The sequence below is a fragment of the Chanodichthys erythropterus genome, chromosome 8, assembly GCF_024489055.1.
Source record: "Chanodichthys erythropterus isolate Z2021 chromosome 8, ASM2448905v1, whole genome shotgun sequence".
In the NCBI taxonomy this organism is placed as follows: domain Eukaryota; kingdom Metazoa; phylum Chordata; class Actinopteri; order Cypriniformes; family Xenocyprididae; genus Chanodichthys; species Chanodichthys erythropterus.
In genome coordinates, this window is record NC_090228.1 from 12,120,794 (window position 1) to 12,264,972 (window position 144,179).

At 36.7% G+C, this 144,179-nt stretch overlaps 5 protein-coding genes across 11 annotated transcripts; 1 reads left to right on the forward strand and 4 right to left on the reverse strand.

The window, feature by feature from the left end:
* Positions 1-3,300: 3,300 nt before the first annotated feature.
* gxylt1b (glucoside xylosyltransferase 1b) lies at positions 3,301-12,302 on the reverse strand. The gene is made up of 7 exons (XM_067391004.1): positions 11,969-12,302; positions 8,504-8,690; positions 8,147-8,278; positions 5,681-5,932; positions 4,674-4,797; positions 4,420-4,592; positions 3,301-4,323 (listed from the first exon to the last, which is right to left on the reverse strand). Exons 1-7 carry the CDS (start codon positions 12,160-12,162, stop codon positions 4,162-4,164), a joined length of 1,224 nt encoding a protein of 407 aa, XP_067247105.1. The 5' UTR covers positions 12,163-12,302; the 3' UTR covers positions 3,301-4,161.
* A 1,272-nt stretch (positions 12,303-13,574) lies between these two features.
* yaf2 (YY1 associated factor 2) lies at positions 13,575-28,380 on the reverse strand. The gene is made up of 4 exons (XM_067391833.1): positions 28,244-28,380; positions 27,829-27,954; positions 17,587-17,739; positions 13,575-14,786 (listed from the first exon to the last, which is right to left on the reverse strand). The coding sequence occupies exons 1-4, from the start codon at positions 28,267-28,269 to the stop codon at positions 14,543-14,545; spliced, it is 549 nt and encodes a 182-aa protein (XP_067247934.1). The 5' UTR covers positions 28,270-28,380; the 3' UTR covers positions 13,575-14,542.
* Positions 28,381-29,687: 1,307 nt separating this feature from the next.
* On the reverse strand, positions 29,688-33,603 carry zcrb1 (zinc finger CCHC-type and RNA binding motif 1). Of its 2 annotated transcripts, none has more exons than XM_067391843.1 (8): positions 33,373-33,603; positions 33,175-33,273; positions 32,511-32,539; positions 32,309-32,420; positions 32,101-32,208; positions 31,778-31,887; positions 30,334-30,406; positions 29,688-30,231 (listed from the first exon to the last, which is right to left on the reverse strand). In XM_067391843.1, the coding sequence occupies exons 2-8, from the start codon at positions 33,256-33,258 to the stop codon at positions 30,091-30,093; spliced, it is 657 nt and encodes a 218-aa protein (XP_067247944.1). In that variant the 5' UTR covers positions 33,259-33,273; positions 33,373-33,603; the 3' UTR covers positions 29,688-30,090. The 2 variants fall into 2 exon arrangements, with proteins under 2 accessions (XP_067247944.1, XP_067247943.1); XM_067391842.1 differs by having other exon boundaries at positions 29,691-30,231; positions 33,384-33,603.
* A 138-nt stretch (positions 33,604-33,741) lies between these two features.
* Positions 33,742-54,348, forward strand: pphln1 (periphilin 1). 4 transcript variants are annotated; one of them, XM_067391838.1, is made up of 12 exons: positions 33,749-33,892; positions 36,708-36,849; positions 37,028-37,076; positions 37,293-37,357; positions 37,453-37,662; positions 38,546-38,613; positions 41,253-41,387; positions 41,480-41,655; positions 44,187-44,222; positions 46,015-46,091; positions 47,753-47,884; positions 53,575-54,348. In XM_067391838.1, coding segments are annotated over exons 3-12 (1,095 nt in total). In that variant the 5' UTR covers positions 33,749-33,892; positions 36,708-36,849; positions 37,028-37,075; the 3' UTR covers positions 53,770-54,348. The 4 variants fall into 4 exon arrangements, with proteins under 4 accessions (XP_067247938.1, XP_067247939.1, XP_067247942.1 ...); XM_067391841.1 differs by having other exon boundaries at positions 36,708-36,825; XM_067391839.1 differs by having other exon boundaries at positions 36,728-36,849.
* A 120-nt stretch (positions 54,349-54,468) lies between these two features.
* On the reverse strand, positions 54,469-78,610 carry prickle1b (prickle homolog 1b). Of its 3 annotated transcripts, none has more exons than XM_067391835.1 (8): positions 78,408-78,610; positions 61,286-61,468; positions 59,396-59,509; positions 58,714-58,848; positions 57,627-57,830; positions 57,354-57,540; positions 56,235-57,080; positions 54,469-56,151 (listed from the first exon to the last, which is right to left on the reverse strand). In XM_067391835.1, the coding sequence occupies exons 2-8, from the start codon at positions 61,454-61,456 to the stop codon at positions 55,217-55,219; spliced, it is 2,592 nt and encodes an 863-aa protein (XP_067247936.1). In that variant the 5' UTR covers positions 61,457-61,468; positions 78,408-78,610; the 3' UTR covers positions 54,469-55,216. The 3 variants fall into 3 exon arrangements, with proteins under 3 accessions (XP_067247936.1, XP_067247937.1, XP_067247935.1); XM_067391836.1 differs by having other exon boundaries at positions 78,404-78,610; XM_067391834.1 differs by lacking the exon at positions 78,408-78,610 and adding an exon at positions 64,355-64,537.
* Positions 78,611-144,179: the final 65,569 nt, after the last annotated feature.

The following is a 144,179-nucleotide window of genomic DNA, read 5'->3' on the forward strand; positions in this document are numbered from 1 at the left end:
GACTGGAAGAAGCGAAAGCGCAGCTGCGGCATAATAAAAGCTCCACTGCTCTCGAGCCATGTGTCGCGCTTGTCTCTCATTAGCAATCGCTCAAACGGCTTTCAACCACACCCTGCTTCACGTTATTAAATCTTTAATATATTAGCTCATACATGAAAATGGTTTCTGCCTGAGTCTCATCAGATTCTTTTCCACCCGCTGTAGACGTGAAGACAGCACCTCCCAAGATTCGGCAAAATCAAGGCATCATCAAGCTACGCCTTTGTTTTGAATTAGTTTAGTTTGGTTTATTGATTTATAAAGCACATTTCAAAACAACAAAGGTTGCAACCAAAGTGCTGTACAGGAAAATGAAAACAAAGTTAAAACAGAATAACATTATGCTATTTAGAGTGACCTCTAGTGGTGAAAATTACATATTGTGCCTTTAAACTCTTTCTTTAAGACTGTGACACCAAATGTTTAGCCTATAGCAAAGGTAATATTGTGATAAATTCATAGCATAATGTTGAAATCAGTCTTTCACGGTATGATTGTGCCTTCCAATCTGAATACAAATGTATAAGCAAGTGAAAAAAGCAACCTGCTCATTTATTTCTCTTCCTCTGTACCTGTTTCACAGACACCACTTGCCCATTGATTAGATGCCATATTGGCTGGGTTTGCGCTTCCTGCAGACTCGGACCCCTCCGAGCACCCGCACAATGGAGATGGTTCACATGCCAGGTAATTGGCGTCTGTGGGGGACAGGTGCTCCCACAATGCAGCGGGGCTCTTTGCCGAGTCTCCTTTCACATGGCTGTAATTACCTAATTGAAAAACTCACCGGGGGGAAATAGGAGTGAGAGATAAGGTCTCTTTCACCAAACCGTAGGCTGCTTTTTTGTTGAGCTGAAAAAAACATCTATTTGTTGCCACTTGAGGTAAATATTGTCCAAGGGAGGAACGATGGAAAGGAAAGCAAAGATAGAGGATTCATTGTAAACGAGGGGCTGATTCAGACAGGCAGTGTTTGATGGAGGACACACAGATGAGGCAATAGACAATAGACCAAGCGATTTTTTGTTTTGTTTTAGCCTCTATGCATGTCCTGTCCCTGAACTGAAGTGATTAGGAGTGAACATGAATGTAAATAGTATAATGCCACACTATGAAAGGAGACCCCTATATGGTGTTATATAAAAAAAGATGTGTAGACTTATTCAACAAATGAACTGCGTTGCATCATTTTTAATAATTGCTCAATATATTCAAGTATTAAGCATCATTTTTAAACATGGAAATCACTATCACAATTAACTATCTTCTCACTGTCTATCTTATTAATTTTTTAACTTTCAATAACCAGGTCTTTAATGACATCATCTTACAGGAGGTGACATTTCTTACAGAAAAATGCACAAATATATAAAATAACAATGGATATGAAGAGTTTAACATGGTGGTAAATCTTAATCTAAAAAAAGGTCCTATTAACATTGGTTAGTGCATTAACTAACATTAATGATCAACGGGCAAGCAATACAATTAAAGGTAAATAATATTAAAGGATACAACTTTTCTTTCTTTAAAAAAAAAAAAAAAAGAAAAAAAAAGAAAAAAAAAAGAAATCAGTAAATGTTAACATTAAGATTATTAAATGCCTTGGAGGTATTTTTTGTTGTTAGTACATTAACTAATATAGTTAAGTAATGCTAAATGGAAGCTTATTAAGTGTTACCAATTAAAATACATTTACAGAATTCAGTAATATCATATAATATCCAAAATAGGTAAGAAGGAAAACTCTAAATGAATGAATACTGGTATTTAAGGCAAATATTTTCCTTTATATAGTTGATTTTCATGCAAGAGGTGAATTGATACACATAAAGCTTCACTATTTTTCTCCTTTTAAATGTTGGAAAATAGTCTCTAGTACAGGGGTGGGCAAACTCGGTCCTGGAGGGCCGCTGTCCCTGCAGAGTTTTGCTCCAAACCTAATCAAACACACCTGAACCAGCTAATCAAGGTCTTCAGGATTACACGCAGGCGAGTTTTAGTTAAACTCTGCAGGACAGTGGCCCTCCAGGACTAGTATCATCATCATCCAGGTTGTGAGATACAAGAGGAACACCACCTACAGACCCTCATTATTGCTGTATCAAATCTAGCCTTTGACCTGCACATCCTTGTAAATCAGCTCTTGTGCCTCAGGTGGTCCAGACATGGATTGTTTGCTGCTACATTGATCCATGAGATGTAACTATGAAAAGTGACATCAGTTGTTTTATTGTGTCCTTTAGTATATGAAGTCATCTCGACCTTCAAGCACAGGTTGCTAATGCTTCAAATGCAGGTCTACTTCTGGATTAGAAATGAATCAGGCATAACTGTGTCTTTAACATCTACTGCTTTAAGGGTTGCCAAGTAATATTATTTTAATCCATGATCCCATTATAGATTTTCCCTTTCTTATACTCCAAGAATATTAAATCGAATAGTGTTTTAAATTACCCCAAATGTTCACTTTGTGAAAAAAGTCTGAATTAACCTGTTATTGTTGGGAAGTTGTGTGATGTTATCGTTCTAAGACGCTAACTGTGTTTATAAAGACTTGAATCAATGCTGACCCCTGGTGGAGGAAAGTTGTATTTTTTAATACAAAACATTTACAATTTTGATATATTATATTTAGTCTCTGTATGAAATAAGTGGAGAATTAACTAGCAAATTCATTTATTTATCATCACTGAAAGTTTAGAAGCAGATGCCCTTCATTAAAGGGATAGTTCACACAAAAATGGAAATTCTGTCATTATTTACTCACCCTCAAGTTGTTCCAAACCTGTATACATTTCTTTCTTCTGATGAACATATTTTGAAGATTAAGGGAAACTGAACAGTTCTGGGGCACCATTGACTTCCATAGTATTGTTTTTTGTCCTACTATGGAAGTCAATGGTGCCCCAAAGCAGCCTGGTTACAAACTTTCTTCCAAATATCTTCCTTTGTAGAAGAAAGAAACTCATACAGGTTTAGAATAACTTGAGGGTGAGTAAATGTTGACAGAATTTTAATTTGTGAGAGAACCATCCCTTTATGATGCGGTCAATTTTAGTCAAATGTTTTATACTGTCAACTTTATCATAACAAAACTTCGGCATATATCTAAAAATATCCTCATTTAGATGTTTTTTTCTTTATAGCTTATCAAGTTCAAATTCCTTACATTTTTTTTATTGTTTGCTTCTTAAATTATTCTAAAAAGTATTTTTCCCCCTCATCACTGAAATTGATAGTCAAAGTCTAAATCTGATTAATGATATATACATTTTATTTCATATGAACATTATGTAAAATGAATATTTACATTTTCAAGTATTTTCCACTTTATGCTACTACATCTTGCAGTACATTCAGTAACACCCTTAAAGGTGCAATGTGTAAAGTTTAGAAGGATCTAGTGACAGAAATGCAATATAATACACATAAATATGATTTCAGTGGTGAATAAAGACCTTACATAATGAACCGGTATATTTTATTACCTTTAGAATGAGTCATTTCTATCTACATACACCACAGGTCCCCTTACGTTAAGTCGTCATTTTGCGCCGGTATGTTTCTACAGTAGCCCTAAATGGACAAACTGCTCAACAGAGCACGTTTGCTTGACTGTTTACTCTGTGCTGTCTCAGACGACGACATCTTTGTTCTGTGCTGGCCCCCGTAGCATCTCTATATTGCAAATTTACACACTGCATCTTTAAAGGAACAGTACATTCAAAAGCACTTTCATAAAAGTAATTATTTGTGTGTTCGAGTTTTTGTCTGTAAACTCTTCAGACGTCATACAGTGTGAGGAACATCAATTCACCTTATTTGTTCCTGGAAAGGATGTTTGGAATGGCATTTAGGTGAATAAATTATGACCATTTCATTTTTTTGTTGACTATTACTTTAACCAGGATAAAAAAGTGAAATGAAAATGGCAATTTGAGAAGTATGAGTTTAAATGCACATTTCATCATTCAACACGTCCTACATCAGTTTCGAGATTTGAAACTGAATGTTCACCACTAACATTTCACAGATACTACTGGAAAGGCAGTGACGTTCTTATCCAGTATCCCAGAATGCATTTCTGTCGTTATTCAGTCACAGTGACAGTATCACATCTCAGCCACCAGGTGGAGTCCTCCTCTGGATCCTCTTTACAGACTTTCCCAGTCCTCTGGTAAAGAAATGACTAACTTTCCCACAGTATGTGTGTATGGTTCCATTCAGCGCCACTTCTAGCGGTAACAAGAATGATTTTACAAGATCCTCTCCAAATGTGTACTGCCAGAAAAAGTAAAGAGGGATTCATTAGCTTTGAAATGACAAATTGGTTTAGAAACTTTGACTGGTGTTAAACTCTAAAGTAAAGTAACTCACATGTTTGAAAGCATCATACACAGCCTTGAAGGCAGGCTGTTTGTCGCTGTGAAACACTCCTCTGTTGCCGTGCAACATGACAACACCCTCTTCTTCAGCAGGGATGCAGTTGCTGCCGTAGATACAGTGGTCAGGACGGTAGTTCCAGTGGCAGGGGAAGGTAAATACCATCTCTGGGTGGACAAAGACTTTTGTTACAGAGACTTGAAAGGCAATAAAGCTACAAGGAATAAAAGAAATCCAGATAAGCTTACCTGGATTGTAATGAAAGATGATATTAATCAGGTCTTGATCACCCCAGGTAATGTTTAGCTTGTATTTCTGCAATAAAGGCATGAGAAGCTCGTCCCAGCGCAGACCAACAGAGGTCATGTCATTCTGTCCGTAAAGAGTAAAAAAAAAGAAAAAGTTCAATTATCCCTATCTGAAAGCTAAGAAAAAAAGAGACATTTGCCACCATCTTTTGGACTAAAATGGAATTACATGTTAAGATGGAGTCATAAATGGTTTTCACCAGTGCACAATTTATATATGTATATATATATATAATAAAAATGTTAATAAATTAAAAAGGATGCATTAGATTGATAGGTTAAAGTGACAGTTAAGACATTTATAATGTTACAAAAGATTTTCTATTTAAATAAATGCTGTTTTTTTGATGAACTTTCTATTTATCAAATAATCCTGAAAAGAATGTATCAACTGTTTTCAACACTGATAAGAAGAAATGTTTATTGAAAATCAAATCAGCATATTAGAATGATTATATGATGGATCATGTGACACTGAAGACTGGAGTAATTATGCTGAAAATTCAGCTTTGCCATCACAGGAATAAATTACATTTTTAAATATATTCAAATAGAAAAAAATTTAATAATTCTTCAAAATATTACTGTTTTTACCTTTTTTTTTATCAAATAAATGCAGTCTGGGTGACTTCTTTCAAAAATATTTTTAAAAATTGAACTATAAAAAATATAGAATCTTTATATTGATGTTTATTATTTGTTATATTTTATCTGTATTTTATATTGTTATATTAATTTTATAATTTTGAATTATATTTTCAATGTTTTTTTCCTGTTTGCTGCCAGGAGTTTTAATATATTAATAGAATGTCACATGACATTTACAGCTCACATGATTGGTTTGCCTGTGAAGCAAAGATGGCGGCATCCATGTCATGTACTTGTGCATGTGCCTGCTATTAAGATGAAAAGGAATAGCTGAGTTGAGGATCCATCCCTCTAATCACCTTGAAATGTGTCATTCGCATCCGGGTCAAATTCATCAGCATGACACCAGAGTTGATTCCAGTTTTTCCATAATACGGATGCCGGGAGAAGCGACTGTACCAGGCAATCCGCGGCTCCTCATGCTCTGGTGCCATGGCTACCAACTGAGTGGAGTTAAAGTGCACCGACATGTCCCAAATCAGCTCTACAGGCTGCAGGAAGAGGACATCTGTGTCCACATAGAGTAAGGAGTCCACCTCCCTCAGCATCATCTGTAGAGAACAGAAAGAAGTTGTTTGTCAAACTGCAATGTTTTTGAATTCTTAGAAAAAAGACCACCACTTCAGAAAAGAGTAATGCACATTTTATGGATTTTTTGACATCTTATAGAAGGAAAGGAGCATTGTCTGGTGTAATCAATATCATTTTAAAGTCACGCTATGTAACTTATATTGTTCAAGATTAAAAAAATTAAACAATGAGTCAATAAATCATTAATCATTTTTCCAAAACGTGTTTTTGTTTTACCCTGATTTACCATGGTAAGCCTATTATAAGCGTTTATAATTTAGACCTGTTGGGATGGTTCTCATGGGAAATTGCATAAATTTGTCACATGTCCGTGTGTGTTTTGTCATCCGTAAATAGAAAAAGCTGCTCTGTTACTTTGACGCGCGTGTATGGTGTGGGAGTGGCTTAGGTTAGTTGTCATAACAAGCGAGAATGGTTGACATGGAGCAGCTAAATCTCGAACCTCCAGGGAATCACCAGTGAAAAAAAAAAAAAAAAAGCCAAATAGAGGAGAGTCTACTGCCAAAAAGAGAACCTGACAGAGCTTGTAATAAAACAAGAATCAACATTGGCTTGGCTTTTCAGAGATGTCGAGAACTGAGGGATTGGTGTTTAGACACAGAATTCTGCCATCTGCTGGTTAGAAGAATTGTGAATTCACAAAATATATCAAAAGGTTGTGATATGAACAGTTAGTTAAGCCGAGTTCAGACTGCACGATTTTAGCCCCGATTTTGGCTCGCCGACAGGTTGAGAAATCGCTGACAAATGCCCGAAATCACAGGCAAATTGGTGCTCATTCACGCGAGTGACAATCACGTAGTGTGAATGAGCAAAGACACGATCTGAGAGAATCGCCGACGAGTCGCCAACACCCGTGAGATATTTGGCATGCTAAATATCTGGACCTGTGTGAAAAGTGTTTTGACTGAAAACTACATCTGCGATGACCGACAGCCAATGAGAGATCAAGATACAGAGCAGTGGAGAGTTCGGGGAGGAGTTATAGACCACAATATCAGCAAGCATGGCTTCGTTTCAGATAAACATTACAATTCTATCAAACAGAAACAAAGCACAAACATTTGCTTGACCATCCGCAACAGCAGCACATTGAAAAGTTATGTATTTAGCTCCAACTGTCGTTGCAGAACACACAATCCTTGTTCCTTGCGTCTCCCCAAACATTTCCTCCTCCATATTCTTATTTTCTTTATGTTGTTTTCGCTGCAAATCGGCGCACAAGCAATTCGTATTTCAAGCTTCTTGCGGGCTACTATTTTTAATAAAAATCCCACCGTGTGTCTCAATCAGCACCCTAGTTCAGTAGTCAGGGCACTGATCAGGGTATCAGCCACATTCACTTTCATTATATAGTGATTCACGACCTAGGGAGCTAGGGAGCTGATTGAGACACAGGGCCAGTCTCATGTGAGAACTCCGGTCTTGAACGCATGATATCGCGTTGTTTGCTTGTCATGTCTCACGTGTGTTTGGTTGTGAAACGTAGTTTGCATGCCAGACAGAGTTGTCGGCGATTCTTTCTATTGTAAAATCATGCAGTGTGAAACCTTCTGTCGCCGATCCATCATGCAGTGTGAACACAGCAGCGACTGAATGCTGGCCAAGATAGTCATGCAGTGTGAAAATAACAGTGACCCGACTACTTTGAAAATCGTGCAGTCTGAACTCGGCATTAGCCACATCCAGAAAAATGAATGGATCTCTATGGCCCTCTGCTGGATATATATGGTCAAAACACTTTATTTCTAAAATTGTAATTCCTAACAGGTTTTCTTCAAACCAGCAGATGGCAGAATTCTGTCTCTAACACCTAGATCAATATCCAGAAACAACTCGCATTTAATTTAGATCATCATTTAAGGATTTTTTTTCAGAAAAAAATTAATATTTCATATGCAAGCTATTGATGTAGTTGAGTAATTTTGTGTTAAATAGGTAAAAATGTACCACATATCCCCCAAAACACCGCATAAATGTATAGTTGAGAAGTCATTAAAAAAAATCATATATAATTTGTATTTCATTTTTTAAAATATTTTTTGTACAACAAAGGAACAAAAGTTACATAGTGTACATTTTAAATGACAATCAAGCAGCTTTTGTTTAAAATAGTTGCAGATATTTTAAACTAAACATGCTGTTTCAATTACATAGACTGCAGTAATTCTCACCGGTAAGAAGAGTCTCTGTGATGCACATGGCTTGAAAAGCTGACTCCACTCTTCACGGTTCTCATGGGGAAATGAAATGGGGTAAACAACATAGCTGAATTTCACTCGGATGAAAGCTGGCCAGGAATCCAGCTGTACAGGAGGAAAATGGGGTAAATCTTTCATCTCTTTACAGTTTCTCAATGGTTTGCTAGCAGATTAAAGTGCACACAGTTTACACTCTAGGGATATACAGGGGAAAATGTTTCCCTAAAATGACACATATCTCCTTTAACGCTGGAGAGATGTGCCCATTGTTGTGCAGCGTTATGGAGGTGCATGCATACATGTCAGAAATGATAACTGGCTCATACTAACCGCTGCTCTTATGTTGGTGTGTAGCTGCTCTTCTGCAAAGATGTGAAATCTCAAGTGTCGGCTGCTGAGCATGGCTGCAGACTTCAGCATGTTGACAGCTTCCCCGTGTCTCTCTCCACAGGCCACCACAGCCAGCTGCATCAACGTCTCTCGCTGTCCAGGTGAATTCACCTTGTGTGCAACATCTCTGAAAATGGATAGTCAGGTTTAGCTTTACACTGATCCCTATAGATGAGCTGATAAAAGTATGGATGAATACATAAAATCACAACATCTTTTCTAACAAATGGTCTGTGAAAGGAGGTTCTTATCATTTAGAAATTTTACATTTTAAAGTTGTTTTATTTTCTAATAACGTTCGATTATTTTCCACAAAAAAATAATAAACTATACAAAAACTAATTGTTTTTAATAAAAACTAAACTAAATAAAAACTAAACAAAAAATAAAAAAATGCTGGGTTGTTTCAACCCAAATTTGGGTCAGATATGGACAAACCCAACTGTTGGTTTATGAAATTTTTAAAACGTTGGATTTGTCCATATTTGACCCAAATATGGGTTGAATCAACACAGCATTTTTTAGAGTGTAATTAAATTTTTTGCAATAAACATTAAATTAATTAAATAGTCAAAATGTTTTGAAAAATGAAACGATATTTTATGTTTAAAACTAACATAATTGTTTATTAAACTTAGTTTCACAACAGAAAAAAACATTGATGGGCTGATAAAAGAATGGAGTAAATAAACAAGAACATAACTTATTTTACAACAAATGGTCAGTGAAAGGAGATGCTCAACATTCAGAAAATGACCAAAATTAAATTTTAAATTAGCTGTTTTTATTTCTTAATAATTTGCGATAATTTTGTAATTTAACATCTTTGACAAACATCTAAATTAAGCAGACAAAATGTTTTAAAAATGAAAATATATTATGAATATAAAAAGATATTTCATGTTTAAAACTAACTGTGTTCTAATAGTTTATTAAATATATCTAATAAGTCTTACAACAAAAGATTTGGGATTTCTAGTGTTTTTAAGTAAAATAATGTCTCATTATTGCACTGGAATGTGTAATACAACTCCATGTTTACCATTAATTCATTCTTTATGATTTATTAGTTAAATGGAGGGTACAGTATTCTGTCTGCTGCTTTTCTTTTTCTTTTTGTGACAATTTTGTTCAGAATTAGGTGAAATTAATTACACAAATTCACCAAGACTTATGACCCATTTGTCTGTAAGCTCACCCTTCACCACCTGAAACACAGGTGTGCATGAGAGAGGCGTGATTTGGATGTTCGTTATGTGTTGCATCAGTGCTGTACATCTCAATATTCTCGGCATGCCAGAACTCTTTCTTGAGAATGAATCAGCACAGGCAGGGCCGGATTAACATAAGGGCTAGGTGGGGCTGAAGCCCCAGGGCCCGCGGGTAGAGGGGGCCCGTGATTGGCTGGAGGAAATGAGATTGACAAGTCAAAGGTGGTTGATTTGTGTCTAATAAATAACAAGAAAAAATGATTGGAAAATGTGCCTGACTGATAAATCACTGTCCAATCAAAATCACTTTACAATTCGCGACATGACACCGGGAAACGCCTCTTTGCATTATGCTATCGCATCGCATGTAGACTAGAAAATTGGCCTTTATTGCTTGTTCAGCCTCGCTGGTGTTCAAAATGATTAAAAAAAGTGATAGTGTTGCGCAAAAAATGAAAAATAAGCTTGAAAGGGAGAAAAGGGATGCTAATCTTACAGCAAAAATTACAAAACTAACTGCTTCGGTTCACATAAAACATCCGAGCCAGTGGAAGACCCCGCGTGCAGCGGCAGCTCACAATTATCTTCACCCGACACCGTCGCCGATCTGCGTGCTTTACACGTTGAAAAAGGTGAGATAGCAGCTGCATCAAGTTATTATTTTTATTACGAGTTAAGCCCTATTCGGATAGTAATTGTTTCTCATTAAAACGTAAGGTGTTTTCAACATTTACAGGGACGAGTCGGTTGATTTTATTGCCGTTTGAATTCAGAATGTCAGTGTTTTTCTCTCATCATCATCACCCGTGTAAAAATCCCGAATTAACTTTCCTACTGTTTTTTTGACGAACACCAATGTCGTGTGACTTGTCTCCACTTTCTGCCTTTGAAGTACATTTTATCAGTTGCAGTTCTGGTGCCGCATCCGTACATCTCGACCTCGACACATTCACATCACACGTTAACACAGCGGTAGAGTTACTCACGGGACACTGCACTTATTCGCAATCACAAGTTCTTTATTTGCATGTGCTTTAAAAGCCAGTTAAACCTGTCATTCGTGTGCTGTTCTGAGATGCGCTTTTTCTGACCCCAACCCCATACACCCGAAGCGTGCACACACACTTAAGCCTGTCAAACAGCACCTGACTACTGGACTTCATCTTTCGCGTCTGATTGCGCTATAATACTGTCAAATACACAAAAGGTTTACATAAACACAGTTGGTTATGTCTGAAGTGAGTTGAGAAAATCGGACGCGTGCAGGTCTTAAAGTGACAGCATCCTAATAGCATGCGGACCCTTGTGCTTAAAGGGATAGTTCACCCCAAAAATTAAAATCCTGTCATCACATACTCACTTTCAAGTTGTTTTAAACCTGAATGAGTTTCTTTCTTCTGTTGAACACAAAAGAAAATATTTTAAAGAATGTGGGTAACCAAACAGTTGCTGGTCCCCATTCATTTCCATAGTAGGAAAAAAAAAATATAATGTGGAAATCACTGGGGACCATCAACGGTTTGGTTACCCACATTCTTCAAAATAGTTTATTTTGTGTTAATCAGAGGAAAGAATTATTGTGTCAGCAATATATGCAATATAATTTTAAAATATGTTAAATATTTTATATGTTAAATATTTTTTAAAATATGTTAATAGCATGGAATATTTAGTGTGCTTATATAAAATGATTTGATAAAAGGAATTTTTAAAAAATATAAAAATAATAATAATTAAAAAAAAAATTCTTGTGGTACAAGACACTGTGGCATGGCAATCATATGAAAGGGGGCCCTTAGTGTTGCTATAGCCCCAGGGCCCAATGTGTTCTTAATCCGGGCCTGAGCACAGGTAGGTGTCAACAGCTTTCACCATAAACAGTGTCTCAAGTCAGTGTGGAATTACACAGGCTGTTGTCATACGCTTCGTTTCCCTTTCATGTGAATTTCAGGAGTGGTGAACGTTTCCTGTATTTCAGATGAACCGGCTATTGCTACGGAATAAACTCACACTGATGAATGAATGACACATTTTGTTTTTTTTCCACATAACGTTACTGGGATAGATACACTGGGAATTTTCCGTGTAACTATCCAAAATAGAGTTCAAATACATCATTTTATAAAAAAGACAAACAAATACACCTTTAAAATGTTATTTACGTGAATAAAATGAACGAAACAAATCTGATTACCCGAGTCTGTGTGCTCTGGTCGCAGTGGGTCGTTGTTTTGCTTTTACTTCACTCAAATTCTTTGCGACGGTCGGTTCCAGCGGCGCCCTAACTTGCTTTAAAAAACTTTCTGCATCATGTTTACTGAACAGAAATAGTAACGATAGAAGAGAGATAACTATGCACAGACTAAATGTACGAATATATACACGCATTCTACAGGGCACAGGCGCTGTTTTCACTTAAAAAGAGTACACTGTGTGTGTACTCGCCCACTAATGACCACTAGCGATGTCCGTTTCGTGAACGAATCGTTCATTTGAGTCGGATCTTTTCCAAGAATCTGATTCACAGAACATAAAAGATTTGGTAGTAGCCAAACAGCAGAAATTATACAAATAAATCGTTCTAGAAATTTGGTTTTATGACAGATTTAATGGCTTTTTAAAATAAATAGCACTTTTTTTTGGATGTAAATACATTTTAGTATTGTTAAATGTAAATTTAAATTCCAAATTAGTTTGTAGTTATGAGCTGAACTTACATTAACAAACTTATTAATAAAAACTTAATGAAAAAGCTAATATATAGAAATATGTGCCTACATATGACTTTAGTGAAACGTTTTAGAGCTAATGTATGCCAGGATGTCAGAGACCATTTAATGACGTAATTTCCTAAAGAACAGCTGTATCGGTTCTTTGAAACGAACAGTTCGAAAGAACCGATTTGCACAATTGAGTCAGGCTTCCGACCACCATCACCATCCCCCCGCATACAAGTTCTTCCCCCAATGGCGTGAGAAAGACCTACAACCGTTTTAGATTAATTCCTCAAAACATACTAGTATTTTTAGTCACTTACATTTTATTTAAACTGTATTTGTACAATTATAATTGATATAACATGACACTGAATTTAGATTAATAATTGCAATTGTTACAACATGCATTTTAATCTTACAAGTAGGATTTTTAATTGAACTATTTAATAGCCATTATGACTAGTCATTACAAGTTAAAGGAATTCTTAATACTGTTCCTACTAGTAAAAATTAAAGCATGACTTGTGTAATAATGGCTAGTAACTAAATTTGTAGTAGTACTTTTAAAATAGTTGCTATTATGTTTAGAGGAATAAATATCAAAAGAAACAGTAGTACATGTAGACTTACATGTCACAACATCATGAATATTCAGAATATTTTAGGAGTGCCTAAAGGGGAGCATACAGGAACTGGATTTTGTGTTCTTGTATACCAGCAAAACAGGCTTTCTGCTTTGTATTTCAATCAGATAAAAGGAATTAAATGTTTCCGGCTGTATGAGGCAATGTCTATTGAGAAATGAGGTTTGCGTTAAGACACTGCTATTAGCTGTCAAGTAAGCAACAATGCTTTTCATTGTCTCTGACTGAACCTGTATGCCGCATATTACATTACCCTCATGGTGAGGCAAAAACCACAACACTTTGAATATCACCCTCATGCATGTCATGTGCATTTTACAGAGAACTGAAAAAACATTTCACCACACAAACAACCCCAAATTCGGTAATCACTCCCTTTAGGTCTTTGTTTGCCCTGAAATAAATTAAGTTTTGTTGACAACAGGAGTCCAAATCTTAAATTTTATTAAGAGATATTTCCTATACTGCAATATATTTATATACCACCGTTCATCATAAAAGTATGGGATGAATTTAACATCTTACAAATACATTTGTCTTTTTTTCTTTTTTTTTGTCAAAAAAAAAAAAAAAAAAAAATTATGGAATTAACAGAATTATATAGACAATCTAACACAAAACAGCACTGGTAGAACAACTAGCCACACAAATGTGATGCAATCTACCATGACAAATGTCAAATAAAATGGCATGAAGAAGAACAAATAAACAAAGAATTTCTGCGTTTGATGGTTTTTTCATAAAACCGTACAAAGTACCAGCAGGTGCAACAAACAATTGGGAAAGGAAGTCCTGTTTCGATCACAGTTATTCACAGAGGGCTTCTCACCCTGTAATGCATTGAAAGTATGTTTAAAGTTTCAATACGCAACTGCTGCAACTGTCATTAATGTAGAAGCAAGTATGTTCACAACAATGTTCTAGTTGAATCAACATGTTTTTAAGCCCCAGGGGCAATTCCCAGGACGTAACGGGTGCTGTTGCAACAATTACAGATTGTGGTTTTAAAAAAAAATGGTTTACGAAAATATAGTGAAGGGAACATGAATGGGCGCCAATGTCCAAATCCAAACAGACAACAACACTTATCTAAATTAATAATACTACCATGTTAATTAAACTGTCTAAATGTCATCAAATTCAAACGTCAAAATTGCTTACAAACTCTACAGTTTATCTCGAGCTGACCTACTGGGCATTGTAACAAATCAGGACAAAAGTATCATGGTGATATCCTATGTTCCAGATCCTATAACTGTGGTAGTAGTGAGAGATGGCTTATATTGCTGGGTTAAGTCTGTGTCTCGATAAGTCTTGACATACATAAGCGCGCTCCTGTGTTGGTTTGATTAAAATGGATATATTAGGTGCAGGAGACTGGAAGTAATGTTCATAATCCACGGGTTTCTAGTGAGACTCTCCGTTGAGTGAGGAACCCTCCCCTCGAGGGGATGAGGATCTGGAGATCCCCTTCTCTGTGTTGTCTGAGTTGGATCCGCTCTGGCTGTGGTGGTCTCCAGATGTCGCGCTAGAGGACGAACTTGAGGAGGGCTTCGTTTTCTCCTTAAAGTCTGTTATGATAACCGTCAGATCTCCCACTGTCACTTCCAGATGCTGTGCACTGCTCCGGTCTACATTTTTTAACCTGGGCCTGCAGGATAGAGAGCAATGAAGAACAGATCAGACTCGCTAGCCTTGACTTGAGCTGGATAATGACACTATTCCTTTTGTAGAGCCGCTTTATTAGATGAATTGCATTTACAACTGACGAACCTGGCAACATTGACACGCATTTATTAATAAGATAATGAATAATAAACAATAAACATTTATTAAATTGCTTATTGTTGCCTCTAGTAATTATGGGTCTGACTTTTAATTTCTAACCTATTTTGGATTAATTTTAAGCCAGCCATTTAGTCATTTTTAATCAGTAGTTGGGTTAAATAAAATTACCCAGCAGGTTGGGCAAACATTTAACCCAACCACTGGGTTAAAACAACCCAATTGCTGGGTTTGTCCATTTTCAACCCAACTTGGGTTGTTTTTAACTAAACATTTTTTAGAGTGCATAATTTATTAATTTTGCAACATTAACATGGTTATTTTCCCGTTTATTACTGTGAAGTTGCTTTAAATCAATCTGTATTGTATAAAGCACTATATAAATAAAAATTAAAAGTGAAGCCCAGCGGCTTTATTTTTTCAAGTATTTTCTCATCCATAGGCAATTAAAAAAGACTTAGGGAGGCAATGAACCAAACTAACGAGCTAAGAGATTAATCATAAGATCGAGAAACATTAATTTGACTTATTTGGCATCCATAAAAGTAAAACAAATCTCTGTACTTAACATCTTATATTATATATATCTTATATTATATATTATAAAATGTAATTTATTCCTGTAATGGCAAAACTGCATTCTAATATGCTAATCTGGTATTCAAGAAAGTTTTTTTTATTTCAAAAAAATATTTGTAAAGCCTGTCACTAAAAGGGGTTCTATAATTCTCAGTACTAGGGCTGCCCCCTAATAGGTAGAGGCTTAGTCGACCAAGATTTCATTAGTCAATTATAAAAAATAAAAACTCCACAGGAAGTGGCGAAGTCAAGCAGTACATGAGGGACAGGTCGTTAACGGCGGGTCCTTGTGGTATTACAGTATGTTGGGCAGGAAATCCAAACGTTTGCCTATCATCTATCAACCTGAAATATGGCTTATCATTTGTAACATGTTAGTAGCAACTTTACATGGCTGCTCGCTCTAACGTTAACCTAGATAAATGTGCGACATTAATATATCCAAGTGTTCGTGTGGAAGGCAGCTAAAGTATAGCGCGCTTTTCTTGCACAACATGGATTTGCGAACACTTGCATTTTTTCCAACTTAAAATACTACTTTTTTTATTATCATACGGTTAAGAGTAATACATAATTTTGAACAGTAAAGGGTCTACTTTCATTTGTGTTAACTCACAATAACAAGAAAACATGTTTTTGTAAAATAAACAAATAGGATGTGCTTTCTGCTGTCTCGGTCTCCCTGAACAGCAGCGCGTCACATAATTGAACCAAAACTCAGAGTAAAGGCTACTTGCCTCACAGACATGAGAAATATATTTATAGAAAGCTTGAAATGTCTACATTTAAATTAACCAATTCAACTCGAAAACAAATAGGGTAAACGTACCTATTAAGCTCAGGTACCCATTAAGCACACTACCATCTTTGAGCTCAGATTATAAAAAGAAAAAATAATGTATTATCCTACTTGATGTCTTAACCAATTGATGTGTTTGTTACTACATACCTTCTGTAATTTCAAGAAAATCAGACTATTGCACACTGAGATATGGGTATCCATGTGTTCACACTGTCTGGTGGCCATTTTGAAAGCTGTCTGAAAATTTTGACCAAAAGAGGAGCCCCTTTAATGTGCATTTTTATGGTGGTTAAGCCTTTTTTATAATTTTTTATATTTATTATAGCCATTGTTATAACTACTTACTGCAAAATTAAGGGGGTTAATAAGGGCCTTCTGAAACAAAGCGATGCATTTATGTAAGAAAAGATATCCATATTTAAAACTTTAAAAACTAAAATAACTAGCTTCTGACAGACGGCTGTACACATCGATTTACGGCGAACTTGATGTATGACGTAATGACGAACGCGGTAGCGCAGAGGATAGAGCAAAGCAAAACACCGGTCATGAATTAGAATATATAGTTGATCAAATTGAATGACTTGTTGCTTGATTTTAGTGTTGTTTTTTGTTTTTTTGTGATTGACTCTGTACCTTCAAATAAAACAATTTAAATTCTTTAAAAAGGTTGTTTAAAATAAACAATTTTTAATAAAACATGTTGTAAGCTTAAATGGCAACAGGGGTGTGCTTAAAGGGTACAAAAATGTACCCATTAAGCACAGCCAGACTTTTTGCATTTAATTATAATGCTTTTGTCATTTAAAATAAAATTAAATACTATTGTGTGAGAGATTAATATTTTATTTTAACATAACTTCTTGTATTGAAATCAATATCCTGTGCACTAAAAATGTCTCAATATAGATTTTGGTGAGCTTATTAGGTACGTTTACCCTACTCTCTCTTTATGTAATCCATATGAAAGTTGCATTTCTCTCTATTGCGTTACTGTGGAGATGAGTCAGCAACGTCAACTTCATATTTGCAGCCGACACGGACTGAGAAAACACTAGTTTATTAATAAACAATTAAAAGGTTATTTTATAATAATAAACTATAAACTTGCTATATGTTTTAACACATTCATAATCATTATTTTTGATTTGTGACAATCTTTATGCGTGCACTTGAGTGCGAGGCATATTCCATCCCCCAATATAATTAAATAGTTAAATTAATATAAATATGTGAATAATAGCAGTAAATTCATGAACACAGGGACCTTATCACAATGTTTCACCTCATTTTCTTGTGGCTGTTCTTTTTCAGTGTCTGTTCTCTCTCGTTCTTGTCCTTCTCTGTCTTCTCCTTTTTCTCTTTCTTGGGCTGTGTGGGTGAAGCAAACTGCTGTGTGACTTGCTGGGCTACCAGCTGGGAAACAGGACGAGGTTTCCTGTGAGGGGGAAAAAATAGGAAAGAGTGAGAGGCGAGAAAGCGAGATTTCTCAAATTGGGATGACAAGCTCACTAGGGCCAAATGAAAAGGACTATGTGGGGGAAAAACAAGTTAAAACAGGCAAGTGTTGAAGCCAGTTGAGAAATCTTGCCGACAGAATAATCAGAGAAGAATGTGTTTTCTCAACAGTTGAGAAACAGCCACAATTTCACTCATTGGTTTTCCTTTATACAGCAAGAAACCAAAAAACAAAAACAAAAAAAACACTGGTAATTTAACTTCCTATTACAAGCTAACATCCCAATATATACTAGCTTTCCATGGCTAAACATGTACCTAAAATACAAAAAAATGCTATAAAAATAATGGCATTGGATAAAAAAAAAAAAAAAAAAAAAAATATATTTATATTATTTATATATATATTTATATATATATATATATATATATATATATATATATATATATATATATATATATATATATATATATATATATATATATATATATATATATATATATATAATATATATATATATATATATATATATATATATATATATATATATATATATATATATATATATATATATATATATATATATATATATATATATATATATAATATATAATATATAATATATAATATATATATAAATATATATATATATATATATAATATATAAATATATATATATATATATATATATTATATATATATATATATATATTAATATTATATATATATATATATATATATTAATATTATATATATTATATATATATATATATATATATATATATATATATATATATATATATATATATTATATATATATATATATATATATTATATATTATATATATATATATATATATATATAAAATATATATAATATATATAATTTATATATATATATATATATATATATATATATATATATATATATATTATATATATATATATATATATATATATATATATACTAAATGAAAGCAATAAAATAGACACTAAAATAAATTTGTACTTTCAGAACTAAAAACTGTCCATTTTAAATTTTACATAATATATTATTAAATAAAAATAAAATGCCACTAGATTACAATAACACAATTTAACAGTTTTATATGATACTAATTAACATCTACTTTGGCAGCCCTAAAACTAAAAAAATTAAATTAAATGAAGAATGAGACTAACTCATTCTAACAACGTAGACTAACAACTACTTTACACTGAAGAGAAAAAAAATTGAATAAAAATTCTACAATAATAATCCTGCTAAAAATAAGTTTAAAACACCAGCTCTAGATGAATGTAAATGACCAATTGGCCACCACTAGAACAGCCCTCGTCTTAATGATGTCTGTTAGTAGGATACAGTCCTGCTCTTATTTTATTGCATCAGTTGTTGCACCCCTAATTAATGACCAGACGGCTGTGGCAATTACAGATTATATTTGGACCTATAAACTGAACTACCCATACTGATCTCAGATAAGAGCTCAGGGTCAAGTCTCATCAGTAGCGTGGCGTTTAGAACGACGAGGATGTGCTGTGACCGTTGCTCTAATGTCAAGAACAACAGCTGTTACACCAAAAACAGACCACAACAGAGCAGTATAAAAGGCTAACATCGCTGCTGTCTGCTTTGCCAGCACACACACAGTGATTTTAAAATCAGCTTCTCAGTATCTGTGCACTGGTGCAATGTTTACGCTTTCATCCATAAACCCCCGGGTGCTTTGGGAATAGCTAATTAAGTCACACATTGTGAAATTAGGACATCTAGAGCCTTAAAGCAGGGCAGCCAAGAACTGGTCATTAGCATTGATCCTGAGCCCAAGGCAAATGAAAACAGCCATTATTAGCTGTTGTTAGCTGTCTGCCTGCCTCTCTCTCTGCTGTGTGTCAAGACCTGGCTGCTTGCTGTGGACTTGTAACACCCTTCACACTCAGCACTGTTAAGATGCGCTATTCAGAGTAAATAAATCGATCATTTTGTGATGCATTTCCTCCGTGCCAGACAGAGTAAATCACATTGCTGATCCTGCTTATTTATGAATGTTTGTCATGAGGGAGTAAGAGATTTTGTGAAATTACTCAGTCATTAGTCCTCTCCATCTCAAGCATACATGTTGCTTTATATAATCCAAGCTATTGGTTTGCCTTCTTGCACTATTGTTAGGGATAAATGTAAGTGGGTCAATATTGGGTTTATTTTGCAATAATGACTCGCTGACTGTCCTGCTTATTATGGCTAATTGTTAAATAAGGCCCAGTTTACATTTGGTATTTACACTTGGTATTAAGATGCGTTTTGGTCGATTGGATCACAAGTTAATGACGCTAAATACAGGTGTAAATGGGAACTAAAACGTTTTGAGCTTGTCCACTTTGGACCACTTCCAGTGGTAGTCGAAAACGCATGCTTTCATAGTTTAAATGCTCATGCTGTTGAAATGCATTCGAACAGCCACAAAAGACCACCTACTCTCATTTAAACTGTCGGCTAAAGACCCAATTTTGGTTTGAAGACGAAAAAATATACTAAGCACAATGGGTCTCATTCACTAATAAATACGTACACTATTCGTATTTATTCACAGATTTGATCTTCTCATGAAAACTTTCTGCCTAATTCACAACATGTGCGTACGCACATGAATTTGTTCTTAACCTCGTTCTAATGTTGATGAATTCAGAGTATTCTAAATGAGCGACCGCGTGCCCGAGGTAAGTAATTTACATAAAACACACCCAAACAAAGTCCATATAAAGGGCATTCCACACACCATTTTCTTTCGTCACTCAGATGTGTTCTCGCCTGAGAGCCGTGCAGCGAGATCTTAAAGCAATCCCAAGAGTGCCATCCTCAAATCAAGTTCAAACGCAATAAATGCCTTTTAAACAGATATTACAGACCTCTGATTAGCTAGCTGTACATACGTGATACTGAATATTTATGCAGAGCTACCTTGCAGCTTGAGCTATGATGCACCTATTACCTTACTTTTTACTGATAGGAGGCCTACATAAGATGAAATATAGTCTAAGATCTATATCCATGTTTAAAATTATCTCAACATGTTTATAAGGCCCCAAGAGTATGTAATTTTTGCATACAAGTGGTTTCAGTTCCTACATTTTTTCATAATTTAGAATACATTTTTAAAACTAAAGTTATTGATGAATCAATTTTTTTGTGAAAACGTTCATATGCAGATTTCACGCACAAATTTGAAAGCATATATTAGAGATCCGCCTGCTTTTGAACACTCCGTATATATCTGTGTAAGCGTTCGGTGAAGAACATCAAAGGGTCTGTTTACACATGGTCACTTCATGCATTTTCTCTGATCGGCTAGCTATCCGATCGTGAAAAGACCAGGTCTAAATGCCCTCCGAAATACATCCGAGACCGATTTAAATCCGATCGGTCAAACCACTTCAGGAGATGGTCTGGGACGCATTCCAGTCAAAACTGTCTATGCATCAGTCTAAATGCATCTGGTTGTTGAAACTACATATGTAAATTTTACTTCTCCCAGAATACTAAAACATGTGAGTCAGATATGAACTCTATTAAATCTAAATATACAGGTCCTGGTCATATAATTAGAATATCATCAAAAAGTTGATTTATTTCACTAATTCCATTCAAAAAGTGAAACTTGTATATTATATTCTTTCATTACACACAGACTGATATATTTCAAATGTTTATTTCTTTTAATTTTGATGATTATAACTGACAACTAAGGAAAATCCCAAATTCAGTATCTCAGAAAATTTGAATATTGTGAAAAGGTTCAATATTGAAGACACCTGGTGCCACACTCTAATCAGCTAATTAACTCAAAACATCTGCAAAGGCTTTTAAATGGTCTCTCAGTCTAGTTCTGTAGGCTACACAATCATGGGGAAGACTGCTGACTTGACAGTTGTCCAAAAAACAACCATTGACACCTTGGAGGGCAAGACACAAAAGGTCATTCCAAAAGAGGCTGGCTGTTCACAGAGCTCTGTGTCCAAGCACATTAATAGAGAGGCGAAGGAAAGGACAAGATGTGGTAGAAAAAAATTGTACAAGCAATAGGGATAACCGCACCCTGGAGAGGATTGTGAAACAAAACCCATTCAAAAATGTGGGGGAGATTCACAACGAGTGGACTGCAGCTGGAGTCAGTGCTTCAAGAACCACTACGCACAGACGTATGCAAGACATGGGTTTCAGCTGTCGCATTCCTTGTGTCAAGCCACTCTTGAACAATAGACCGCGTCAGAAGCGTCTCGTCTGGGCTAAAGACAAAAAGGATTGGACTGCTGCTGAGTGGTCCAAAGTTATGTTCTCTGATGAAAGTAAATTTTGCATTTCCTTTGGAAATCAGGGTCCCAGAGTCTGGAGGAAGAGAGGAGAGGCACACAAACCACGTTGCTTGAGGTCCAGTGTAAAGTTTCCACAGTCAGTGATGGTTTGGGGTGCCATGTCATCTGCTGGTGTTGGTCCACTGTGTTTTCTGAGGTCCAAGGTGAACACAGCCGTATACCAGGAAGTTTTAGAGCACTTTGTGCTTCCTGCTGCTGACCAACTTTATGGAGATGCAGATTTCATTTTCCAACAGGACTTGGCACCTGCACACAGTGCCAAAGCTACCAGTACCTGGTTTAAGGACCATGGTATCCCTGTTCTTAATTGGCCAGCAAACTCGCCTGACCTTAACCCCATTGAAAATCTATGGGGTATTGTGAAGAGGAAGATGCGATATGCCAGACCCAACAATGCAAATGAATGGAATTAGTGAAATAAATCAACTTTTTGATGATATTCTAATTATATGACCAGCACATGCATCACAGGAACTGAAGATCGGATTTATCCGTTAACCTGCACTTAACCTTTTCACTTGCATTTTGTTTTCATATTAACCAATATCGTGATGTATCATTATAGGATTGTCCAGCGATATATCGATTATCGCAGAATCGCGATATTATCGTTATCGTGAGCCATTTATCGTGATCATATCGTATCGTGAGGTACCCTCCAATTCCCATCCTTAGTAGCAACCATTTTATAAACTCATTTAGGGATGCACCAATAATTTAAGAATTAATTATACCAATATTATAAACATTTACATTTAAAGATTGACATTAAGTGCACATTAGATCATGGCAAAGATATACATGTGCAATATTTAATATTTTATATATATAATATCTCAGAATTTGTCCTCTGCATTTAACCCATCCAAGTTAGTACACACACGAGGAGTAGTGAGTAGTGAACACACACATAAACACACACTGCAAACTGTGGACACACACCCGGTGCAGTGGGCAGCCATTTTGCTGTGGTGCCAGGGGTTGTGTATTCTTAGCAAAACATCACTGAAGGCTGAAGCTCCCACAGTATAACTTGGCATCTCATACAAAATTTAAGTCAGTTTCATTAGTAAAAATAAAATCTTTTCATTAGTAAAAATAAAACCTTTTCATTGCATCCCCCACCCCCATATAATCGTCAATGTCAGCTTAGTAACCAAATGTGTCTACAAAAACGTCTTTTCTTACAGAAGTGCACAAACAAAATTTTCCCACATTACGGTGTTAAATCAGAAGGACACAAAGGCTGTGTTCTCTCCTCTGAGCCAAGAATCTCTCAGATGTGTTCATATCTGCATGTTTGTATAATGGCGTAATGACTGTACTGGGGAGGCTTGTGTACTCATGGGCTTGAGTGATGGGAGGGGACACCATGATTAATGCGCTACACTGTGTGAACATGCAGTCTCCATACTGCTCCTTCCTTCGCTCCACTGCCAAGCCCCCTGTTTGACAGATGGCCCTCTGCCTCCCACCGTCCCACCTCTCCACACTCCGTTTTCGGCTGTTCTTTCCAAGCATTTGCGTTTTCTTTTAGCTGCTTTTCAAAATCCCACACTGCAGTTCCACATTGCTTCTCCCTCACTTTGGTATCCAGCTTTCTCTCCTTTCATCAAAGGCCCAAAACTGTCTGAATCAAAATGAGGTCAACCCGATTGAGACAGTATGGGCATGCGCTTTTGCAAAACATAAGCAAAATTTATCTAATAATTGATATCAGGCTGTTGTAATTACTGAATAATATTGATGTTTGATGTGGCTTTTGGTTTATTTGGCAGAGGCATGCTGGGAACGCTTCCTCAGACTGCATTAGTTTCGCCTTTTTGGGCAAAGAGACGAGAACTCACAGTTCAACACTCTGGGTTTCTGCACATACGCAATAAGAGAGGATTTCACACGCTGCTCAACTCCTTCAAACAGCTCACTGTAGCAACTGACCAGTATAATGTCTCATGTATAAGCTAAAATATGTAAATATAGAGTATAATTTTTATATAAAATAAAAATAGTAATAACTATCAAATTTTATATTTATTTTTAAATTAATATGTGTGTGTCAATTATATAATTTTTATAATTATAATCACAATAAGATATTTTAAACACACTGGGGTAAGGTGAACCCAGAACCAGCCTAATAATACATCACTTCCACTGACTACTTGGTTTTGCACATTTCTATCATACTGCATTTTTTTGCAATAAGCATAAAAAAAACATTACTGTGACTGCAAAATATGAAGGTTAGATTCATATTTTGCTTTGTAATCATTCACAATCACAATCATCACAACACTTAAGAGTCATGAAGGATGATTGGTCGGTCCAATTCTATTAGTGATATAGAGCGCACGGGTTATGTCAACAAATTATAATCGACTGCCTTAAATTTGTTGTGACCGCACTAATACATTAGTGTCAAGACAAATAGAGCTCCAACGTAAAACAAAACATAATACAGCATTCTTTTTCTCAATCTGTCATTGTGAGAGATCTTGAGTTAAAAAAAAAAGTGCTAGGTCTAAAGGGGACATTCTCTCCATTTGTGGTAAATTAATGGTATAATACGCTCTCCTGCAGAGTGTATGCTTTTGCTGGGGGCAAATAGAGTCTGTACACTGAAATTAGAGGTTGGCTGGCAGGTTCTTGGGGTCAATGGGGGAAATGGCTTGAAATGCTCAAGAAGTTCTGCAGCTTCATCAATTAACTGTCAGTCTGTCAACGCAAGGTAACAACTAGGTAAACAAACCACTCTTCGAACAAGAGCAAATAAGCAAATATAGCCAGTGTTGAAGCAACATTACAAAACCATTAATTTAGGGGCTTGTATTGCATGATTTAAAAGAATAATTCACCCAAAAATGAAAATTATCCCATGATTTACTCACACTCAAGCAAATCCTAGGTGTATATGACTATCTTCTTTCAGACAAACACAATCGGAGATATATTTAAAAATATCCTTGCTCTTCCAAGCTTTATAATAGTAGTGAAGCTGTACGCATCTGCTGCAAATTATTATAGTTAATAAAGTTTTAAATATGGATATTTTTCTTACAAAAACCCATCACTTCGCTTCTGAAGGCCTTTATTAAACCCTGGAGCCGTATGGATTACTTGTATGATGGATGGATGCATTTTTGTGGCTTCAAAAAAAATGCCCCCTCCCTTCACAACCATTATAAAGCTTGGCAGAATAAGGATATTTAAATATATCTCCAACTGTGTACGTCTGAAAGAAGATTGATGGCGAGTAAATTTTTACAATAATTCACTTTAAAATAAAAATTGTCACCATTTTGAATTGTTCCAAACCTGTATAACTTTCTTACAAGCTGTGTGAAAAACAAAAGATGATATTTTGAAGACTCTTCCACCGGTTTTTGTTGGTTTAGGTCACAAGACAGTAGGACGTGTTTTTCAGCGAGATATTATGAAAAATGTGTATTTTTCCCCCCAGTAATACAATAAAAGTCAATGGGATCCAAATCAACAACAGAACCCCAGTCACTTACATTGTATTGATAAGATATATATAAAAAAGTATACATTTTTCATAATATCGTGCTGAAAAACATGTCCTACTGTCTTCCGACCAAATGAAATATCTGATAAGATGCCCAGCAAACATGCACTGAATTAACCCTCATTCCCCACACATCAGTCAGGCATAGCTAAATCATAGCCTTATAAAACATTCATCTGCTATCCGCTGCACACAACCGCAATCTATACAAACGCACCGTTTCATTCACATTTGAGGGTTGCTTGGGAAGATGATGAAGCTGAAAGCAGCAATCAGAATCAATGCATGTTCTTTGCGTTTACGTTTACAATTGCTCGCCAAATACAGAGTAACAGCAGAATTATTGGGAGAAATGTGAACACGCCGTATATGTCAAGAAGCTCTCCATTCTTCATAAATGAACGACCTGTGAGCTCTTCACACAATCAAGAGGACATCATCATTAAAACCCATCATTTGCTGCCATCTCCGAGGCATTATAACAGGGCAGATGTGCAATCATGGGTTTATTTATGGGTATGAGTGTCCGTGTGTGTGTGTGTGTGTGCGCGCATCCTGATGTGATGATGCCTCCTCTGATGACAGCATTCTTGATTAAGCCGTTGAATGCAAATGAGTTCAGGCCGTCTGGACGCCAGCTGCTGCGGTGGCCTGGACGAGTGACAGCACCCCACCCCCACATAAAAATCCCCCGCCCTCCCACACGCACTTTTGCAGTTAAAATGAACATTTGTTGGCTTCAAATAACTGCTGTAATACTTTAATTTAGCAATGGTAATGGGATCTGAAACTTGAAAGATAATCAAGGCTTTATAAACAATCTCCCTAAAGAAAGATGATCATTATCTGGTGCTGTTGTTGACAGCTGAGGTCTGTCATCATCATCATCATCATTTGCTTTTAGTGTGCGTTTATGTTCCGAAACGCAGATGAGGAATGTTTTACTTCCTGACCTGATCTCATCTTAATGACATAAGGGAAATAACTGACTGCCGACTCAGTCGCTGACTGTTCTAAAACAGGATTTTTATGACGGATGAGATGAAGGTGAGAAAATACGAGCCCATTAAATGTCTTCTTTGATGAGGTCATTAGCGCTCTCTCCTGGATCCCTGCCACAGGATAGATGCTATCTTTAAGACCGATAAAAGTTGACTGTAGATACTCAGAAAAAAGTGTATTGTGTAGAACCCCTCATTCTCTACAACTAATTAAAAACTGATTTTATTTGACTTTGCTTTCCTCCCTATAGAGTGACTCTGATAAAATCCTAAGGTGAGTTCACTCACATTAGCGAAATATCGGTGAAAATGTCAGAGCTCCAATCGGCACAAATGCATTTCGGTGAATTTTCATGGGTAAAAAACCTCCCTTGTCTATTGTCAAAAGCGTAACAAAAAATAAAAGCACAGCTCACACAAAAGTCACTTTCAAATCAAGCAGTTTTCTGATGGTCAATGAGGCGAGTTCACATTACCAAAGCAAAATCTGCATTGCGAAATCGCAGATTCCTATTGATATGACTCGATTTCGACCATTAAAATCCTCTGAACAAAAATAAATTTGACTGCATCTATAGGAACAGCATTACCTAAGCAAAAGTTAATTGCTTGTGCTTCTGAATTTGTTCCTCTTTGTTAAAAATGCTCTATTACACTTATTACATCTTTCCAAATCACTAACATGCTTTCAACTGGTCTTTACCAAACACAACATTACATCAAGATACTTGGAAGCATTAAATGATACTGATACCCAGTACAAGTATTTAGCTACCTTCCAATTACAAAATACTGGCAGAGCTGCATTCCAAAATTGACAACAGAAAAACTTACAATGATTTGTTTAGGCTTGCTAATGTACTTGTCTATAATTATAAATAAACTGAAATGCTCCAATTACTTCTGAAATAACCTAAATTGATAAGGACATACTTGATGTTTTGCCAACAGAGCTGTTTAGTAATGCGACACTGATAGGTCACATTTGTTCATGAGGTTATAAACATTGTATTAACTGTGTAATTATTAATACACACAAGGCTCATAACATAGTGAGCTGGCTATCTGGACAGCAATTCTGGCTATCGAATAAAGACCAAATATTATGTCTTGGTAGGCAGCTCAGTAGATTTGAGAATAACCTGCGTTGAGACATCGTGTGGCACTCACCGCGTTGACGTTCCCTTCCTGACATCGCACATCATGCATTTGAACGCTTCGGCGCTGTTCTTGAATGTACACACGCTGCAGTCCCAGTAGCCGTCGTCAGAGGAGGGCTTCGCTTGCCGTTTCGGCCTTCAAAAAGCAAAACAAACAGAGAGAACATCACATCTCGGACTGTAGAAATCTTCGTAACACATATCTGATCTTATCCATGCACAAAGTCAGCCGGAGGCCTGAGCAAGCGAGGCGTTCTTTAATGAAATGACACTTTAGGTTGGTAAAACAGCCAGTCCGCCATGGTGGCCACTCTGTTGCGTCTTTCTCATTCACGCGCGCTGCCTAATGGTCTGTTTCGAGTCCTGAGACAGCCTCGAGTGTCTTGAAGCCACGGCTGTGGGAGTTTCTTTCTGTTTGTTTTTACCTCGTCGGACTCCTCTTGTCTCCCATGCTGCAGAAACTTTGTGCGAAGCGTGCAGGCTCAGCCGCCTCTCGCGCTCTGTCCTCTCGCGCGGCTCCCAGCTGTCGTAGAAACTCCAGCGCAGCGGTGGTCACGTGACTGTGCTCGACCAATCCAGCGTCGATTTATTTTCTCAAAAGTAAGGTCGTGGGTTTTTACTGCACCCCTTAAATTAGTCATTCGTTTTGTGGCACTTTTCACGAATATGGTACAATAGTGCCTAAAACTAAAAAAAAAAGTAAAAACTGGTCAGTCAAAACTTTTTAAATTAGCTATTTTATGTTCTATTCTTTTCTAATAATGTTGGTAATATGGGTCTAAACGCAGCTTAAAACATTTTGTTTTCCTATTTTCTAATAACAAACATCAAAAGTAAATAGACTGTTTATAAAATAAATTAAGTACAACCAAAACCAAATAAACAACATAAAAAAGTTTTTTTTTCAGACTAGAATTAGCAAGTTTACAATTTTTTTTTCTCCTTTTAAAAAAAAAAAATCCTAGAAGAATTTTCTTAATTTTTTGCGAGTACCATGCTTTACCATGCCTCAGAGGAAAACGCTATTTTTTCAAGTAGCTAACATAGCATAATCAGATGCAGCTTTATTTTTAGTAACAGTAATACATAATTTTTCCATCATACAATATGTAAATTTAATTGCATGCCATTTATCAACACAAGACATCGAATATTTAATAGGATATTCTAAAATCGATCTTACTGCAGTGTGTCTCACAGCAGCCGCTTAGCGAACGCACAGAGTAACATTATAACAATTTCAACACTCTAAAAAGTATCTAATATGATAAACAGAGCTGCGTTACCTCATACTTATGACCGGAAAAGTGGAAGCAGTGCCGGCGACTGTGTCATAATAAAACTTCTGCTGCTCGCGGCATGTTGATCAATCGCTCCAGCAGCCTCGTTCGGCTACCACAACACTCGGTCCTGCTCTGCTTCATAATACAGTAACGTTAATAAACACATCCATGAACATGATTTCTTCCCGACTCCAATCCCTATTCTTTTGCACCGTCCGTTGTAATGGAGACCACATGTCCCAAGATTCCGCTCTAAAACTTGGCGTCATCAAGCTACGCCTTTGTTTTGAATAGGCTTCTAGCGACCTCTAGCGGACAAAATTATTACATATTGTACCTTTAAATTATTCAAGATATATATTCAAGATATATATTCAAAAAAGTCAAGATCTTCCACTTTTTAATATGTATCATGTTCATGGATCTCACATCTGCTAATGATATGAAGTAATATCTTGCAGTTAATTTCAAGTATATTGTTATTTTTGATGTTTGGTGTCTTTCTTACTGAGAATGCAAACACTTTTATTTTAAACCTTTAAAATAACATAAAATACTACTGTCAAACAACTGGTTATCAATACCAGCGTGTGTGAATTATATCAGTGAGTGAAAAATGCCTTTTAAAGCTTTCAAATAACTGCTGAGAGCTGACAGGAAGTTATTTTAAAACAGTTTATTTTCCATGCTTCTTGGAACAAAAACAAGAATGTAAATGTGAAAAACGCAAAATTAAACTATATTTACAAGATTAAAAGAAACAACATTTTTACAGAAGTTTTTTTGCAGGATCACAAGGGTCTTACGATATTTGGAGGTGTAATTATCTGAATGAGGAGCATAAAATGACAACCAACATCTCAGATCAAGGTAAGCAGAAGTTTTCTCTGCCTTTCATATAGTTTGACAAAATTATAAATTTAGATCAATATGTGACCTTAAAAGCAGTTGAGAAGAGGCAGTCTGTTTTGAGCACATAAAAGAATGAGTCAGTCACTGAGCTCCTCCTCATCACTGAAGTAGGTGCTCTTTTTGATCCTGGGTTTGTGGGTGTCCTCTGATGTAGATGCTTGAGACGCATTCTCTGTGACCTGCTTCCTTCTCTTCTCCTCCTCCTCAATGCGTGCTTGCTGATGATGATATGCGCGAATTTATATTTCACTTTGAGCCCATTTTTACTGTGAATATTGATGTATGATGACTGAACTGTAGAGTATATAATATTCACTGACCTGGAAAGCAATTGCCTGACTTAAACTGTCCAATGCTGGATCCTCTCCTTCTTCCTCACTGTCCTCTGGTTCTCTAAAAAAAGGACAAAAACAACATATTTATTTTCTCTTATATTATTTGCAATGAAGTACATATAAAAGATGAATTGCATTAAAGGGTTAGTTCACCCAAAAATGAATATTCTGTCATTAATTACTCACCCTCATGTCATTCCAAACCCACAAGACCTTTGTTCTTCTTCAGAACACAAATGGAGATATTTTTGATGAAATCTGAGAGATTTCTGACTCATCCATAGACAGTAATTTAACTACCACTTTCAAGGTCCAGAAAAGTAGAAAAGATATTGTTAATATAGACAACATGACTACAGTGGTTCAATCTTCATTTTATGAAGCGATGAGAATATTTTTTGTGCGAAAAAAAAAAAACGACTTTATTCAACAAATTTGTCTCTTCCCTGTCAGTCTCCTACGGTGTTTATATTCAGCGCTTCCAGGATCTACGTCAGAATGCTGGTTCAGTATTGGCCGACGCTGTTCACGTAAACAGCACAACGCACGCGTGACGTTCTGACGTAGAACCTGAAGCGCTGAACATAAACAGCGTAGGAGGATGACGGAAGAGACAAATTTGTTGAATAAAGTCGTTATTTTTGTTTTGTTTTTGCGCACAAAAAGTATTCTCAACGATTCACAAAATTAAGGTTGCACAACCACTGTGGTCACGTCGACTGTTTTAATGATGTCTTTAGTAGCTTTCTGGATTTTGACAGTGGTAGTTAAATTGCTGTCTATGGAGGAGTCAGAGAGCTCTCTGATTTTATCAAAAATATCTTAATTTGTTTTCTGAGGATGAACAAAGGTCTTACGGGTTTGGAACAACATGAGGGTGACTAATTAATGACAGAAATTTTAATTTAAACACATACTAGGTACTTATTATAAGTACAGAGTTTAAATTATTAAAAGGTTAGTTGAAAAATGAAAATTATGTCATTAATGACTCACCCTCATGTTGTTCCAAACCTGTAAGAACTCCGTTCATCTTCAGAACACAGTTTAAGATATTTTAGATTTAGTCCGAGAGTTTTCTGTCTCTCCATTGAAAGTGTTTGTACGGTATACTGTCCATGTCCAGAAAGGTAATAAAAACATCATTAAAGTAGTCCATGTGACATCAGTGGGTTAGTTAGAAGTTTTTGAAGCATCGAAAATACATTTTGGTCCAAAAATAACAAAAACTATGACTTTATTCAGCATTGTCTTCTCTTCCGGGTCTGTTGTCAATCCGACTAAATCTAAAATATCTTAAACGGTGTTCCGAAGATGAACGGAGGTCTTACGGGTTTGGAGCGACTTGAGGGTGAGTCATTAATGACATAATTTTTCTGTGAACATTTTTGGGTGAACTAACCCTTTAATACTATTAGGAAGTACTTACACCTCCTCTGGCTGCTGGACCTTTTTCTTCTTTTTCTTTTCTTTTTTAGGTGGGGGTTCTCTCTCTCCAAGTAAATTTTTGGGACAGGCATAACTCAAGTGCCCTTCTTCCTAGTGGAGACAAATGACATGACTTTTTTTTTTTTTTACAAATCTCCAACCATAAAGTTTAAATTGTACAAGATTTCACTAAAACCATATTAGTAAACAGGTGAAACTGCTCATATAGGAAGTTCTATCCCATCCATGATAAATATTACACAGATCTGTGAAAGATACACGACAACCAACACCTCAACAATATCAATGGGTCAGAAAACTTACCCCACATTCATAACACTTGGATTTGTCTGTGTAGTTTCTCTTTCTGATGAATTCTGTAGCTCTCCCATTGTCAATGGCGATGCTGGCCTTCACCGTTCTCCCAAACAACTGAAAGAACAATCAAGCTTCATGTGTGTTTTTTATTTATTTATTTTTTTATTTAAATCAGACACTTAGTAAGACTTAATGTTATATTAAAGCAGCATACCTGTTTGTTGTTTAGTGAGCGGGAACAATTATGAGCAGACTCTCTGTCAAGGAACAGCACAAACGCCACTCCCTTACTCATCCGTGTCTGCTTATCTTTGACAACAGTCACCCTTCAGAAAATGACATTGTGATTATGATCAAACTATACTTAGATATAATAATAGAAGTATAACAATCTATTCATTGCAGAGGAAACTTACTTCACAACCTTGCCATACTTCGAGCATAACTGTGGGGAAATTGCAGAAAATAAGTAAGTAAATGATATTTATAAATTAAATGCAAAAATCTTGTAGTAAAGAATGTAATATCAGGAAGAATAGATATCCCTTATTGTAGGAAACTTAATCATAATAATATATAGAGAGGGCCTAACGTAAACTGTCAAGTGTGTCAGATGCTCTAAGGTAATTTGCTCAACTAATACTAATGATAGTGAACTTCACATCTGAGTGCAGGAAATTACTATTACACTTGTCTTGCTGAAAAACATCAGGCCAGATTCCTTCTTCAGACAGAGCACTGATAAGAAAATGATCATGGATATCCCACAACATGATATATTAGAGAACCTTTGAAAACTCAATGATGGAAATTATATTAGTTTGTTCTTATATTATTGCAAATTGCTCAGGTATTCTTCAAAGATACAACTTTCCCTTTAATATGACACAGCTTACCCCTAAGTCCTATTTCTATGTCCCTATATGATATAGATGTTTTATCCTAATTTCAGCTGATCCTGAACTATAATTATGTCTATTAGTTTTACATCTCTCTCTCTCAAGTGTCTTACCCCACTCTCCCTTATATAATTAATGGATACACTTAATGTCAAAATAATTTTAATATGCAACAGGGCACCTTGTGCAAATCGTTGTTTGTCAATGAGAATGGGATGTTAGACACATAAACAGTGCTTTTGCTGGGCGCCAAACCACCACTCATCTTTATCGCTGATATCTGAAAAAGAACAAATAACATTTATCACAACATGCAAACACTCATAAAGCAAAATATGATACTAAAAGAGCTCACGGGCAATTTTATAAAAATACACACTTTAGACTTACTTAACCGCGAGAATCTTTCTGATTTAAAGCATGTTTAGGATAATGAAAGTAACTGCGTATGTCATGTCTAACTTTACTAAAATGTAGATGTTTAACCTGAGTGTAAATCCGATTAAAAATATCAGAGCAGCGTGACCCGGAAGATAAAAAGAAGACCGCTCTCACAACACAACACTCTCTATCAGAAAACAAATTCGCTAAATTAATTGCTACAAATATAAATCGACAGCACTCGTTAAAAGACATTATTAAACATATATTGAACAACAGCCTCAATTTTAATTTAACAGTTGATTTATTAAGATCGCCAGTCATTATTTTGAAAAAAAAAATTTGGTCTTGACCCGGAAGTGTGTTTTGTGACTGTGGCTGTGGAGTTTTGTTTGGCAACGGACTGAGTGTATCACCACGTTTCGTATCATTATTATCATTTCATAAAAGTTATTTGCCTACAAAAGATAAAAGAATGGTAAATTGACAGGAGATATGTCAAGGAAAACACGCGAACGGTATGTAAACGATTATTTTGGGGTTATGCATGTGTTCTCAGTATGTACGTTACTGGTGAAAAACGGTATTGCAGTTTGATTTAAATGAGTTTATTATAAATAAGAGTTTGTTTGCTGGAGATACGTACGTATGGGTAAAAACACAACTTAATATAAATTGGAGTTGATTCCTCGTTGATTGTGAATTGTAGCACAACCAAACAGGTAAACGCAACGGAACTGTAACGAGAGGTTCAAATGAGCGCGTGCTTTCTGTGATACAAAATACGTATAGGTTTCTGTTACAATGAACATTTTACTTATCGGTCTAATAAGCACAATATTGAAAGCAGATGATAATTTAATAAAAGATAATACCATGCTATTTCCGTGAAATCATAAAACGGTTAGTTTTATTTCTGGTTACTGATTGGTCAATACAGCATTCCAACGATCTAGTAGCAGATTAGCTTCTCAATGCGCATCTATATCAGATCGTTATTTTTGTTGCATAGCAACGTTCTTTTAGGTCAGGGACGGTATATTTTAGCCGAATAACGAGATTGAATTTGATTACAATTTATCAGTAACATTTTGTGTTCCAATAGCAAATGTTTTGTGAAAACAATAATAACTCAGGGCCCTGCTGCACTGTAAATACAGCCATGAAAAGGGGTTGCGCGCCGTCGTCCATAACAACGCCATCTTTAATATTTAATTTTTAACCTGTTAACTGTTACCTCACTTTTTTATAGACATGAAAATGCACTATTCAAACTTAAATAGTTGTAATTCAAAAATACTTTGTAATATAGACATAAGGCTGTAAATATGGCAGATTATTGTAGAAGTTAAATAAATTATGTAAGTGAAAGAGAAAAAAAGTTATAGAAGTTTAAAGGATTAATTCACTTTTAAATAAAATTTTTCTGATAATTTACTCACCCCCATGTCATCCAAGATGTTCATGTCTTTCTTTCTTCAGTCGAAAAGAGATTAAAGTTTTTGATGAAAACATTCCAGGATTATTCTCCTTATAGTAGACTTCAATGGCCTCCAGACGGTTGAAGGTCAAAATGACAGTTTCAGTGCAGCTTCAATGGGCTTTAAACGATACCAGATGATGAATAAGGGTCTTATCTAGAAACGATCGGTCATTTTTGAAAAAAAATACAACCGTATATGCTTTATATAAACAAATGATCGACTTCTAAGTGCCTCCTCCAAAACCGCATTTCCGTATTCTCCTAAAAGTTTACACTGTATGTCCTACACCTTCCCTATACTTACGGAAAAAATGTAACTGGCACTGCGTTCGTTCTGTAAGTAGAATAGGGAAGGTGTAGGACATACAGCGTAAGCTTTTTGGAGAATACAGAAATGCGGTTTTGGCGGAGGCACTTAGAAGGCGAATATTTGTTTATATAAAGCATATACAGTTGTATTTTTTTCGAAAATGACTGATCATTTTGCTAGATAAGACCCTTATGCCTTGTCTGCTATTGTTTAAAGCCCTTTGAAGCTGCACTGAAACTGTCATTTTGACCTTCAACTGTTTGGGCTCCATTGACGTCCACTATAAGGAGAATAATCCTGGAATAATAATCTTTCTTTTCGACTGAAAAAAAAAAAATGGAAAAGACATGAACATCTTGGATGACATGGGGTGAGTAAATTGTCAGGAAAAGTTTATTTGAAAGTGGACTAATCCTTTAAGTTTATGAAAATATAAAATTATAATATTTTATATAAAATATGCGTTTTACAAAACAAGTTTTACTCTAAAGCTTCAACTGAATCAAAGCCAAAAATCTGAACAAGTTGTGTTCCAAATTTTAGGTTGATATCTCAAAAAATGAGCTTTCAGTAAGATTTTTTTTGGGTGCAGTACCAAACTTTTTCACTAGATGACAGCCAAGCTCCATTACTGACCATATGAGGGCGCCTCCATTTCCATATATGGTTTGAGTGATCTGAACCATACATTTCCATAAATTTCATACAATTTATGAAGTAGACATCCTATATAGAAGTAGTATGGGAAGTTTGGCAAAATTTGATATGAATTCAACCTCTAATAAACATAAAAACAACATGTATGTGGGTTCTAGCTCGCCACCACAATTTATTTATTTTTTCTGTTAAAAACATTTTCAGACCTTTTTTCTCAAAAAAAATTGAATGGATGTTATCTTTTGAACTCTTGGCATGAAAACAAACATGTTTCAACCAATCTTTCAAGGTTTTTTTTATGTTCATTGCTATTCAAAATAATGTGTGTGAAAATATTCTTGTTGCAAAATGATAAATTACTGCTCCTCTGAAGGTTATTTTAAAAATCACCAAATATGAAAACTAGAGATTTCAAGCTTTCAAATGATATATAGTTTGTCAAGATTAGTTTTAGGGTTAGTAGTATATGATATTACGGTTTTAAATATGTGGGCCAGTGACCGTTAACAGGTTAAACAGTTAATCTTGTATCAGAAGTACTAAATGGTAGTGTTTACTACTATACTGTATATTTTCTACAATACAAAGCCTGCATGTGATGAAAATATTTTATTTATCCTATAGAAAACTATTTTGTAGAAGTAGTTTAAATGCTATAAAAAAAAGGCAGATGTGTTTTAAAAGCCTCATGGGTGACTGTGAGAGAAGTCAAAAAGGAAAGAATGGGATTTTAGCTGAAGTTTCTTGCAGTTGGCAACTGCACTTGCTCTTTTGGTTCACATGGCCTTCAACATATTATCTTGAAAAAATAATAAGGCAAAAATACTGAATAATCACTTTGTGGGGCAGTCAAAATATGTTTTTGATGCAGACTATTTGGCAGTTGGCCACCCTTTCAAATAGAACAAGATAGCCAATTGATGAAGTGACTGTGGTGAAAATGTTGGGGAGTACTAGTGAGATTCCAGGACGAGAAAAGGAGAACAGCACCTGCAAATGAGGTCATTGGTTAAAACTATAAAAGTGTGAGTTGCAAGTGAGATGGTCAGATGTCCTGCAGGTGTCTCGGCTCTGTTCCTTCATCCAATAAAGTCTTGTTTTCTGAAACTTTGCCAGAAAGATAAATACACAAATAATTATTTTCCCAGTATAGGTATTAATACATGCCTATTTCTGTCTCATTTAACTCTCATTTGTTCCTAGATAACCTTCATACAGCTGAAGACATTGATTTTCCGTTCAGAAACTAAAAGTAAGTAATTTAGAGGAATGTTTTTAAAGTTTGATAAAAATATGATTTAATATGAGTAATAATTATATATTTTTTGTCAGTATTATGCAGTCTTTAAAGTTTATTGGTTTCCTGGCCTATTTTAAAGTTTTAATTTAATTAAATTCATTTAATTTTGATGTGATAACATTTTTAAATACTATTAGTATGTCATCTGTGTCTGTTTTTGTACCTCAGTGGCTTTTAGGAGAGATCGAAATATTAGAGATATTTATGAGGACCGGTTTCCTCCAGAAAGAGTGGTAAATACTACTTTGTAATAATTGTTTTGGCCATGATCAAACATTTGGTTCATGCTGTGAAACAAACAGCTTTGCTTGAACTTTTTTTGTTCCAGGGTCCATTTCCAAGAGGAGGTCAAGGAGATAGGAGACCTCCCTTCGGGCGGCCGGACGAGGACTACGGCCGTGGTTTTGAATACGATGGCCCTCGTTTTTACCCAAACGGTGCCCCTCGCAACTACCATGGAGAGGATCAGAGAGGTTACCATGGAGACAGCCATCACTCATTTCCAAATGACCACAGGGGTGGGCCACCTGGTCGAAGGGTAAGCGTCAAAGATCAAATATGTTTTAAAAAAATATATATATATATATTTTAATTTAATTTATTTATTGCCTTTTTATTTTCAGTACATTTAAGCCCTATTTGGACAGGATTAGTTTTACAGTATATAATACATAATACAGTAAGGTCCGGTTGAATGATTTATTAATTAAATTAAATAAATTCTGATTGGATTCTGTTGGTAATAGGCACTTACCTAAAGCCAAAAGAAGTTTTGTGCCTCTATTCCACCCTTCTTTTTGATCTGAATGATATGTGGAAAACACATGAGCTTTGCCACAGACTTGTCCCACTGCCTAGATCCCAACTGAATGCTCCTTCACACACCTCCATACTTGAAAAAAAAAAAAAACTTTTAAACAGGAAATGACTGAATATTTACGTACATATTTACAGCTAATCTATCCGCATGGGATTAGCATTACCTAAGGTAATTTTTCCAGACCTTTTTACAAAAGGTAAAAGTCACCGTAATCTTTTCTGACTTTGTCCATAATGATTACTGAGATGGCACATTCGGACGGATCTAAAATAACTGAGAAGCTCTGTTAATAATTACTTTACCCCAGCTCTCCATCCAAAACTAATCCTATCCAAATAGGGCTTTAGTGTGTGAAACTGTCTGCCTGACATTTTGTGTTGTTTGTATCATAGATATATAATTTATTTATTGATTGTTTATATTGTCTTACTTTTTTATCATTATTATTATTATTATTATTATTGCTGTTTGATTGTCTTGAGATGACTCTGTGGAATGTTTTTCAATCTGTTAAATAAAAGGACAAAGATATGGAAAATAAAAGGATCTAATATGGAAAACACGCAACTTTTTCATCATATCATTGTGTTTTATATTTCAGCAGGAAGACTTTCCGTACTACAGAGGGCCAAGAGAGGAACCTCATGGTGGTCGCCAGATAGACTTCAGGTATTTCATCAGTTCAGCTTGCCACAAATGTATTCCTACAGTTTTGATGGGCATATTCTGCATAAACCAAACCTTCTTTTATTTCTTTCTCTCTCTTGGCATATATTCAGATTAGAGTTTGCAAAAGTTAACTTCCAAATGTGGTTTGAGTGACCTTTTTGGATCCTCTTATTTAGTGCTGACCACTTCTTGATCTTGATATGAGTTGTAAACAGGGTCAAGGGTTGGGATGTCCATTGAAGCTCTTGTCATTTCTCCAGCAGATGGCAGAACTGTTCCTCTTGAAAACAAGCTGTGTTCCCTCCAGCTTGAATGACTTGTTTTTATACTTTGTTTCTTGGCTTCCCTTCTTCTCTCACTCAGAGTGAAGTTTCTTAATACGGAGCATAAATCAAACTCTGAGTTGTCCTACATTCTCTGTTTGTTTTTTGTGGTTCACTCCCATGGAAATACCCACAGACAGTCACTCTGTCTGCCAACTGGATGAACACAGTGAGCATCCCAGTGTTTTCCGTATCTCTTAATCTGCCTCTTTCCAGTAATTAATCGCAACAGTTCACAGCAGGGATGGAGGGCAGCCAAATGAACCTCGCGTTGGTACACTCCTTCTAAGAGAGGGAGTCAGCAAAACTTTTAAATGGTGACATCATTGTTTTCTTAAATGGTCAGGTCAAATATATGTCGCACGACGAGTCTGTACACGAATGCAGTATTTTTTCTTGAAACAGAATACAATTGCATAGGGTTTGGATTTCTTCATAGACCTTTGATAAATGAGGAAACTAGCTAAACTTTGAGCATGCATGCTGACAATGATACAATTTGTCAAATTTGTATGTTCACCCACACACACACACACCCACACACACACATATTATAATATAATATATATAAATATATACATTTCTTCTATAAATAATTATACATAAAATTAAATATTAATTTTATACATGCACACACAGATGGTCATTATATATTTAATTTTGTGTATATTTATTTATAATAATAAAAAAAATTATAAATAATACCAAAAATACTTATTTTGACCAAAACCCAGTCTTACCACTTGGTGGCGCTTTTGTAATTAGTCAGTAAAGCATGCTTGCCTAAGCCTCTCTTCATATGAAAATCAGACATTTTTAAAGAAATGTTCTTTATATGGTCGTATAAAGCATTTTCCTGCTAATTCGAATAGATGTCAGACATTCTTTGAAGTACTTGTTTTGACCTTTTCAGTGCTTTAATCCATTGTGATGGCTTGCGATTGGGAGTGAGAGGTTAACCTTTTTTTTGGCTTGGGGTAATATCCTGGCTTCATATTGGCAGTAAAGACAGACATTTGGTAATTTGCTCTGTTAGTCCAGGGCAGACAGGGTCACCTGCACTTCAAACAGATGTGAGGGTCATTAAAGTTTTGCGAGGTCACTGTGTGCGGACACATTGTCGTGTGTGTTTGTGAGAGAGGAACCTGGCTGGGGTTCAGGCTGGGGTCACTCCTACCAGGTGCCTGCGATTCTTTTACGTCCTCCCGCTCTCCTGCGCGGCAGGCCATATAAGTGGCACGTAATCGGCCTGCGCAACCGGAGGGCCCTGGCAGGGAAACCAAGTCGAGGGGGAGCAGAGTAAACTGAAGGGGGTTTTACTGCTGCTAGAACAGATGTGTGTTAATGAATGTCTTGGTTGAGGGTGAACTCAACAGAGCTGCGGTGCTGCTCTGTTAGGCAGCGCTGCAACTTTTTACAAGCCTCGTTTTGCCCTCCTCTTTGTGCAGTTTATATTGAGTTGCACTTTACAAGCAGGATGTGAAGCCTCTGGCATGGTCCTTACACATATTGGTAAAGTCTTAAATGAGGCAGTGTGGAGACTAGTTTAAGAGAATCTCCTCAGTATCAGGACCAGGGGTGTCCTGCATAACTATTTGATAAGTCTTTATGGACAATACTGAATTATAAATGGCTCTGCTTTTCTGAATATTCAGTGACCCTTAAAAGTCATTCAACACTTAATGGGAGAGTTTGCCCAAAAATAAAAATGCAGAACACACACACAAAAAAGATTTATTTATTGTTTGTCCAATAAATCAAAGTGAGGTCAAGTGTTGTTTTGGACCCCATTGACTTTCATAATATGGACAAAACAATTGAAACATTCTTCAAATATCTTCTTTTGTGCTCCACAGAAGAAAGAATGTCATAAGTGTTAGATATGACATTGTAAATGTTAAAAACAGTAAACATACAGAATAAAAATATAAAGTAAGTAGACATTTGAAATGACCATCCCAGTCCTGAGGCCACTGGAAACTCCTCACCTCACCTCATCTCCTCTCCATTGACCCTTCATCTCCGTACACTCAGTGTCTGACCCCACAGGGCATGGTTCATATAAACAAGCGTCTTAGATTAACAGACTGTCCCCCCTTTAACCCCATTCTTAACCTGTCAGAGGACAGTGGACAGCTACTTAAACCACACATACTTTGATTTTATTTTTTATTTTTTAACACATCATTTTAATCTTAATTCTGTCTGTTTTGGTTTAGTATCTATTTAACTGTTTAATGAGGATATCTTAAGCTAATAATTCTTAACTATAATGTGAATGCAAATATTTGTCTTATTTTTCCTTTCCCGGTTCAGACCGAGTAATCGTGCAGGTCCTCCCCCGAATGCTCGAGTCCAGGGTTCTTATCCTCAGCCCAGGGCTCTGCCTGCAATTGCCCCTGATGCAGGAGACGACACCCTCATGCAGGCCATAATGAACCTCGACCGGGGGTTTGTATTCAAATATGTTATGTAAAATGCCCCATATTGTTCTACTAGGGAACAGATACTTAAAACTTGTATGTGTTTGTGCTCTGTCACAGGGAGGAGCGAGACAACCTGAGACGAAAGGCACCCTTTCCGCCAGTACGTGAACGCTCTCCAGCCCGGCGGGACGTCCCCCCTTCCCCTCACAGTCGGTCGGGGTCCAGCATAAGCAGCCGCAGCTACTCACCAGAGCGGAGCAAAGTGCATCCTCTCCTGCCCCAGCAGGGGAAAAGTATGAAACATCTTCAGTCAAATACTTGATTAGTCACTTTTTATTATATAAGTTTGGGGTTAGTAAGATTTATTTATTTATTTATTTATTTTTTTTATGCTCACCAAGGCTGCATTTATTTGATCAAAAATACTAAATATTAGCACAATTTAATATAACTATTTCTTTATTTTACTATTTTAAAATGTAACTTTTTACTGTGATGGCAAAGCTGAATTTTTAGCAGCTGTTAGTCCAATCTTCAGTGTCACAAGATCCTTCAGAAATCATTTTAATTAAATAGATTAATGCCTGTGGTGTTCGCACTCCAGGTATAGACAGTATTCCAAGCCTTTTGCCATTTCATTGGACAAATCTCATTCGTGGGATCTCCCACACACACACACACACACACACACACACACACACACACACACACACACACACACACACACACACACACACACACACACACACACAGACACACACACACACAGACAGATTGTAGATTATACCAAGGGTCAGCACACAGCTTGCAGTGTAGCATTTGACCCATCATGGACTTTTTGAAATGTGTGAAAGCCTGTTGATTGATTTAAAGGCTTTCTTGAGTGATTTTCACACGAGCGCATTTTAAAGGAACACTACACTTTTTAAAAAAAATAAGCTCATTTTCCAACTCTCCTAGAGTTAAACAGTTCAGTTTTACTGTTTTCGAATCCATTCAGCCGATCTGCAGGTCTCTAGTTCATTGAATCTGATGAGACCAATAGCATCTCGCTCAAAAAAAATGACCAAAGAGTTTCAATATTTTTCCTATTTAAAACGTGACTCTTCTGTAGTTACATCATATACTAAGACTAGGAACTATACTATAATATGTTATACTCTAATATATTATATTAATATATACTCAAGGAACTTTGCTGCCATACCACGAGTGCAGCAATGATATTACGCCTGCTAATATATGATATTAGGCGCAATGATATTACACCTGCTGCACCCATAGAGACAGAGCGACACATGTCATAATCTGAAAACCACGCCCACCGGGGGGGGGAACAATATTGCATGAGGCTGCCGCCTTGTAATTTCTGATTTATAACAAAAAACCCAACAATGTCTAAAAGCTGCTATGTGACAAGGTGTATAGCAAACAAGCTAAAAAAAAAAAACAGAACCAAAAACCCAGAAGTTTGTACAAGCTGTCAACCAAAAAAAGGAGTGTTTAAGGACTAAAAGGTGGATACAGGCGTTTGAGACAAAGCGCGACAAGTCATATTACTATGAGAACTATGCCCACGCCCACTGGAGTGGAACATATCAGCGACAGGAAATATAATACATAAAACTGATATTTGGACTTAACAGTGACTAAATGTTTACTGCACACCTAGGCTTACTGGGGCATACTGAGAGTCAGGATACCAAAATTTACCCATTCTTCCTGCTGATGCTGCTTCTTATTGCCTGTATCCACTTTTGTCTCCTTAAAGGCTGGCTTTTACGGTTCGGTAGCTTATAAAAACTTTTATTTTAGCTTGTTAGCTGTATACCTTGTAACACGGCAGCTTTAAGGCATTGTTCTGTTTTTTTTTGTTATAAGTCAGAAATGACAAGGAGGCAGCCTCACGCAATACAAAGTCAATGGAGACAGTTGGATTGTTTTTCCCTCCCAGTGTGGGCGTGGCCTAAATGTGCTCTGTCTCTATGGTACGGCAGCAAAGTTCCTTGATTATTATGCTGGAATGAGAATATAGTTCCTTGCCATATATACTTTTCATTTTCCGTCGGTCTTAGTACACAATGTAACTACACAAGAGTTGAGTTTTAAATAGGAAAAATATCAAAACTCTTTGGTCATTTTATTGAGCGAGATGCTATAAATCTCATCAGATTCAACTATGCTAAGCTATGCTAAAAGTGGTACTGCCAGACCCGGAGATCGGCTGAATGGATTCGAAAACGGTAAACTGTTTAACTCTGGGGGAGTTGGAAAATGAGCCTATTTTCAAAAAAAGTGGAGTGTTCCTTTAATACGCCCAGCTGCGGAGTGAAAAGACATTGCCTGGTTGCTTTATTTCTCATATAAACTAGATAAACATCACAAATGCTTCCCAGACAGGTTTGATTTGAGTTGTCATGTTTGAAAGAAGACAGGCTTGGACATGACTGTACCCAAGCGTCCACCACAGACCTCCGATCACCGATGATGTCACTCAAAGCTGTCCTAATAAAGACTCCCATCTGTGTTTGTTTCCCTGTTCTCTGTTACTATAATGAGATCCTCAGTAATAAGCTCCAGAGAGACGCTTTGAGCAGCCAATATTGGATGCACGTGTTTGGGTTGACATACTCCAAGTGAGAGTCTCTAGATTATGCTGTTCTAAAAAGATAGAGCAGGCTTGCATGACACTGTATGATCTAACCGCTATTACTGATGAAAGAAATGCATTAAAACACCTGAATTGTTCTTCATTAAAATTTACAGTGCTGGTTTGTGTTCTCTTTCATTTGCTGATGTACAAAAATGTTTTCATTTGTTTCAGGATATGAGGAGCCATTTGTGCCAGGCAGAGGACCGGGTGAGTAAGACAGTGTCCTTAAGGTGGGGGGAGGGGTTGGGGCATTTATTATGCATCAAAAGTCCCACCTGAAATGTGAGCCCGCAGAACACAGCACAATTATATCACCTGTTGGTCACAAACTTTTAAATGTGTTGCTTAAAGCTACTAGTAAGTGTAGGACTCTCAGCTCAGGTCAAACTATGAGGAATTGAATTTTACAATTTTTGCAAAAAACTAATTTCATTTGCAAAAATGTTGTGAAAAAAGTCTTTAAGGCAAAACAGCAAAAATGTTGAAAAATGGTAATCTTAAACTAAACAATATAACTGCTTAATGGATCTATAATGGAAAATGTATTTATATAAATGTACAGGTGGACATTATCATTGGATATAAATACACACAACCGTGTGGTCTTGTATCATACTGAGGAGGTTTATTGTGCGATAATGACTGGCAGACTGTACATTTTTCCACATTGTACATGGTATTTGCCAACTAAATAATTGAATGCAAATTGATACGAGAGGCATGCTAGCAAAGCTTTACTACCGTTGAAAGGTTGGTGTTGGTTTTTGAAATAAGTCTCTTTGAGAAGAGTAACATTAAAGTAGTAGTAGTGTGAAATATTATTACAATTTAAATAACTGTTTTCTATTTGAAAATATTTGAAAATGTAATTCATTCCTGTGATGGCAAAGCTGAGTTTTCAGCAGACATTTATCCTGTCTTCAGGGTCACATGATCCTTCAGAAATCAATGATGCTCAAAAAATGTCGTCTTATTATCAGTGTTGAAAACAGTTGTGCTACTTAATATTTTTGTGGAACCCCTGATACACGGATTTTTTTTGATAAAGTTCAAAAGCAGAAATGCTTTTTTTTTTTTTATAGAAATCTTTTGTAACTTTCTAAATGTATTTACTGTCACTTTTGATCAATTGAATGCATCTTTGCTGACACCAAACATTTGAATGGTAGTGTATTTATAAAAAAAAAAAAAAAATTTTTGAATCCTTATAAAGGAAGAATTCTTATATAATCCTTATTCCTTTTGAATCCTTATAAAGGAAGCTTATGGCTCACACACAAGGAGATTTTGTTTCGCTTTGCTTTATAAGTTAAAGGTCAGCCTGCAGTCACAGTAACTTGAGAGAAAGCGTTGCTAATCGCACCATCGTAGAGCCTCGTTTTGTTTGTCTGCTTTCCTCTCACTTCCTATGGCCAGGGATCGTAAAAAGTCCACAGGCGTGTGTTCGAGTGTCTGATTGCTAAACCTTTCCGTCTTTTCTAGCTTTCATCCATTCCCTTTTTACTCTTCTTTGCCAGATTTTTGAGAGCATGTCATGCATACATGCATACATCGCAAGGAGGTTTAGATTTGAATCTTAAATCTGTTTAAATCTAAACATAACTTCTGGTCATAGGCTTCTCTCCGCTCCAAATCAATTTGGCAAGCGCTCCATCTTTTTCCGAATGAATCCGTAGGTGTTGAGCTCACAGCTCACACGGAGAGGGTCACGGGGTGACACTGCAGGCACCTGGATGTGGTTTGCCTGCAGGGAAGAGCCTTGATCGGCAGTGAGGGAACCACCTGGTTCTGCATGCCAGCTGGATGTTCGGAAAGCGAGCAGGATCCGTTCCAGCATGTGAAAACGTTTACAGCACCAAAATGAGTCAAGCAAGGCCATTTTCCGTGGCTTTCTGGGGGATGTTGATCTAAGTCCAAACTATAGCTGCATTGTTGGCTTGCGTCCTACAACAGATGCTTTGTTTCTTATATTCTGATACCAGTCTTTCATCTTCTACAGACAGGGAAAGGCCCCCCGGCCCCTCCGTGAGTGCATCGCGAGACGGTTCACCTCATAGCTCCGTATCAGTCACTAAGGTGAGTTGCGCACACACACACACAGAGCTCCCAAACAGATGTGCTTACCAGAACACACCCTTTCATCAACTAAAAAAATAAGTGTGACATGCCAGCCATTTCAGCTGATGGCAAAAAAACACAAATTTTCTTTGAATTTCCACCAGTTTCCTTCATTTTGAAAAGCTGTTTGCTTGTACTTTCCTCTCTCTCTCCTCATATGATGGGTTTTAAAGGGTCCTATTTGGCGCATGAAAGGCAAGTGGTCCGTGTCGTGTTTATTCAGACTGTAAGCACGTTTCTGACACAAAACACGGCGGGTCGCTGAAGGAGAGTTTGTGGACCTCATAGGGCCACCCAGGCCGCACCAAGGCTAAAAAAAGAGAGCGAAATCCATTAGCTCAACTCTCGCCTTTATCACAAGATCTTATCGGAGGCTCAGAGCACTCTGGACATACTCTTGGGAACACTGAGAGCCTAAAATAAATTTTCTTTTTCTCTCATGTACTCTCCTCTTTTTTTTCCTTTTTTTTTTTTTGTATTTAGGTCAACTAACAATCATGAATAAACATGCAAAATATTTTTGATAATTTATATTTTTTCACAAAATTATTTAAATTTAATTTTAATCTCCTCTGTGATTTATGGAGTTTTATCTGTTATGCAATAAGTTCTTTCACTGATTCTGTACATGGGATAGAACCGCTTTCCTTAAGAAGCTTAAGAAAAACTTTTAAGTAGTTCAATAAAAAATAATTGTGTGTACATTTTCTAAGCTCTACTACCCAAATTGTGGACAAAATGTTTGGGATTTTTTAAAAATATTTTCATAATTTTTAGTATGTCCTGTTAGTAGCTAGCAGCACCAAAAATAAAAGCACAATGGTGTATTTTTTTATGTCTGATGTACAGAAATAAACTTAATATTTATAATATTATTTTAATACACGTGTGTGTATATATAATGTGATGTAACTAAAGTGGGAGCCGGGAGGTTTCACAGGTCTCAAATAGAATTATCCAGAATAATTTTGTGATATGTGAACCAAAGCAACATGAAATGTCTTATTAAAGAACCTGTGTGAGTTTTTTGTTTGATCACTTAGATTCACCTCTGAACCATGTGCAGATGAAAGTTGTTTCTAGTTAGTGGACGTTTCAGTCCTTGAGCCTTTGATCTTCTTCCATAGCTCTGTTCATGGGGCATAAGCCATAACCTTATGCCTTAGATGAAAAGAATTTGCCAGTGTAAACTGGGACTGATAGGCGGTCTCTTAAGTTCAACAAACACACTTGTTTTGGGGATTCATTGTTTGAAGAACAAAGAACAGATGAAGTGTATGTATTTTGCTTTGGTGGGCTCATATTTGTTTGTAATACCTTCTTGTCTCAAATATATATTCCTTCCCAATTAAAACAAATTATTGTTATTGGTTTAAGTTGGATTAATTGGCGTGAGACAATGCATTTTCTGAGACAAAAAGTATCTTCAGATCCAAGTAAATGACTTCCATTTTGTTACCGAGCGATGTTCTGGTTTGCCCGTTTTCTATCTGGGGGGGAAACATCTTTCTTTCCTACTTTTCTTGATGTTGATTTCCTGCATTTGTTGGGATGTTTTACGCTGAACATGTTTCTGGATTATTTTAGCCTTTAACAACGCTTGGTTCTGTCTACTGCAGGAAGATATAACAGCAGTGGAAGGGCCCACAGATGAAGTTCAGGCAACTGTGGATGAAGCTTCATCCGTCATGGACGACTTTCAGGAACGACGAGCTCAAGCTATTGCTGCCAAGGCTCGGGAAATTGAGAAGGTTTGAGAAACACCCCAGTTGCTTTTAAACTTTTTTTTATTTCCGTAGGTCTGAGAGTATCTAAAGTAGATGGGAAGAGTGTGTCATTTTTGTTCTAAATATAGCCACTCATTTTTATTGCCTCCTGTTTAGGATTCTGTATATTATTAAAGCGATATTTCACCCAAAAATTAAAATTCTGTCATTAATGACTCACCATGTTGTTCTACACCCATAAGACTTTTGTTCATCTTCGGAACGCAAATTAAGATTTTTTTATTTTTTTTTTTATAAAATCTGAGCTTTCTGTCCTTCCTTAGACAGCTACGCAACTATCACTTTGACGCTTCAAAAAGTTCATAAAGAGATGTAAAATATGAATTAAGCAGTTTAGTCCAATGAAAGCCTAAATTAAATCTATTCATCATGTAAAGTGATCAAGTATCTTCAGAAAATTTGTACTAAACCACTCATTTCATATGGATTAGTATTACAATCTCTTTATTAACTTTATAAGCATCAAAGTGGTAGTTACTTAGCTGTCAACTGAGGGACCGAAAGCTTTCAGATTTCAACAAAAAGATCTTTGTTTCTGTTCCAAACATGAACGAATGTCTTACGGTTTTGGAATGACATGAGTGTGAGTAGTTAATGACAGAATTTTCATTTTTGGGTGAACTAACCATTTAATAGGACTGCCAGAGTTAAAGAAAGAGTTCAGCTATTTACATTATAGTTGAATAAATGCTTTAATGCATTGAGAGATTATTTAAATAGAAGTTGCATAATTTATGTTCAACAGCATCATAACAAACTTCGTTTTCCACTCCTTTTTGGTCACTGCTTCTAAGGAGATACAAGGGAAAACACCCACTGTCTCAGCTTCAAAATGATCATTATAAAGTTCCTGCTCTCTCGTCTTCCTCTTTACTGGCCCTATTAAATGAGAGGTGGGATCCCCCAGGAGTGGTGAGTCAGCCCTCCTATTGAGCACCAGCCTTTGGCTCAATAGCTGCTGACTCTACAAGATTTTAACTGTCAGCTTTTGACCCAACCTTGAGCTTTATTGGGCTATTTACATATAGAAAACACATCTGATTTTTGTATACATGGCCTAGTTTTCCTCTTAATTCACAGGAATCGCTTTGAATCAGTCCGTTTTCGTGTTTAAATAGCTTTTTGTGTTCTCAAACAAACACCTAAGCATCTTTGTGTACATGAATGACTGACATATCTACATTTCTGTAATTTGTTCAGGATTTTTTTTTTTCTGTATTTATGTTGATGTTGAAGTGTGTTTTGATTTGCCCTAAACACACATACTTGAGTGACAGTGTGTGGATGCCTTTCAGGCCAAAGCCTGTTATTTCACAAAGTGTGTGTGTTTCTGTTTAAGTGTCCACCAGATGTTTAGCTTCTCCTTCAATCTGGTCTAGCCATCTCTACACTCTTCACTTTACATTTTTTCAACAAACATTTAGCTGGCAAGCTTTTATATACGCTTCAACAATATACACATAAAAGGTCTATGGGACACAAAACGAGAAATTTTGAATAATGTGCCGGTCAATCTTTTCCATGCAATAATATTAAGCACGGTCTGAAGATTTCAAGCTTCAGATGTTTCATAAAACTGGTCTGTACGATTCATGCTCTATATTCCATGTCCATGGCTGTGTGTGGAAAAACAAGAAATTTTCAGTTGGCCTAGCTTTCCTTGACTCAATCATGAGAGTTTATGTGACAAGTTATCTGATTCGATAATGAATAGTTCTATGTTGAATCTTTTCAGTTTATTTGAATTATTCATTCATGAATTAGACTGATCTGGTTGTTGGGTTCAACTCACTGATACCTCTTTTCCACCATAATGGTTTGTTATTGAGCCAGAGCCTGTTCTTGGCCTGGTGAACTCGATCCTTTTGTGTACGGGCCGTGTGTTTCCATAGACTTGAGGAATGAACGTTGACGTGAAGCTGCTATGTGTTGTTTACCTGATTATAACCAGACTATAACAGTGCATGTCCCAGTGTTTGTGCAGGCAGTACGAAACTTCTGTTTTGCTGTTCACTCTACCGGGAGTGATTCTAGCATACCGGCAGCTCGCATAAACTCCCGGTACTCTCATCTGTCCTTTTTGGAGATATATTGAAACTAAAACCATTGATTTACTCACACTCTCACATGGGGGTATGACTTGATCTGTTCAGTGTTTAACAGTTTACTGAGGAGGGTTATCAGTAAATAATGTCTTAAATTTCAGTTTGATTCTCCCAAAACTCACATGGCTTCAGAAACCTTAGAGTTTCTAGTGCACAATCATCATGGACATTTTTTGATTCTATATGGTGCTTTCGCGTCCTTTTTGCAGCTTGAAAGCCTATGTCCGCATGGGGACTAATTAAATGGAAAACGGCAACCAGTACAATTCTTTAAGATGGTTACACCAAAGAAATAGTCATAGAGTTTTGGAACAACATGAAAAATTCATTTATGGAAAAACTATTCCTTAGTTTTTTGTTTGTTTGGTCAATCGTATGGTCTTTTTATAAATTAGTTATGTTTCAGCATGACAGTGAATGCAAGTTCAGTTCAAGTCATGCTCAAAGAGGAATCTAGTTGGCTCTCGAAGGTTTTATGACCAGCAAGATGTTTATTTTACAGATGAGCCCCTGTGATTTTTAACGAGACTGAATTCCTTACTGCTAAAGTACTGTAAGTAGGGCATCTTTGTTGTGATAGTTCTGCAGTCCACGGTGAGCCTTAATCTGGGTCTGAAGCAAAGCTTTTGAGGTCCATCAGGGATGTTTGATTCCTTCATTGTTTAATCGTTTTGATGTGTCTGATCTGAAAATGTCAGATCAAATAAAATAATAGACTGATACACCGTTACCCTCAAAGACCATCCCACTTGTTTTTCGTTATACTAATGTTTTCTAACCTCCTATTCGAGATCACAGACATTACAGTATAACTCATTTTGCATTTATCGGCCTTGCATTTGAATATGCATCCTTAAAAAATATTATTTAGGATTGTAAATTACTGCTTTGTGGTTTTAGGTCATGTATTTTGATGACAGAATTCAATTCACAAACAGTTCCAATGAAGAATTCCATTGTATTGAACTGATGTTAGCTGTAGCCTCTGTATATTGAGTCCATAATGTTGGCCGTACAGCTAAATACATTGAAATTTCATACACCAAAATGTAATACTTTCATATAATAAAACCAACTTTAAACTATAACTGAACTTTCAATGAACCACTTATTAGTGTATAGATACTTTCCCACTTTTCCCTCCCTGTCTCTCCCACCCTTCCTGAATTATTCTCTGCTATCTTTACCCGGAATCAAGAATCAGCCTCCCACAATACAAAAATGACACATGAAAGGCTGAACAAAAACACACACACACACACACACACACACACACACACACACACACACACACACACACACACACACACACACACACACACACACACTCGCGAGGTCTCGTTCAGCGTTCCTGTTTGATTGGGTAACAGAGGTGGGGTTCACAGGAAGTGTATGGAAGTAGAGCATGCTCTAGGAAATTGCTTCCCAGCATTCTTGGCATTGTTATGAATTATTTAATCTCAGCATGGCTATAGCTTTGTATGTACAAGGTTATAAAACAACTAAAAATAGGACATAGCTATAGGTATTCAGATATTTTTCCCTAAAGTTAGATTGATTAATCTCAACTGATACTATTAAAATGTTTATTTTAATTGTTCTAAAGCAGCAGAAGTAGCATTCACTTTAAAAATAGTGGTCTTTCGGGACTTCCTGTTAACCTCTGCTAACACCCTTGCTTACTGAGTTTGGTGGTTTATTCTGAGCCTGGAAGTCTTTTCTACTGTACTCAGATGACATTGTGAATTGAATTCTAGGCCACACGTATAGTTGTGTTATAATCTTGTATACTCACTTTATCTTTCAGTTCCATTTGTAGGTAGGTCCAAGACATGTTACTCATATTTGGTTACAGCTTTGAACAAACTCTTAACCCCAAAGTATTAAACTTGTCCTGCACAATTTGTGCTGCAGGTATAAATGGCAATAAATTGTGTGGTTTGTGGAAGAGAAGTGTGCTATTATTGTTACAACTAAAATAAATCCCATAGATTGGATATCATAGAGACTAAAGTTGTTTGTCATATTTACCATTCCTTGCTGAAATTTAGCGGGTGAAATCCAGTCATTTAAATAGGAGTTTGCATTATCGCAAATTTTATGTAATGGCAAAACATTTCCCCACACGGATTTCTCGTTTAAGACCAACAGAATGCTGCTTGGTTTGAAAGTGACTTCTCTGTGAGCGGTGCTTCTTGCATTGTAGGATATAAGGCCCCAGAAACTCTGTTTATTGGTTGAACGTTAATGCAGTTTAAACCATGCCACAGATTGAGTCTTTAACTGCAGTCTCTCTTAACACGCAGCCTCGGGCTACAGAGAACTTCCTTTCTACATCATTTATCCATTCTATTCTGGAATGTTCTAATTGACTGTTAGAGTCTTCTCATTGAAGCTATTTGACTTAATGACTATTAGAGGCAGTTCTCACACAAGAACTTTTTGGGCTTTGTGTGTGGGCCTCAGTGATTCCTGGAACCAGGTGATCTCATTTTTACTAGAACCTGACTCAGCCATGGGAAAGAGCCCTCATGTGAAAGCTAATGAGGAACTCACTGCAAAAATTATTAGTCAGCACAATTAGTTGGGTGGGCACATTTCTTACCAGACCTAGAGCTTGTGGCGGCAGGTAGTGGGAATCACTGAGGATATGAATCTTTTTTTTTTTTTTTTTTTTTTTTTTTTATTATGCCTAAAGTTTTCAGTTCCTGTTATATTTTAAGTACTTCCAGATGTAATTGTCTGGTTATGTAATGTTGGGGCCATTTTTGAAACTATGTTGATGTCAGTTTCTTTCAGATTTCACATCATTTGGGTGCATTGTGTTGCTCTGTACCATCGTAAATTCATGACAATCTGAATTTATCTTTGTCTCCTTGTGTAAATTGTAGAGTAAATTTCAAGATATGATCATCAGCTATAAGTTACATGTCCTAAGGGCTGTGTGTAAGTGAAGGTAATTGCAGAGGTTATGCAGACTCCCCTGGGTCTGAAACATTGCTTTGATGTCCAGAAGTGTTTGATTATCCAACCACAGTAAACATAACTGAGCTCTGAGAGTTTTGGTTTGGGGCTTTGTTCTATCGTCTGGATGGCAGATCAGAAAGACAGAACGTTCTTCTGAATATACAACAAAACTGCTCTCCATCCTCATGTCTTCTGTGAACAGAAAAAGTTAGATTAAAAGGGTCTTGAGACCATGCGCTGATTGTCAACGCAATGCATTTGCCAAGTAAAATACATGCACAATTAAATTGAAATTTTTAATTATCAAGAAATTGTTGCCTGAGCATGTCAAGGCATGTGTTTCTGTGTTGGTTTGAAAACCAGATGGAAATAAAAATCATAAATACCGCACATTTAACATTCTTTACGATACCTTTTCTGAAAAGTTCCTTATTTGTAGTTTACTAGTAACTAGACATGAACATGTGGAGATTTCAGATTGCCCATTGACAAATCATACATGCTTGATACATGATTTTTCTTAAATAACCCTTTCAATTTTGCTGCATTATAATTTTAAACATTGGGCTGTGTGTTCTATAGGTCTATCGTCAGGACTGTGAGACGTTTGGCATGGTGGTGAAGATGCTGGTGGCCAAGGAACCCAGCTTAGAGAAGCACCTGCAGAACCCACTAAAAGAGAACCTGATTGAGATCCGTGAGCGATGTCTTGAGGACTTGCAACACTTCATTGCTGAACTTGATGAGGTGGTAAGACAGCCTGAACCTGCTGTCTAAGGTGGCCCCATTTTACTTGACCAGCAGTTTTGTTGTTTATCTCTGAACCTACACAAGAGTCCTTCATTGTTTTTAATGACTTGTGTAAAGGCCATTGTACATTGTGTACTGAGTGTCCACCTAAAAGAAATCTTCCCGGGGCAAGGAAAATCTCTTTATATTTTTCATTTATGCAGTCCCATTTATCTGTTGATACTAGTTGATGATAGGCTGTATAATCTCTTTGTAACCTTTCAACATTAAGGAGTAATAAAAAAGAAAATAGATTGCAAACGCAAGGAAATCAATGCCAGAAGAAGGTTTGCTCTGTTCCTTATTTAGTGCTGAAGCTAAAGAGGTTTATTAACCGATTGAGGAGATTTACTAGATAATGCTGGTTGTCCTGATCAAGTATGTATAAATTGAAAGGGTTCTATGTTGTTGCCAATGAAATCACGTAAATTCTTTCAGACCAGTTACAAAATTTGATGAATGAATTATGATAAATAATCTTTATGGGTTCAGTTAATTGCTGCTATCTGTAGTACAGTTAAGCTGTGCAGCTGACAATAATGCATTTTCCAATTTTTTTTTTTTTTTTAATCAAATTTTCCAGCCACTAGATTATGAAAGCCCCACACAAGTATTTGTGTAGTTTTTCCTTTGTATAGTATTAAAGAGTCTTGAACTTACTATAATGCATGTTTTCCTTTTGATTTAATAAAACACTTTTTTTGTGATTTCATGTTTGAAATTAAATAAAGTTGAAATGTTTAGTAATCACATATATTTAAATATTTTCTCAAGCAGTCAGTGAATAAATGAGAAAAATCAAGTTGCAAGGGAATGTATTAAATCTCTCTTGAATTATTTTATTGACATCTTAATGTTAAAAAGGGATAGTATGGTTACCAGTGGTGAAATGTACATAGTAGAGGGAAGATTACCCCAACACTGTTTAAGCGCATAAGCAAATTGTGGACAGAATTGTTTAAGGGTACAGTTATTACACCTGCAGAGTAACATATCGAGATCATTAAACATGAATAGTGCATATATACTTTGCATTTGCAAACCCCTGGTCAATAAAATGACCTCTGTTTTGTTCATTAATAATCTTAAAAGCTTTTTCTGAGGACAGGAATTGTAATTTAATCATTTAACATATTTGGATATAAAAATATCAGTACTCCAATCTTAATTTAACAAATATACATTGCTTGCACTATTAAATAATTATTGTTAGTCTACATGCTACTCAGTAATTTTGCTTTTGGGAATAATGTTTTTACTATACAATGTACAAGGAAATATTACATGTTGCTTTCATTGTTCATACAACAGCAACACAACTGACACTCTGCACTTGTAAAGACAACTCTCAAGAAAACATTTTGTTTTCCAGCTTCTTTAAGATCAGTCATGTTTATATTCCAGCTGCAACAAAGGCATGCTTTCAGTCTTAAGTCTAAGAAATTATGCAGTTTTTGCCCTTGTGACCTTTCTTTTTCAGTTTGGTCCGTGAGCCGTAAGGAGGTGTTAAAGCGGTCACGCGAGTCGGATAGTCCTCTGTATAATAATGAAAGCTTTGGGAACGGGGCTTCGGAATTGGCTGGCCAAGAAAGAATCCCTCCTCCTCAGACTCTGAAGATGAAGAAGAGCATGTCGAACACCAGTCATCTTCATCATCATCATCATCATCGCAAAAGTCTTGGAAGTAGTCCTTTCGGACCATGCCCTGCTGAACAAAGTCTGATGTGGTTTGATGATAAGGGTGCTGACTATGTGCTGAGTGATTTAGAAGAATACCGTTCCTGGGCTCTGGTATGCTTGAGCCAATTACCTGAGGCACAACATGCAATTTACCCCGATTTTTGGAAGGCAGGTGCAAGGCATTTTCTGAACGTGTTTTCCGTCCCTGTCTGCGTTTGTGGTGATGTCTGTTAGCAGGACGTCTCTGTGTTTCCTCCTCCATGTGATAGGTCCGTCTGCGAGTCCTTTCACTCATTGGTGGTTGCCTCAAGCCTAGCCCACCATAATATCCTTTATCCATAACATCATCGGAGAACTTCACTTGCTGAGGTCTGGATTGGGTCTGAGATTGAGACTTGGTCCTTCTCAGCACTGGAAGATGCAGTGGAGAGGGTAGTTCCTCTCCAAAATAAGGTGGAATTCTGTCCTCTTCTTCCTCGCCTTCTCTCTCTCCTTGCTCCAGTGTATCCTCACGGTCCAGCTCAGAGTTCAAACTCCTTAATGAATTAGCACTTCTGTGGAGCATTGAGGAGTTAAGTGTGCCCATGTTACTAATGTTATCACACTCTTCTGTCTCCCTCTCCTGCTCTTTCATGCTTTGGAGGGAGTAGATGGTCTGTCTGTCTTTGCTCTCTCCATCCACTGAAGCTCCTGAGAAATTAAAGACATGTTATGAGTAATTAAGATTAATTTAAGAAGGAAAAAGAAATACATGGCTCTGATGCATGGCCTACCTGTAATATTTGAGAGAGCAAGAGAATCCATAGAATCTCCAATGTTGTGTTCTGCCTTCCGGAGTTCACTTGTAATGCACTCCAATGAGTCTTCATACCATTGCCTAGGCTCAGACCAGAATCCAGACACTGCTCCCTGATCCATCTCCAGCTCTTGAATCTTTCTAGCACTGGCTGGGCCAGGGTGACTACCATAGGCAGAGTCTCCAAGTCCATCCTGAGACTGGGCCCAATACATATCTGTGTGGTGCTTCTTACTTGACAAATTGTGGCTGCTGATCTTCATCTCTGGTTTGGTCCTGATGGCCTCAGAGTCTTTCATCATCCATGGCTCAGCTGGCCTGGTGTCCTCCATGTGGATGAGACCACGGTCTCCAAATTTCAGGAGCAGCTGAGTCATATAGTCCTCATGCTCAGCCCAATCTTCCACACAGTCCTCGGGGGCTTCCTGCTCATCCCGGTCTCTCCAGTAGTTGTCCTCTGCAAAGCTGATTCTCTCCAACTGATTACACATGGTCTCGGTGTTGTCACCACAGAAACTAGAGGTCCTGCAATCTGTTGCCGAATAGAGTTTTGTCTGCTGGCACTGCTCTATAGGGCGACTACTCTTGCCCATTCGTATGCTACGCCTAGACTCCCGTGATCTAGCAGACTGAAAGGCTGAATCTGAAGAGTCAGAAGCATGGACGTCCTCACCTAGGCTACAATCCTTAGAGCAGTAAATTCGGCCTTCTTTTGGAAGGAAGGGACAGCCCAGCAGGGAGGTTTTGCATTGGGCACAACAGAAGCATTTGTCAGTAGCATGCCAGTGTACTCCCTCATATGTCATTTGAGCATGGTCGACGCCTGAATAAAGGTAAATCAACAAGTGAGAAATGCTGTACTTTTTCAACCAGATATACATAAAACGGTGTCCAATCCTGCTCCTGGAGCAAATCTCTGCAGGAAGGTGGCCCTCCAACTCTAATTAAACCAACCTAAACCAGCTAATCAAGGAATTGATAATTTCTCGCAGGTATATTGGACTCGATTGGATCTGAACTCTGCAAGAAGTGGGCCGCCAGGAGCAGGAATAGACATCCCTGCCACACAAGTTCAGTTGTTACAGAGGTAACTCACCAATATTCTCCCCACAGGCCTCGCAGTACTCTGCATACAGTGACTCAAAGCATCCACAGCAGAAAGGTCGGCCATCCTTCATGATGTACCTCTGTCCTCCCAAAATAGTCTCGCACTCAAAGCAAGAGAAATGTTTCATGTGCCAGTGACGACCCTCAGCTTCAGTACACTCGTCAGCAAAGATTATCTGTGAAAAGAGTCGAAATTAGAAGTTCTTCTTGGCTATTTCTTTCTTTGTGCATTGGCTCTTCAGAAAAGGATATATATCCTCACCTCATCACAAGCTGAACACCGTGGCTTCAAAAGCTCTGCATGATGTCTACCGCAGTAGATTTTGCCATTGTGGTAGAAATAGATGAGGTCTACCAGAAGTTCATGACAGGTGGAGCAAGTAAAGCATGCTGGGTGCCAGCACGGGCTGGGGCCTGCTCGTGAAGCAAACACTGCCATCTCTCCACCCTTGATGTTCTCTTTGCACTGAAATTCAAAGTAAGATTTTATGAGAATCAAAGGCTGGCATATGGCTGCTTTGGTCATACAAAGACATCTTGCATTGTATTGGATTTTACTCTGCATTTTTCTTTGGAACAAAGACATTAAGTTTTAATTAAAATGGACCCCCATCTCTGTTGACATGGTCTTCTAAAGACCAGCTGAGCATGGCCAAATGCATGATCATGAGTCTTTTTAGAAGTACTTTTGCCAAAGTATTCATTTCACAGCTGCTTCCCATTATTACTACATGGCCGTTGGCCTTGGAAACCGGGGTGTTGAGTGTCCCGCAAATTTTTTCGGCAACGGAAACCAGAGACCTGAGATTAGCACTGCTCTGCAGTGTTGTGTGTGGCAATTTGTGGTGAAGGAATACATCTGTTTTTCGGAGGTATTATGATGCTAGACTTTTTTGGTTTGTGTTTATAGTCTTCTCAACAGGAAACAACCCTCTGCACTGGCTCTCATGTGCTAACTCCAGCCCCTGAAGGAGATGGTCTTCAGCCAAAGATTGTGTGTTGTAATACTTAATCTTTTCCATGAATTTTCTCTGTGCTTTGGTTGTCTTTAGGCCATAATTGGACCATTTGCATGTTTCCAAGTTGTCTGATTTGCCATGACTAGTCAACATTGCTTTCCAAGGGAATGTAGCATGAAGCAGAAACTTAATTTTCATGACTGTAAGTAAATTTGATATGGCCAGAAATAATGGTCACAGAAATGACTATAGATCTTCCAAGTGTAGCATTTTCTCAAATATGTATACATTGAAGACGTTCACATAATGACCTTTAGGAGTTTGAATGTGGCCTCTATTGTTTTGACTAGTATTTTTACAGATGGTGGGAAAAAGAGCATTTATACATACATGCTCACAAATGTGCTGCAGGGCTCTGGGAAGCAGTTTTGGGGTTCCCCTCCCGAGTGCCTCTTTCTTCCTCTGAATGCTAAACATGTGGAGTTCTCGTCTCTCCTCATCACTGAGGGACTGGCAGTATCGGATCTGTGTTAAAGCAAAGGTAAAAAAATGTTTATTTGCCTAAATGAAGAACAGATGAATAGCTGCAGCAAGTTTTATCAGAGGCTTGATGCCAAAGTTGTGAGTTTCTTTTTCCCACTTTTTTGGGGCTAAGTTGAAAAGCACACAAATCGACCTCAGAGTTTACAACAGACTTGTAGAACTCATACAAAATGACAAAAGACAAATAATTTGCTCTGTTTGGCCCTGCAGGGGGGTAAACAATGATGCCACACGTGAAGAGCCTTTTAGATCTGTAACCCACAGTCATGCTAGGAATTTGCTAAAGTACACAGTTCTAGGTCTTACAGCAAGCACCATAAAAATCACAGAGGAACATTTTATTGCTGCTAGTGGAAAGGAGAAAGATTTCCCTCTGTGATACCACTAAAACATCTTATACTAACTCAAGAAGTATTTGTATGAACTTTATGATCTTGCAGATAAAAGTCCTCTAGTAAAACTGTTGTGTATTCTATCAGCTTAAATGTCATCTCTATCACTTTCATTGTTCACTTTTTTTCCCTTATACCTCATTGTCATGTGGTGGCAGCTGATAGAGAAGTTGTCTGATCCTGTGTTTTTCTCCAGGACTGTTGACATATGGCACCTTCTCCTCTGGCAGGCATGAAAAGTAGATCTGAACCTGATGGGCAAAGAAGGCAAACAGAGAGTGAGAGGATTAGGGTTTGCTTTCAACAGCTGAAAGCTGAAATGAGACACCAGCCTCAATTGGTGCTACATCATTCAACCTGTCATACAGGCTTCTCCCGATTGTCTCCCCCAACAAGAGGGAAGTGGGTATATCATTGACTGGGACAAAGCGTTTAAACAGCGGTGTCTGTCAGTGGCGACCCTGAGGGCTATTTATGGGGCTGTATGCCATTAAAGACACAAAGATAGATGTCTGCTGGAATGTTCCTTGTGTTTAAGTGTTACTATCTAGATGAAGGCAGATTGTTATTTCTGTAACAGTGGGGTTGGGTGTATATGTGGATATGAGTGGGATTTGATATGGAGAGCTGTCATACAAATTGCCCTAAATTCTCTATAAACCTCAAGAATGTCTTTGCCTTCAAGTTAGTTTTTTTTTTTTTTTTAGCTCATTGCAGTGCCTTTCACAGAACTGGGAGAAGAGCTTTCATGAGGATGTCAGGCCTCCCACTTCACGTTTTGAAAAATGAGAAGGTGGGTGTTGGAAAAACACATTCAACTTCACTCCAGACCTTCTTTCACTCTAGTCCTACCTCCACCCTCGTTGGGTCTGCATGTGTTTGTGTATTGCCTTGTGTCAGGAAAGTGCCAGCTAGCCCCTAGACACAGGCTCAGTTCTGTTTGCTTACTTCATACAGCAGGGCAAGAAAGTATGTTATCTAAATGGCTTTTGTTGGGACTAGTGCTTGAACCACACAAGTATAGTTCAGGTAGTTTAAGCCAACACACTGAGGAGCACCACATTTAACAGTGGTAATATTTTTGGAATGGTAACACTTTACAATAAGGTTCTATATGGTAACCTGATCTAATTCAATAGCTAACTTAAAATAACAATGACTAAAATGTAATTTGGTATATTTCTGAAAATAATACTATTCATTTTAATGCCAGACCATGGCTGTAGTTTAAGCATTTTGCCATAAATGACTTCACTTTGCCATTAAGAGACTCCTCTCTTTGGGGAAATTAAATGCCTGCAACAGTTTGTGCACCGCAGGGAGGATTCAAAGCAATTACCACTAATTCTTGTTCCTCAATATGGTATTTCTTTTCTAAGAAAAATCCTTGACTTCTCAACATGAAAATATTTTTTCTCCCTAAATTTTCTAGTACTCACTTCAGGTCTCTATTTTTTTTAAACTAGTAGTTCTGCCCTTTACAAATTTTCAGCTACTTTCAGCTGGCTTTGTGCTGCCCATCAACACACTGTCAGTCAGTTATAGGTCACAAGTGTGCTCAATATCAAGGTTGAGAGGGTCCAGTCTCCACTTCGAAAGCTTGCCAGACTTTGCACATGTCAAAGAATAGATTCATTAAGAGCTGTTGGCCCCCTGCAAGGTCATGTGTAGCTTTGTTCTAGGGTAGATGAAACACTGAGGATACATGCACTGCCTAAAATTCACGTTCAGAAGCTCAGATCCTCTTGAAAATCTCATACCCACGTGTAAAGGCAGCCATCACACTGCAATAGCTTGACTGGCTGGTTTTACATCAAAAACCTAAACTGGCTTAGAATCTAATTTTAAGTAAGACACTTTCTGTGGAGTCAGGGAAAGACCATTTCTTTCTGAATTTTTGGATGTCTGCAGACAATTAGAATTATCAATAACATGAGATATGCTTTTTTACTTGTGGTCCTGGCTGCCTGCCCTCAACTTTGATGAGAAAACTATGCAAATAAAAATATATGAGGCTCAAGGTTTACCTGCTCAGGTCGTAGTCCAGGAGGAACCCATGTGTACTCCTCCAGAGCACATCCAGAGTCGTCATCAGAGGTTGAACTCCTCTGAAACCCAAGTGCCACCTTTGCTCCCCTTGAGTTCATGTCCGCTGCCCGAGTAATGGGCCAGATCCCTGATGCAGTTTCAAGACTCATCAGATGGGGGCACTGTTCAGATAATAAAAAGAGGTTTTAGTTTTTAAAGATTAAATTGGGTTATACCCAAAGTTTACAGCTGCATCTGTTTTATGAAATATGCATTATGCTTTGTGCAAGAATGTTCTCAAAACATCCGAAAATGGAGATGGTGAATGACTTCCAGTGCTGATACTGTTGTGGGGTTTTCTTTATCTATCTGGGACTTGAGAATTTCCAGATATATAAAACGATGGGGAGGTTGAGGACTGCTTTGAAATGTCAGCAGAGTATTGCCTTTCAGGCCAAGCCTTAAGCTTGCAGATAAGATGTCAATGTGTACACGAAGCAGGATTAAACACTCGTGGCTCTTTCTCCAGGCCTTCTTTATCTTGATGCTTAAGCACTTCAGAGTACTTTCTGTCAGATAAAATGCCTTTGGTCCCTAGGTGTTGAAAAGAACACTCCTAATTCAAATGTTTTGAATTGCAAATGAGTCCGATATAGTGTGTGAACGCCCTTGTTTGGGATGAGGTTGGAGCTTGATGATCCCTCTTTTAGTTTGCCCCGAGTCACAGGGAAAGTCCTGTGCACTCTTAGCCCATTATGTGATAGATTACAGATTGAGTGTTTTATCTTAGGTCTTCATTGCCAAGAATAAGTTTAGAATGTTTCTGGTCTTGTGCGTGTTGTAAGATACTTGCTATTCTGAGTATTTATACGCTTCAAAGCAAAGATAATAGATTTGCAGTACAAAGATGCATTGATGGGGTGCCTTACAGATAACACTTTTCCCTGTTCTCTTAATGGAAAATGTAATTTGGATTGCCTCAATCACAATCCAGTTCACCTTCTATGACCCCAGTCAAATGAAAATGCAAATTAATTTCTCACATCAGTGCCTAGTAACCTCTCAACTCAGTTACCACACCTGAATGAGAATGAACGGTCAGATACGGCCATACAGCACCAGATCCTTTGAACTAAGCAATGAGAAAAAGAGTAGACTAGGATTTTATGATTATATATTTGTGTTTGTGTATGTGAAATTAATTTACACCAAACCTTTGGTACTTTCTCTGCCAGCTTTCTTTAAAATTTTCTTGCAGAGAAGGAAATGCCTGCTGTGGCTTCCAGGGCCAACATACACAAGCACTCACGTTACACCTTGTCACTCTCTGGCACCGACACAATATGTGGCTTTGTGGCAAAAACAAAAACAGAACCGTTCTACCCTGCCCTGTTTTCAAAGGAACATATGTAGGAGGAAAGGACATTTGAAGAGAGGTCATTTTTAAAAAGTCACAAGAGTAGAGAAATATAAACACATTCCAGATGTACGCCACTGATCTGACTGGCACCTCAAACAGGGGAGTAAGCGCTCAGCGCTGACCGGGAGTTACCGTGTCTCATATGAAACACTTTTGAAATAAACAGACTGGTGTGTGGATTAACTGAGGTTTGGATTACAACCATTCCACCTGAGGCTAAGGTTCAACAAACCTGGGCTTCACAGTGCCTCTGTTGTCAGGTCTGTGATATAACATTTTCTGTAATGCAAACATCAAGTAAACTACCGGTAAGTGAGTTTGACATGAATTTACAGTGGCATGAAAAAGTATGTGAACCCCTTGCAGAATCTGTGAAAATGAGAATTATTTTAATAAAATAAGAGGGATAATAAAAAATGCATGTTATTTTTTGTTTAGTACTGTCCTGAGTAAGATATTTTACATAAAAGATGTCTGCATTTAGTTCACAAGACAAAACAATAGCTGAATTTATTAAAATAACCCCATTCATAAGTATGTGAACCACTCATTCTCAATACTGTGTGTGGTTACCTGATGATCTACGACTGTTTTTTTTGTTTTGTGATGGTTGTTCATGAGTCTCAATGCAAACATCTTTTATGTAAAATATCTTACTCAGGACAGTACTAAACAAAAAATAACATGCATTTTTTTTTTTTTTTTTTTTTTTTAACAGATTCTGCAAGGGGTTCACATACTTTTTCATGCCACTGTATGCATGCAGTGTAGGGACCAAAGATAGAACTGAATGAAACCTGTAGCTCTTCACTGATGTGATGATATTCATCATATGACCAGGGCCATAACCACCAAAGATGTACAATTACATTTCTTTTAAAAGTTCAATTGCAGTTGGACTAAAGCAATAATATGTCTTTCTAAGATGTTATATAAATGACTTTGGTCTGACTGAAATTTTATACCCCCATCCTCCCTCCCTCAAGTAACCCTTTGTTTTGTGTATTTTTGACCACTGAGATGAAGCTAAAAACCTCTTTAGCTCAATTATACCTGCATGTAATTATACTGAATGGCACACATCCCAGAATATTTAGATTTATGCATGATCTATTAGTTTTTTGACCAATTTTTAAACTTTTACTTATGGACCCTCCAAATCATTTAATATTTTGTTAAATCCTTTCCCTTAAATTCAGCTCATTTCAAAGAAAACTGAAATTGATCATCTGCAGTATTAAAAAGGGGTCCTAGTTACTGCATGTTGATAATGGGAAAAAAATCATCCCAAATATACCTGAATCTACAGTTCCGGCTAACTTCCGATGAATTATTGGATCTCAGAGCTGTCCACCAAAATAAATTTTAACATCAGGTGTAAATGAGGCCTGATAAATTCCAGGTGCACTTGACATCCTCTCTCACATCCCCCTTTTTTTTTTTTTTACCAATTTTTGATCTCAGCTCCCTGTTGCCAAAACTGCTTATGATCATAACACGTTATTTTAACTGCTGCTTTCTGTCTGTCATCAAACACTTATCACCTAATCAGTCCGATTGTGTGACTGTACTCACTGCAAAGTCTAGAGTTTCATATTTACAGTGTGAGACTAGTTTAAACTTGATTGCATTTCGAGAAGCATCTTACCTGTGTGTAATGCATCCTGCAGCACTCAGGAAAAGCCTCCAATTAGTGCAAGTTGGAGAGGAAAGCAAGCATGTCCACAATGAAATTGTGTAAATTCAGTCAAAATTCCCCTGAATGTTTGTAGCTTGGATAGTCAGTAAGAATTCAGTTGCCCTGTGTTTCTGAAAACGTTTAAATGAATGTATCGATGTGTGTGCCAAGTAGCATGTCTCCTTGTAGTCAGAGCCAACCCCTGGCCAGCCCCCTTCACATTTAAGCCCTCCCCCTATACTTCAAACTGAAATCCTCCCCCACCCCAAAACAACATTCATCCTCATTCCTGCTGTAAGAGAGCTATCCACATCCCATAACAAACTCTCTTCAATCCACAGAGCCATTTGTTTTGTCCCTAAACATTCAAAGTCAAGTACATCCTGGAGGAGTTCATTCAGCATTGAATGTTACATAAGTTGCATCAAGGGCTTGTTGTTTTCCACCAATGGCCAAGAGTTCCTGTTATTTTAGCTACATTTGGCGTGTCAAGGAAGAACGGATTGTGCTCAGGAAATATGTTAACCTTAGAGGTTCCAATCAGATATTGGAATGGCATAATGAATCATTTAACATTACCTCTCAGTACATGCATTTCAAGTAAGCATTTGTTACAATAATTTATACTTGTGCATTTGTGTCCAAAATTGAGGCGTTCACCCTCACGTCATTCCAAATCTGAATGACTATCTTTCTTCTGCAGAACACAAAATGTTTTTGTCCTGACATTGAATGTTGTTGGGTTCAACTCAACATTGGCCACCAATGACTTTAATTATACGGACAAAAAACATTCTTCAAATGATCTTCTTTTGTGTTCTGCAGAAGAAAGTAAGTCATACAGGTTTGGAATGACATTAGGGTGAGTAAATGATCAAAGAATAAAGCATTAAAGGGATAGTTCACCCAAAAATGAAAATTTGATGTTTATCAGCTTACCCCCAGTGCATCCAAGATGTAGGTGACATTTTTTCTTCAACTGCAACCGCTGCCCTCTGTCATTCAAATCATTGCAGTAGATGGGAACTTCATCTATAACAGTATATAAAACTTGCTTAGACAAATCCAAATGAAACCCTGCGGCTCGTGACGACACATTAATGTCCTAAGACACGAAACGATCGGTTTGTGAGAGAAACCTTAACAATATTTATATAATTTTTTACCTCTAATACACCACTATGTCCAACTCCGTTCAGCTTCCTGCTAGTGAGGTCAAAAACGCTTTCTGAAGACGGAAGTGATGTCTCGCCCATATACTTCAATGAGCGCGACACATCACTTCCGTTGTCAGAGCGCGATCTGACCTCACTCACCGGAAGCTGAACGGAGTTGGACATAGTGGTGTATTAGAGGTAAAAAATTATATAAATACTGTTCGGTTTCTCACACAAACCAATTGTTTCGTGTCTTAGGACATTAATGTGTCGTCACGAGCCGCAGGGTTTAATTTGGATTTGTCTAAGCAAGGTTTATTCACTCTTATAGATGAAGTTCCCATCTACTGCAATGATTTGAATGACAGAGGGCAGCGGTTGCAGTTAAAAATCATCATTTGTGATCGACTGAAGAAAAAATGTCACCTACATCTTGGATGCACTGGGGGTAAGCAGATAAATATCAAATTTTCATTTTTGGGTGAACTATCCCTTTAAGCCTCAAGAAGCCATGGTTTACAGTGAATTTATAACCGCTAAGGGTCGTTGTTATGCACGACGTGGAGCAGAGTAAAATTTCAACTTTAGGGTGACCGATTCTGGTTCCTTAACAGTTCTTTTAATTAAACGGTTTCTTTAAATGCTACTGGAAAAACCCATAATGTGTATATTTAACTACATGTTTACATTTAGTTGTTAGTGTAGTTGTTTGTGTTTGATTCACCCAAAAGAACTGTAGGGAATCCGACTACACTGGTAGTCTTATCAGACAACAATGGTAATGCGGGATGGTTCCCAACCCTACTTGTGAGTCACTTCTCACAAGTTCTAAGGCATTTCCATAAGCTCAATATCCCCCTCCTCTTCATTCCTTCAGACTGAGCTCAGTGTGTTGACAGTGACGATGGCCCCAATAGCCATCTCTCACCTCCACACTTCAGCTGAATACAATGACCTTATTGTGTTGATTTCTTTCCAATTCTGGAATCTCACAAAGGAAAAACCACTGAGAAGTCATCTTCTCTCAAGAAACTTTAAGAATAATGGTCAACAAGTATAATCAATACTAACATTTATTCATTCTAAGGATTGCAGCGTAAGCGTCTTGTGATAAATGTGCTGTTTTTGTTGTTATACTCACAAAAACACAAAAGCTGGACCCTCTTCACATGCATCTCTGTTTGGTCATAGATACTTTATCACGATCCAGTTGAAATGCCACATTAAGCCAGTGTGAAATTGTTAGACTGAACAATTGCCAAATCATCCCAGTTCAATTTCAAGTCACCGTGAAGAACTTGAGTTTGAGCGTCTTCCAGATCTGAGAGGTCATTTTAGACTACAAGATAAGAGAACAAGCAAACCAAGATGGATTCCTCTTTGGATTTTGGCAGAAAATGAAGAACCACTTAACTATCAAGATAACCTTTGTTAGAAACCCTTTTCCCTGCTTAAGATGTTTATCATAAACACCATCGAAATGGCAGAAAATGCCATAGTGATTCTCCTTAGTAAGAGCGAAATAAGACACCGGATGAAGAACTTGGTAATAAGAACCTTATGTTTCTAGAGAAATTACACATTATCTGTGTGTCCTTATCTGTTCTCCTATAGACAGGACAAGTTAGTCCTGTCTATATCCAGACAAACTTGCGAAAGTTTGTCCGGATATAGACACAACGAAACTGCAATTAGCAGACACTGTTCCCATCATTTCCTGGAGCAGATACTTCAATGTGTTTGTAGTGTATGTGAATGGTGGAAGAGCACAACCCTTCCTGCTTCCTTAGAAAACTTAAGTTGCAGTCTATTACCCAAATCCCTGCACAGTTACCTCTGTGCTATCTTAAAGGAAAGGGAAGCTACTTGCGAAACACCTAAGGTTCACATCCTCCTCTTCCCATTGTAAAATGGGCCGACCTTCCCCTGGCAAGCCATTATAAGCGATAACGCATATTTCACCTCATTGCCACACCAATTGACAAGTGTTTAAGAATGGATGCTGCCTTGCTGTATTCACATGTCAGTGCTACCTAACTAATGACGCTTTTTCTTGTGACCCCTGACCCCCGCACACACCCTGCTCCCTCTGGTCATCTCTCCAAGTCTTTAGATTTGCTCTTTCCTTCCCGTGTTAATGACAAGGCATCAAACTAATGGAACATGGCACAATTGCTCACACGCAGCTGCTCCAATTACAGCAAAACCAACATTTGTATGCAAATAATGTCATGTTTGTGTAAAAAAAATAAAAAAAAAGTGTTGAATGCTAAGATAAGGTTTTGGGATTAAAAAATGATCTCTTTTCTCTGCATTCAGGCTTTGATAGTTAATTTTTTTTATCACTGCCTCTGTAGGATGGTGATTGCACTATTGATTTGATAACGACTGAATCAGTGATTGTCTCACGCCGTACGTGTTTTAATTCACACTGTCAGGACAACACATCAGAGTGTCTCTGATGTAGCGCAGTTTACACCTCACAACTTCAGTCGGTCTCTTGAATGCCACTTCTTTAGATCAGTCATTTTGATTTGAGTAACACTGAGGATTACGGAGGAGGAAGCAGTGATGCATCGAATGTTCTTTCAGGGCATAACTGCGAAGTGACACAGACGCGCTCTGACATATTTTTCCTGTCTGAGCATTTTTGTCATGTAATTGCATTACGAACAAAAATGTAGTCAGCCGTGTAAAATGATGACTTTAAGATGATCAAGCAGTGGCTTCTGCTAAATGGTTTATTTAGCAATGGGATGAACACCTACTAACATCTGTTTTTAAACAAATCATTTAGGGAGAACGTCACATGATGTCATTAATATTCACTACACAAGCCGCTCCTAGCATGGTTTGTGCGCTGACAGAAAGTCAAAGCAACAATTAAGTTCAACTTTAACTTTACTCAAAAATATGCATTTTTATATTCCTCGTTGTTTCAGCAGTGTTTTAGAGGTAATTATTTTAGCTTGTATACACTTTTGGTAGCACTTTACTTAAAGCCCTTATGTATAATGCATTATAAAGGTATTAATAATGTATGCATTATATATCTTTTCATAAATAATTGTAACAAGTTAAAATTCCTTATGATATTTGCAGTTCTTTATTTATTTATATATATATATATATATATATATTTATATATATATATATATATATATATATATATTTTCGTGTTTTAATGCATTATACTTTCTAAAGGTGTGTTCAATGATTACATAAGTATTATAGTTACAAAACTTATTCATGAAACCATACAGTGCATTACAAGGCATAATCATACTTTTAAAATGCATTATACATAAATGCTTTGTTACCAATCTTTTTTTTTTTTTTTTTCAAGATTTTCCAAAAGAATTCCAATATTGAAATAAATAAAACTATTTTTAGTAAGAAAATGTGGAAAGTTTTTATTCTTTCAATTGGTATGAGTTTAACTGTTGCAACTAGGTATTTAAAACCACTTTCAGGCAATTTCTGCTCTCCGTTGAAATTCGATGGGTATAAATTTATTTCCTTGACAAATTTGTGCCATTTAGGTGGTCTAAAACATTACAAAAACATGACAGTAAGGTAAATAAAAATCATTTCCTTAGAATTTACAAAAGAATCAGCAAAAATGATCTCAGATAATCAGTAAAACTTAATCCTAAGCATCTCCATTTCAAATGCACAAGTTTATTGATGTCTCCAATGGCTGTCCTCACCATTTTCCATACAGTGCAGATCAGCAAGCATTTACTTTCCCTCCAGTCACAAAGTCCTAATTCACACCCATTATCAGCCCATTCACATTTAGCACACTGAACTCACTCCTGAGGTCCGAATTTGAATTGACTTGATTCACACCTGGAAACTGCTTTACAGACATTGAAGTCTGATTAAAGTCTCACCCATTGCTGCCAGTCAAAGCACATCCATCAGCAATGCTTTTGCAAGTACTTTTCTCACTGCTCTGTTAATATTCTGTGTCATGGAAGAGTAAAAAGGCACAAGATGGTGTGAGACATAGGGCCATAAAAGAAAACGGCAAACTTATGTGTGCCAAATCTTTATAGCCTGGCAATGAATGTTTGCAAAACACCTTCACAGGGCTGTAAAGCCTAATAAAAAGGCGGTAGTCGTGTTCCTGAATAGTTTGCAAGTGGAAAGAAGCTCAGATTAGCCGGCATCACAGACATGCTGTAATGTGTAGAGACACGTTGTGTGATAAAGAGCTTTTTTAAAAGGATTTTACACAAGCCAATTTAAAACCTTTGGACATCAGCCATCATTTCGAACAATTAACAAGTATAAAAAGGTCTTGGAATAAAAAAACATCGTCTTCCTATACTAATCCCATGGGGATTTATAACGTATTGTTACATAAGCCATTATTGATAGTTATCATGCCGTAGTACAGTAAAAACAACATTATTCAAGACGATTGCCACACAAATTATATGTATCGCACTAGACTGGAAAGAGCGAGTCCTGCGGGCTAAAAAGAGTCCTCTTGTGGATGAATGATTATCTCTATTCAGTTTGGAAACCTGACCTGAACCTGTGTTGACTGTAAAATACTGTAATCAAGACTTTAAAATACTGTAATTGCATTTAGGTGTGACTGCATTATAATAGTATACAGTATAATGTAGAGAAGATTATAGTAATGATGATATATGAAGAGCGTGTCTGGCTTCTCATCTGCAGGGATCCAGCTGCGTGTGTGCATGCATTTAGTTCATAATGGGCCCTGTTTTATTACTGGCCTCTGTGCCCTTTCCTGCCTGCCTAATTTGATATTGTTAACTGATACATTCCACTTTAAAAAAAGGAGAGGTCACGCTAACCTCTCCAGACACAGGTGGGCTTACCTGCAGAAGATGTACACTCTTACAAAGTTCAAAAAAGGCATGTACAATTTAACCCCAAAATACAGTTTTTGCAGAAATCTAATTTTTAATTAAGCCTATTTTTAGGATTACAAAGATAGTTTGCCTTGTGACATCAGTCTAGATTAGTAAAGTTCACACAGAGAGATTGAGGGGAATGTAATCGAGAAATGACATGTGAAATATAAATCAGAACCAAAAATGACTGCATAGACAAGGTGTACATGCAGTGCCCACCAGGGATTGTGTCTGACAGTCAGCATTGTTAATGTGTAAATGTATAGTATGTTGTCCATATGTGCATTCATTACTAGTAATGAGAAGACATTTTAAAGTCCTGTAACCACAAAACATATAATTGGGGTGGTCTGAAAAATGTCTAAAGGGCCTCATGTAGAGAGCTGAAGACCACCCAGCCCAACAACAACCCTCCTCAAACTCGACTGGGCTTCCACTGAGCGCAACGGCCCCTTACCTCTACATCTCCTAATTACAATCATTTGCCTCATACCAAAACGAACACAGAACATCTGCTCCTAATGCTGCTGACTGTGATTATTAAGGAGATTTTTACTCCCAGGTCGACACACAGAGGAAGCGCAACAGACGGGAATCGCAAGGAGAGGTACAAGTCCGTGCGATTTGTTTTTATTAGCGAAGATACACTGCAACATGTTGAAGCAATGAGCCTGATATGTTTTGCTAGTTCATTAGCCTGTTTTTCCTGGCTCAGGATCCTGGCATGCAGTTTAACCAGGTGCTGATGAAGAGATCATTGACTTAATGTGGTTGACGAACCTCACCGTCTTATGTCAGTGTACACTCATGTGGCTGTAACAAAAACAGCTAAGCGCATCTAGCTAACGTTTGGTGATATGTAGGCTTTGCCACCTAAGTAAACAAGTTTTGTTAATGAGTTTTAATGATCACTTGAGTCACTCAATCTTTTGACTAGTCATCTATAATACACAAAGCTTTCACAAATCGTAACGCTCAGCTGTAGTCTTGTTTTAGAGAAATAACAACAACCATATTTTTCATAGAATGGTCCGACTTCACAATTAAAGAGTAAAGGTATGGGGGTTGTGCATTAGTTTGACACCTGAAAAAAAGCTGTTTAGAAGTGCAGTTTATGATACAATTGCTATCAGATTTTATATTATTATTTTTAAACAAATGCATAGTTTCTGCCATATACTTTGTGTAGCGTTTCATTGTAGTTTACAATGTGGCCATTTGCACCTAGAATGGCTTAAAGCTGGCATTAAATTAAAATCTAGTTCTTAAATGCATGTTAATGATCGGAATTCTGAACAATTCTTCCATGTGTGTTTGACATTTCACCGACATTTTGATTAAAAGTTCCTAAAAATTATGTTGAAAAATGTAGAGTTCTCTCTGGTGACCTATGCCGGACTTCTCCAATCATTTTGTCTGCTTAAATCCTGCCTTTTTTAATTTAATGCAAAATCACAATTAGATCCACCTCCATGTAATCCGTCTCCATCTAATTTTGCAGCGATGCCATAAAAGAACCATTTTTGGTTCTCCAAAGAACCTTTCAGTGAACAGTTCTAAAAAGAATCATTTTTTCTTAGTGTGAATAACATTTTGAAACCTTTTTCCACCTATAAAGAGCCTTTTGTGGAATGGAAAGCTTCCATGAATGTTAAAGGTTCTTCATGGAATCATAGATGCCAATAATAAACCTTTATTTTAAGAGTGTACGGAAGAAGAGATCTAACACTGGTCCTAAAATCCTAAATGAAACCATGAGTATCCATTATGTTCATCTGCTGAAGTTAGCAAGCCTATTTTTGGCACATTTGGTCAAGTGTTAGTAAGCGATATGGGGATGTAGCGGAGGCCACCTACACACCGCTTCGAGAGTGCCAAACACAGACCTCAGTCATTCTGATGATAAATTGTGCAACTGTGAATGTTATCTTGCATCATCCCCATTTGGAAGGTAATTACTCCTCTCTCAGCAGGGAAATGCAAGCCAGAAAACCAAAGGGGGGAGAATGCAACAGTAATGACACTAGACCCCCAGGGCAGGTTGATTGTTTGGTCTTAAAACACACATACGCTGTTATACAATCCAATCTGTTTCACATAATTCATAAGCTGGTAACATGACAAGCCTGGTGCTAATCGCCAACCCTACTTTTTGACAAACAAGACTGTACTTTACTTTCACTGCAAGGCTATTTATACCTGTTAGAATAGTGCTGCTTTGGGGTGGCGTTGATATGTAATTCAACACCATGGGATGATATAGTAATCCTCACATAATGCCTGTCTGTGTCAGGGGCCCCTCTGACAAAATAATGCTATTCTGTTCCTTAAACCTGGGCTGAGGCTTTACTTCCGCCGTAGCCTAATCTTTTTGTGGGCATGTGGTTACTGTAAAGCGATACCCTACATCTTTGGTGCAGCAAAGACACTGATATCATAATTTGTTCTACTTTGCTCTGTATATTGTCATCTTATTTATGATATATTTTGAGATCTGTTTAAATGAATCTGCAGATACTCAAGAGAGAGAAAAAGAGACATTTCAGCTCATTAGGCATGGAAGAAATGGGTCATGGGAGTGCAATGTATAATGATCTCCATCATGTCTCTCTGAGGAGCAACAAGTGTTATTGAAAGGTAAAGCCCTCAGTCTCCAAACAGATGTCATTGTCCCTTTAGGGGGATTCTGGGTTTCTCAACAAAGTAAACCACATGCATGCACACACATATATAGGTTACAGTGTGAATTTCAGCAGCTTCATGGCATGAAAACCATAGAAGCAGAAAGGATGAGACTCCAAAACAAGCCTTTGCATGTTGCATTTCACAGCTGAATGCGTTTAGATAATGAATCTTGTCCTGACGTTTTTCTTTTTCTAGAAAAGCAAACGGTTTGGTTTCCGGGGGTTCATTCATAGCGCACAGGATGATTCTTTATAACTTGTTACTTATGCTAGCTATTAAACCCCCATACCTTTACTAGCCAAACAAGCACACAATAAAATCTCTGTTTGGTTGCAGTGTGCTGGAAAGCCCCAAGCATTCATTAGTAAACCACAGAAAATTTATAAGCATGTCTTCCATCCCACGCTATGCGGAAAAAGCCATTACAGTATCTCAACGGTGAAATGTGTATCTTTCTGTTTTTGATGTTAAAATACTTAATATGCAGGGACGATTATAAGTAAGTTGTTCATAGATTTTCCACACCTTTTGAGCAATAAAATTCCATGATTTTTACCATTGCTTTTACACACTTCACCTTTAATGAAAATGTATTTTCTAATTGAAATGTTATAGATTTTATTGTGCATTCTTCCATTTATGTTTAATTTTTAATTCATTTTCTTCACATAATGTTTAATAAAAATGTTATAACTCAATCTTCAGGTAAAAAAACGTCTTCTCTCTAGTGACGCATGCTGGATCCAATCATTTATTCCCTTCCAACAGCCACGTCTCAAAATACAATCCCCACCCTACCTGTTTTTTTTTTTTTGTTTTTTTTTTTGAATAATTTGGTACACTCAGATGTCTCAATACAGAAAAAAAGATCTGTTGCTACCTCCATTTCATTGCAACTTTAAGTCTAAAAGCAACATAATCCAAATTCACATTGGGTTCCTTGTGTCTACATTTGATTTGTTTATTTTTTGGACTTTTTTTTTTTTGCCACTTCTTATTTTAACGCATTATCCAATATAAAAATGATAGGAAGGACAGTATTGGCAAATTTCGCAATCCGATTTGAATTCACGTCACCCGTTTTTGCACCTTGGCTGAATGTCTTGGAGCATACTAGGCCATGGCTCTGATAGAAAATTTCCCCTATTTTATTTCACTATCCATTTTTTACAGCAGAGAACATTCTGAGATCAAGAGACCTCAAATGTGTATGATAAAGACTTTACTTAAAAAGGCATATCCTGATTGAATTAGCTCAACGATTTAATCAGCATTGGCTTTTTAAGGCCTGGAAATGTGACAACATTCACATGAGAGTAATCAGAGGAGAAATTAAGTGGGAAATCCATTTGAACACATGCCAGAAAATCTGTATTTAAAAAAATGCACACCTGCTTTTAATAGTTACAGTTGTAACGTAAATGTATGTTTAATCACAATGCCAATTAGTTATCGTGCCATTGATCTGTGCTACTTCTCAATCCAAACAATTGTACTTCAGGCAGCATGCCGCCTTTCAGCTGTCAGGATGACTGTATGATCATCTCCGCAGCAGTTGAGATGCCCTTATCTCCATGCTGCCGGAAGCGGCCAGCTGCTGAACGTCTGCCGCACATGTTTACCTTGTCTCATCCTCACACTCTGATTATAAGGCAGCTGCCGGCAGCCGTCTGTCTGACTGAGCCAAATCATTACCTGCCTTTAATCTCCTGCTCTGATACTGCCTGTTGTGGGTAATTACTGCGGTGCCAAATCAACTTGCTCTCACTTGCATTTACAAAAAACTAAACAAGAAGGGAAAAAAATAATGAAATCAATTACTCTGATCCCTTGGCTTTGCAAAAGATTTTACTTGTTCTTACCTCATACTCATAACACAATTTTTGTCTCCTCCCTTATGTATTCTTTCAAGTTGGATTGTGGTGATATGACGTTTTAATATCGACCCCATGTTCCACAACACGGCTGTGAATATGATGTGGTTTCGTGTGTGAGCCAAGGCCAGACATTTGTGTTTCATTTTCAGGCATAGAATAATTAGAAACAACTCAAGTATCTCCCACACTGAGCTAGACAAGTGCTTTGACCTACAAGCTGTCAGTCATGGTGGGTAATTTCCATTTTCTCAGTTTCTCTGCGCTCGCATGTGATCAACTTTCCAGAGCTTCCAATAGGATTTCTGCTATTTTGCAGAAGTGTAAGCAGCCAGTCTTCAGTGTCACATGATCCTTAATATGCTGATTTGGTGCTCAAGCAACATTTCTTATTATTATCAATGTTGAAAACAGTTGTGCTGCTTGAATTTTTTTTGTGTGACTTTTACATAGTTACAAAAGAATTGTCACTTTTGATGGATTTAATGTCATTGTTGTTGAATAAAAGTATTATTTTCTTTAAAAAAAAAAACTTTACTGACCACACACTTTTGCTTGGTAGTGTATATATAATAGAAAACAATATCAGATCATGACTTGGCACTAAGCGCCATGTCCTCCTACTTTTTGAGCTGTGGTGCTTATGTGGATGATTCAAGTTTGAACCCGGCTTGCGTCATTTGCTGATCATTTCCCGCTCTCTTCGTTTATTGTCGATATAATTAAACTGGTTCTAAAGACTGTCATCGTAAATTATGTATACAATCAAACAGCTACTTGCATTGACTTGCATGGCTTTAGACGATTTGGCTTGACTAGGATGTTGTTCTCATTGCTATCTGATGAAATATCTGTTGTCTAAAGTTGCTACTTTAAATACCAGCTGGCCTGTATCAGAATCCGACTGTTTGACTCTTTCAGCTCAACTAAAGAGCAGCTTGTCTCTGTCCCCCTCTCCATGCTTGGCAGCATTCACAGGCCGGGCAAGAGAAGAGATAGAAAGCTGCCAAATGTGTTTGAGGTGTAGGGTGATTTGCATAGGTGAGCACACGTCAGGGCCTCCCAGCATAAACAGGGCACTGTGAACCTTCTCTGCTCACCACTAGTAAATCAACACAGATACATATACAAGCACTCCTCAGAGCATATCCTGTATGCTGGGATCTGGGGTTAGAATCGCTCTTTCTGTCGTTCTAGTGGCTACTCGCACACACACAGACTTGTTCTCGCACAAATATCCCTTTATTTCGCATACTAGACAAATTTATTTATCATATAAGTTCCAAACACAGCTCTAGCTTAACTAACTTGAACTTCAAAAGTTTAAATAATGGTGATTTTGTTTTATGTCCAAAAATGTGTAGTTCTAGGCAATACAGAACTCTGTAGATTAGAACATTTTCCTATCTTTAACCACATTATCCATTCACTGTCTAAATTGTTTGACTTTTTTTTTCAATACAATCCTGATTTCTTGTACTCAAGATTTGAAAAATGTCCATAGTAGTCAACTAAAAAACTTCAAACACATCTAAGAGATATAGACCAACCCATGAGGACACACTACATCACTCTCTAGTACCGTCAGCTGAAACCAAGCTTCACATGTGGTAATAATTGATCATCTATTAACCAAGTCTTTACATAACTATCTCAGATCTCTGTTCGGTGCCACATTTGGAAATCTGCCACTTCCGCTCAAGTCACCTGAGAAGCCCCAGGGGTCTAGTTAACTGGTTTGTCATTCACTCCCACCTGGAGTCTCTTTTAAAATACCAGGCATTGCTTAAAAGGTAGTTTACCCCCCCCCCCCCCCAAAGTCCTCATTCTGACATTATGTGAGATATACACAACTGTTTTGACAGTTTTTTTGTGAGATGTTGAAACAAAATATACTTGAATCATTCGTTTTCGTCGATGCAATGCTATCATTCTGCCTATCACAAAACATAATGAGTAATTAGGCTAGCCTAAATGATGACAGTTTTTATTTTCGGGTTAAATATTCCTGAAAGTAGCCTACAGGATAAAATATAGGCCTATCTGGGGTTCACAATGTTTATGAAATTAATAAAAAAATTTATTAAGCTAATCAGTGTTGTCCTTACGTTTCCTTCTTATATGTTGCTGAGCAACGGTCTTTTGAAATTGAGCAACGGACACGATGACATCGTCAGGCCAAATCTGCACTAACAGAGCAACCGCTAGAGGACACCAACGCCTAATGTAGGCCTACAAACTTCCTCACGTTCAGAAATAAGATACAGACTGATATTATGCGGTTTAAGAGTGTATTTTATTAAAATAATGCTCGTATGAAAGGTATACGTGCGTCATTCCGTCAAATTCGCGCTCAAACAGATCTTTCAACAGAGAACAGCGAAGGTAAAGTCTCTTTTGCCTTATATGGAAATGGTCCCCAACGGCTAGTATTTAACAACTAACAGCATTCTTTTCTTTTTATTATGGAAAAGTTGAGTCTTTGGGTCATGGATTGGTGAGCTACAGGTCAGGAGACAAACGGCACCCTGATTGACAGGAAAGAGAGAAACTTTAATGCCGGTAGTGACCTGACCTGAGTGACAAGGAACAGCTGAGTGTGTGTGTACACACACATCTGGAGACCCGCAGGGCTTCACACTAGACATCCTTATGCTGTAACTCACCGTCCGTCTTTACGCAGTAGTTGGTAGGTAACGTTACTACAGTTTAAGTGATGTTACACATATCCATAAATACTGAGTCTGAGTTTCTTTTCACATAATTATAATTACATCCAGTGTTCATTCAGTCAGACGGGTGTTTTTAAAGCGATCACGGGTCAGTGGCTCGTTTTTTCCCCTACATTTATTGAGTTAGGCTATACAATTAAATAGGCTACATTAAAATGTCATGCATACAAAAATGTTTTCAATTTCTGAATTGCGCATCTTAAAAGTAATGTCTAAGCGGTTGAACTGTCCGGAGACATGGAAAGTCTATTGGCATGTTTTTTTTTTTTTTTTTTTTCTTATTTTCTAAGCCCATTATTATGTATTTTTAAAAAGTGAAGCAATTTTGTTTAAAAAAATATTAAAATTGCCTGGCAAACCGAAGTCGGCTATAACCAACATTTGTATTCCTGTGAAAAGAAAACGATTACATTCTTTTAAGATCCTAACTTAAATATTTATCATTTTTATGATATTTTCATTTGTCATTTACCCACACGCGCACATACAGTTCGTAGGCTATTAGTTCCCTTTTATTCCCTTTAAAATTCATGCTACGCAGCTGAAAAAGATTGTTTCTGATTTTCCCGTGTTTATATGCACATTATAATACTAGAAAGCGATATTTACGACCCCTTAACATTTAAAACAAGACACATCAACCTATTTTAAGGGCATGCAGAACGCACAAACATACTTACGAGGACGAAATGTGCTGATATATTCCGTTGCTGCTAGAAAATATTCACAACTGGTGTCATTTGCTCGAGTCCAGATGATAGAAAGTAAATCAGCGACCTTGTAGAGGACGTGGAGCTGTTCAGTATCCAAATAGCGCAAGCCAATGGGTCAGCATAGCGGAGACGCAGAAAGCGAGTTTGAATCCCAGCTGCGATGAGTAAACATGCAGTCTGCAGTCAGTTAAAGAGCCCGTGTGTTCGGTGCGCTAAAATGACATGAGCGATACTCTGCGCTGATTGGCTCAGACGCGCGGCCCCCACCAATCCCTCCAAACACTCACTCACATTCTTTCTTCTCCTCTCTCACTTTCCGAGGGGTCCAAAGTAAATTCAACATCATCGGACGAATGAATGCGCAAAAGCGCACATTGATTGATGCGATGTAGTGGAGAAATCTGAATCTTAACCCGTTCACATCCTAATTATGTTCTAGGGACACTAACATATGCTTTATTTGTATTTGTATAAATAAAGCCATAAATGATCATCAATTAAAATCTCTTTGGTAATATTATAATAGTTATTTCTAAAGTCCATTAAAATACACTAGTTTTAACCAGTAGAAACTACAATGGCAAGAATATTGCAAGTAACATTTGTGCAATTATACAGTTCTTGCTGATTTGTATTATTCCATATTGTTAAACATACACTCTAAAAAATGCTGGGTTAAAAACAACCCAAGTTGGGTTGAAAATGGACAAACCCAGCAATTGGGTTGTTTTAACCCAGCGGTTGGGTTAAATGTTTGCCCAATGTGCTGGGTAGTTTTATTTAACTCAACTGTTGTATAAAAATTACTGTATTGCTTGCTTAAAATGAACCCAAAATATGCTGGAAATTAACATTTATTAATATGTTTAATAAATTAGCATTTATTAACAAGATAATGAATAATAAACAATAAACATTTATTAAATTGCTTATTAATAAATGTACACCTTTTGATTATTATTGTTGTCTCTAGTAATTATGTGTCTGATTTTTAATTTCCAACCTATTTTGGATTCATTTTAAGCCAGCCATATAGTCATTTTTAATCAGTAGTTGGGTTAAATAAAACTACCCAGCAGGTTGGGCAAATATTTAACCCAACCACTGGGTTAAAACAACCCAATTGCTGGGTTTGTCCATTTTCAACCCAACTTGGGTTGTTTTTAACCAAACATTTTTTAGAGTGTATATATATATATATATTTTATACTACTTTACTCCCCCTCAAGCCAAGTGTATATGACTTTCTTCTTTCTGATGAACACAATCAGAGAAATATTAATAAATATCCTGACGCATCCGAGCTTTATAATGGCAGTGAACGGGACCGATGAGTATGAACGTAAGAAAATGCATCCATTCACATCCATCCATCATAAATGTGTACTCCACATGGCTCCGGGGGGTTGATGAAGGCCTTCTGAAGTGAAGCGATGCGTTTCTGTAAAAAAAAATCCATAGGCTATTTAAATAAGTTATGAAGTAAAATATCTAGCTTCCGCCAGACCGCCTTCCGTATTCAAGTTACGAAGAAAGTGTAAACTGGCGTCGCGTCAGTTACACTTTTTCCGTAAGTTGAACAGGGAAGGCGTAGGACTTAGCGTAAGCTTTTTGAACTGCAAGAGTTGTACACTTTCTTCGTACGTTGAATACGGAAGGCGGTCTGGCAGAAGCTAGATATTTTACTTCATAACTTATTTAAATATGTTTGTTTTTACACAAACTAATCGCTTAGCTTCAGAAGGCCTTTATTAACCCCCCGGAGCACACGTTTATAATGGATGTGGATGGATGCAGTTTCTTCAGCTCATACTCACTGGTCCCGTTCACTGCTGTTATAAAGCTCGGATGCGTCTGGATATGTATTAATATTCCTCCGATTACATTCATCAGAAAGAAGAAAGTCATACAGACCTAGGATGGCTTGAAGGTGAGTAAAGCTTGGGCTAATGTTCATTTGAAAGTGAAGTAATCCTTTGAAAAATCCTTTATTTATTGAGAAATAAAATTTTGCCCCCCACCACCACCACCCAAAATAAACAACCACAATGGTCCACAAACAAAAAGCATCCGTAGCTCTCATCTCTGTGCTTGTGTATATTTAAATCAACATGCACCGCAGCAGTACTGACATCAATGACAAGACATGCGTAAACCAATAACACTTCATGTCCCTGACATCAAACCTGATGCGACAAGTCTTGAAGCACCATATTTTCAGGGCAAAAGTCACCTCAGTTCTTTGGCACTGTGAATGTCTGGGAAGGAAAGGGAGACAAGGAGAGAGATTTACTGCACTCTTGAGGCTCCCCAAAGTGAAGTGGCTCGCTCAAGGGCACTTACCCTCCACCCTATACCATGTTTGATTGAAGATTTAAAATAAGTGACAGAACTTTGATTCATATCAATCAAATAGTTATTGCACATCCAGAATTCCTGTCCTGCCGATGACTCAAAGTGCAATTAGTTCAATGCATTAACTGGAATGTTGACAGTTTAATGCTACTCAGCCGAGTTTTTTCAACCAACTGTCTCGTCTGTCCTAGTCCATCAGCACTTTGTTACTGTGTGTGTTTGCACTGAGACGTTCACTTTTACAGCTTTAGAGTACAGAAACATCACTTTTCTGACACCTTGACAGAACTGGCTCCGCAGCTCTTGACAGCAGACGGCCTGGGCCCCTGACCTAATTTACAGGGCTGCCCCCAACACACATAGGCTACACAATGACAGCAGAAACCCCTTTCTACCATACATTTTAATCTCAGAGGCTTATCTCCCCTATTCATCTTAAGTCTGCACATGGACACACATACATACGCACACCTCCTACAATTGAAAACGTAGAGTCAGCTTGTAGATCGTTTTCTCTCCCTATCTCTTTCCTCTCTCCACCTGCTCTTCATAGACAAGGACCCCTAACAGCGCTTTAGGCCTTTATGTATCCCACAGACAACTGAAACACTAATCCTATTTACAGTGGGGCATAAAAGGTAAGACTATACACATGCTGGGAGCGAAGGGAAGTGCAGATTAACTCTGCAGAGCACACATCTGACTAAGAGAGAGGGGTCAGTCTATCCCCAACTGCCATTTTGTGCTTCATGAACGCAGATGTTTGTGGCTTAGTGACATAAGATTGTCCACGATAAAGAAAAGTCTAGTTTAAAATGTGCCAAGTTACTCTCTTTTAATTCATGTTAATTTCCTATGATTTTGAAAAACTTTTTATTTTCAAGGACATTTTTTTTTAATGATTTAACATGAAAAAATGTCATGTGGTGTAATTAACAAGAAAAAAAGAAAAATATTTTCTGTAAAACATGTCTATACAAGTATATAAATATATACAGTAAATGTAATTTCATATAAAACTTAATACTTTTCTAAAGGTAAATCGTTTTTTTTTTTTTGCAAATATCATGAATTATTATATTAATTAATAAAGTAATGCGACATGACATTTACATCTTGAACTAACCTTGTTTTGTCATGAAAAGGTCAAATTATCTGATCTTTCAAGAGTCGTATTGCCCTTGACCATTTATTATACACTGTAAACCCGAATAAGTTGGCAAAACTCAAAATATTTGAGGTAATCAGTTACAAGTTAAGAAATTTAAAGTTTAAGCAAACAGAACTTTATTTTAACTTTAACTGTTAAGCAGATTTTTATTTTGTACTCATACATTTTAATTGCTCTTAACTTAAAATATTTGAGTTCTCAATATGGAGGGTTAATAAAGGCCTTGTGAAGTGAAGTGATGCATTTTTGTAAAAAATAAAAATCCATATTTAACAAGTAAAATATCTAGCGTCCGCTAGGCCACCTTCCGAAATTTTAAATTATGGAAAAAATGTAACTGCCGTTGCATCAGTTCCATAAGTGGAATAGGGAAGCCGTACAGCGCAAGCTTTTTTAAGAATCGGAAGTTGGTCTGGTGTCAGCTAGATATTTTACTTCATAACTTGTTAAATATGGATATTCTTTTACATAAATGTATCTCTTCGCTTCAGAAGGCCTTTATTAACCCTCCGGAGCCATGTGAAATATGTTTATGATGGATAGATGTGGATGGAGACACTTTCTTCAACTCATACTCGTTTGGTAACGCATACTGCCGTTATAAAACTCAGATGCATCTGGATATTTATTAATATTTCTACAATTGTGTTCGTCAGAAAGAAGAAAGTCATATGCACCTAGGATGGCTTGGGGTAATTTTCATTTGAAAGTAAACTAATTTAATTCATAATTTAAAAACATGCTCATCTTAGACAATGTATGTGCAAAATCAGTGTATTAATTGGGTTTTTACTGTGTTTTTGAATAAACTAATAGAGAACACAAAAATAAAAATAAAAAAATGAATGTCACATCATTAACCCTTAGATGTAGAACACTGTCAAACCCAACATCACTACAGATCAAATCACAGGTAGTTTGTTTTCTAAATGCTGCAGGTCAGGGGTTGCTTTCTGAACTGACATGACATTGATTTTTGTGTCCTTGTTGCTTCAAAGGTGGTTTAAGATGTCTTCAAAGCCAGTGAAACTACACATATGTGCCACAATCAATCTAACAAAGAATCTGAACCCTGCCAAAAGTAGCAAGTGATCTAATTACATTAAGGGTGTTAGAATATCAGAAACGGATCTACTCAAATAGCCATGACGTATCATGTAGCACATGAGTTATACGTTGTATGCGTGATGATTTGGGGTAAACCACTCCTTCACGCTGTTACCTAATCGATAGTCTGAGGTTTGGGTTGTGACCCAGTAATCCATTTTGTAGTATGTGAGAGGGTCAGTAGGTTTATAGACTTTTCAGATGACTTATGTCTCTGTAAAACAAGACCCAATGGATTCTTTTCATTTCTTTCCTGCATATTCAGCCCCTGGCAAGAATGCATGGCAAGAAGTCATTAATGTTTCATTAAGGAGGTGGGAGGGGGTGTTAAGTCAGACCAGCACCAGTTATGCACCCTGCTTTCTGTGTACCCCACACACTTAAACTCTGCCCTTTGACCAAAACAAAGAGCCTGTTGATGGGCAGAGAAGAGGGTCTCTTATTACTCTGGGTAAAACACATTGCTCTATACATGCAGTCTGAGTCAGCTAAAATGTCCGACTTTCTATTCCCAACAACTGTTTTAATATTTTGTGCTTATTCATTTAATTCCTGTGAAATATCAGATCAACTAAATTTTTACATATTCCGACGCTTTTCTGAGTGTTCGCCTGTGAACTTGCTAGGGTGTGAACTTCAAGAAGCAATCCAATTTGAGATTTTGCATCTGTTGTTTCTGCATGATACAGGATGAGTTGTGTGTAAAATATGTTTGGGGGTCTTGAAAAACACACACACACATGGACTCGACTGCTCCTGCCATTTGTTATTTTTGTCAGACCTGTGATGGAAAGTCAGTGTATTCTTGTTCCTCCTTAATCCCTTTTAGGAGTCTTGTTGCTTCAGTTCATTCCTACTGAGTTCACTTCCAATCTAACCTTAATTAGACTCTTGGTGCAGGATCCAGACTTACTTTCAAAACAGGTCAAGCACACTTAAATACTTCACCGCCTGGTCTGCCCATCACATAAAGTCAATCTGGTCCCTTCTATGCCCTATTAGAGAGGCTTTAATTAGCGTTGTTCTCTGGATATAATTGACAGAACGGAAGTTTGCTGCACATACTGAAGTCAGCTGCTCTTTTGAGGTCCGGATACAGATGATTTCAGGGGACTTAATGTCAAGGACTGAACCAAGCCAAGGGTTTTCAAACTTTTCTCAATTAGGTCAGATTATCCTTGTTGTAAATGGACAGTCTGTTTAACTTAGGGAACTTTAATAACTGGACCAGTTTGTGGTTTCTTTTCTTTTTGTTTAAAATTTCACCATCAAATATTAAAGGGATAGTTCACCCCAAAAAATTAACCCATGATTTACTCGCCCTCATAACTTTCTTCTTTCAGACGAACACAATCAAAGATATATTTAAAAAATATCCTTGTTCTCCCAAGCCTCATAACGGCAGTGAATAGAGGATGAGATTTTGAAGCCCAAAAAAGTGCAACCATTCATAACAAAAGTAATCCACATGGCTCCGGGGGGTTAATAACAGCCTTCTGAAGCGAAGCGATGCATTTGTGTAAGAAAAATATCAATATTTAAAAACTAAAATAACTAACTAATAACTAACTATGCTTATGCATCGATTTATGGCGAAAGAGTGAACTCTGAACAAACACGGAAGGATAGAGCAAAACAAAACACCGGTCATGAATTAGAAGTCTAAAATGAGAATTTCAATGTAAGAGAAGAGGAGCTTGAGTTTGTTGCCCAGCCCTATTTGTTTGAACCACAAGAGTCGTCTGGGTTTATGCTACTCCTACATCCTGCGTCATACATCGCTTCAGGTGTTATTCATTTGGCGCAAGTCGAATTGCGCAGTATGCGTACGTCATCTGGCAGAAGCTTTTTTTCATTTTTAAAGTTTTAAATATGGATATTTTTGTTACACAAATGAATCGCTTCACTTCAGAAGGCCTTTATTACCCCCCTGGAGCCGTGTGGATATCTTTTATGATGGATGGTTGCACTTTTTTGGCCTTTAAAATCTCATCCTCTATTCACTGCCATTATAAAGCTTGGGAGAGCCAGGACATTATTTAATATACCTCCGACTGTATTTGTCTGAAAGAAGAAAGTCATATACACCTAAGATGGCTTGAGGGTGAGTAAATCATGAGGTAATTTTCATTTTTGGGTGAAACCCAAAATCAATTTTGTTTAAGTTCTTTCTATTAAGCAACACAACCATTTAATAAAAAATGTTTCTTCAGCACCAAATCAGCATATTAGAATATCCTAAAAATCTAAATTTTCCCCCCACTGTACCTCTAAAGTTATGTTTTGCCAAAAATGTTTGTTTAAACAATCAGTGTCATTAAAATGATCTATAGAGCTGCAAAAGTCAGTGTACAGGACCAGGCTTGAAAGTTGTGTTTTTCTCTGTTTCTTTGGTTCCAGTTGAGTACAACTGAACTGCTGTGGAGTTTTCCATATAATGAGTGCAAATTGAGTTTTCATTTCCAGTGAACTCAGAGGCCAAGTGCTGCTGGAGATTTTTGTTTCAGAGTTGTGGAACTCTAACGCTCATGGTCACACATTGTTTCCAGTCTTTCATTGGTGAGGGAAATATTTGGCATTTTGACAAGTGTGGTTTTACACCTGATTTGTGTTCTTTACTGTCACTGGCACTGCTTCACTTCTTTACAGTTTATCATCCTGCTGACTAAAACCGCAGCATTAACTCTGGCTGTTAATGCCAGATCTCTCATTAACATCATTATCTTTTTTGACACTCTTTAAACCGATATTAACCCTATGGATTTCAGTTCAGTACTTATGAAACCGCCTAAACAAACAAAACCCAGGGTGAGCTTGTCACTGATACTTGGAAGACTAACGGGAACTGTGCAAGATCATTGATTGGAATGTAAAACAAATTGTGGGTGGTTGTGGACAGGACCAAGCAAATATCTAAATTGTTTCCTGCTTAGCCTTGGGTGGTAAAATAGCGTGGTTTGATAGGATGGGGGGTAGGGCAGGGTCTCGTCTTTTGGGTTGATGTTTACTGAGGAATACTTAGAAACAAACAGTGAAAAAGAGGGAGAAATCGAAGAAGACACCAGACCATCCCAAGGTCTGTCTCAAATACTTCTCCTCTGACTACTTGTGCATTAGATCATGCGCTTTTAAAAAATTTTCAGACAGTTAAAAGCACTGAACTTTAAAAGTTTAAAACCTTTGTTTTGCTGCAATAAATTATTTCTATTTCTGCGAATAGCTGCTAATCTGCAGCATATGTAGGTTGATCTTGATTTTCTCGTTTTGGACAGAGCTAAAAGGCTTCTTGGAGTGAAGGTTGTTTTCCCATCTTGGCAGGGAGGAAGTGAAGGGCGTCACAGAGCTCCAGGTTGTCCTGTGGAATGTCACAGTCGTATAAGAGAGCCAAGGGCGAAGCAGAGGCCAACGAGTCAGGGGATAGGAAGGAGGGAAAGGGGGGATGCAAATGCGGAGAGGGAAATGTAGGAGAGAAACTGAGATGAACAACAAATGGACTTCAAACAGCCTAAAACAATTTGTTTTGTTTTGTTTTTGTTTGTTTTGTTTTGTTTTTTGGTGACGCTCTGAAGACAACTATGCAAGACTATGCATTTGAAGAGCTCATCCAGCAATTTTTTATTGTGTTTGACTGTGGAGATCAAACACTACAGTAGTCCCAGTAAGAACATGAACCCTTTTTTGTTGTTCTCAAATGCCTAAACTTTAGTGCTTCAAAAATTCTTCATATAGAGTTTAGATTACCATTTTGTTTTACTATACTGGTAAATTTAGAAAAAATAAAAATAGAAAACATGACTATCATCAGACCATGCAATGCACACTTCAATTATATGAAGCCTCTGCAAGTACTCAGAGCTAAAACGAACCGAAGGCTGTAACCAAAATCCAAAGCAGATTTTGGGAGGATCGCACCCTGCTCCCCTGACAAACGGCTTCTCTCATGTTTCTGAGATAAGCCGGCCTGTGAGACTGGGAGCGCCTCTAATAGGCTGTCTGCACCAGGCTGAGGTGAAGATCAGGAGGAAGTCTAGCTCTCCCCATTCAGTCTCTCTGGGTTTGAGTTTCTGCCTCTCTCCTGATCCCTCTCTGACCCAGTGGTCACAGGACACTTTTAGGGGAGGGCTTTGCTTTTGGTGTGAAACTGGCAGCCGTGAAACCCTGAACAATATTCTCCTCCTCTAACTGTGACCACCCGCAACCAGAAGATCTAGAAGAGAAAAAGTTCATTGATTGATCTTTCTTTCTTTCTTTCTTTCTTTCTTTCTTTCTTTCTTTCTTTCTTTCTTTCTTTCTTTCTTTCTTTCTTTCTTTCTTTCTTTCTTTCTTTCTTTCTTTCTTTCTTTCTTTCTTTCTTTCTTTCTTTCTCATTTAGTTAGTTACAATTATTTCCTCACCCCATTGTGCCAGTTTGGATAATTGTTTAATTAGTCTGTTTGGAGTTTGTTTGTTTCTTTGCTCTCTCTGGAGTAAGTTCATCTCTCTATTGGAGTCATGGCTTGTTTGAGGTCAATAGCATTTGCAGCACCATATGATATATGTTGCTTTTTTGATTAATTAACCCCTAGACATCTTGTTTTTGGGCTTGCAAATATTTACTTAACAAAACATTATTGTTGTAACTACCTTTTATTTCCAGTTTGGACATTCTGCAGAAGATCTTTTGAGTTAGATGATGATGATGTATGGGTGAATAAATGATGATAAATTTAATTTTAAGGTGAACTATCCCTTTAAGGATGGTGTGATGACACAGCAGAGTTCACATTTGTGCACACATGTCTGAGCCTGATGTTAAACCCTGTGTTTTATAGTTCAGTCGGTTAAAATGGATGCATTACAAGGCTTAATCAGATCCTACAGTAAGAAGGATTGCCATTGTTCATGAACCCAATAATGCAAGCCTAGAGCAATGAACACCAATTTCAAAGTAATCAGGGTTGTACAAAAAGTTCAACTTCGAATGACAGGTAAAAGAAAACAGACTCTCAAAACATAAAGCAATGATGCATGCAGCTGACTTTTTATCATTTCTAACTATGTCTGAAATTAATCTTTCATCCATTGGTTGGTTTTCTAGGGTAATTACTCTTAGCTTTGGAGTGTCCAGGTTGGCAAGACAGATAGTTTTGTCCCTGTAGTTAAAAGGCAGTTTCTGAAGAGACATCTGTTGAGCATGTGCCAGACGGCCTCTGTCCTCACCTCTAGGAGAGGCTTTGAGAAACGGCTGCTCAGGGAAAACACTCTACATGGATAGGGCCTTGCCGAGACCCTTCTCCATGTCCCTGAAGCAGATCCAGTCACAGTGGTTTCTGTCTCTCTCACTCTGTTTTTGTCTATCCCTCATTGTAACTGTGTGATAACCATTCCTTAATCTTTTTCACTCACTATGTCTGCCTTTCTGTGGAATTCTGGCACTTTATCTTTTCTCTTCTTTTTTTTTTTTTACTTCTTACTCACTGCAATTCTCCAGATTCAAGCTGTTCTCATTTCTCCTTGCCTTTTCTTACATTAAAAGTTTGATGGATAAAGCACCGTCTCTGATATATGGGGTCTAACTGTGTATGTGTGTGTGTGTGGTCCTGGTAAACCCTACATTATGCGGATGAAATATCCCCACAAAGATGTCAATATCTGAAATCCTTGTCCTTGTGGGGATATTTTTTGTTACCCATGAGGAAAACGGCTTATAATCATACTAAGAGATGTTTTTATTTTATTTTATCTAAAAATACAGAAAGTTTTCTGTGATGTGAAGGGTTAGGGGATAGAATATACAGTTTGTGCATCATTATGAAAATACATAAAATATGAAAACCCTTTGATCAAAAGGGCATTTTTTAAAATCAAAATTACAGTAAAAGTAATATTGTAAATATTATTACAATTTAAAATAGTGGTGTCCTTTCTTATTTTTCTATATTTTCGAAAATGTAATTTATTCCTGTGTTGGGAAAGCTGAATTTTCAGCAGCCATTACTCCAGTCTTCAGTGTCACATGATCCTTCAAAAATCATTGTAATATGCTTATTTGGTGCTCAGTTTGTTCTCTTCTGGCTGGCCCTCTTTCCAAGATTTCTCCATCCATTTTCACTTTTCGTTTTATTCTCCATCATCCATTCCAAACTAGTGTACACAATGTAGAGGTTGATCTTTATCTGCATGCATCAATCTGTTCAGACGTGCACTTATCCTTATTTGTCTTTCTGTGTCATCTCCCTCTCTTATTTTCTCCCTGCCACACATGCAAACAAGAACTGACACTGAACAAACCTGTAGGAACTCAGGTGCATGCTCAGCACTGTGACTGCTGACTAAAGTGTAGCCAGGCCAGCAGTGTTGGGTAAAGTTACTTTGTAAAAAAGTGACAAAATTACTCCTTAAAACATAACTAATTGCGTTACTTAGTTACTTTTTATGGCAAGTAATCTGTTATGTTTCTTTTGCGTTACTTTTTCTCACCTGGGGCCTGATGTATAAAGGTTGCGTACACACAAAATGGGCATAAAAATGTGCATATTTTTATACGCACATATCGGGATTTCTTTGAAATAAACTAGACGTAAATATGTGTGCAACGTATGGAAACTCTAGACCATGCATACGCAGTCTTTTACCTGAGTGAGCGAAGTAATTAAGTAAACAGATTGATTGAAACAGATCTGATATACACATTTAGATCAACTATGCCACTCTCATTAATGGAGTTAAGCGCTGAAATTTTATGAAATCTTTATCCAGAAGTTTTGATAATTTTTCTCTAAAAACTTTTATACAATTTGCATTGAATATCATATAGCACATGGTTCATCATCATCAAGTGGATGGGAATATGCATGGAATTGATATGCAGAAGACGTTATGCATAGTAAAAACTAGGTGTTGTTTGGCTGACTGCGTTTTATACAGGGAATTTTGTGCAGGTTCTGCTTTTGTGCATATGCACACTTTAAGGTTGAAATCTATGGAAAGATTTATACATGAGGCCCCTGGGCTGGACTTGCTTGTTTGCTTTTTAATAACAAAAAATAAAGGTTCTGTTTGTGGCAAATGTAAAGGCCCTTTCACACCAAAAGTGCAAATGCAAAAGTAAATGCAAATTCATGCCTGTAAAAAGTAAGACTGTTCTACTTAAACAACAAAAAAAAAAAAAGAAACACAAATGTGATGCTTATCTAAAGTAATTTTTGAAGTTAAATTGGATGATCGGGAGTCAGCAGAGAAGACATTGGTTAATAAAGTGGGATTAAATACATAAAGTATATTTGTATTATTTAACATATAGTTATTGCAAGTGAGTGAGTCACAGACATGGTTAGACACATAAATTCTTCCCCAGTGTAACCCTTTACCTTTAGCAGAGAATATTAGGGCAAAACATGATGGCATTATGATAAACGAGTGTCTATGTGTATCTAAAAGTGTTGGTGCTTAAAGCGAGGTGCCCTTTCTAAGTGCTCATATAGAATGTTGTGTGTGTGAGAGTGTTTTGTTCCCAAAGGACTGTTCACCAGTCTTTCTCTCCAGACTGCACCTGTCCTTGCCATCAGGATCTCTAATTAATCACAGAGGACCTTCTCCTCCCCACTTTCTCCAACCCAGTATACTTTCTCATTGCCATATTTGGACTGACAGATGGCTTCCTAGTGCCAACTTCCAAACACACAAGTAGAATCTCAATTTAACACAGCACTATGAATATCTATGACATATTTCCTGCTTATATCAATCATATTCTCCAGTCAAAGCACTTGGTCATCTTTAATAGTCTGATCTCACAGATTAAGTGGAAACAAACCACACTGCAATGACAGTTACTTTAAACAGAGAAAATGCCAGAGGCACATCTGTGTTTAAAAGCTTTGGCTTTTAAACTTTGTTAACCAGTTTGGAAGTGGCTTGTCACCTCAGGGCTGAGGTAGACGGCTTTTCAGTTTCCACAAGCACAGTGGATTTCCACAAAGGAGCATGGCATCTCTCACCATTCCCACAACTATGTAAACACAGACTTGTGCCAGCGAAAACAGCTGAACGTGTGTAGAATATAATCTCTGCTCCTTCTTAGAGTTACGCTCTGCTCGCAAACTGTCCCGTAGGATAGGCGCACACTGTAAAATCATTATAGATACACTTCTGAAATGCTAATCGTTCTCCTCACTCTCAGCATTCTTTATTTCGATGACTGCTGTTCTATGAGGAAAAACAGCAAACCTTTTGCATATATGTTTCTCAGGCGAAGAAATGCAAAGGAGCTCCTGTCTGATTTTCAGATGTGACATTAACTGCTGAAATGTGAAGCTAGCTTTAAAAATCATTGCAAATTGGTGTCATGAAATTCATTGTGACACTTTTTCTTGAGTTGCTTCTTATTAAGATTTTGGCACAACAGTGATTATGGAAAAGTGTGCTTTTGTCTTTTTGCAATAAGTACAGTGAGAATTTGCATTGAACATAAGAAACGCTGTGTGATTTATTTTAGAGCTTGATTATATGTTGCTAGGAATTTGTAACTAGGAACTGTAATTCATAGATATTGATCCATTAGCAACCTCAGTCTGAATGCCAAGCTGTACAAAAAACCAGATGCACCTGGAACGAAGCCCTTGAGCCAATTTTTCTTCCTTTCCTGTTATTTTAACACACACACACAGAAAAAGAAAAAAAAATCAACGAACAAATGACCAAATTACTCAGTGGAAAATTATTTCCAGCTCCCAAGAGGTTCAGATGTTGATAGGTTTGTTTAATGAGAAATTTATTCATTTATTTATTTACTTACTAAATTATTTTTTTTTCTTGAGGGTGCTCCAAACAGTACAAAAAAAAATCATGCTAATAATCAAAGATATTCTCAAGTTATATTCAGAATCTAAAGAGAAATGTACCCAATTAAAATAACATGCAGTGACTCACAATGGAATTCACTGTGATCTCATTTTGTGTACTGTGTTGATCTGTGCTTGACCTGCTCTGGGTGCTGCTGATCAGGCTTAAAGTGTCAGACTTGACTCTGGGCATGTCTTATGTCTGATTCAGCCCTGACACAGAATGCAGAATGTCACTTCGTATTGGCCTGATTTAAAGACTCAGCCACCTCTTCAGAGCTCATCTGGTTTGGATTGATGAACTAGATGATTTATTCAAGGCTCCATGAAGACATGAAGTGCTTTGCAGCAGTTCTTTCAAAATGATGTGTGGAGTTAATAATACACTGTTTGGGAGCTTTGAGGATAGAGTGGTATGTAGCTTTGTCATATGTTCTCTCCATGGTATGGATAAACATTTTGACACCTACCCTCTGCTATCCAGGACACCACGTTCTCTCATACCACAATCTCTGACTGCATGTGTCCTCACAAATCATCTGTCATGATGCCCTTATGAAAAAAACCCCCGCCAGTCTGAGTCACGCCAAATGGACCGACAGCCATGAGAATAGGTGAGACCTCTGGCGCCTTTCAGATTCACTACATGCCGGCCCTCTATCTGAAATGGCGCCACCAAAGCACCTGATGTGTGACATTTGGAAATAAAGCAGTGACTGTTGTCTTCAGTGCTTTGAAAACACATTTTCCTGTAATAAGCAATGCAATTCAACATCTTAATGATCTGCTTTTGATGCAGTCATTATAACAGACAGGAAATCCTGTGATGGCAAATTTGAGATATATATTTTGCAACGATGAGGAAAATAACATTTTGTCGCAGCATTTGGGTGTTTTTATTATAAACAGCTTTGTTGCATGATCCTGCAGACTCTTAACGTTACTGTCTCTGGTTTGAGACCAGCTTATTTTAGGCACCCTGTCTATAAAAACGGGGCATCCATGGTCTGGATCAGTTTAAATCTAATCTACTTCAAGTCTCAGCTGTGAGCAAGAAAAATGGCCCAAGGGAGAGAGAGAAAATCCTTGAGGGTTTGTTAGAGGCTGCATGTTTTATGAGGGCTAAATGGCATGGATGTGTTTCTAATCCTTGAGTCAAACATCAGTCTGCTGAATAATGCATTTAAATATGCCTTAAGAATAATGGGGGAAAAAAAAGAAAGAGACAGAGAATAAAAGAGAAAAGCAACTGCAAAAGAGCCAAGACCCACAAAGATCGGTCGTCAACATGCTTCGCATTACCTTGCCTGATGAATACTACACAAACATCCTCTTATCATGTGAACAGAAGAGCCCTTATTTTCAATGTACTTACAGAGTCATTGTTTACTTAGACTTAATGACTACAGTCATGTCCAACACACCCCTCCATTCCATGAATCACAAACTAGATGCCCTTGAAACAAAGAGATACACATTCCACAGGGAATAATAATCTCATAAGTAACCACAAAAAATTTGCTGTGGGCTCATGGACTCCACTGATGTTGCAGTGCATTATGGGGGCTTCAACAGCATCAGAGGTTGTTACGAGCCGGAGCAGAACAAAATATCTTAATGCTAAAGTTAGACCTTGATGTGTTTTTTACATTGTACATATATATATATATATATATATATATATATATATATATATATATATATATATATATATATATATATATATATAATTTCCTCCTCTTTTCTTGGCAAGTTGCAGACCATCAATGAAGCCAAGAGAGGACCTGGTTGAGGGGGATTTGGATTTTGCAGTGCTGGGCCCTCATGGTTTAACGCCAAGAAAAGCAACCCAGCTGAACAAATGTGAGAGAGGGTTTTAAACAAAGTATAAACAGATCTCGGGCCTCCAGAGCGCTCCTACCAGTTTGAAATCAAAGTCTTCATCATGGCTGCCATATATAACAGCACTGTATGCGTTTTTCTGCACTTAGCTTGACAGTTAAGGAATACAACATTAATCACTTGTTACTTATTACTGAAATTAATAAGGTTTCGACAAGACTGCAAGCTCTAAAAATGCTTGTGTTGGATGATGAGAAGGGAGTGGCACATATGAAATCATTAAAGCTTAAAAGAGAAGCTAACATTGTTTGTCGTCAGCCATCTTGTCAGCTTTCCATACCAACACTTAACAGTGCATACAAGTCTTATTTGTCTTTTTAAATTATCATACTTTTCTCTTTTTTTTCATCAAAACTTCCTAAAAAAATCATGGTTTCCGCAAAAATATAAAAATATTAAGGAGCCCAACTGTTTTGAGAATTGATAATAAAATAATAAATGGTTCTTAAAGGATTAGTTCACATTCAATTGAAAATTTCCTAATAATTTACTCACCCCCATGTCATCCAAGATGTCCATGTCCTTCTCTCTTCAGTCAAAAAGAAATTAAGGTTTTTGATGAAAACATTCCAGGATTTTTCTCCATATAGTGGACTTCAGTGGCCTCCAAACAGTTGAAGGTCAAAATTACAGTATCATTGCATTGCATTATATACGTTTTATCCATAAATGCTCATCTTGCACTAGCTCTCTTCTTCTTCTTCTCTGTTAGAATTCCGGCAGTGTAGACACTGCTAAATGTATTACTGCCCTCCACAGGTCAAAATTTGAACTAATTGTTATATACTTGCACTAGCATATTGTATATGACAATTTAGTTCAAACTTTGACCACAATACACTTAGCAGTGGAATTCTAATAGAGGAGAAGAAGAGAGCTAGTTCAAGATGAGCATTTATGGTTAAAATGTATAAAATGTAATTTTGTTTTTAGAAAATGAGCGATGGTTTCTCTAGATAAGACACTTATTCCTCATCTGGGATCGCGTAGAACACTTTGAAGCTGCTATGAAACTGTAATTTTGACCTTCAACCATTTGGAGGCCATTGAATGGCCACTATATGGAGAAAAATCCTGGAATGTTTTCATCAAAAACCTTAATTTCTTTTCGACTGAAGAAAGAAAGACATGAACATCTTGGATGACATGGGGGTGAGTGAACTAATCCTTTAAAGGAACACTCCACTTTTTTTGAAAATAGGCTAATTTTCCAACTCCCCTAGAGTTAAACAGTTGAGTTTTACCGTTTTCGAATCCATTCAGCCGATCTCCGGTTCTGGCGGTACCACTTTTAGCATAGCTTAGCATAGTTCATTGAATCTGATTAGACCGTTAGCATTGCGCTTAAAAATGACCAAAGAGTTTTGATATTTTTCCTATTTAAAACTTGACTCTTCTGTAGTTACATCGTGTACTAAGACCGGCGGAAAATGAAAATTTAACTACAGAAGAGTCAAGTTTTAAATAGGAAAAATATCAAAACTCTTTGGTCATTTTTAAGCGCGATGCTAGCGGTTTTGCTAGCGGTTTGGCACACATTTGGTGCTCAAGAAACAAATCTTACTATATTATCAATTCAGTTAGACTTCTTATTATTTTCATTATTTTGTGGCAACTGTGATATATCTTTTTCATAATTCAATATTGTTGTATGATTTTAATTGTTTGACGTAGTTGAAAAGGTCAAGACCTCTGATGTGGGACTGACTAAATCACCATTTTAACTTGGGATACAGACATTTAATGTGTTTAAAGCTAGCAAATTAATTTCAAATCTCGGCAATGGTGTAAGATATAATCATGCAATACATTATGAGAGATTAATTGTAAAACAAAACAGTTCAGTCAGACATACATCAGTGAGTTGGATGTGGATTGGGTGGGATTGGCTCTTGACTGGTAAGACACTTTCACTGTCTCATTTGACTGTTTTCTGGATATCTCCAACTGTGTGTTTACATGCTTCTTTCTTCTCTCAGCAGAAACATGCCCCCAAAGCTGCAGGGTTCCCCACGGAGCCAACCTTTATGCTGCTAAAGTCAGAGGTCGTTGGTCCCAGAGGGAAACAGTGGCGACACCCCAGTGGCTGAGGAGACTGAGGTGTTCCGTAGACTAATGGGGTCTGACTTCATCATTAAGAAGGTGGACAAATCATTATATACACCCACACATTGATTTGGGAGACACACAATGTTTAAGCACAATGTTTAACCTGCAAGTGTGCTTACATTTATCTGAAGGAAAAGAATGAAATTCATTTAAAGAATGAATTTCAGACACACATTTTATTTAAAAGGTCATTGCCTTTGTTCTTTCATTATCATTTTCACATTCATGGACTAAATATTTACAATTCTAAACTAAACACATTCTGATTTTTAGAGTCAAAAGAGAATCACTGTTCCCCCCTAGGAAAAGTCACCCCATCACCCTAAACTTGTCCCTTTAGCATGAGCAATTGGATTAGGCTGTTTGGTTGGTGTAGTGTCAGAGGCTAAATGGATGGCTGGGCACCATGATGGATGAACATTGCCAACAAGGCGCCTTTCCATCTGACAGACCAACATACATCATCTATTAGGCTCATTTTTGGCCGCTCAGTGGTCACATCATGGCCAAAGTAACCAAATGTGTGACCACAGGGACGGCAGTATCACAAGTCTGCATCTTTAACCCTTTAGTGTAGCTCTTTAGCTTAAACCATTTAAAAATGATTGAATTTAGGACTTTAATCACATTTCACATTTAGGAAACCTGGGCTGCGTTTCCCAAAAGCATCGTCAGACTAAGTAGATCGTAGAACCATTGCCATCAATGGTCTCTACGATCAACTTAGCTCACGATACTTTTGGTTGTTTTGTCCATGTGTATAAGTAAAAAAAAGAGCAAAATACGTTTGGTTGTAATTACATGAAAGTTTTAATTTTATGTAATAATGTGAATGTGAATTACTTCTGATGAATGATTAGAATGTCTTTAGTTTGGATAAAGAAAGTCATCTGGCAAATGGATAAAATGGATAAGTGTAAATATATTTAAAGTAATTATAAAATGTTTTAAAAGAAAATACTGTAAAATATCATTTCAAGTGCAACTTTAAAGAAAAAAGAAAGCCTTTAAAAAACACATTTGCCAGCTGATTTTTTGTCATCATTTACTCTTGCTCATGTCTTGTGAAATTCTATGATTTTCTTTCTTTCACAAAATGAGAAATTTAATGTCCAAGTCTTTTCTATCCCATACAAGGGAAGTGAATGGTGACCGTGGCTGTCAAGCAAGATTTTTAATGATATATTGATGTATTTTCTTATAATACATTTTGAAATCACTTTAAACACCCTTTATTTACAATTAAACATTATTAATTAATGTATACTTTTATTGTTAAAATTTTAAACATTAATTAACATATATTATATTTATAAGTCAATTTATTTTAAATTATGCAGACTAATATAGTATTCAAAGTAAACATTTATTCAGTTAATGCATTCCCATTCATTCATTCAGTTAAATGTTATTTTCAAATTCATAAATTAATAATTACATTTTTAAGAGGCACTGATCACCCTTAATTTGGATTTTACACCTATAAAGGATTAATCTGTTGCCTTCAGTGATTTTAATGAATACCCTGAGTATACCTAAATTAATTCAATGGTCTAAACCAGTCTAAACACCATTCACTCTTATTGCATACATGCAAGTATTGTTCTTCTGTCCTCCATATGTAGGCATAGCCTCAGGGAAGATCCAGGCACCTCCTCCCAAGCCCTGGTTATTTGTTTACACTTTGGTTCATGGACAATGCAGCCCTCAGGCCCATATAAAACACTGCTGGTATTACTAACGAACCATTGCTTCACAAAGAGAGTTGGTGTCAACCTGTCCTTAACAGAACCCTGTGTGTCACCACTGTGTGTGTTGTTCCAAAAGGGCTGTTCACCATCCTCTTTTCCAATGGTTCTTCTCTTTGTATATGTGATTGGGTTTGGATAAGTTCCTGTGTGGGATTGATCTGTCAAAATAGAAGCAGCGTTTTTATTAAGCTCCACAAACAATACAATAACGGGACCAGAGCATCATTAAACAATAGCTGCAATTAACCTCATTTGCTTGATTAGTCATGTGCCAGGGCTGTACTGCTCTAAAATAGGGCATAGAGCTGTACTTAACCCCCTGATGTGATGTATAGTTAATGCAAATATGTTATATGCTCTAATAGGGGTCAGTTATTATGTGCAGTTTTATGTGAAAGTGATTTATGATGCAGAGGGATTAAGTCGACATTCACAGCCCCATTATTTACAGTATAGTGTTATTTAATGTAAACACGGAATGTGTCTTGCTATTTTTTTTTTAAGGTCAACATTGTTATTTTATTGTCTCAATTAAAATGTGTAATTTATTGCTGAGATGAGCCTGGGAAAGTTAAAGGGATAATTTGCTCAAAACAGCAATTTTACTCACCCTCATGTCTTGTAAAATGGAATGATTTTCCTTCTTCTAGGGGAAATTTAAGGAAAAATGTCCAAGCTTTTTTCTGACTGGCTGTCAGGCAAGATTTTCAGGACTTAAATTTCTTAGACAAAGCTATCATATTTCTTGGAAAATAGCAGCATTAACATTCCATTTCCTTTTGTATTCCTCATAAGAAAGAAAGTCATACGGGTTGGGAATGACATGATGGTGAGTAGATGATGACATAATGTTTATTTTTGGGGTGACCAGTCCCTTTTATCATTATTAAACATGCGTGGATGATTTTCCACATTCATTTCAGAAAAATTATTTTGCAAAGGCAGTGAGTTTCGTGGCATATTTGAGGTGACATGGGGCTCAAACTCTCACCGCAGAGCATCTGTGGCATTACAGATCAATACGGCATTGAAACCACCACGATGAGGCATTATTGAACCTCTCCCGCTTGCTGCATTGATTCACAGCTGGAGTTAGGTCAAACCCCCAGAATGGAGGGCTGATGTTGTGTGTGCACATGCCAATTAATGAATAACTTACTGCAAGCACAACACAGATTACTGACGTTACTGAACATGAAATAAAAAAAGAGGTTTTTATATGGTCACAAGAGCTTTAATGGACACTTCTCTTTCTGTCATATTCTTTTTTTCTTTAGACACAAAGGCCCTTGATTATTCTAGGTTCAAGAACCATATTATTCTGGGGTACTAAATTGGAACAAAAATAATAAATATATTTAAAGGTTAAAAATGGGTGCAAGATAGCAGCATTTGGTCTCAGACTTTTTGACCCCATATATCATTCAGACTTTAGAAAGAATTTCTATATACTTGTGAACTTTCTATGACTTTTACATTCCGTGTGTGCGGGCACTTTACAGTATGTCCCTTGGCAGACACCTGCAGTGCAGCTCACTCTTGTCAAAATCTGTAAGTCTGTGTTTTACAACATCACATTTTTCATGTAGCCCCCAGAGCTCTCTTTGCCCCTAAAATGAATCATGCACAACATTTCCTACTGAGAAGTTATTTGTGAACAAAGGTCGGCTCTTCAACTTCAGGCATGTTTGATTCAGTGTGATGTTCATGATGTTGTGGACATTCACTTTCTTCTCTATTCCTCTGTTTCAGGATTGTCTTTTACCGATGCCCCCCATTTGTTTTGGGATATGGATTTCACATGCACTTGTCCGAACAACAAATAGACGCCATTGTTTACCGTGACAACAGATTTTGCCCCAGCTAGTCATTGGTGAGAAGCACACATGCTTCAACCTTTTCCATATTTCAGTCAACCCAGAATGCCCCTGATCTCATTGACAAGGTTTTGGCATTTCATTGGTTGAGAGTAATGCTTTGTTTTGGACTGAATTACTCTTTTAAACACAAATACATAGGGATTTATGTAAAGATCATTTGTTTCATTGACATATGTATTGGTCTGATAGAAAGTCTGGTCTGTGTTAACCGTCTTGTCTTCATAGGCTTTACCAGAGATGACCCAAACGCTAAGTCCATCCAAGCCTAAAGAGGAACAAGTGTTTCTAAGATGATTGACATGAACTCCAGTGATCTGCTAGATAGAATGAGGCCCTTGAAAAGTAAAGGTTAGTATAAAATGGATGGATGCATGGATTGATGTGTTGATATATGATCTGTTGAATCCTATAACCTTGCATCATCTGATTTCTGACACAACCTCTGTTGGATAGGGTTAAGGAGTATCTTCCTTTGTTTTCTCTGAGATTAATCTGACTGATCAATGGGCCGAAGGTGCTTGTGTTTGTAAGACATGTATTTGGCTACTCATGCCATATAGTCTTCAAAGGCACTTCTGCATTTAGCGGGCTTTCAGGGACTTTGAAAATGATACACAGATTAAACATACTTTTTTTTTTTTCCTAGCAGTAAAAACACTCACAAACCCCTATAGTTGGAGGAGGAACCAAAACTAACATAACTGTGAGTGCACTTAAAAAAAAACCCTGTCTTCCTCCAAACCCTAGAGAATGCAGACATATTTATGAACAGCTGCTCTTTGAATCAGATACAAGTGAAAAATGAATTGAACTCAGTTTGCTTTGAGCTGTTTTATTCTTGGAACAGGGATGATTGGGAGTGTGGGGGACTTTTCCAAGACTACACAAACATAGATTCATATCCTTCGTGCCTCTCCATGATTTTCTGCTTATGAGAGAGAACAATATGATCAAACATGTAAAATAAAAAAACCCTGCATTGATCCCCTTTTTATACATTATTTGACAGTATTTATTTTTATTTATTTTACGTGTTCAATATGTATTCTTTTTGCATTTGCAAACTTGAGATGTGGTCACATTAGTGAATTTTCAGAAAATGTTTGCAGGCATTTCGTGAGTCTGTTGTCTATTTTCAACAGTAGCATTACAGATTTGCACAAATCTTTTGCAATATTTTCTAAATGTCGATAAAAAACTATTGCGAAATTATGCCGTTTCTATTAACTGATTTTATGCAACTAAAGCGTAATTTATTCCTCTTGCGAAAATCATGGCAACAGATGTTAGTAGGTTTAAGTATATCGCAGCCACTGCACTAGCCATTATTTTTAATCAAAGGAGACGTAGGCATCTTATCCAAGCATTAATGGCAAAGAAAACCCCTTATACTTGGGAGCAGCCACGTATGAGGTGTATCTGGGTGTTTCTCCCTTCTATCTGCTTCGAGGTTATGATAAATTGTGGCATTTCTTTGTTGTTCATGCGAGTGCATAAACTTTTGTGATATATGGGAGTTTTCATGAAATTGACGTGTTTCCATTGGGCGAATTTTCAATTCGTAATTTCAGTTTGTGAATTTGAAGGGTAATAATAACATAGCTACTGTAGAAATGTATGAATTTACTTTCAAACCAAGTAGATGTTTTGGTCATTGCAGCTCTTGAACCATTGCAAAATCTGCAAGGGGAAATCTTCCCACCCACCCATGATTCATGATCAAAATTCAAAATTCAATCACTGAACAACTGTAAATGTGATTACACATTTAGAGATTATTTCAGAAATTCCTGAAAGCTTCTTTAATAACAGGTACAGTATGTCTTAAAATGAAATAGTGGCAGCTTTTCACTATACACTAATAATCATAAATATGCACAATATACCACTGTGATGCTGGGTTGTTGTTGTTGGTTTCCAGGATGTTGCAGTGCTGTTGCTATGTGGTTGCTAGGGTATTCTGAGTAGTTGCTAGGTGGTGGCTCAAGTCAAAAGAGTCTACTTTCAAGTCCAGAAATGGCTGGGCGTTTTTTTCATGTCTGATTGCTTAACCTCAAGTATAAGCATTAGTCAGTGATGCTTGCATTAACAAGCAACTCTAAGTATACTTACATTCTATCATTATTTTTTCTTTCTCAGCTGAACAAAGACTGTAGGGTCTTTGTCTCTCTTTGTTTATCTATATAAATCTTTCACAGATAAATAAAAGTGGGCCTGAACCCTCTCTGTCTCTGATTTATGTGCAACAACATCGGCTTTCACTTCATTGCAGTTCATTCAGTGTTTTCTCAGACCTCTGAACCTCTTCAGCCGAGCGCAGCGTATTTGATGTAAGTGTGGCAGATAGTCACTCCCGGTTTCCCTCTGCTCGTGTTTTATGAGCTCTGACTATAAAACCCAAGGCTGGACTGCCCAATAGGAAACAGTCTCCCAATGGGATCATAGATGACCTTGAATTAGAGGGGAAGAGACTAATTATTTTTCTGACATGGTGTACATGACACTAAAGAATGAATCTGAGGGTGTGTTTTTATGTACATGTGTTGCTGTAAGTTTTTCATGTGCGCAGAGAGCAATAGGATTTTTTAAAAAAGCTTTCTTTTCTCATTTTTGTAAAAGGCCTGCTTATACCAAGGACAACTATAATGATAATGATAAAGATCTAAGATTCTAAATATGAAAGTATAGCAGAATCCACAGCACAACTATAATGAGAACGGCACAGAAAACAATATCGATGGAAACACTTTCAGAACCTTTTTTTTTTTCAGCTGATGAACGATAAAAACATTGACAGCCAATCAGAATCCATCCTGCTTTATAGAGCTCGAGCATTTAAAGAGGCAAATGACAAAACTGCAGCATGTGCTTAGAATAAACAGAACATTATCATCCTCTGGTGTGGACACTAATATAGTTATCGTTATCTTTATAGTATCGTTATTGGTGTGAACGGGCCTTAAAATTGCCGAATTGGTAAAGAAACATGGTAAAATGTGCTATTTTTTATTGGCTTATTTTTCACTTGAACACATAGCAAGAAACATGAGCCATCACTGAAAAAAAAATGTTTGTTCACAAATCATTTACAAGCCCATCTTTGGCTCATCAATGTGACAATCATAATTAGAGCGTGACATGGGAGGTTGTGACCCCTGGCAGTGTAGCCTATAACAAACGTTAAGCCCCGAGGCTGAAGGCAGGTCAGGTCTTAGATCAGGAACTTCAGGCCACCCAGTTTGGCAGGTCTACCTATAAACAAGGATGTGAACTGAAGAAGATTGTACACATGCGGTTTCCATTTCTGTATAAAATGATCACTGACCAGGCAGTGATCAAGAGTGGTATGCATCAAAAGCCCAGGATGACAGATCTGATTGTTGGTTCCTGATCTGTGGTAGTGAAAGCTATATTTAGGTTTTAGATTATTTTGCATGCTAAACTATCATTTACTGGTGTAAACAAGTTGTCTATGTTTAAAATATCTTATTTTATTCTTACAACAAGAAAACTATATTCCAAATGGTTTCTCTATATATAGCCCTGTACTTAATAATACATCTCAATGTGTATAGACATTAGCAAAAACGACACAATCCACATTTTACTCTTTTGGAATTGAATTTGTTTATTTATGTGTGTGCATTTGTTTTGTGTTTAACTTCTAAAGGGGTCTGTTGTTCATTTGGTCTGTCAGATTCACTCAAAATCTATGCCATGTCCTCATATGCCATTTCTTTGTGGCAACATATGTTTATAGGCAGGAAACAGAAAAACAGCAGATTGTCAACCGATTTCCACAAGTTTTTTTTTTTTTTTTTTTTTTTTTATCCACACAAAAGTGGTGGTCATGATGAAGGGATAAAACAGAATGGAAAAGACATCTAAAAAATAAATAGAGGAGAGCAGGGATAATTGTAACACTTTTTTTACTTGTTTATTTGGAAAAAAATGAAATTTTGAAACTATGGATCAGTCAGCTTTAATATGTCTGTTGGCATTACCCATGTTAATTAAATGTATACATTTATAGGAATGACAGAAAAATGACAAAACAAATAGATCTGTTATGTCCACTGAAACATCACATAAGATGGCAACAGATTTTGACAGCTCTGTGTGAATAAAGGAGTCAGTATTTGACAAATTCTTTTTTAATGGAATATTGCAGTATTTATTCTAAATGATTTATCCACGTACATTGTTATTTTATTTTTTTTTAATGTATGTGCCCTCGTAATCTTTAATCTCTTCTTTTGTGATGATGTGTTTACTGGCGTGAGGGCGGGACAACCTGTCACTCACATAAGGTCGACCAATAAGAAACCACAATGATCCAATCAATTCCCGCGAAACTCATCAGAAAGACATGCTTCTTGTCTTTTTGTTCTTATGGATCTAAAATGGAATCGTATGAACTAAGCCAAATGCATTTCTACTGATTCTGTGGTTGTATATTAAATATTTTGGCTAATTTTATTTTGATTTTATCTTCTAATAAATGTGAAGTACTCTATTTAACACTTTTACCATGTTAAAATCCATTCCGTTCAATTCCACAGCTTTTCTCCAAAAATCAGTGCAGAAAATGTGCACAAAAGTCTTTTCCAGATTCTGTCAGGTCGTGCTGATAGAGTATAATCCGTAACCTCTGGGTTACCCGTACAACCATGTGAGACACGGGAACTTTGGCTGAAGACATCACACGTGTCCTCTATCTGTCTATCTGTAGCCCACATACTGTTATCTCATTGGACAGAGATTCCACCTCTCATAGCAGCAGACTGCACATCTCTGCAATGACTCATTATATGCAAAGGCCTATGGGAAGATAGTAAAGGACTTTGTCAGATTACATTAATGTTATGCACATACAGACATTAGCTGTGCCTGTGCACAAGTAAAGCCCAACATAAAAAAGGGTGTTTCTTCATTTCTAAACAAGCTGTAATTTTCAAAAATTGTGTGGAAAAAATGTAAAAAAAAAAAATTATTTAATTATCCGTATTTAGGATACATAAAATGTTAGCTAAGAATTAGACTTAGCAAGACAGAAGAGTCAGCCATTTTATTCCAAAAAAGTTTAAATATAATATCCACAAAAGTCATTTCCACAAACACAGCGCATAATTTAACGTTCATTAAAAATGACAGATTTCTTCTGTGATGCATGTATATCAACTTTTGGACATTGTTGGTGGACAAATCAAATAAATAAGTGTGAAAAGAGTTTGTTAAGAGAGTATTTCAGAAACAAAAGCTGATGCTCTTCTTGTTTTTCCATCTTCTCTGGGCGCAATCATATGTAAATTGCGTGAGCTTATTTTGTAAAAAAAAACATACATTTACACACCCATAGACCCTCCCCTCGAAGAAATCAAGTGAAAGTGGACAAAAGAGACGGATCAAAATACCAGGTGTGTAAGGGAATGCGTCTCCCTCATCTACTTGTGATCCGATCGACCAAAACTCATCTTAATACCAGGTGTAAACAGGGCCTTAAAGTCCACAGAGCCAGAAGCCCCTATAGTGGAAGAAACACCCTTATGCTGAAATATAATAAATGATAGTCAGATTATCCATTGTAAAAACCAAATGGAATGCATTCCTCTCTTTTCCATTCTCTCTCTCTCTGTCTCTAAACAAGAACCATGTGTTTTCATGTTCTCACAAAGTGCTGTTCGCCAACCTTCCCAACTTAGTGACCGTCAGTGTCTCTCTGAGTCATAAATCTCATACTTAAAACACCCGTTCCAGACTGTAATGTGTTCAATATAACTGTTCATCAGTACAAAATGAGAACGTTGTCGTAAAAGAGTCTCCACCAGTTTTTACGGAATGCCCGGATTTAAATAGGCCATTTAATTCTCCACTGCTATGTCAAGGTTACTAGATGTAAAATTGTGTAATGCACAAACGCAATAAACTAGAAAGTGGTGTGAATGTGATTTTTACAATCAGCAAATTTTCCGTCACTCTGGAGTTCCTAGGCTAAGTGAGAGTGTGTGGGGACACATTAAGCCAGGTTTGTTGAAAGCCCTCAGCCGTTTTCCAGCATGCCCAAACCATGGCTTATCAGACCTCTGTGCACATTCCACACAATGTTAGCTGGAGACAATGCTGTCACAATGCATGATAATGTATTCTCCCTCTCCCACTCTCTCTCTGCCTTACACTCTTTTTTAAAGGTGCATTCACATTAGACTTCAAGCATACAAATTACTTATGGGCCCGCAACGAATGGTCTGGTTTAGATGAATAAAAAATAACAAAACCAATTTATAATACTTTGAAAATTATTATATTATATTATATTATATTATATTATATTATATTATATTATATTATATTATATTATATTATATTATATTATATTATATTATATTATATTATATTATATTATATTATATTATATTATATTATATCATTTAGTACTATTAATGTTCATTTTCTGTATTTAGGATAGGCCTACATAAAATATAGCAAGACAAAAGAGTCTGCAAGAGTTTTATCAATAATATAATATAATATAATATAATATAATATAATATAATATAATATAATATAATATAATATAATATAATATAATATAATATAATATAATATAAACAACAATATTATTTGTCAATATTATTTAATTGTGTTTACACTCATTGGGGTTTTAAAGAATCTTTATGCCAAAAAGGTTCTATACAGTACCCTCCACAAATATTGGCACCCTTAGTAAATTTGAGCAAAGGCTGCTGTTAAAATAAATCTGCATTGTTTATCCTTTTGATGTTTCATTCAAAAAGTTCACAAAATTCTAACTTTTCATCGAAGTAAAACAGTTGAAAGTGGGGGGAAAAGCTCATTATGAAATAAATGTTTTTCTCCAATACATGTTGGCCACAATTATTGGCACCCCTAGAAATTCTTATGAGTAAAATATCTCTGAAGTATATTCCCATTTATATTTACATTTTTCAGCACACCAGGGTGACTAGGAGCATGAAATTGTCCAGCCATGACTTCCTGTTCCACAGGAGTACAAATATGTGTAAACTGAAAGGCCAAATTCCCTTAATCATTCATCACAATGAGAAAAAACAAACAATATATTTCTGATGTGCAGCAAAAGATCTTTAAGCTTCACAAAATAGAAAATGGCTATAAGAAAAAAGCTAACGTATTGAAAATCCCCATTTCCACTATCAGGGCAATAATTAAGAAGTTCCAGTCAACTGGAGATGTTACAAATCTTCCTGGAAGAGGACATGTGTCTATAGCGTCCTAATGCATGGTAAGGAGGAGAGTTTGAGTGGCCAAAGACTCTCCAAGGATCACAGCTGGAGAATTGCAGAAATTAGTTGAGTCTTGGGGCGTAAAAAAAAATAAAAATTACCAAACAGCACCTACATAACCAAAAGTGGTTTGAGAGGGTTTCAAGAAAAATCTCACTCACCCAAAAACAAACTCCAGCATATTCAGTTGTCAGACATCACTGGAACTTCAAAAGGGACCTGCTTCTATGGTCAGATAAAAATAAATAAATAAATAAAAAAAAAAAAAAAAAAAAAAACGTTTTGGCAGCAAACCCACCAGATGGGTTTGGTGCAAACAGGGATAACCCTAACCCCATGCTCACGGTTAAATATACTGCTGGATCTTTAATGTTGTGGGCCTATTTGTTTTGCTGGAGATCCCTGACATCTTGTTCAGATAGATGGCATCATGGATTCTATCAAATACTAACAGATACAAATCTAAACCTGACCACTTCTGCTAGAAATCTCATAATGGGGCATGGTTGGGTCTTCCATCAGGACAATGATCCAAAACAAACATCAAAATCAACACAGAAATGGGTCACTGAGCACAAAATGAAGCTTCTGCCATGATCATCCCAGTTCCCTGACCTGAACCCTAAAGAAAATGAGTGGGGTGAACTGAAGAGAAGAAGCACCAACATGGAGCTGGGAATCTGAAGGATCTGGAGAGATTCTGCATAAAGGAATGGTCTCTCGTTTCTTGTCAGGTGTTCTCCAAACTCATCAGGCATTATAGAAGAAGACTCAGAGCTGTTATCTTGGGGAAAAAAAAACTTTGCAATAATTGGGTGCCAATAATTGTGGCCAACGTGAACTAGAGAAAAACATTTATTTCATAATGAGCTTTTCCCCCCATTTTCAATTGTTTTACCTAAATGAAACAGAATTTTGTGATTTTTTTTTTTTTTTAATGAAAGATCAAAAGGATAAACAATGCAGATTTATTTTCACAGCTGCCTTTGCTCATATTTACTAAGGGTGCCAATATTTGTGGAGGGCACTGTATAAGGAAAAATGTCTTCAATTATTGCATACTTTCATGTTAAACAGTTTTTTTTTTCTAGTGATAAAATATGTTTATGAGCTGTTTAATTCATAAAATTTAATCAAAATATAAAATATAATCATTATAATATAAAAATGTTATTTAATTGTGTTTATTTATATTATATTAAATTTGCCTAAACCTTATCAATGTGTGATAGCGTGACCACCGTCACTACCCCATAATAATCTTGCAGTAACATGGAACATTTATGTGAGATTTTAGTGTAGTAACCCTTTCCTTTTTGTAAGTTCACACATGTACAAATGGAAGTAGGGAATATGGTGACATTAGCCACCATCTCATCCCTCATTTCCTTAGCTATTTGTACTGTGCTAGTGGGAAAGGCATGAAAATATGGCTCCATATCTCTTCTAGCCACACGTACAACACCTAATGCAACCCATCCTTTCTCCTTATATCTTTCTCATTCAAGTATTCCCAGTTGTTAAGAGTAACTCTATGAGAGTCTTCATGTTTGTTCAGCAATTATGCATGACGATGGTGTGAAGATGACTCTAATAGAATCCATCTGTGGAGTCAGCCAGGACAGTTAAGAGCTCTAATAAGATCTTATTAGCCTCGGGATGGGACTGTTGTTATTTCAATGGCTGTCATTTCCCCCCAGCAGACACCTCAATCAACCACACCATTATGAAGAAGAGCTGTGGTCTCTTTTGATCCATGTTCTGTAGCTTTCTAATGGTACTTTTGATTCTCTTTCTTGCAAACTAATTTATCCACTCGTTTGCATTCTCACTCTCTCTGCATGTATTTGAGTGGTTCTCTATCTTGTAATGATGCCTCCAGATGTTTCTAATAAAACTAGTGTCAGGGAGGAACGTTGCTGGCAGACCTGCGCTTTTGTGAGCTGTTCTTCGACATTTAGGGAAAAAACGCTTTAAGAGGACTGCAGGGCAGTAACTCAGCGTTCTTTGGGGAGGGGTGGACATTTTGGCATGGCTTTGAAAGGGGCCCAAGGAAAGGCACTCGTGCATTTGTCTTTTTTCATCACGCTCCATGTTTCTGGTTTCTGTGGTCATGATACGAATGATCGTTCAGGAAATGAGAGGGACCCAAATCTTTTTCAAACTTGTCATCGCCGTTAGAGATTTGCTCAGGCAGGTCATGCAGCCAGACGGTTCAAATTATTACATTTCAGAGAAAATAAGGACCAGGATGTCTGATAAACTCTTACCTTTGTTACATGCGGTTAAGCTGCAAAGATACATTACAAAAACTTATTCCAACTCTTAAGTTAAAGATGAAGTGTGTCATTTGTCAATGTTAAAATGCTTTTTCCTCTGTATAATGTGTAGCGACAACTATAAGTGAGTCATTCGTAAGACTGTCTTCATGTAGAGTGTAAACATTTTAAAGTTAGCTTAATTCTGAGTTAAATTCAAATTTTACCCTGGGTTAGTAATTAATCCAGTTTGTTTTACAGGATACATAACATTGGTGAACCATTGGTTATTGATCTAATTTGCAGATTTATGGGGTCAATAACATTGACTGAATGAATACAACTCACAATTTTAATAACAGCTTGGCAAATGTAAAAGTACATTTATCCCAGCTAACAGCATGTTCTAAGAACATTTCGCTAACAATCCCAATGAGTTAACATTATTTCTTATGAAAATGTAATTTCTTAAAGGTGCTGTAGAACGTCTTTTAAAAGATGTAATATAAGTCTAAGGTGTCCCCTGAATGTGTCTGTGAAGTTTCAGCTCAAAATACCTCATAGTTTTTTTAAATAATTTTTTTTAAGTGCCTATTTTGGGGCATCATTAAATATGCGTCGATTCAGGCTGTGTGGCCCCTTTAAATTCTCCTGCTCCCCACCCCCGAGCTCGCGCTTGCCTTAAAGAGCATAAACAAAGTTCACACAGCTAATATAACCCTCAAAATGGATTTTTACAAAGTGTTTGTCATGCAGCATGTCTAATCGTGTAAGTATGGTATTTATTTGGATGTTTACATTTGATTCTGAATGAGTTTGATAGTGCTCTGTGGCTAAAGCTAACATTTAACACTGTTGGAGAGATTTATTAAGAATTTGAAGTTGAAGTTGTGTTCATGAATTATACAGACTGCAAGTGTTTAAAAAAATTAATTGTCTCCGTGAATACCACATTTAACAGTACATTAGCAATATGTTAACGAAACATTTAGAAAGACAATTTACAAATATCACTAAAAATATCATGATATCATGGATCATGTCAGTTATTATCGCTCCATCTGCCATTTTTCGCTATTGTTCTTGCTTGCTTACCTAGTCTGTTGATTCAGCTGTGCACATCCAGGCGTCCTGCCCTTGTGTAATGCCTTGAACATGGGCTGGCATATGTAAATATTGGGGGCGTACATATTAATGATCCCGACTGTTTTGTAACAGACGGTGTTATGTTGAGATTTGCCTGTTCCTCAGAGGTCTTTTAAACAAATGAGATTTATATAAGAAGGAGGAAACAATGGTGTTTGAGACTCACTGTATGTCATTTCCATGTACTGAACTCTTGTTATTTAACTATGCCAAGATAAATTACATTTTTGATTCTAGGGCACCTTTAAAAGGGTCATGAATTGAGAAATCATCTTTTCCTTGAGCTTTTGATATATAAGAGGTCATCATACTATATAAAAATATCCTGTAAGTTTCAAAACTTCCTTTTTAGTCCAATAAAAGCTTTTACTGACACAAGGCCCAGCGAACGACTCATCCTGGAATGTGAAACCCCGCCTCCGCATAAGAAATCAACACCTACTTCATCATTGCAGCATTAGCCCCGCCCACTGGCGGATGATGAGAGAAGAGTGATACAGGACTAAAAATAACATTACCTTTCAAAGGATCCTAGGAATATGGTTATTTATTAACAATATGAATGTCTCAGTTGAGCTATATGTATTTGTATTCGGTACATTTCACTTTGGATTCTTTGGTAAATCAATCGCATTTCGGTGCAGGCAAACAGACTTTTATGATATGGACTTGACAGTAATGCAACAACATGTACAGCCAGATGTTCTTTGTCTATGTGTCAGTAAATCAAACCAGTGACTAAATGGACAACTTCATGTTTTTTCTCTTAGTAGGATGAAAATAATCTGTTATTTAAACCTGATTAAATTATATATAGAAATTTACAAGCGCTGGAGCTGTCAATCAAAGAGTTTATCAGTGACCAAATTCTGGACTTGCACCAAAACTTCCATTTTATTCAACATATCTCTTAGTTACATTGTATTGTTAGTTATGATGAAAGCATTCGAGTGCAGAAATTGAGTTGCAATGACGAGATCAGTGCTTTCATTCACTCAACAACATGTGTCTGTGATCGGCTACAATGTTCATCACACCAACCTTTCATGCCACGGTCTAAATAGAAATAGATCTAAATGTAACACTTTTCATGATTAGTTACCCTTGAGAGCTGTAATAGTAAAACGTGCTAACATTTTTCTAGAGAGTAATACTAGGCTATTCCAAATGCAAAGATGTTAGCCAATCACAGCAGTGGGTGTTTACACTGAAGTCTCACAGCAGACACACCCTGTAAAACAGATTAAATGATGGCAATTTTTTAAGGTAAAAAGCATACTAACATTATAAGTGCACCCCAGGAAACATTATACAACAATAAAACAACGTAGTTCATGACCCCTTTAATGTTCCATGAACATTCAAAACGTCCCATTTTTTAAATGTTTTAAAATCCTTTTTTTCTTGGTTATATGAATGTTAAGGGAACATTTCATTTTATAATTTTGCAAACATTAAGGGATCGTTACTTTTGAATGTTCTCTGAAGTTCTGAAACAAGTAGTAACATTTAAAAAAAAAAAAAAAAAAAAAAAACGAATGTCCAAATAAAACGTTTCAGAAAAATTCTTCCATGAATGCTATAAAAATGTGAGAGAACCTTGCCAGAACAGTACTGTAGTACTGAGAACATTCCCTGTTAGCTGGTATACCACATTTTCTCTGGCTGTTTTAAATAGAACTGAAGCAAAAATTCATCTTTACTCCAGTTAACATGTTCTGTTTCATGATGCGTAGTCCCACCTTAAACAAGGTCATGGGTTTTAGTCCCAGGAAGTTCATAAACTAATAAAATGTATATCATGAATTAGTGTTACTTGATAAAAGCATCGGCTAAATACATAAATTTGTACATTTGTAAACAAGCTTAGAAGAAAAGTTGTCAATTGGATGTTACATATTTTTTTACACAGACAACTGCAAAAAGGGTTGTGTTTTTAGCTTGAAATTTTTCTACCGTGAAGCGCATTGTGGGTGTGAGAACCCCATCAAACTGAGAGAAATCACAATCACTGTCTTGTGATTTTACCACATCGTGCAACATTTTCATTTTTAGTGTAAACAAATTGCTTGTTGCTTATCTTGCTGCATCTGTTTGTAGGACAGCTTTAAAGTAACGCCATCGCATTTTACACAGTGGATTATTTTCTTGCAAGATCTTTTTTTTTTCTGTCACAGAAATATGCACCATCATTAGTCACCATGAAATATGAGTAGGCATAAATCTTTCTGCAGTACCTCAAGTGAAATGAAGTGCACTGTTTGATCACAAGAGTATGGAACGTTTCTGCTTTGTGTTATTTTTATAGATTTGTATTTTGGGATTGGGATTCAAGGCTGGTTACACTGTCAAAAGCTCTTGGTTGCTTCCTTTGCTCTGTTGACACATCTTTCTGGAAATGTATCGGATCTGTAATTGTTTTAAGATGCAGAGCAAACTTCAGACAGAAGGGGAAATAAACTTTGATATTTTCTGTGGTTCAGGGGTAGCTGGAAGCGCTTGCTATGCTTTGATGTGCATCATGGGACTGGAGAGCAAACTTCACGGTTTATAATGTCCCATGAAGTCATTTGATGGAATGAGAAGTCCAGTTTGACTAATTAATATAGTTGGTTTATGCACAAACAAACAAACAAACAAACAATAAATAAATAAATAAATGATAATGGTTGAGTCTTGGATATTGGCTAAGGATACTCTTCTAGTAAGATTTACTTGTACTTAGCCCAGAGGCCCTGGCCTTGTTTCTGAGGTCATCTTGTGATCCTCATCTCAAGTCTGCTCGACTGTTTGGCATTCTTGGAATGGAATGTGAAACTGAGTGGACGCCACCACCATAGTTGTCTTGGCAATGCAATTTACAGCCTGTTAACCCTGGAATTAGCATTGAGTCTGGAGAGTCGGCATCCAAATGTTGTCCTTCATCACTGAGGATCCTCAGATTTTAACAGATTTTAACCTTTGTGTAGGTCAAGAAAAACCATATCCTGGGCCTCTCGTGTTTGCAGATATAACCTTGTGCATGACTGGACTGGAAAACAGGTTCTATATGGACTTGCTCCAACTTAGATTGCAGGAAATGCAATTACCCTTTCAAGAAACTACATTTACAGACCCGATTGTAAATGGTTGCATATAAGAATGACTTTTGGTATAATTATGTAAAACATGCATTAAATCCAGTAGGTAAATTATTCTGTGGATGTCAGGTGATCGACTTTTTCAAAAGTATCTTTATAGGCAATTTATATTGCAATTTTGTCTTTTTTTTACTTTTTTTGACTTTTCTGTGATATCATACAATTTATTGGAGTTTGAAACAATTTTCACACAGAAATTGCTAGTAAATATCACATAGAATTACAAATAAACAGCAAGTAACATTGAATTCTACATTGTAAATGTATTTTGGTAATATTTGTTTTATTTACCACTTAGAAAAAGATGTAGATATCTATTAAAGGGAAGTAATAAACAGATTTTAAATTAGACTTTAGAAATTAAACTTTAACATCAACTAGCATCTATTTGGTACCAGAAAAAAAAAATGCATTTTGACATGTCTAATCTAACAATAGCTGTGTTTCCATTTCCCTTCAAATAGTGCACATTGAAATTGCGACTTTAAAATATGCCCAATGGAAACACGTCAATTTCACAAAAACCATATATCACACAAAAAAAAGAAAGAAAAGAAGCTTTTTTACGCTCACATGAGCTGCAGTGGAATTTTTGCATTTACAAGTCACCTGGCATATGTAAAAGTTGATCATTCTTTATAGACGGTGCGGTATATTTAGACAAAAGACACGACAGTGCTCTTTATTAAACTCATAATAATGTATTATGGGATTACTGGATTCTAAGCAACAAAGAAATGCCATAATTTATCAAAACCTCGAAGCAGATAGAAGGGTGAAACACCCAGAAACACCTCATACGTGGCCTCTCCCAAGTAAAAGGGATAATGCTTGGATAACACGCCTATGTCTCCTATGATTAAAAATAATGGCTAGTGCAGTGGCTGCGATATACTTAAACTTACTAACATCCGTTGCCATTATTTTTGGAATGACTTATCGCGAGAGGAAAAAAATTAGTTTTAGTCACATAACCTCAGTTAATTTTGAAATAGTTTTTTATCGGCATTTAGAAAATATCAGAAAAGTTTTGCGCAAATCTGTAATGGAAACCCAGCTACTGTGGTTACTGTCATTTGTAAAAAAATAGTGAAATGTTTTCTAATGTAATATATAGAATTTTTAATTGTAGTAGCTAAATGTACTTTTAAGACCACCAGCCTTTTGTTTTGACTTCTTTAGGGGGCTGAAGTCTCAATTAGGGGTGTCAGAATACCCCTTCCCCCAATCTTCCACCCATTTTAGGCACCCTAGTAAAATCCCTGCTGTCTAAATGCAATATTTCTCACTGGTTTAAATGGGTATGGAATGGGGTATCAGGATAACGTTTTATCACATCTAAAACCTCAGGAATGCGCTTATTTCAACATGAAATGTTTCTGTTGATGGAAGCTTTATTCTACTTCAACAAAACACCTCTTCAGTGGTCATATCACCTGTCAAATCTCTTTTATGAACCATGACTGAATGCGTTTGGCCAGGTTTTACAGCATAGCAAGGTAATGCTAAAAAAGTCACTTCAGTGGAGCCATCAATTTAAGGATATAGACCACAGATAATATCAGGCAGGAAGAGAAACTTGGATCTTGTATTTCTGACTAAGCTTGGGTCTGGCAAATGGTTTTAACCTCCAGTAGATATGCAATCTTTATTTCTCGGACATTGTCATACAGCCTGCAGGCTACAATATTTTGTTGACCTGAGGAGCTGAACCGTGAGGGCAGCAGAGCTAAAGAAGAACTGGGACACACTGGCAGACTTCAGACGCCATCATCCACCTCTTGTCCAAACAGACGGACATAAAAAGCTTAGACCTGTGTGGCAAGAGCTCTGGAGCCAAGAATGTCAGATGAGGTGTGCGCATTAGCTTAATGCAAATTCAAGAGTTTATCCTGACATGGGAATGTAGTGACTAGGACTAATTTAAGATCAGAAACAAGGATGAAAACCTTTTGCAGTGAATGCTCAGTGCAGCAGAGTGGAAGCAAGCTATATATGATATTTTAAAATATTTAGACAAATACTTTCCATTCAATAATCTTCTTAAATCATCATAAACTTAATCATCTAAGATTAGCAATTGGATTTTAAATGAATAGATAAATAATAAAACAAATGTCTATTTATTTATTTATTTATTTATTTTTATTTGTTTATTGTTTTTTTTTTAGCTTTGAGCCAACTTGATTTTGAATTCAATTTATAATATATATATATATATATATAATATATATATTTTTTTTTTTTTTTTTTTTTTTTGAGTAATTAAATATTGAATGCAATAAATAATATTTATTCACATTTTTATTTATTTATTTAGGATGTATTTATTTAATTTATTTAAATATTTATTTAAATTTGAACCTATTTAATTTTGAATGCAGCTTAAATTAATAAATAAAATGCTATTTTATTAAATTTGTGTGTTTGTAAGTTCCAATTGACTCAAAGTCTGAATAAGGTTCACATTATTGGTTTTATCTAATATATTCTTCTCATATATTCATTCTTTTATTATCTTTGTCATCCAAGATGTTCATGTTTTTCTTTCTTCAGTCAAAAAGAAATTAAGGTTTTTGAGGAAAACATTCCAGGATCCTTATAGTGGACTTCAATGGCCTCCAGACGGTTGAAGGTCAAAATTACATTTTCCGTGCAGCTTCAAACGAGTTGAAAGTCCAAATTGCAGTTTCAATGCAGCTACATGATCCCTGCCAAGGGTCTTATCTGGCAAAATGATCAGTCATTTTCTATATTCGGTCAATAAATAAAAATGATATACTTTTTAACCACAAATGCTTGTCTTGCACTGCTCTGCGATGCGCCACGCATTATGTAATCACGTTGGAAAGGTCACGCGTGATGTCGGAAGTACCGACCCAGTGTTTACAAAGCAATTAGGCAAAGTCAAACGGCCTTTACAAAAAAAAGTACCGTGGTACTTTCGCCTACGTCACGCCTGACCTTTCCAACATGATTACGTAATGCAAGATGAGCATTTTTTTATTATTATTTAGAAAATGATTGTTTCACTAGATAAGACCCTTATTCCTCGGCTGGGATCATGTAGAACCCTTTGAAGCTGTATTGAAACTGCTATATGGAGTAAAATCCTGGAATGTTTTCCTCAAAAACCTTCATTTCTTTTCGACTGAAAAAAGAAAGACATAAACATCTTGGATGAGTAAATTATCAGGAAATTTTAATTCTAAAGTGAACTAATCCTTTAAAGGTTTAGTTCACCTCAAAATGAAAATTCTGTCATTAATTACTCACCCTCATGTTGTTCCAAACTCATAAGACTTTTGTTCATCTTCGGAACACAAAAGAAGATCTTTTTGATGCGAACATAAACAGAAACGTGAATAACACACAAGAACAAACCTCTTGCAGAAGCTCAAACGTGATGCGTAACACACAAGAACGAACCTCATTAATTTCCATTCTGGGGTGAACTAACCCTAGAAATATAATTCCTTATTTCAGTGTCTATTAGAGTTGCCTCTATAAAGTATTTGCTTGATGTGATTGTTTGTGTCAGAATGGATATGGGGAGGTTAAACTGCTAGTGGTTTTGCCCTGATTTGGGTTCAAGCAGAAGTAAACCGGGACAAACACTGCCGCCAGCTGAATCATCACACATCATCGAGGCCTAGACACAGTTCAATCATAAATTTTTGCTGTCACTTTAATATGCAGCGAGTGAATACAAGAATTGGTAATGTGAGTGTTTATGTGTGGCGTGCATTAATTTTAATGGCGTGCATGAATTTTAGCAAGTAATCAGCATAATCATTTCAGATGCATTGCAAGATCAACTTAATAATGCATAATCACAATCTTTAGCTCTTAAAAAAAATTCTAATCATTAATTGGGGGGAAATTAAACTTCTCTGAAAAAAAAATATGGTGAATGGGGAGTTGGGATGGAGGCATGCCCAAATAATAGTAGGAAGGAATGAGGTAAGCAGCTGTTTTTATGCAATTATCATTATATTATAATCCACAGACATGAACTTCACTTCTTGAAAATGCACAGATTACATTCAGTATTAGAGAAGGAAATAAAAACCCTCCAGGCAAGCATAAGCAGATCATTTCCTGACTTTAATAAAAACTTTCCACTATCTGGATAAATCATGAGAAATTTATGAGCATCTGCAATGCATGCTCTTCCTTCTGAATAAAACATTAATTTGCCCCTTGAAATTTATGACGGTACGCTGGAAATTTTCTGGACCTACCGGATAAACAGCCCTCCCTCGGACTTGTAGCATGGAGAGAAAAAACAACGTAAAGATATTCTGTAAGATATCTGTCACAGAAGAATGAACTGAGATTTATGTCAAAGGAAAAGAAACTCCTTGTACTGAACTGAAAATTGGCCTTCAGCGTCTCACAGACCTGTGTCACGGCTCATGTGATTTATGAGTTCGATGAGGTTTCGACTTTAGTGTGGGAAGCAGCTGCCAAAGTGTTTTGACATGCACTGAGATGGAATATTTGAACCGACCCCCTCCAGAAAATACGGCCCGGCCCTCAGAAGCCCTCAGCACAGCAGGGAACATCCACCCAAGATGAGCAGATAGGACAGGAGACTGATCCATCTTATCCAACATCGGGTGACAGGACCTCCGCTGAGTTTGCGTTCCGCTTCGTTTAGGGAGATTTGTCTGAAGAGGGCGAATAAAGCAGAGTAAACAAGACCGCGGTGTGCATGGTGCTCAGCGAAGGAGAGAAAACATTTGGGGCAGAAGAGAGAAGAGCTTCTAATAGAGATATAGATCTGAGTGCTCATGGCCCTCACGTCTGGCAGCTGAACAGACAACATGACTGATTACATGAGGGGGGATTTTCAGCTTCTCCGTGGAGAATAGTTTTAGTGAAGAGGGAATGACAGAGAGACGGCATGAAGTCACTGGCTCATATCACAATAGAGTCCAAGGATGCCAGACAACTGACATATGTAAAGAAAAAAAGAGCAGTCACTCCAATTCCATTAAAGTCCCTGTGAAATTACATGATGACCTGAGTATTTTTTATTTATTTATTTTTTTTCTGGTGTTTTTCCTATAGGGATGAATTTGCTGTTTAAGATTAAAAGCAAGATGGTCATGCTTTCCCTAAAGAGTTTATTGAGGTTCATGCTTCATTTGAATATAATTGAAAATGACAAAGAAAAAGTTCTGTGTGTGCAGTGTAACCGCAATGTTTGCAAGGTTAATATCTAACCATTCTTAAATCAAGATATATTTACTTGAGAAACAAAATTAAGTTGATCAAATTAAGTGACATTAAGCTTAAAGCATCTGCCAATGGTGACAAGAAAAATAAACTTGTTTTCCTTTTGAAATACATAGAAAAGGTTATAAAATATAATTGTTTAAATGTACGTTACAGTAAAACTGGTAACACTTTACAATAAGGTTCCATTTGTTAACATTAGTTAATTAGTTAACATGAACAAAACTTGTACTGCATTTATTCATCTTTAATGTTAATCTCAGCATTTACTAATAGGCCTACATTATTATTATTTTTTTTAAATCAAAAGTCATATTTGTTAACAATGCACAGTAAACTAACATGAACAAGCTGTATTTTTATTAACTAGTTTTAAGAAAGATTTGGCAGAATATGGGAAGTTGTGTGTGGAGTGATGAGTCACAATGAAAAACGAGTTGCACGGTGATGCTCCAGAACGATGTCTATGAAAATCTGCTGAGAAATATAATAATAAATGCACCTCTACCAGTGAAGCATGGAGGAAGAGGTGTCATTGTGTGGGGAGCCTTTATAAATGCTGGTATTGCTGAGCTATTTCACTGTAAAAAGTCATTTAATGCTTTGGAGTACAAGAGAATGTTGCAAAATGGTTTGCTTCTCACAAATCTAAAGAGAAATGATCAACCAAGACAACAACCAAGATGCAAAGACAACCAAGAATTGGCTTGAAAACAAGTCCATCTGGCTCATGTTTTGGCCTAACCCTATAGTGAATTTTTGGTCTCACGTTAAACTCGAACAAACTGGGAGACTTGTTTTCAACTATTAATAATGAACTGTTTGAAGCCATTGAAGGATTAGTTCACTTCAGAATTAAAGTTTCCTGTTAATTTACTCAACCCAATGTAATCCAAGATGTTTCTTTCTTTCTTTCTTCAGTCGAAAAGAAATTAAGGTTTCAGGACATTCCAGGATTTTTCACCATCTAGTGGACTAACAACAGGTTGAAGGTCCAAATTGCAGTTTCAGTGCAGCTTCAAAAGTCTCTACACGATCCCAGCCGAGGAATAAGGGTCTTATCTAGTGAAACAACTGGTCATTTTCTAAAAAAAACCTTTCCAATGTTATTACATAATGCATGGCGCACCGCAGAGCTAGTGCACAATGAGCATTTGTGGTTAAAAGTATATATACATTTTTTTATTTATTTATTTTTTCTCATTGTAAACTAGCTCTGCGATGCGCCATGCAGTATGTAATAACATTGGAAAGTTTTTTTTTTAGAAAATGGCAGATCGTTTCACTAGACAAGACCCTTATTCCTCAGTTGGGATTGTGTATAGCCCTTTGAAGTTGCATTGAAACTGCAATTTGGACCTTCAACTCATACCCCAGTGAAGTCCACTATATGGAGAAAAATATGTTTTCCTAAAAAAAACATAATTTCTTTTCAAATGAAGAAAGAGAGACATAAACATCCTGGATGACATGGGGATGAGTAAATTATCAGGAAATGTTAATTCTGAAGTGAACTGATGTTGTTCATTGGTTAAAAATAATAATAATAATAATTTAATATGAACCAAACCATGAAACAAAAAGTTTGGACGGGACATATTGAACGGTGAAAAAATAGCCAATAGGCTTTAAATACACACATACATGAGCCATAATGTGATAATTGCTAATCAGTTGCAGGTGGTATTAGCAGTAGGGACTTTCTCATTCTTACATTTGAATGAGGATTTGAATAGTGCAACGAGTCATCAATGATTGTGGTCCGTTTTCCTAGATAAGACAGATTATAATTGTTTATTTAGTAAAAGTTAATAGTTTTAAGGCATTTTTTGGAGTACACTAGCATATAGGTGACCTCAAATCTAACGCACATGGACTAAAAGCCACAAAACTCTTCCTTTTCATCAAACAAGCCCCTTAGAAGTTAATCATCCATCCGAGTCTGAGAAGGTAAGTTTAGAGAACAAGAACATTTGCAAATAATTCAGTTTAATAAACATAATAGCCCCATGTTGACAACACCTGTTGATTTTTACTCTTTAATAGGAAGTGTTCTTTCAAATCCCCTAAGATTCATCCTCTAAAATGTTTCCCTCTTCTGTCTGACTAATCCACAAAAGGAAGTCAATTTATAATGAATTCATCATCTCATATCTCCTATAGGAAGGCAGGGGAGGGTATTGATTATTACTGAGTAGAACACATAGAAAGGTCAGCCTCCAATTACACGGATGTGGCCCTGCAATCTGGAGATGGCCCTCTTGATTCAGAGCTGCCCCGGTGTGCTGAGAAGCCGTGTGCTTAACGGGTCCTGGGACAGATTAACTTCCCACTGCAATCAATCAATCTCCTTCTGTCAGCCATTTGCAAATCCGTAGGGGGGCATCCTTAACAAAAGTGCCCTACCCACAATCCCTTGCTCTGTGGGGTCAAGGGCGAGACTTACAGGATGACTATAAGCACAGGGCCTCCCAGAGGTCTGACCTGCTCAGGTTTTCCATTCTGATGTGTGGTTTTGCCTCAGAAACTCTAATTGGCAAACAAATTGAACATAATGGTCCATTTTCTTGTATATACTTTGATTGTTAATCCAAAACATATGGGTTCCTTTTGCAATGGCCATATAGTGCTTAGACTTAAAACATATATGCGGAAGTCTTTTAAGCTACTGTAGATTTTCATGCTTCACTCCTAATTGACTTGTATTTCACTGATACGATGTTCCCTCCTAAATTGCTGGCTCATAAAATGTGAAAGCAAAGTGAAATGGTTAGTGAAATCTACAGTGTTCAAGTGCACTGCCAGCAGTTATTATGGCAATTTTTACCTCATGAATATTAATTACAAGACACTGATATAGCTTTGCAACCTTCCAGGAGCATCAGGTCACATAATCTATGTAATATTCATCATAACTGAAAAGGAATACGATTATTAGATTTATTATTAATAAATATTGAAATATGTTATATTTTTAATACATAGTTGTTATAAATAAATGTGTTTAATTAGAAAGGATCATTATTCACGAGGAAAGTCATTATTGAAACCATTCATTTAACTTTCACCACATTTACTTTCTTTTCCTTTGACATAAATCTCAGTTCATTCTTCTGTGACAGACATCTTACAGAATATCTTTACGTTGTTTTTTCTCTCCATGCTACAAGTCCATCTTAACCTCCCTCGGCTGTTTATCCGGTAGATCCAGAAATGTTCCAGTGTACCGTCATAAATATCAAGGGGCAAATTAATGTATTAGTCAGAAGGAAGAGCATGCATTGCAGATGCTCATAAAATATCAACTATTCTATTATGGTGTCTACTGCAGAATCTCCTATATAAATATGTTTTTGTAAAGTCACCTTGTCTTTTTATTACTTTTTCTCCAATTATAATCATGTTTGTCTGTTTGTCCGTTTTTATATATTTGCTGTATTTTAGAAGTCTTTCTTCCATATGTTGCAACCTTAGTATACTCCACTTGAGCTCATTATGGGCATCTGCCTTGTTATAATTATGCTGTGTCTGTAGGTACATGTTTGCATCAATCTTTCTAGTCAGCTAAATTAAAGTTAAATGAATTCAAATGCATGAATGCCTTTGTTGGGTGTAAGCATGTTCGAAGAGCTGAAAACCTTTTACAAGGTTAGAGCAGATAAGACAGACACCCACACGGGGGAATTTGAAGCACATTATGCAAATAGATGCATTAAAGTGAGTGGGTTATGCTGTACAGACATGTAATGGAGCCAGTTAATGCCATTCAATTTCTTTAGGGCAGGCGTATCACCTTATCTGCTTTAATTGGCATTGATCATATCTAGCGTTTGCATGCAAAGCTATGGTTTCTGAATAGCTGATAATTTCCGATAGGTGTATGTGCTTGAGAATGACTCCTTAAAGGATTAGTTTACTTTCAAATGAAAATTAAGCTTTGCTCACCCTCAAGCCATCCTAGGTGTATATGAATTTCTTCTTCCTGATGAACGCAGTCTGAGAAGTATTAATAAATATCATGATGCATCCAAGCTTTATGTATTCAAAAAAAATAAAAAAAATTAAAAAAAGGAACCAGCATTGCATCAGTTCTTTTTCCATAAGTTGAATAGGGAAAGCAGATGATGTAGCGTAAGCTTTTTGAACTGCGAGAGTTTTACACTTTCTTCGTAAGTTGTATATGGAAGGCGGTCTGGCAGAAGCTAGATATTTTACTTCATAACTTGTTAAATATGGAATTGTTTTTTGCACACATGCATCGCTTCGCTTCTTTATTAATCCCCCGGAACCATGTGGAATATGTTTTTGATGGATGGATTGTGGATGGAGGCACTTTCTTCAGCTCATACTCGTTGATCCTGTTCACTGCCATTATAAAGCTCGGATGCATCAGAATATTTATTAATATTTCTCTGAATATGTTCATCAGAAAGACATAGACACCTATGATGGCCTGAGGGCGAATAAAGCTTGGGGTAATTTTTATTTGAAAGTAAACTAATACTTCAATGCATTTCCAGAGAAGACTCGTTATGCCCAATGGTTGATAATAGTTGTACATGTTAGAATATGTATATTATATGTATAACAAGCTTCATCCTAAACCTAAGCACAACTCTTTAGCACAATGGTGACAGCAAAATAAATAAATAAAAAATAATTTATTTTAAATCCTCACATAAAAGAACATTAAACACTAACAAGTCTCCTCCTTTTCCTATCTCAAAACACATAAAATAACACTTAATTTCAACATTTACTCCCTCATCTAGTCCCATGCAAGGAATGCTGGGAGTATTAATAGATAATGCGGATGTAGCATCATAAATAGATAGATAGATATTTTACTGATTGTTTTATTTATTAATAAAAAATATGTTTGTTTGTTTTTTTTTTTTAATTTTGAAATTGTATTGGTTTGCCACCAGGGGCTTTGATCTGATGCATCAATGAACCAGTCTAATATTAACATGTGGTTTAAACTGATCTTGGGTCAGTTTTATAATCTAGGTTCAGTTTTCATGGCAAACAGGTGTCTATAATTGAAAAATGGAGAGTGATAGTTAATTGTTCCATTGGCCTGATTAACCAAGCCTTCCCAAACACACACAAAACATTTAAAAACTAATATAACAACACATATTACAGTTCATATTTGATAACTCATCAACAGCAAACCAATTTGTTTTATTAAATTTATAGTATTTTACAATAATATACTAAAATGCAATTAACACCTCAAATACTTATTCAACATGTAATCACACTCTAAAAAATGCTGGGAACCCAAGAATTACTGTATTGCTTAATTAAAATTAACCCAAAGTATGTTGGAAATTAACATTTATTAATGTTCAATGAATAATTATTAAACAATAAACATTTATTAAATTGTTTATTTATATTAATAAACTATTAAATTTATATTAATAAACTATTAAAGCTTATTAATAAACATTCACCTTTTCCCTATTATTGTTGCCTTTAATTGCATCTGGTTTTTAATTTCCCAACTATTTTGGGTTCATTTTAAGCTAGCCATATAGCAATTTTTAAATAATAGTTGGTTTAAATAAAACTACCGAGCAGGTTGGGCAAACATTTAACCCAACCGCTGGGTTAAAACAACCCAATCACTGGGTTTGTCCATTTTCAACCCAACTTGGATTGTTTTTAATCCAGCATTTTTTAGAGTGCATGCGTCATGTGTCCATCCTCAATCTAAGCACAACTCTTCAGCACAATGGTGACCTCGATAAACTTATGTAACAGAAACTTATAAATCCTCACATACAGACAATTATACTATTATCATTTTCTATTTTTTCTAGAAATCACATACATTAACAAAGCATGCTAGGAACCAGGACCCAATTTCAGTTAAAACAACAAAAGTTATTCATGAGTTTTTTTGGTAAATATTCTTTTATAGAGATTGCATAGAATATTCAGATCTACGATAACTAATGTAATCTCACAAAGGTTATTGTGTTAATAGAAAGATGAGGATACATTTTTGCACAGTTCCGGCAACGTCATTTTGTGCCTCAGTTCAGATTAAGATCCACAGAAGGAATAGCACCATCTTTTCTTCCTTTCATCTGCTAGAGATAAAAATAAGATATCGCCACAGGGATTAGAAGCAGCTTTCGCCTCCCGATGCAGTCAAGTGACCAACCACTCTGTGTTTAATTAGTCTATACTTGGATCTCTTTGAGACATAAAAAAACTCTGTGGCTGGAGGTCAGTGCAGTGTCTAGGAAGTGAACTGAAATAATAAATACACAGAAACATGCCAGACTGCATTCTGGGAACAAAACCCAGGTACTCAACCTCAAGGCTTTGATGGGTATGTTTAATTAAAGACAGATCCTTTTTATTGCATCTCTAAATAACTGACCCTCGATTTACGTCTGACTCAGAATGGATGCCTGGAGCCAAAGTGAATCGTGTGAGCGGAGCTCTGATCACAGATGTAGCCGGGTGCTCTGAGAGTCCTGAAATAAGAAACATGCTGCCATTGTCATTTGGCGCAGCATTGGACAGATTGCTGTGCTGTTGTGGCATGTGCTTCCTCCGTTCACTGATATATGGCAGTGATGTTGCAGGAATGGAAATGTGAAGTCATCCGGGATGTTTGGCTAGACCTTCTGAGAATATGTATGGATACTTGCAGTAGTAAAAGAAAATTTATTGTCTCATGTGAAGGATATGCAGTGGGTCCAAAAATGTCTGAGACGAGTTGTGAAAATGCTTCTATTTTGCATTGTTTTTTTAATCTAGTACAAAAATGTTTGAATCGAACCATGAATTTCAGAATGTACTACTTTTGTTTTAATGACAACATCACTCAAATCTTATATCATGGGCACATTCAAAGCATTGTTTCATAGGCTTTGCAAACTTTACAAATGTTTTGTTTCGACCCAGTGTTTTGGAACGCGTGTCAAACTGGCCAAGTAATGTGATTTCAGCAGATGAGGCTTAGGGGACATTTACATGACAAAGATGTACTAAAAACGGAAAAGTTTTTCCTTTGCATTTTTCGCGTACAGACGACAACATTGTCAAAACGATCTCTGTTCACACTGGATTCGCAAAATGATTAAAAATGCTGTATTATGCTGCCAGGCCAGTAGTTGGCGAGGTCACTTTATGAAAAAAAAAACTATGCACCTATAGACTGAACACTTAATACACGTGTACATGACGTCGCCGTTTTCACAAATTCACGTTTTTGTAGTTTTACACAGATACATTAATGGTATCGTTTTCAAAAACTTGCATTTTGAAACCCATTTTCAAAAGGTTGCGTTTTCAGGCCCCCTGTTAATGAACAGCCAAAATGCATAAAAAGTTTTCCATTTTTAGTTGAAAACGGTGTCGTGTAAATGGTCCCTAAGTTAGTTGTTTTGAAACGTTTTATAACTTCAATAGTTTGCCACTAGAGGGTGTAGACCTTAAAGTGAACTGAACAGTGTGTAATATATATATATATATATATATATATATATATATATATATATATATATATATATATATATATATATATATATATATATGTATGTATATATATAGATATATATATATAATATATATATATATATATATGTTTTTTTTTTTTTTTTTTTTTTTAAACTGATATTGTGTCAGTTTTAAAATTAAGGTTTAGTTTTAATTACATTATATATAACACATGTGTATAATGAACACATGAGAGTTAACTGATGTCAGTTGTCTCTAATTGGCCTGATTAACCAAGGCTTACCTAAAAACATACAAAACTATACAGCATTATATGTAATGTTATTTAATGATTTGTATATTTCATGTAATAGACTACACTTTCAAAAAAACATTTGCATGTGATTTGTAAGAGTTGTCTACACATGTTTTGGCTGAGTTAACATAGCATTTATGTATTATGACCAGCAGGTTTTGCTAGTATTGTTTTGAGTGATTTGAAATGGGGTCAATTTGCGAAGCAATTGGTATGATTGATTCAGAGTTTTGAAAGCGGAGTTTTTTCTAGTGATGTGTGCTTTCGAAACGCTTCATGAAGTTTTAAAAAATTTTCTGAATCATTTTAAGCTTGAAACGTTTTATAATTTTGATAGTTTGCCATTAGGGGGTGTAGACCTTAAAGTGGAATCATTGACCATGTCTCATATATTTTTTTTTTAAATGATCTCTTGTCAGTTTTAAAATTAAGGTATACTTTTAATTACATTATATATAAAACACATGTGTATAATAAACATGTGCGAGTTTACTGATGTCAGTTGTCTCTAATTGGCCTGATTAGCCAAGACTTTCCTAAAAACCTACAAAATTTCGATGGTCCTTATAAACCAGAGCCAGTGTCTAATATGACTTTAATTGATCTCGAGTTGGTTATATCATTTAGGTTCAGTTTTAATGGTAAACAGGTGTGTATAATGAAGAAAGAAAAAAAAATCTAGAGTATTAATTGTCTATAATTGGCCTGATTGGCCAATTCCTTCCAATAAACACACAAAACAAGAACTACAAATACATTGTATTAAAAATTAATAAATTACACATACTTTTAATAATACTTGTCACCATGTGTAATGTCTTGAGCACTTCCAGAAAAGCAAAGCAACTTAATTTAAGTAGTTTAGTTTTAGTACTTATAATCAAATTTTTATGTGAACAATCACATATTGGTATTTCTTTAAATAATAATTTATATATATATATATATAACTCCAAAATGAATACATTATAATGGATTGTACTGGCTTTGTTCCTCTGGTACTATTCATTCCATACAAAAAGAATCATGATAATTCATGATCATAAATGGATTATGATCATCAGACTTCACTAGCACAATACATAATTGAAAACTTTTATTGATAGCTCCAGTGTGGAATGCAGACCAACAGAAAGCAATACAAGTTCAGCTGGCAACCCAGCACTACACTTTTGGCACTGCAGATTTCAATGAAGGTAAGCACACAAATGAAATATGCAATAAAACAGCAAATTCTAAGACTGTTGTTGTCTGTGAACAACTCCCTAAAGCCTCTTTACACAATTTAAAATAATAAGGCAAGTATTCAGTCCAAACTTAGTCTTTTTTGAGCCTGCTGCAAGGCATGCTGGGTAACTACAATACCAAAAGTAATTCTTTGGTTCTCACTTTCTCTTCTTTCTCCCTTCACTACTCACCCTTATGCTAAAACCTAGAGCAGTTAATGTTAGTTTAACACCACCATTGTAAAAATGATTATACAATTCGACAATGATTTTTTTAATCAACAGTGTGTCCCAATGTGAACAAGTAGTGTTCGTACGTATTTTACAAGGTGGCTAATTCATATGTTTTTGTAAGATTTTTTGCTAAATCATACGTATTTTTTTTACGAGTTACCAAAATTGTATAAATTCGTACAAATGATTTAATCCTAGACCTGCCCTTATACCTACTTGTCACTGGGGTTCAGATAAATCATACGAATTTATACAAATTAGCTGTCTCATAAAATGTACAAATTGGTTGTGAGATAGCCTTGAGGATTATATGTTTTCTTGAAGCAATCCATGAAATTAATCATGACTTCAAGTTCATCTGGGATGTCAGATTCTTTTATTATATATGAATCTTATATTGACATCACCAAATTGAGAGCAAACACTCTATCAATACAGGTAGACTTGTTAACCTGGCACTACACTTTTGGCACTACAAACATACATGATGGTAACTACACAAACGCAACATGCAATAATACAGCAAAGACTGCAGTTGCTCATTAGCACCCTCCCAAACAATTTAATGCAATTTAAGAAAATAAGACAAATGGTCAGTCCAAACTTACTCTTTTCTTAGCCAGCTACAAGATAAGCTGAAAAACTACTTGCACTACGATATGTTTTTAAAATAATATTTTTCTCCACTATTCAAAACTATTGCTTTTCCATTAATATTTATATTAGTAATTTAAATAAACTCTAGTTGTGATAGTATTCACATTAAAACTGTGAGAGTTCTACATAGATATACTACATAGAACCTTATTCCACATATAACAAATCAATTTTATTGATAATATTGTGATCTCAGCTTCTTTGCTACTCAGCAAGAATTTATTGACATCATTATTGGATTAGAACATATAATCCCCAATTGTTTGACACCCTGGAACTACACTTTTGGCGCTACAGAGTTTATTGAGGGTAACCACATAAATTCTCCCTGCAATAATACATCAAATTCTAGAGTAATGTTTCCTATAAACACCTCTTCAAAACCATTTTACAAAATTTAAGACAATAAGATGAGAATTTAGTCTTTTCAGAGCTCGCTGCAAGGCATGCTGGGTAGTCAGCTGCACTACAATATAATTCTGTATATGCCTTAGAGCAGTGGTTCCCAAACCGGTCCAAGAGGGTCTCCCTCATCTATCACACCTGATTCAACTCATGTGCTCATTAGTAGAGACTGCAAGACCTGAAATGGGTGTGTCAGAAATAGGGAGACATACAAAATGTGCAAAGCTGGGCCTCAAGGACAGGTTTGAGAACCACTGCATTAGAGAAAAAAATAAATTAATATTGCACTATTTTACCTAATAACCTTTTTGTTTGTTTTACAATCTTTTTTATTTTTTGGAATGAAGATTTTCAGTGTGCTCTCAGACTTTTATACCCCATTGTAATTTTGTGACAATGAAAGAAATAATTTCTCCAATAATAGTCAAAAGAATTTCAGATTAAGCCATGCAGATCTTTCTGGACACACAAGAAAAAGAGTTTTCGTCCTCTTAGATTAATTCCTCCTTTCACTTCAGCTCATAATGAGGTTCGGCTGACAGCCCCCATAAAAGCAACCATAATGGTGTGCTAATGACTGATCCATGAAGCTGCTTTTGTGTAAGTCCACCACTCCATTCACACACGTTACAAGGGAGCAAGCGTGGAGCATTAAATCACTATCACATGTTAATTTAGACGCATTTCACAAAATATGTTAGTGGCAAGCACAATCCGGCTCATTGTTTAGCAGTTTTAAGGCACTTGAGCTGAGCTTGAGGGTGAGTCGCTCTGACATTAATGCACAAGCCCACCATGACAGGCTTGGGGGTTTCACATTGTTTCACTTTTAGTTGAGAAAAAGAGTTTTTTTTCTCCCCACATAAAAGTTAACCTTACATAACTTGTGTAAGCGTTTTTTAATCACCCCCTCTACGTACTTCTTAATGGCAGTCATCAAAAATTATTTACCCACATGTGTTTAATCTACTGCAGTCAACTTCTAATCTTTCTGAGCTGAATTAAACAGACTCGATTGCTGGATAAGCTGTGATTTAATTAGGCAAACCTTCCAATGCAGAATTTAAAATCTCACTCGAATGAAAAGTTACTGAAATATAAAAGTCAGTTTAGTCAGTTCTATTTTGGATCTTCTTTCTTTGATGCATATGCTGTTGATCACCTGGTGTCTTGTGGTTTGTAAACGGATTGGAAAGTCATGTCTTTAATTGTGGGTTTTGCCTCTTTAGTGTAATGCATTCAAACTTTAGTCCAGCCACAGATAATAAACAAGAGGAGCAAACTCATTAGCTTGTGGAGAGCTTTTATGAGAATGTTGCATTGAAGCACTTAGTTTTCCAGGCTCTGCCTATTTGCAGGAATGTTTGTGATGTGCTATAACTTTATGTGGTTTTATTTTCTCACATTACATTCATTCATTCTTTATTTCGCATGTTTTCCCATTTTGTATTTGCCTTTCAACTTAAAGGAATATTCAAACCATAAATGAAAATTGTCATAATTTACTCACCATCATGTCGTTCCAAACCTTTATTTCTTCTATGGAGCACAAAAGATTTTCATGGAAGTATCGATACCATCGTTGAAAATAATAATAATAATAATAATAATAATAATAATAAAAAAAAAAAAAAAAAAAAAAGAATATATATATATATATATATATATATATATATATATATATATATATATATATATATATATATATAATTTTTTATTTTTATTTTTTTTACAAAATCTAAAGTTCAAATCTCAGCAATTATTAAGTCATAAATATCATGTCTTTGGAGGAGCTGCATCACATTTTATAACCTGCAAACTTATCTTGTCATAAAGTCATTATGTGTAGGATTTACTTTGAAACAATTTTCATTCAGAAATTGCTAGTAATTTCACAAATAGTTCAATGTGAAATTTTGAAGTAAAATAGTATTTGCTTGTAAAAGATATTCCAATAATCTTTGTTTTATTTACAACTTCGAAAGATCTTTTTTTTTAAAGATTTTTTTCAATAACCTTTTCAATAAACTTTTTTTTTTCTTCTTAATGATATCGTGGCAGTTGTATCACCCTAACATTTTTGACTTTATGCCCCCCCAAAAATGTCAAAATGAATTTTAATTCTGAAATTAAAACATGCTTATCATAGAAGACATGCTTTACTTTTCCTTTTGAGTTTGACAGCCAGTAAAAATGTCAGCAGCACCCATAAATACTCAATAAGATGCTCTCTGTGTATTTGAAATCAAATAAACATATCCCTTGTGTGGATAAAACACTGTCATACACTTTTTCAAGTGTATCCGAGTATCTTGTACAAAGCATTCCCCTTCCTCAGCTGTTCTCCTCAGGGACCCATTCCAACCTTTTCTCACAGAGATCTCATAGTTTTGTGAGCTCCGGCGGCACTTCTTCAAACACGTCTCGTGGTCATGAGATCACAGGCTGATTGTGTTGGCTGGGCGTGTGAGCAGATGCACGTGCGTCAGGACCCCGTGCTGTCCTGCAGGATGCCTGAGTGACGGCGTGGGAATGTGGGCCGTTTGATCCACTCTCAGCCTCTCTGCTTTTGTGAGTGCATAAAGAGTCAATGCATTGATCCAGGCCAGATAGGGCGTAAGGCTTTGTATTGAACTAAAGCCTGCTGCATTGGCTTAATGCAGAGGGGAGATAATGGTCACACTGTTGTTTGTGTGTCAAAGATGGAAGCATTAGATAATATGACCAAAAGACAAGAGCCCAGAAGGTTAGAGTGTGTTTAGTCACACAAACAATGCTTGTGTATGTCACATTTAGCCTTTTTGTAATATTTAGTACATTCCACTACTAATTCAATTGTGAAGAAATTAGTGCATGAATCACAATTTCAAGGTCTTTACTAGAAAGAAAGTTTTGCTACAAATCTGAGCTGAAAAAAGCTCTTTACAACTGCATTTACATGCTTGTCAAATTGTAGAAGAGGGTCTAAAAAGACTTTTTTGCGTGACTCTTGTTTTAATGGAGTTTTTTGTAGCAGCTGGACCCATTAGAAGAACTTTGGTTTTATTTTCATTCAGTTTTAGAAAGTTATTTCTCATCCAGATCTTGACTTCATTGAGACATGGAAAGAGATGATCAAATAAAAAGTCATTTCCTGGTTTGATTGGAAGATATAGTTGGGGGTCATGAGTGTAACAGTGATAATTTATGATATGTTTCTGGAATATCGAACCTATAGAGTTCCACTGTGGCATCTTTCCCAATAGTGTAACATGGTGCCCTGTTATCGGGGCATTTTGTCACAAAAGATCAATGTGTGTTGAATATTTGTTATAAGGGAAATGACTTTCAAAAAATAAACCTACTTTGAGAAAATGTTTGTGACAACTAGCCCCACTCTCCCCTGTCATCTTATCGGGACGATTAGCTGTACATTCCCAAGTGGAATTAAATGTTGGGTCTCACTCTCAAAAAAAAAATAAAAATAAAAATAAGAAAAATGGAAAGAGATGATCAAATGAAAAGTCATTTTCTTGTTTGATTGAAAGATATAGTTGGGGGTCATGAGTGTAACAGTGATGATTTATGATATATTTCTGGAATATTGAACTTAAAGGGAGCTTGTAGAGAGAAAATAAAATAGGGCCATGAATGGATCCCTGAGGAACACCACAGTGTTCAGAGGGTGAAGTGTATGACATGATATTAACAGAAAATTCCTCCCCTTTAAGTATGAGTTGAACCATTGTAAAGCTAGGCTCTGAACTCCAACCACACACTCAAGTGGTTGTAGAAGAATATCATGATCAATGGTGTCAAATGCGGCACTCAAATCTAAAAGTATCAGGATAGCAGATGAACCAGAATCAATGGACAGCAGAATGTCATTTGTAACCTTCAGCAATGCTGACTCTGTGCTATGCAGAGCTCTACCAGATTGAAACGGGTCTAGAGTATTAAAAGTATCCAGGCATGAGGTATGACTGTGAGAGTGCAACTTTTTCCAAAACCTTTGAAATGAATGGGAGTTTAGGGATAGGCCAGTAGTTGTTATGCACGGTGGGGTCAAGATGATTAATAATAATACATTATGCAGTTTTTACAGACTTACCATGGTACCATTCAACATTCTGTTACTTTTTTGTTAGTGTATAAACTATAGAGAATGTGAAACCAGACACAAATGAAGGCTAAAGCAATCATATTCCCAACTCATCAGATGTTATTTCATATGTGCTTTTAAAGTACTGCATTTTCACACAGTGTTTTTATGTCAGTAATGTGGAAAGACCACAGCGCTGTGTCCATGTCTGTCAGTGTCTTCATCAGTTTGAAGGATTTCCCCCTGTAAAACAGCTCAATAAACATTTGAGGTCTGTCCGCATCCCAGTAGATAACAATCTCTGCTAAGAGCCGAGCTGTGCAAGGACCTAAGCCGAGATTCAATTACCTCTTTAGTAAAATGTACTTATAGACGGTAATTAATTTTTCTTCTGTTCGGATGGTCGCCATGGCTGCAAACCAAGAGATACAGAGATGGAGATAATCATTCAAGTGAAATGGAACGCTTCGTTTCACTGTTCGACCACTGCAGACACTAAAATTAGCCAGCTTTTTATTGCTGGACTGAGGTGATTTAAAAAAGAAAAATATGATTTGTCAGTTTTCCCTAGATCGGTCATGTCTAAAATTGTTCCATTCGTGAAAAAAACACAGAGAAGATTGGGGCTAGTTGTCACATGGGGAATATTTCATATCTCTTTGTAAGTTTACATAAATGTTATTTTTCATTCATTTTGTGTTTGATAATTGTTTTACTGGTTTAAATTTTGTTTAGAAGCCACAGGCTGTTAATGGCAGGTTCCACTGTCATCGGGGCATTTTGTCACAAAAGGTCAACGTGTGTTGAAAATTTGTTATAAGGGAAATGACTTTCAAAAAATAAACCTACTTTGAGAAAATGTTTGTGACAACTAGCCCCACTCTCCCCTGTCATCTTATCGGGACGATCAGCTGTACATTCCCAACTGGAATTAAATGTTGGGTCTCGCTCACAAAAAAAAAAAAAAAAAAAAAAAGATTGCAAAGCTTTCCCAATGTTTATCATTGTCAGTTCTCAGTAAAGAGCATTAAAATGAGAGTTCTGGCATATGAGTTCTTATCATGGGACACCAGTTTTGGTGTTGACCTCATAAGACCTCACAGATCAGGATTGGATATCAGTGGTTTAGAGTTGTATTTTTTATTCTTATTCTTTCAAACCTCCTTTATTTTAAGGCAAAAAGCCAAGCCTAACAGTCCCACAGCTCAGCAGACAAGAGAAAGTTATCATCTGGCCATAAAATGTAGCCTATAAATCTGGTCTATATGGCTGCTCTTCAATTACCCCAGACGAGCTAGAAATTACCCACATGTCAACCTGTTAGCACCTGATCCAATCCAGAGGTGGAGACATTTGCAGCGCCAGTGATAATGAGTATCATTGTCTCTGTCTCCCCACATCAAACGGAGACTTCACCTTTAGCTCTTTAATCGTCATGTGCAGCGTTCATGGCGCTAGTTAACGCAAAGCCCCATCTCTTTTGAAAGAGTTATTTTCATAAGGACGACATTGACCTGGAGAGACAAAAATATTTAGGATGATCCCCGATGGATATTGGTTCCATTCATTTTTAGCTGCCACAACAAAAGGACAGCTACCTTGACCGTAGCCGCACAGAGCGCAATTGTAGCATAAAGCTGATAGCGGCTCAACAATAGCGCTAGTTGAGTGTCTCTTTAGCAGTAAGAGGGCCCAGTCACAGAAAGGACAGATCTTATCAGCTCATACATCTGTAGTGTAACCTTTCTTCATGTGTGGCCCAGATATGCATTTACCCACTCTCTCGGTCTTCTTTTGTCCCAAAATCTTGAATCTCTGTGGCCGAGAATGTGATGTGTGTGGATGTACTTGAGAGATAACCAGTGCAACATTGTGCTCTTATCTTGCAGTTGTCAACAAGTCAACTCAACCTGTGCATTTTAATAACTGGTAAGATATTTGGCGAGTAACTGTCTGCTTCGCATTTTTTTTTCAGTGATGAATTAGGTTTGATTCTGTTTGCTTTGTTTCAAACCCTTTTTAAATGTTATTAGTCAAGCTTGCTAAGACAAACATCACTGTTGGGCTAAGGTGTGGCCACATTAGTGAATTTTCGGTGAAATTTTGCAGACAGAAATTGTCAGTATTGTAGTGATGTATGAAGCACAGCTCAAACAGAAGTCACTGTCAAACCAAGCAGCTTTCTGTTTGTCAACTCTGTGACACAACTTGAACCTGTTGTGAAAACTGCATGGGTAATCTTTCTGCCTATAACTTGAAATACTTAATTGCGTGGATTCCTGTTGAAATGGTAAAAACAATGGTAAATGTGAATGCACCCTTAGCATTTGTTCTACCTCAAATCATCCAGCAATTGGCAAAAGTTGTGCTGTTATTTTTCTAAGCGATCAGACTTGCGATTTTTTTTTTTTTTTTTTGCTCTGGTGGATAACGAAACAGGTAAAAAATATCCTGTTTACTTACCTCATAACCAAATATTCCTTCCATACTATGTAGATACGCCTGAATACACAGTATTCCTAAAACAATAGGCAAAAAATACCCAAATAACTTACTCTTTCTTCAGAGATTCTGAACAATACATCCAGTGAACATCCGCTATTTACATTGTGTGTAAATGGCGCGGAACATTGTTGTAGGTCACGTGACGATGCAAACAAACATGCCAGATGTAGTATATCCAGACTGTATTCATACTGCACACATACACAGAAAAACAAATGGTGTAGGATTTACTTTGGGTAACACTTTTTCAACTCTGCAACTATGCCAAATAACTCTCATTAAGACAAGTCAAGTCAAGTCACCTTTATTTATATAGCGCTTTTAACAATGCAGTTTGTGTCAAAGCAGCTAAACAGTGATAACTGGTATATGAGTATTAGTAGACTGTCTGCTTAATATCTGCTAACACTTTATTGTGTTGCTTCCCCGACAAATATAAAGTAACTTTACAACTACATGTCAAATTATGCTACTAACCCAAAACCTAACAGTCTACTACAATCTACTACTCTAATGAGAGTTCCTTTTAATAAGTTAAAATTCACTTACAGTTAGTAGAATGTCTAAAGTGAACCATCAAAATAAAGTGTAACCTTACTTTTCACTCAGAAATGGGAAGAATTAGGAACACAAAATAAAGAGTAACATATTAAATTAAACGTAATGAAAGTAGAAAGTATTTTCTCGTTAAACATATTCCAGTTATCTTAAATCCACAACCTGGAAAAATCATTTTTTACAGTATAGAGCATACTTTATTAATGGTCGAGAAGTGTATCTTATTCTCATTACACAATTTTGGATACTGCTTTAGAATAAAGGGGGCATAAATGCTAGATTGGGTGGGCTCTATTGATTCGAACCAGTAAGTATCCACATTTTTCCTGAGAAAATGAATGTAAAATCTTGTTTAGTGAAGTAACTATATTCAAGTTTTTTCTTCCTTCTTTCAAAGTGAAGTTTTAACGTTTGAATGAAACTGGAGACTATTTTCTGTTTGTTCAGTACATTGACTCAAGTTTATTGCCCACTTTTCCAGTGAAGTGGAGCATGAGCAATAGCAAGCGGCGTTTGTGACCTGCAGTGTTTCTCCTGCTGAAGGAACATCAGGTCAGATCCTTCCCAGGGCCCATCAGGCTGATCCAGAGCTGGTTTCACTGAAGCAGCATATGTGCACAGAATTAGGCCTGCATTATGAGCATGATTTTATGCTTCAGTATAAAGCTGGTGTTTATTACAGCGTAGTGCAGACAGGCCTAAGTGTGAATATATCATTGCTAGGCCTGAACAAATTTCAATCTGTTCCTCACAAAATATCGTTTGACTCCAGAAGACTTATAATATAGTGTAAAAGTCATATGGACTGCTTTTATGATGCATTTATGGTTAGCTTTAATGGAGCTAAAATCTGATTGGTTCAAAAGAATGTTGTGCCAGTATCAACAGTCCCTGCTAACAGGGAATATTCGCTAACATTCTGGCAAGGTTTTCTCAAAGTTATGAACAAACGTTCTTCCAGTAACGTTAATGGAATGTTCATTCAAAGTTATCTGGTCTTTAAAAAAGTTATTAAAACATTAGCACAATTACACATCATACATAGAATGTTTTCTGAAACATTTTAACTGGACATTAGTCTATTTTTTTTAAACATTACTACTTATAATTTTTTTGGATGGTTCAGAGAATGTTCAAAAATAAAGTTCCCATGATACTTGCAAAATGATAAAACAGAAAAAACATTCCCGTAATGTTTTTGCTAACATTCACATAACCAAGAAAGAAAGTGTTTTAAAAACTGGACTTTTTGAACGTTATGAAAACATTCAGAAATAACATTTTTATAACTTAAGGTTTTTAGAACATATTTTTTGTTAGCTAGGATGCTGATCAAGGAACATATCCTACTTTGCAAAAAAAATGGAGAAGTGAAGACTGCAGGGCTTTCTGGCCATCTTTCATTGGCAGTGATGGATGGATGTGTCTCCTGCTGAGGACTGATGGTCATAGAGTGGAGCTGAGAGACATTTATTATTCCCTGATTCTGTCACAAGTCTCCATCCCAGCTGTTCCTTCTGTCCTCCTGCCTAAATGACATTATCTCATACAATCAATTTTAGTTAAATACAGAATTTGAAGTGATCTGCTCTTGTGCGCTGTGGGCTGAAGGTGGGTAATATGTTTGATAACAGGCCACCTCCACAAGAGGACAGATTGTTGGAGGTGATCTGTGTGTGTGTGTGTGTGTGTGTGTGTGTGTGTGTGTGTGTGTGTGTGTGTGTGTGTGTGTGTGTGTGTGTGTGTGTGTGTGTGTGTGGCTCTTTCACCCACTAAAACGTGCCCCACACAGAGCGTTTGCTGAGGTTGGCAGTTTGTCAGTGCCATTGCTTAAGGCTCTGCAGCGCTGCTGAGTATAGAGCCATTAAAAATAACGAGTTTTCTCTCACCATAGCAACCAAATAACTCCTCATCATAGCAGAGCACACAATAGTTTTTACAAGAGCTTTTAATTTCAAACCCATTCAGTGAAAATTCCCATTGGAAAGCACCTTGGCATTTTCATATGCCAAACATTATGTTACGATTGTAGATGATACATGAAAATAGCATCAAGAGACTGCAGTAATGAAATGAAGAGGGGGTGGGGGGGAATAGCATAGCTAAAAACTTGCGAGCTGAATTGATTGTGTGTTTATTTCAGTTGGCCGAATCCCTCTCTGAAATGTTAAAACATTGGAAACATTGCCTCCAACAATTGCTCTCGATCTCCGTTGCCTGTCAGTTGTTGATAATTTAGCTAGTGGATTCCACAGATCAATATGTTTGCCCTGTGGAGTGACACCAAACAGATTTGTGTACCATGTTCCTGCCATCACAGAGAAAATTTAGGACACTGGGATGTAGGAGTGAATCGCATGAAACTGAGAAGAAACGTCATATTTCACTCCAAAATCAAAAGAAAGAATTATGAAATTGTATTATATGAATGGTGACAGGATCATGTGTGGCCAAGGCTCATTGATGCACATGAAGAGCAAAGGCTGGTCCGTGTGGTCCGATCCAACAGACGAGCTACTGTAGCACAAATTGCTCAAGAAGTTAATGCTGGTTCTGATAGAAAGGTGTCAGAATACACAGTGCATCAGTTTGTTGAGTATGGAGCTGCATAGCTGCAGACCCCACCCATGATGACCCCTGTCCACCGCCGAAAGTGCCAACAGTGGACACGTGAGCATCTGAACTGGACCACGGAGCAATGGAAGAAGGTGGCCTGGTCTGATGAATCACGTTTTCTTTTACATCATGTGGATGGCCGGGTACGTGTGCGTCACTTACCTGGGGAACGCATGGCACCAGGATGCATGTGATGATTTGGGCAGTGTTCTGCTGGGAAATCTTGGGTCCTGCTATCCATGTGGTTGTTACTTTGACACGTACCACCTACCTAAGCATTGTTGCAGACCATGTACACCCTTTCATGGAAACAGTATTCCTTGGTGTCTGTGGCCTCTTTCAGTAGGATAATGTGTCCTGCCACTAAGCAAAAAAGGTTTGAGAAGCACAACAATGAGTTTGAAGTGTTGACTTGGCCTCCAAATTCCCCAGATCTCAATCCACTCGAGCATCTGTAGGACGTTCTGAACAAACAAGTCTGATCCATGGAGGCTCCACCTTGCAACTTACAGGACTCAAAGGATCTGCTGCTAACATCTTGGTGCAGATACCACAACACACCTTCAGGGGTCTACTGGACTCCATGCCTTGATGTGTCAGGGCTGTTTTGGCAGCAAAAGGGGGAACAACACAATATTAGGAAGGTGGTCATAATGTTATGCCTGATCAGTGTATATACATGGCATCATTGACTACGTACAGAATGATTTTATTTATGCAAAATATAATTTATTTTTTCTTTTGATTTTGGAGTGAAATATGACCCGGACATTTCTTTGTGAGATTCATCTGTGAAGTTCAACACATTACTCCAGTATCGCTTTGATGATTTGTTAACTTTAGCACTCACTTTCAGCCAAGCTTCGCAAATCTCATAAAGCTGAAGAAGAGGAGAGGACGCCGGGGTCTCAATGTCAACAACTGAATTCAAACAAGACAGAGAGCATTGTTTTCCAGTTCCAAACTATTTAACATCCAGACCAAAAAGGAGACTATATGATTGCTCGTCGGTTGCTTACCGCAGCTGACACTGAGGTATAAACAACATACCCCATCGTGACAGATTTAAACAGTGACCACCATAGCTGAGGCACACAAAACACACTCTGAAGCCAGAGCTACATGAAACATGATGTGGTAAAAGCCAGAATGCAATAATTTAAATTTAAGAGGACTAGGAGGAGAACATTATGACCCAGTCCCTTAATCTTTACTTTTTTCTGTCCTTTGGGGTTTGATACTGTTATTTAAAGGTATAGTTAACACTGATACTGAGGCCTACTTTGATTCTTAGTGTACTGAAGAGATGACTAACAAAGATAGAGGAGGAGAGACATCAGATCTAAACGTAAAGATACAAAAAGAGAGACAGAGTGAGCACTTGTTTAAAACGGGGTTAGAGGCAATGATGCTGTTTACATTACTTATGAATGAGATCCTGTGTTTTTATAAACTTCCGTCTTCAAGTCAAAACCAACTGACCACAGATCTGTGTGCACCGGTAAGTCTTGCATCTGCAAAGCTGGTCTTTCAGGGTCTGACTGACCAAAATCACTAGTAAAAGAAGATTTTCTGTTAGCAAATTTACATTTAATAATTTTTTATGTTTATATATATACACAATATGATTCTTAACCCTACTCAAAGTGCAGTTTACCATCTCACAACTACTGATGCTTTCAGTTCAGATGTCCTGGATTTGGGTTCATTTCTCAAAGATTTTCTGCACAGTTACTGCCACCTAATGGTAAAAAAGATTAAGCACACCTACTGTGATAAATAAATAATTCTTACCTTATTTTAAAATAACAAGTAAATATGTGCATTGGAAAAACATAATATCTATCCAGAATGTTAATTTCCCTTCCTTTAAGCAGGTCGTTCCTCCAAATGCACATATGGTTTACAACAGAACAATATTTCATTTTGACATGCTTTTTAAAAGATGGCTGGGACTTGAGTATGCTAATGTCAGTGTCGGCTGGTAGAAACTGCAGTTTGCCTTCCGCTCATCTAGAGGCGCAAGTATGGGGGTAAATTGATGCCAAAACCATTGAAAATGGACAGACTAAAATTCACGTTCAGCATGACACCTTTGGATCCACAGAGGTTATGATCACAGCATATTCGGATCGTTTTAAATCTATAGAAATTAAGATCTGTCAGCTCAGTGACAGACTCATGATGTCACTCAACAGCACATATTCAAGTCCATCTACAAAAACAACCGAGACTCACTGCGAGACTCACCGCTGTAAGCCACTTTCCTTATAAAGTCACCAGGGTTTCAATACCTTTAAAATGTGAATCTATGGAAGGAATTCCTGTGAAACTTACAAAGTAGAATAATAAACAGCCAAAATAAATTGCTTTATTATTTAAGGGGTCTAAACCTTTCACTGTTCGTCAATTTGAAGGCAAAATAAAAATTTTGTTCTTTATTTTAACACCAGTTGTTTTGCGTGTTCGTTTGCTTAAAGCAGCAGCCAATCGAGTAACTGATAATTGAGTTTTTCCTCGATAAATATATTACTTATACTGTGCGATATAAATACATAATACTTGGACATAGCACATTTAAGATGGATATTAACTATAGTTAAGCTGCTGAAATTAAGCAGAAACAAACAAACAAAAAAACAAACTACCTAATGTGAGTACTTTAAAGGCCAGTGAAAGTAGACTATTTGTTATTATAAAAAATATTATGCAATTTTAAATTGTATTATTATCATCATATTAATAATATTGTTATATTAGTAATTTATATAAATAAAATCATATTATACACACACATACATATTACTGTAGCGCAGTTTTCCATCCGCTCCACTAGGCGGCGTACGCGGGCTTCAGATTTACTCTGTCAGCTTCAGATGTTTGACAACATGACGCCTGATAACAGTCTCCATGACCTGTGCAGTTTGTTTTATTTAAGCTACAAATTGTGCAGATAACAGTTCAGTGACAGACTCACAATGTCACTTTACAGCACATATTCCAACCCATAAACGAACAAAACAGACAGACGTTGTGATAAAGTGCAGGAATCAAAGATGTCACACGACTGGCCTGTGAGTCTCCTTCACTTACATTGTTTTTCTCTGGTCAAGTTATCAGTACACATCTAGCAGTGCTTGATTATTGTGTTGAAGTCATTATTTATGTGTGTTGATTGTGAATTCTGCTCCTCTGTCATTAATTTCGACTTTGTTTACATTCTGCTCTATTGCTGAACTCCCTGTCAGACCTTCAGAAGATCAAATCAATCAGTTGTTGTTGCGTTACATTATAATCTGTGAATGAATCGCCATCTGAATATTCATATTATAAAGTAGAATAATAAGGAATGATCTGCTGGATTGAAGCTTGTCAATAGAGTCAGTTGGAGAAGCTCTGATGTTTCTGCTGCTTCATGGTTTTGTAGAGCTGCAGAGTTTTGCTTCTGATGAAAAGCATCAGATACACAGTTCAAGACAGGCTAAATCATGTGCTGGAAACTTGTCTTTTAGGATTACTCTTGTTTATTGTGAAGGAAAGTCTCAACTGAACCAAAAGATTATTATTGTTACAGCATTACTGAAGTATAATATAATCTGCAATATATTTGTCACTCTGTACAGCTTTAGGCTTTCAATTTATTCCATTGCCATCTATTAAGTAGTTTTTAGACTAAGTTTCACATTGTCATTTTTTAGCTGTAGAATATGAAGTAATTTCTGTGTTTTTATGTCTTTTCTCACAGAAAGAATGTGTTTGAACCCAGTCAGCAGAAGCAGAGCTCAGGGACGTGTGGACAGACATTGACTGTAATGATGGACATCTGCTCAGGCGCAGGTAAAGCTTCGAACACGTCTGTGTTGTTGGCTTGTAAATGTGTAGGTTACCATCATTTTCTTTGTGAAGGGTCAGTCCTTTGGAAAGCAAATGATAGTAACCTAAGCGGGTGGGGAAGGGACGGGGAATGACATTTTTTTTTACAGCAAATTTTCATTTTTTCAGGCAAAAGTATAACCGCTGCTGGACATTGTGCCGTAGCTCAGGGGGGGACACCATGATCCCCCACACCTTCTCACTCACACCACACCATTCACTCTTATCGCTGAGATCTGGCTGGACTTGAACCAGCAACCTCTGAACCCATGAGGCAGCGCTCTTAACCCGTGAGCCACAGATCTCATGTTGAGATTCATGAAGGAACTTATATTTCACTGCTGGGTTTAACAATAAACCAGTTAAAGTTCATATCCAGCTCTCTGAGCCGGGGTTTGAACCCGTGACTCTGCCGCAACCTTCTGTTGAAGTAACGTGTGTTTAGCCACTACACCACCATGACTTTCACACCGAGCGTTGCCGTTTGAGCCTCTTTGTTGGAAATAATGCATCATGTGGACTTTAACATAAGGATTTGAACTCAGGACTCCTTGATCCCAGCGCAACACTTTCTCTCCGGAGCCACTGGAGCTTGTGAGTCAGTCGTGTGTTTGACCGTCTTATTGAGAGCTTTGTGTTATCTGATGGAAAAACACATTCATTTGAGAGGTTCGAACCCATGCCGCTTCATCTGTAAGTGACGTGTGTTTAACCGCTGCACCATCAGGGTCTTCACGCTGTCAGCTGGGGTTTGGTGCTCTTTGTTGGATATACAGTGTAACGCAGGTAATAGTTGGATTTGAACTCGGGTCTCCAGGATTAAAATACAACACTTTCTTTCTTGAGCCACTGAGTCTGAGATGTTTTTGAGTGTTTTGGACTGAGTTTTATTGAGGGCTTTGTTTTCTATGATGAAAATATTAGCAACAGCAGGATTTGAACCAAGAACTCCATGTATGATAGGCAAATGATTTACCAATGAGCCACAGAGTTTGTGTTGCTTTGGTCAGTTTTTAGTTTAGCTACAGCATTAGTTAAAATAACAGTTTAATGTCAGCAATGGTGGGGTTTGAACTCAGAACTCCATGATTGAGAAACAATGCTTTGTCTCCTAAACCAGTTTTTTTGAAAAGTGAGTTTGGGACATGGTTTTATTGAGAACTTTTTACATGCAGCAATAGGATTAATGAGCTGTGAGTGGTAAATTCATCTTTAAGAGCTTTAACATTTAATAAAGAATATCCCAAACCATTTATTAACCCAAGTTAATGTAAAATGTAAAAACAATCACAAAAAAGGTAATTTAAGAACTTTATCAAACTCAGACTGATAAAACATGCACTTGTTATAAAGATAATTTGTTTATTCAATTTAGGTTTATATATATGAATTTTATCATGTTTTTTGTCAAATAAAACAGTTCAACAATCCAGCCTGCAAGTTTCTAGTAATCCTAAAGATCTTGATTAGCTGCTCAAGCTGTTTTCAATCAGGGCTGGAGCTAAACTCAGGAAAGGGGTTCATCAAGATTCAGGAGCAGGAATAGACGATTTTTTCTTCTTTTTTTAAATCTCTTCCTCCACCCTTTTCAATATATTAATGCAGATACACTTATTGTCCACAAGGGGGAGCACAT

Excerpts from the sequence above, each read along its gene's own strand:
- gxylt1b (XM_067391004.1), bottom strand. The coding sequence starts at position 12,162 with ATGCGTGTATATATTCGTACATTTAGTCTGTGCATAGTTATCTCTCTT. Across the intron at positions 4,798-5,680 it reads TGCGAATGACACATTTCAAG|AATGACATGACCTCTGTTGG; the intron begins GTGATTAGAGGG and ends CTTTACGGACAG. Across the intron at positions 4,324-4,419 it reads TGTATGATGCTTTCAAACAT|TACACATTTGGAGAGGATCT; the intron begins GTGAGTTACTTT and ends TTTTTCTGGCAG.
- yaf2 (XM_067391833.1), bottom strand. The coding sequence starts at position 28,269 with ATGGGAGACAAGAGGAGTCCGACGAG. Across the intron at positions 27,955-28,243 it reads GACAAGAGGAGTCCGACGAG|GCCGAAACGGCAAGCGAAGC; the intron begins GTAAAAACAAAC and ends TGCTTTTTGAAG. Across the intron at positions 17,740-27,828 it reads AGGAAGGGAACGTCAACGCG|GAAACCTCGTCCTGTTTCCC; the intron begins GTGAGTGCCACA and ends TCCCCCTCACAG.
- zcrb1 (XM_067391843.1), bottom strand. The coding sequence starts at position 33,258 with ATGAGTGGTGGTTTGGCGCCCAGCAAAAGCACTGTTTATGTGTCTAAC. Across the intron at positions 32,540-33,174 it reads CAAACAACGATTTGCACAAG|TTATGCTCGAAGTATGGCAA; the intron begins GTGCCCTGTTGC and ends ATTTCCCCACAG. Across the intron at positions 32,209-32,308 it reads GCTCACTAAACAACAAACAG|TTGTTTGGGAGAACGGTGAA; the intron begins GTATGCTGCTTT and ends TTGTTCTTTCAG.
- pphln1 (XM_067391837.1), top strand. Across the intron at positions 37,358-37,452 it reads GGTTTCCTCCAGAAAGAGTG|GGTCCATTTCCAAGAGGAGG; the intron begins GTAAATACTACT and ends TTTTTGTTCCAG. Across the intron at positions 44,223-46,014 it reads TGTGCCAGGCAGAGGACCGG|ACAGGGAAAGGCCCCCCGGC; the intron begins GTGAGTAAGACA and ends CATCTTCTACAG.
- prickle1b (XM_067391834.1), bottom strand. Across the intron at positions 59,510-61,285 it reads CTGGACTACGACCTGAGCAG|GTTCAGATCTACTTTTCATG; the intron begins GTAAACCTTGAG and ends TTTGCCCATCAG. Across the intron at positions 57,831-58,713 it reads TGCAGCACATTTGTGAGCAT|TGCAAAGAGAACATCAAGGG; the intron begins GTATGTATAAAT and ends TTTGAATTTCAG.